At 47.8% G+C, this 128,492-nt stretch overlaps 6 protein-coding genes across 6 annotated transcripts; all 6 read left to right on the top strand.

Moving 5' to 3' along the window:
- Positions 1-53,745: 53,745 nt before the first annotated feature.
- LOC309973560 (serum basic protease inhibitor-like) lies at positions 53,746-57,374 on the top strand (the record flags this gene model as incomplete). The annotated part of the gene is made up of 2 exons (XM_082857846.1): positions 53,746-53,887; positions 57,178-57,374. 2 exons carry the CDS (start codon positions 53,746-53,748, stop codon positions 57,372-57,374), a joined length of 339 nt encoding a protein of 112 aa, XP_082713972.1.
- A 9,234-nt stretch (positions 57,375-66,608) lies between these two features.
- Positions 66,609-70,217, top strand: LOC309973559 (serum basic protease inhibitor-like; the record flags this gene model as incomplete). Its single annotated transcript, XM_082857845.1, has 2 exons — positions 66,609-66,726; positions 70,021-70,217. 2 exons carry the CDS (start codon positions 66,609-66,611, stop codon positions 70,215-70,217), a joined length of 315 nt encoding a protein of 104 aa, XP_082713971.1.
- A 9,236-nt stretch (positions 70,218-79,453) lies between these two features.
- LOC309973558 (serum basic protease inhibitor-like) lies at positions 79,454-83,088 on the top strand (the record flags this gene model as incomplete). The annotated part of the gene is made up of 2 exons (XM_082857844.1): positions 79,454-79,595; positions 82,892-83,088. 2 exons carry the CDS (start codon positions 79,454-79,456, stop codon positions 83,086-83,088), a joined length of 339 nt encoding a protein of 112 aa, XP_082713970.1.
- A 9,234-nt stretch (positions 83,089-92,322) lies between these two features.
- Positions 92,323-96,203, top strand: LOC309973557 (spleen trypsin inhibitor I-like; the record flags this gene model as incomplete). Its single annotated transcript, XM_082857843.1, has 3 exons — positions 92,323-92,464; positions 95,757-95,946; positions 96,191-96,203. 3 exons carry the CDS (start codon positions 92,323-92,325, stop codon positions 96,201-96,203), a joined length of 345 nt encoding a protein of 114 aa, XP_082713969.1.
- Positions 96,204-105,180: 8,977 nt separating this feature from the next.
- LOC309973556 (serum basic protease inhibitor-like) lies at positions 105,181-108,785 on the top strand (the record flags this gene model as incomplete). The annotated part of the gene is made up of 2 exons (XM_082857842.1): positions 105,181-105,298; positions 108,589-108,785. The coding sequence occupies 2 exons, from the start codon at positions 105,181-105,183 to the stop codon at positions 108,783-108,785; spliced, it is 315 nt and encodes a 104-aa protein (XP_082713968.1).
- A 9,230-nt stretch (positions 108,786-118,015) lies between these two features.
- Positions 118,016-121,622, top strand: LOC309973555 (serum basic protease inhibitor-like; the record flags this gene model as incomplete). The annotated part of the gene is made up of 2 exons (XM_082857841.1): positions 118,016-118,133; positions 121,426-121,622. 2 exons carry the CDS (start codon positions 118,016-118,018, stop codon positions 121,620-121,622), a joined length of 315 nt encoding a protein of 104 aa, XP_082713967.1.
- Between the last annotated feature and the right edge of the window lie 6,870 nt (positions 121,623-128,492).

Genomic DNA, 128,492 nt, shown 5'->3' with positions numbered 1-128,492 from the left:
ATTCTAACCAGTTCCTTCTCTGCTTCCAATATAGCCAGACTCCGTTTCTGTTGCTCACAGCCAGGGAGATTTGATGCCTTTACCAGGGTCACCGTCAAGTTCCTCATTTCCAAATCCAGGGACCTTTTCCCAGCCCTCATCCTCCTCTAACTCACAGGTTGGGTCCTACGGCATAAATGCAAAGTCTTCACAGAAGAAAAGTTTTCTACATCCTCTCAGTGCAAAAAACTATGGAAAGGAGAGCATCCATATGTGATGTAGCTTGAGTCCCCTCTTGGGAATCTACAGAGTCCTGATGGCATTGCTCTCAAACCTCTTTGAGAGGTCAGTCTTTTTTTTTTTTTTTTTGCGGTACGCGGGCCTCTCACCGCTGCGGCCTCTCCCGCTGCGGAGCACAGGCTCTGGATGCGCAGGCCCAGCGGCCATGGCTCACGGGCCCAACCGCTCCGCGGCATGTGGGATCCCCCCGGACCGGGGCACGAACCCGTGTCCCCTGCATCGGCAGGCGGACTCCCAACCACTGCGCCACCAGGGAAGCCCTAGAGGTCAGTCTTCAAAGTCAGAGAGTCTTGAGTTCGAATCCCAACTCCTGCCATTATTGGTTATGTGACCTTTGAAAAGAAGTTAATCCCAGCTCTATCATTTCCTAGCTCAGTGACCTTGGCAAAGTTATTTTATCCTTCTAAGCTTTAGTTTCTTCATCAATAACATGAAATAATACTTCTACCCTCTCTGGTGGCGCAGTGGTTAAGAATCCGCCTGCCAATGCAGGGAACACGGGTTCGAGCCGTGGTCTGGGAAGATCCCACATGCTGTGGAGCAACTAAGCCCATGCACCACAACTACTGAGCCTGTGCTCTAGAGCCTGCGAGCCACAACTACAGATCCCGTGTGCCTAGAGCCTGTGCTCCGCAACAAGAGAAGCCACCGCAATGAGAAGCCCACGCACTGCTAGGAAGAGTAGCCCCCACTGGCTGCAACTAGAGAAACCTGGCACGCAGCAATGAAGACCCAACACAGCCATAAATAAAAATACAAATAAATAAAAAAAATTAATTCTACCCTCATAAAGTCCACATGGACTAGGAGACCATTTTTTTTCAAAGCATCAAGACGGCGCCAACTCGTGATCAACAGCTGTTTTCAAAATGCCCCGTAGATTCTCTGAGCTCTGTCTACCTGGCCCTGCTTCATCCCAGTGGCTCCAAGGATGTCATCTACCTTCATGCTCTGACAGCTCAGGTTCTGGACCAAAGACATTTTGTGCCTGCACTCCCAGCAGTTCAGGGTGCCTGAAAGTATTTTGTCTTTGCCTGGGAAAGTCAGGCGTTATGGTTTCTCTGCCTGGTCTCCACAGGGAGAGAAACTGTAACAGACTCTCCCAGGTATCTATCCAACGGCCTTTCCTCTTTCTTCCTTCCTAAGAAAGAAAGCTCGATGTTGTGTGTGGCAACAAATTCCCTCCTAAAAATAGCCATTAAATATATACCTGAGAAATCTGTCAGTATAAGGCTATCTATGTGGTCTTAGGATGTAGATCAGTAATAAATATTTAGCGCTTTAAGAGTAAACAAAGTAAGAATCAAACATGAAATTCTAGGAAACTGACAAATGATTCCAATGAAATCTGATAATGAGTAAATAAAGAGCATATGCCAAACACAGAGTTAAAAGAAACATATAATCTGTGATGTGAAGTAGTTGAAAGGAAGAAAAAAAAGAGAAACGAAGGAAAGAAAGAACCTCCCTCTTTCTCCCTTCAACATCCCTTCCCAGGGTTTATCTGATCTCATCCTCCATATAGTCATGAGAGGTGGGCAGGGTAGATTTCATCATGCCCACTTTATAGAGCAGAAAACGGAGGCTGAATTGGCATCCCGAGTCCAGGGAGCACAGCACAGGACAGGCAGGGGCAGAGTGCACGCACAGCCAGTATGTACTCCAAGAGCTAGTGTGGAATGCTTCGTAGAATTGTGTAAGGAAGGAGCATCCTTGTAAACCAGATTTTTACAGTGGTTGTTATTCATCTGCATTATTACACAGGACCAGGCACCAGCCTCCCTTGTAAATGGACCCACCTCCAGGGTCGACCCACCTCCAGGGTCACATGGGGAGGCAAGAGCAGAGCTGTATTCTCTCTATTATTGTTATTCTGCACGCTCCCTGGTTACATCATCCACTCTTCTTATACCATTTTCCATTAGGTGAATAATCTCCGATCTCCATCTCCGACTGACCTCCTCTCTTCTTGGCGGGTTACACTTTCTCCTGTGGGACAGTGAGTGGTCTCTTAAAAAGTAAATCAGATCCCGATATTTCTCTGCTCCAAGTCCTCCAGAGGATTCCTCCCATCCCAACTCCCACCACCTCCACACTTAGCCAAGTCCCCTTCTAACTCTCCCATCACACCCCAGTGCTTTCTTCTCACTAAGAGACATTGCATTTCTCATTAATCACTTCTTAAATATCTCACATGATTTCTAGTAAACTGAACTCATGAGAGCAGAGACTGGGTCTGTCCTGTGTATTACAGATGCTTCGTAAAGATTTTATATTAATTGTTTATATTAACTAAGGCAACATAGACACAGGGACACACACACTTTTTTTTAAAATTTATTTATTGGTTACGCTGCAGCTTGCAGTAATCTTAGTTCCCCGACCAGGGATTGAACCCACGCCCCCTGCATTGGAAGTGCAGAATCCTAACCACCGGACCGCCAGGGAATTCCCCACAGACACACTTTTAAAACCCAAAACCTAGGGCTTCCCTGGTGGCGCAGTGGTTGAGAGTCCGCCTGCCAATGCAGGGGACACGGATTCGTGCCCCGGTCTGGGAAGATCCCACATCCCACATGCCGCAGAGTGGCTGGGCCCGTGAGCCATGGCCGCTGAGCCTGCGCGTCCGGAGCCTGCGCGTCCGGAGCCTGTGCTCCGCAACGGGAGAGGCCGCAACAGTGAGAGGCCCGCATGCCGCAAAAAAAAAAAAAAACAACAAAAAAACCCAAAACCTAGGAGTTCAATTTTGCCATATCACAGTAGAGGTGGTATGTGCAACTTCCAGCGAAGGTCGCACTTCCTGATGCTGCCACCAGGGGGCAGGCAGTGCCTTCCTTAAAGAATTGTTCCTAATGTCTGAGGAACAGGTTACTTGATTCCAAAGAGAATCAGCAGAAGCCCCCGCTTCCGCCTACAGTTTTGAGAGACCAGAGGGTCAAATAAAGGGCGTGGGGTGGGCAAGGGACTGGACCTAGCTGAGATCTACCTCTGTAGCAAGAGGGCTTTAGGTTACCTTGGAAGAAGAAAGGGACCTTTTTAGGAAGCAGACTGTGATACTCCCTGGGCACTGAGAGACTTCCTGAGGTGGGTTTATGAAAGGTGATACTACAAACACAATGCTATATACTCCTTGCTTTAATGCAGTGGACGGTACATTTTTTTTTTTTTTTTGCGGTATGAGGGCCTCTCACTGTTGTGGCCTCTCCCGTTGCGGAGCGCAGGCTCAGCGGCCATGGCTCACAGGCCCAGCCGCTCCGCGGCATGTGGGATCCTCCCGGACCGGGGCACGAACCCATGTCCCCTGCTTCGGCAGGCGGCCTCTCAACCACTGCGCCACCGGGGAAGCCCTGGACGGCACATTTGAAAAGCAGTCAGAAGGCAAGGAAACTAAAATCCTACGTGCTTTTAGGCAAGTGCTTTGGTCTGTGGTGTGTTCAAAGCACTTCAGCACCATGATCAATGTAGTCCTCACAAAGAAACAAACTGTGAATTTCTTAAGGGAGAAGAATTTTCTTTATTTTGCAAAGAAAGAACCTTTGGCTCAGAGAGATGAAGGGACTTTCCCAAGATCACACAGCATCATCCAGAGCTGCTGAAGCCAATGTCTTCTAATTAGTACCAAGTTCTTTCCCATTAAACTGTTATAAATTAATAATTATTAATAATAATTAAATAACATATCATTAATAGTATTACTATTACTGTTTTCAGCATTCTCATTCATTGAGGGGTTACTCTGCCAGGCACTTGTGCAAAGCATTTTACGAATATCCTTTTATTTATTTAAAAATTTTATTTATTTTTTGGCTGCACTGTGCGGCTTGCGGGATCTTAGTTCCCCAACCAGGGATCGAACCTCTGCCCCCTGCAGTGGAAGCGTGGAGTCCTAACCACTGGGCCGCCAGGGAAGTCCCTTATATCCTTTTAATTCTCACCATAATGCTATGAGGTTGATAAAGAAAGAGAAACAACCTCTGGCTTCCAAGAGCGGACCTGGCACCGCAGTTGGTCTTATGTTCCCTTGCTGAACATAAATAGTTCGCAAAACATTAACAGCAGACAACGTCATTCTGTGTCCATGATGGATTAAGACAAAAAGTGGACACCCTGTAATCATGCTTGAACACAGACAAAATGAGCTATATTATATAGGCCACGAAAATGACCAAGCATCCCCCTATCCTGCCTAATATGAATGACTGCTGCTTCTTTACCGAACATAGCTCTAGCCTTTATCTAGTCCCTTCTTACAGTTAAGATAGTCATAGAACTTCCCCACTTCCTGACAGCATCCATCTAGAGCAAAGCCAGCTTGCTGAAACCCTCCCTAAAATCACCTAACACAAGCCCACATCCTGTAAGTCCTTTCTAACGTTCTCTTAACGAGACACCGTGTGGTTCCCAAGGGTGACTGTTGTTTCTTGCTGTAGTGAATAATAAGCCCAACTCATTCAACTAGAAACAAGAGCGTTTCTAGTGCTCTGTGGCTGTAAACATTGACAAGTACAAGCATTATCCTTATTTTATAATGAAAGAAAGTAAAACTCAGAGACATTGAGAAATTTGCCCAAGAGGACGAGGTAGTGAGTAACAGAACGAACACCATCTATGTCCTCATTTATTTAACTGCTATGATTTTTGAGGTCCCTATTCCTTAACTTCCTTGTATGTAATAAGACAGACTCTGTTCTCCAAAGGTGCCCCACTCCACATCTTCCCAGAGGCAGGACCATGAAACACTGTCGAGATGGCTGTACTTGGGAGAGCCGGCACCTCCCTTTGAGGACTCACTAGCTTCTGAACAAGTCACTTATCACAATGCCTTGCAGCTGGGAAGGTCTAATATGAAATTGAAATACGGTGCATCCTGGGAAATACCTACATTAGTCTTGGACCCCTGTCCACCATCTACATCCTGCCCTGCCTCTCAGCCATCCTCTTCTGTTTGTTCATATTTCCACATAACCAATTGCCACAGCTCTTGCCCAACTGGGGGAGGGAAGTTGGGAAGGTGACTTGGGTGCTCTGACCCTACGGACCACCCTCCTATTCTTACACCAACCTCTCTCCTTCAACCCAGTGAGCGAGCACCTCATGAAGGTAGCTACCATCCTATTAGCCTCTGTATAAATTGTAGGGAGTGAAAAAGATGGATTCCCTCAAATTGAGTCCTGAGAATCTGAAAGCTTGTGGGGGGGACTTAACAAAATTTTGCACAAGGAACTGAAAGACACTTTGTGTGCGGGGGCTACTTTTTGATTGCCATCTCCCAAAGTCTGTATGCTCTCTTGGGACAAAGACAGTAGAACTGGTCAGAAGGTTTCTTGGGAGAAGACTGAGCACCAGTGTGGAAAGCCAGGGCCTAGGGGCCTTTCCATGTAACTCTTATGGTTAAATGGGAAGAGTGTACTATTGATGAATTCTGTGAGCTGGCACCTGACGCCCAAGAGAAAATGAGGTCCCCATGGCGGGGTGTATAAAAACTGCGGCTGGTTGACTAACTGTCTTCTATGAAATTTTAGCACTTATTCAGTAGCCTTCTCCGATTTATTTTCCAACACAAAATTTCTCCTCTGTCCAAACACCCACTCACCTATGTCACTCAGGTCTGATGGGTCTGTTCCTGAGAGATGATAAAGGCACTACCTCACCCCCCTGAGGAGCTGAGATTAGCAGAAGAGAGCAGGGATTGCAAGCTCTGGGGCCAGGGCTCCCACGTAGATAACGTGGTTTCCCCTACCCTGCCAGGTAACTCCTCTCCCCTACTCTGTACAGAGAGGACTCCCAGGTCCATCTGTGTTCAGGGTTGGGTGGACTTCGAGGAACAAGTTGGGGTCTCCTCGTGATGCTCAAAGGCTACTTGGAAATTGATACAGACTCCGATCTGGGACATGGATGGAAGTAGAATCTTTGTTCTCATCTCCACCTCATTGTCTTGCCTCAAAGCTCATTTCACCCTCACTCTACCTGGTAGAATCCAACTCACCCTTCCAAACTCAGCTCGGACATCGCCTCTTCAGGGAAGCTAGCCTTAACCTCTTCAGGTGACAGCCAGGGCCTCCACCTTGGTTCCCACAGTAGCCCCAGGAAACTAATCCTCTAGCTAAGTGACATCTCCGTGCTCCCCTTTCCTCCCTCCCAGGATTCTTAGGATGATTAAATGAAATCATGCAGGCAAAATGTGACCACAGAGCCTGGCGCATGCCAGAGCTTACTAAAGGGTAGTTGCCCTACTTTAACTGAAGTAAGAAGCCCCTCCCCACGCGTGACCTCAGGCAAGGGGATTCCTACTGCAAATGGACAACTGAGTCTCGTGCTCCTTTCTTTGTTCTTCTGAGAGTCCAGGAGAACAACCTCTACACCCAGATTTGACCTGGCCCAAGACGTAAAGAAAGAAGGCTCTCATGCTGAGGTGTCCTCACCCGGGTTTTTGTGTCGCTTGGGGTGGCCACTCAGAGGTAGATGGTGCTGTAATGGGGGTGCTTCCTATACCTGGCAGGGCCCAGTGTGAGGACAGGAAAAGGGGAGGTGCCGGCTGCTCTGCAGAAGAGTGCGAAGGACCCGCATCTCCGTGGACCCTAGTGGTGAAGGTTCTTAGGGGCAAACCACAGAATCCAGTTAGTGTAACTGGAATTTTTTTTGCCGTCCGCGGGCCTCTCACTGTTGTGGCCTCTCCCGTTGTGGAGCACAGGCTCCGGACACGCAGGCTCAGCGGCCATGCCTCACGGGCCCAGCCGCCCTGCGGCATGTGAGATCCTTCCGGACCGGGGTACGAACCCGTGTCCTCTGCATCGGCAGGCGGACTCTCAACCACTGCGCCACCAGGGAAGCCCTGATTGACATCACTGAAGTCCAAGGCCTGAACACTGTATGTACTGACAGGTCCTAGACCATCCCAGAAATGAACAACCACTGTCCTCCCAGGACCAGGATGATTAACAAGAAGGAAGTGAGTTTCCAAGCCTAGGTGGGGAGCTCAGGAGCTCTGCAGACCTGCTCTGCAGGGTGGCTGACTCAGTGTTCCCATCTGAGAAAAGGGGAGCATGTGAGGAGGCTCAGATTCTCATGACGGGGCTTCTAGGGTGACCTTCTGCCAAGCTGGCCCGTGGAGGATGTGCTCAGTGTGCGGTTTCACAGGACACTGCAGCCACTTGTCCTGGGAGGCAGCGAGGAGGAAAGACACTGTGCAGGTGTGAATGGTGGGTGGACCCCTGAGCTCCACCTCTTTTTCTCAGCCCTTCCCTTCCCACCCTGTCCTGCCCCCTGTGTTACCAGAGAAGGGGATAGTAGCCACGCAGTTTCTCGTGCAGTCCTCCTCCTTCTCGAAGTTGTTCTTCTTCCGTAGCCGCCAAGTATAAAGGGCTCGCAGAGCTGAGAACAGGCTCTGAAGAACTACCTAATTATCATGGCCCTGCAGGGACCCCGGTAGGGAGGCTCCAGGCAGGAGTCAGGTCGCAGGGCTTCAGGGATGGAGGGGCTCTGGGTCAGCTGTGAGGCTGGTCATCACAGCTCAGTCTACAAGGTCAACAACTGAACCCACCAGTTTGTTTGCAATAGAGAATGGTGGGGTGTCAGGGTGTGAAATGTGAAAATTCGGGGGGGACAGGGCATGGATTTTGAGTCAATCACCATGGCTAATGATTTAATATTCATTATTCGAAGATGAAGCAGCCGTAAAAACCTTTATGCTTCTTTTTTTCTCCAGTCTGTGGCTTGTTTTTTCATCTTCTTTAACAGTATCTTTTAAAAAACAATTTATTGAAGTAGAGTTGATTTACAATGTTGTATTGATTTCTTCTGGACAGCAAAGTGACTCAGTTATACATACATACTCTTTTTCTTATTCTTTCCCATTATGTTTTGTCAAAACCTCTACGGAGCAAGTCATTCATGTTATTCAAAAGAACTGATATAGGCCCGGGGAACAACAGAGGTTCAACAACGTTCCATCATGGCTCACCTGCACCCCTGCAGCAGCCTGCCCATGGCCCTCTGTCTCTGCCCTTGGCCCCCTAGAGGCCACTCTCTTCACTGCAGCTGCAGGGACCCTGTTAACAACTTTTGAGTCCTATCCCATTGCTCCCATGACCAATCCCTCAGTGACTCTCCAGCTCTCTATAAAGTCCTACAAGACTCCTCACGACCTGCCCCACGGCCACTCTGGCCTCATCCCCTTCCTCTCCCCTCCACCCCCCGCCCCCCTCAGCTCCAGCTACCCTGGTCCTTGCTGCTGCTCAAACACACCAGGAACATTTTTTTTTTTGCAGCCTCTTCTCAACGCCTCCTTATCACAGAGGGTTTCGCTGACCAGTTTACAGAAAGAGCACAGCCTCCTTTATTCCCATCATTCTCTTTCTTCAAAACACTTGTCATGACCTATACCATGGCGTAGTATTTACCCCTTTATCTATTTTCTGTTTCCCTCCTAGAAAGCAAGTTATTTTGCTCTATTTTGTCTACAGCTATTTTCCCACACCAAGAACAATGTTTTGTAGGGCCTTGAGAAATATTTATCAAGGGATTGAATGTCTCATTTCATGCTCATGGGAATTGCACATTGTTTAGAGTGGGTATTATAAAATTTCTGTTAGTGAAATGCCTTTTAATGATGGGGAACATCTACATAATTATCAATCTAGCTCTAGATTTTATATCTTGGTAGGATCATAAAATAATAGTTAAACAGGAAGACGAAAGAAAGGACCTTGAGTTTTTACCAATGTTGTACCAGCCTGGGAAAAAAAAAACAGCCTTGGCCCCATGAGCAACTCACAGAAGTGTTGTGTTTCTCACCCTCCCTGCAGCTGCCTTGGGCAGAGCAGAAGCTCAACTCAGTGGTCCCATGTCCTTCTGATTAATTTTTTTTTTTTTTTGGCCTTACTGCGCAGCTTGTGGGATTGTAGTTCCCTAAGCAGGGATCAAACCCATGCCCCCTACAGAGGAATGCAGATTCTTAACCACTGGACCGCCAGGGAAGTCCCTCTGATTAATTTTAATAATAGAGAAATCATCATTATTTGACACCTAAATATTTTTTCTTGTACAAAGGAAGTAGGTAGACATATTTTTTTCAGATTAATACGTCCTGGTGGAAAATGGACATCATTGTCCCAGAAATGTGATGAAACTCTTTATATCTGAGACTGGTAATCCTTACAGAGAACCAGTCAGTGTAACATGGTCCCCCTGGTCAGGTGGAGAAACTGCAGATGACTTGCCCCAGGTCACACAGCATGTGTGTGGGAGGGTCAGGACCACCATGTCGCAATCAGGTGATAAAGCAGGGGTCCCCAACCCCTGGGATACAGACCGGTACCGGTTCTTGGCCTGTTAGGAACTGAGTCGCACAGCAGGGAGTGAGCGGAGGGAGAGCGAGGGAAGCTTCATCTGCCGCGCCCCATTGCTCCCCATCGCTCCCCATCGCCCCCCACCGCCCCCCACAGCCCCCCAGCGCCCCCAGCGCCCTCCATCACTCCCCATCGCCCCCCATCGCCCCCATCGCCCCCCATCGACCCTATCGCCCCCCATCGCCCCCCATCGCTCCCCATCGCTCCCCATCGCCCCCCATCGCCCCCATCACCCCCATCGCACCCCATCGACCCTCATTGCCCCCATCGCCCCCATCTTCCCCCATTGCCCCCCATCGTTCTCAGTGCTGTCTCAACCATCCTCCAGCCCCCTCCTTCCATGGAAAAATTGTCTTCCACGAAACCGCTCCCTGGTGTCAAAAAGGTTAGGGACCGCTGTGATAAAGTACCCGATTGTGCCAAAGTCTTTAAAATGCAGATAACTGGTAAGAGTTTCTGGATGCAGTGTCACACGTTCATTACTCCCCTGTCCCCATGACTCACCACAGCCACCAAATCACAGGGAAGACTGGGTGTGGGTTTTTTCTATGAACGAAATAAGTCCAGTCTTCACCAACACCAGCCAATTCTCCAAACCACTCAATCATCCCACAAGTCGATTCACTTCTGACACTAAGGTCCCACTATTTGAGGACAGAGTCTCCCAAGAATACCCCACTTATAACGCCAACCCCCGGGTCACCCATACGTGTGACCAACTGGGTGTAAGTTCAGAGGTTCCACGATCCCACCTACCATATTCAGTAATCATTAGAACTCACACAACTCAGGAAAGCCCTTTACTTACTGTCCCCAGTTATTGTAAAGGAGAAAGCTCAGGGACAGCCCTGTGGAGGAGACGCGCAGGGCAAAGGGGCAGCTGGGGGTGCCGAGCCTCCATGCCCTCTCAGAACATGCCCCCCTCACAATCCCTTGATGTGTTCACCTCCCCTGAAGCCCTCTGAACCTAGTGTTTATGGGTTTTAATTGAGGGTTTGAGGTAAGCAATTTGATCGAATCATTGGCCATTGGTGACTGAACTCTACCTCAGTACACTCTCCTCTCCCCAGAGGGGCTGCGGGTTGAAGGTTCTAACCCTCTAATCACCAGGTGGGATCTTCCGGAGTCCAGTCCCATCCAGAAGCTATCTAGGGTCCCATCTTTGACTCATCTCATGACCTACGAAGACAGTAAATTCCAAGACTTTCAGGAGGTCTGTTTTAGGAACCAGGACAAAGATCAAATATGAATCTTTTCTTTACATTGAAGTGAGGTTCAGGGACAGGCAGTGAACAGGAATAGACAGTCTCACAGATGGGGTCCCTGGTCCGGTACGGTTCGGTGGGTTCCTTTTTTTAGAAGTTGAAACATGATGATTCCTTTTGAGAGTCATGAAATGTCCCTGGAGTTACAACTGCCCAACTTCCCAGGAGAAATCCAGAGAGGCTGTCAGCACCCACCCCAACCCTGCTCCCCAGCCCCTCCCATGGACTCGCCTCATTCCCTCCCCACTCCCCCCAGCCTGTAGAGGAGACGTGAGCCGGGACTTACCCTGGGCCTGGTTGCTTGTTTCACCTTCCAGGGTGCCAGCCACCAGGGTGCCCAGGAGGACGAGAAGGGCGATGGAGAGGCAGAGCCGGCTTATCTTCGTGGACTTACAGGAGGGCTTCTGAGGAAAGCTGGGGGTTGACAGAGCTTTTCACACCACAGCTGAGGGGTGGGAACAGGCGATAAGGCGGGAAGTGAGGAGGAGATGATCTGGGGTCAGTGCTATTCCTAGAAATCCCCCCACATAACCAGGCTTCCTGCCTCTGCCTGCTGGGCCCAAATGTCCAGTAACAGCGCTTCTCAAACTTGACTCTGCCTGTGGGTCTTGTGGAAACACAGACTGTGATTCCACAGGTGGAATTTGTCTGATTTGTTCCTCACGGAGCGTCCCAGCACCTAGAGCAGTGCATGGCACGTGATGGCCGGTCAGTGCGTGGATGAGAGCAAATCAAAGGACAGACAAGTGAACAGCAGTGTGTTAGCTCAGGTCCTCCTCTGCAGCCTCCTGCAGGTGTCATCATATCTGGGCACCAATGCCCCACCCCCACCTAACTCAGAAGACAATTGTGACACAGGACACCTTCCTGCAACCCTTGTGGCAGCATCCCAGCTGCCCGGAGGCATGCTGCTACCTGGCACTGGTCCAGGCAGGGGCTGAGCTGGAGGAAGGCCTTCTGTATCTGGGGCAGAGATCCTGCTTTTCTGGGTAGGAAAAGGAGTAAGGGGCGTGGGCAGAGGGGAAGGAGGGAGCTGAACACCTCTCCACTGCATGACCTCCCACCACCCCTCACTTGGTTTCGCCAACAGGAGAGCTGCCTGCCTGAATGGATCTCAGGAGCTGGAGTGGGTCTCAGGGGAACTTGGAAGATCGCCTGCAAGTCACCCCCCACTCTAGTCTCTCCACCAGTGGTTTTGGGATCGGAGGACCTCAGTTTACGTCCCACCTCTCCCTTTTTCTAACTTTGTTAACCAGGGCCAGAAATCTCCCAGAGCCCCAGTGTCATCAGGTGCCACATGAGATCCGTGCTGCCCACGTCGTGAGGTTGCTGTGGAAGCAGTGGAGGCAACAGACATATTCCTTCCCCCTGCAAACTCAGTCCTTGTAATAAGGATAATAGTGAGTTATATGACAGTTAACACTCAGCTCCTTTGACCAGGGAGTCAAATAATGTCAACGTGGGGTGGGAAAAGGGCAGGACCGGGGTAAGGTCAATCACTGAAGCAAGAGGGTTTTCGGTTACCTCTGACGAAGAAGGAGACCTATTTGGAAGAGAGACTGTGACTCTCCTCTGGCACTGGGGGAACTTCCTGAGGGCGGACTTCTAGAAGGGGACACGGCAACAATCAATGCTATTTGTTCCTTTCTTTACTACAGTCGACAGCACATGTAAAAAGCAGTCAGGAGCTAAGGAAACTAAAACTCTATGTGCTTCTAGACAATTTTCTTTGGTAAATGGTGTGCAAAGAACTTTAGCAGCCTAATCAACATGGTCCTCAAAAGGGCCCAAACCTGGGGATTTCTTAAGGCAGATACCATCATCCTATTTTACAAAGAAAGAATCTGTGGCTCAGAGAGGTGAAGTGACTTGCCCAAGATCACACAGCAACACAGTGAGTTATTGAAGCCAAACTCTCTTCATGAATACCAACTCATTTTCCCATTACACTGTTATAAATTAATAATCATTAATAATAATTAAATAACTTAAATATTTATAGTGTTACTCTTACCATTATCTGATCACACATTCACTGAAAGTTTACTCTGCCAGTACTTGTACAAAGCATTTAACAAATATATGTTTTTAATTCTCATCACAACATTATGAGATTGATAGAGAAAGAGAAAAGCAACCTTTGAGTTCTAAGATCTGAGCTGACTTTACAGTGGGCCTTATGTTCTCCTACTCAACAGAAACATTTCAGAAACCTTCAACATCAGACAAGGCCATTCTGTGTCCATGAAAGATCAAGACAAAAATAGGACATTCGGTAATGATGTTTGAACACAGACAAAATGAGCTACATTATACAAACCACTAAAATATCCAAGCATCTCCCTATACTGAGTGACTGCCACTTCTTTACCAAGTACGGCTCTAACCTCTATCTAGGCTTCCCTTCTTAGAGTTAAGATAAAGGTACACATTCAGAGAACTGCCCCACTTCCTGACAGCATCCACGCAGAGCAGAGCCAGCTTCCTGAAACACCACCCCCAAATCACCTAACACAAGCCCACCTCCTATAAATCCTTCCTAAAATCCTCTTAAGGAGAAGCCCTATAGTTCCCCAGGGTGTGTAATAAACACGATTCATTCAGCTAGGAACAGGAGTGTTTCAGGTGGTTTGTGGCTGGAGATATTGACAGGTATAAGCATTATCCTTCTTTATTATATAAGGAAAGTGAAACTCAGCGATGTTGAGAAATTTGCCCAAGACTTCAAAGTAGTGAGGACAGAGCAGCTCTGTTAGTGTTCTCTTATTTAATAAGCCCTCTATTTGAAGGCTCTAGGCCTCCATTATCTCATCTGTAGTGAGGTATTTAGGTTCTGCTCTACAAGGGTCCCTCCAGCTCACATCATCCCAGAGGCAGTGGCATGAGAATATTGTCAAACTGGCTCCACTTGGGAGAGCAGGGACCTCCCTTCAGTGGGGACCCACTGGAATCTGAACAAGTTATCCAATAATCCCTTGCACCTGAAAGGTCTTATAATAAACTAGAAGAGAGGTGCATCCTGGGAAATACCTCCCTGAGCCGTGGACCCCTGCCCACCATCTACTCCTACCCTCTCTCAGTCATCTTCATTCACTAGTTCATATTCCCACAGTATCTGATTTCCTTGTTCTTTGCCCAAAAGGGGGAAGCTAGCCGGAGGATGACTTGGGAGCTCTGACCTTACTGACTAGCCTCTTCTTCTTACACTAACCTCTCTCCTCCAACCCAGTGATGGGGCACCTCCTGAGGGTGGGTACCATCTTATCAACATCTGCATAAATTGTCGGAAGTGAAAAAGAGGGATTCCCCGAACTTTGAGGCCTAGGAATCTGAAGCTGATGGCAGGGACTCAGCACATACTACATAAAAATCTAAAAGACACTTTTTTTTTTTTTGCCGCACATATGGCATGTGGAATCTTAGTTCCCCAACCAAAGATTGAAACCGTGCCCCCTACAGTGGAAGCGTGGAGTCTTAACCACTGGATCCCTCAAAGACACTTTGTGGGAGACAGGGGAACCACCTTGATTGCCATGTCCACGTCTCTGTAGAACTGTCTTAGGACGAAAACCTAGAATGGATCAATTGTGTTATTGACAGTACAGTCAAGACCAAAGTGATAAAGTAGGGTCAGAGGAAGCGGGGGAGCTCTTATTGGTTCAACGGGACAAAGGGGTGTTTTAATGATGGATGTTGCCAGCTGACACCTGCTGCCCAAGGGATAGTAGACTCCCCATCAGATGAGGTGTCAAAACCGAGGCTGCCTGATAGGTACCTTCAGTGAAATTCTGGCTTTTAGTTATTCAGAAGCCTTCCCCAGTTCTTTTTCCAGCACCAAGTCCCTCCTTTATACAAACATCTACACACCTATGTCATTCAGCTCTGATGGGTCTGTTTCTTAGTGATGGCAAAGGTGGCTGCCTCAGTCCCCTCAGGAGCTGGGACTGGCAGAAGGGAGCAGGAAACTCAAACTATTGGGCCAGGGCTCTTGTGTAAATGACGTGGTTCCCCCACACCCTGTGATGTTCCCGCCTTGTGATTTCCCTGAAGATGCCCGCAGGGGCCGGGAAGGTTTGTAACTAGAGGCCTCATCAGGGGCAGCTTCTGGGTCGGAGGGCTCTAACCTGGACCAGGTTAGAGAAAGCCAGAGGACACTGGGAGACAAGGCCAGAGGACACTGGGAGACAAAGCCAGAGGCAGACGGACAAACGAGAGAGGAGGGGGCAGAAAAGAGGAGTCCTTGCTGTTAGGAGTAGTATCTGCTGTCCCCTGGTCTCAGATGGACAGACTGAGGCAGGAAGAGGGGCGGGACCAGAGGGCCTCCTGAGCTAGAATCCTCGTTGTGCCGTCTGCTGGCTGTGGGTCCTGAGCTAGTCGCTTCACCTCTCCGAGCCTCTGCTTTCTCGCTGGCAAAATGGGATGAGAATCCCAGATGTGGTAGGGTCGACAGGAGGCTAAATGAAATCATACATGTGAAATGTCTCAGGAGAGAGCAGACCCTCCACACACAGCGGCTTGTTTTGTGGGTACCCCGCCCCTGAAGCCCTTCTGTCCGGGGGCAGCTCGGTATTGAGAGCTCCTGCCCGTCTCACGGGAAAGGGCGACTTTGTGCGAGGAAGACAGCCCCTCCCGCCCTCTGCAGCGCATCACCCAGCTGTGCGCCCGCTTGACACTAGGCTGGGCTTGCTCCTGGGGCTTCTGGGCACTGAGCCAGCGCCCTTCCCCTTGACGCTGGAAGTGGAGCGCAGGGGGTGTGTGTGTGTGTGTGTGTGTGTGTGTTAGTGGCAGATTGCTTGAGTATGTGTGGATGAGTGAGTTGAGGGGGCATTGGTGCTACATGATTGTAACTGGGAGTGAATATATGGGAGTGAGTGAAGAGACTGGGTGTGTAAGCCCTCACATGTGCACTATAGTTTCAGCTTACAAAGCAGTAGAGTGCATGGTGCACAGACTCTGAAGCCGGATCCCTGGGTTCAGATACTCTCTCTACACCCTATATCTTTAGGCAAATTCTTTCTTGTTACTTCAGGTTCCTCCTCTGTAACATGAGGAAATATCAAAAATTCTTCACCACCTCTTTTAAGATTTTTGAGGATTAGATGAGTTAATATATGTCAAGTAGTTAGGATAATGTCTGACACATAGAAGAAGCTAAGTTGTATCTGCTGTAATGACATTATTATTATTATTACAAGGACTTTGACTTCTCAGGGAGAAGAATATATGTCTATTGCCTCCACTTCTTCCACAGAAACGCATGATGCTGGCAGCATTGACCTCATGTGACACTTGAAAACACAGGGCTCTGGGAGATTTAAGTCTTCAGGGCACAAAGTTAGGAAAAGGCAGAGCTGGTACCCAAACTGAGGTCCTATGGTTCCAAAACTACTGGGGGAGAGACAGGAGGATGGAGGCTATTGTGGGCGATCTTCCAAGCTCCCCTGAGGTCCACTCAGGCAGGCAGCTCTCCTGTTTCCGAAACCCGACGAGGGGAAATGGGAGGTCATGCTGTGGAGACGTGTTCAGCTCCCTGCTTTCCCTCTGCCCACACCCCTTACTCCTTTTTCTACTGAGAAAACAGGGTTGCTGCCTCAGGAGGACTTCTGCCTGGGCCAGTGCCAGGTAAACAGCAAGGGTCCATCCAGCTGAGAAGCTGTGGCAGTGGTTGCAGAAGGTGTCCTGTGTCACACCTGTCTTCTGAGTTAGGCAGTGGTAGGGGTGAGGGTGAAGCGCATAGTTCCCAGCTGTAATGAAACTTGCAGGAGTTGAAAAGGAGGACCTGAGCTAACACACTGTTGTTCACTTATCCATCCTTTGATTTGCTCTCATTCACTCATCACCGCCATGCACTGCTCTAGGTGCTGGGACGCTCCCTGAGTCAACATATTGGACAAAATTCCACCTGTGGAATCACAATCTGTGTTTCCACGAGACCCACAGGGAGAGTCAAGTCTGAGAAGCGCTGTTACTGGGTAATTGGCCCCAGCAGGCAGAAGCAGGTTAGGTAGGGAGATTACACAATAAACAGGACCCAGCCCAGCTCCACCCTTTCCTCACTCCCCTCCTCACTGCCTGTCCCACCCCTCAGCTGGGATATGAAAAGCTCTGTCAGCCCCCAGCTTTCCTCAGAAGCCCTCCTGCAAGGCCACGATCATGAGCCGGCTCTGCCTCTCCATCGTCCTTCTCGTCCTCCTGGGCACCCTGGTGGCCGGCATCCCGGGCACCCTGGTGGCCGGCATCCCGGGGGGTAAAACCAGCAACCACACCAAAGGTGAAACCAGCAACCAGGCCAAAGGTAAGTCCTGACCCACCTCTCCTCTACAGGCTGGGGGGAGGGGGGAGTGAGGGGAGTCCGTGGAAGGGGTTGGGGAGCAGGGGTGGGGTGGATGCTGACAGCCTCTCTGGATTTCTCCTGGGAAGTTGGGCAGTTTTAACTCCAGGGACATTTCCTGACTGTCAATAGGAAAAAAAATTAAAATTAAAAATATATATGCCGCCTACCTCTACCAGATCGGGAATCCCATCTCTGAGACTCTCTATTCCTGGTCATTGCCATGTCCCTGACCTTCACTGCAGTGTAATAAGAAGATCAATATTGATCCTTGCCCTGATCCTGGAACAGACCTCCAGAATCTCCTGGAATTTACTGGGTTTTTTTTTTGGTAATGAGGTGAGAAAAGGAAGGCCACGGAGAGACCTGTAGGATGGGGCTGGTCTCCAAAAAAACCCAGTCATGTGTTTAGAGGTTACAACTTTCAACAGCCCGCATCCCAGCATCTCTGGGGAGACGGGAGGGTATTGAGATGGAGATCAATCACCAATGGCCGATGATTCAATCAATATGCCTATTATTGACACCTCAATAAAGATCCATAAATATTGGGGTTCAGAGAGCTTTCGGGGTGGTGAACACATGGAGGTGCTGTGAGGGGTTGTGCTCCACTAGGGCACGGGGCCTCCGCACACCTCTGCTCCCCCTTTGCCCTGCGCATCTCCTCCATTTCGCTGTCCCTGCGCTTTACCCTTTATAATAACCTGGGAACGGTAAGTAAAGGGTTTTCCTGAGTTCTGTCTGCACTTCTATTGGTTAGTGAACATGGAGGTGGGGTCATGGAACCTCCGATTCTTAGCCAGTCGGTCACAAGCATGAGTGACTCCGGACCACATGGCTCGCATTTGAAGTGAGGACAGTCTTGAGTCCTCAACCAGTGGGATCTGCACTAACTCCATGGATTTAGTATCAGAAGTAAATTGCGTTCTGGGATGCCCAGTGGGTGTTTAGGGAATTGTTTGGTGTTGGTAGAGACGCCACCTATTTGGTGTCAGGGCAAAACCAGACTCAGTCTTCCCTGTGATTTGGGGGCTCCAGTGAGGCTTGGGACAGGGGAATAATGGAAGTTGGACACTGCAGCCAGAAACTCTTACCAGTTACCTGTATTTTCAGAATTCCAGGCAGAATCAGGTAGTTTATCTAATGGGTTGTGACACGACAGTATCTTGTCCTGACCCTATCACCCACATGCCATGTGTCCTGGGGCAAGTCTTCTGCAGTTTCCTCACTTGAAAACGGGAACCACGTTACATGGGTTTTTGAACAGCTTACCACTCATGAATTTAAAGAGTTTAAACACATTTCATGGCCAATTTTGTCCATTTTCCACCAAGATGTGTTAATCTGAAAAAATTTCTCTACCCACCTCCTTTGGGCAAGAAAAAACATTGAGGTGTCAAATAATGATTATTCCTCTAGGATTAAAGTTAATCAGAAAGACGTGGGACCACTGAGCAGAGCAACTGCAGGGAAAGCAAGAAACACAGCGCTTGTGTGAGCTGCTCCCGGGACCAAGGCTGATACCGTCTTAGTAAAGGCTCCAGGCCCTCCCCCTTGTCCCCTTTTGACTATCGTTTTATTACCCTCTCAGGATATGGAATGAGAGGTAGATCGATAATCACGTAGACCTGCCCCATCATCAAGGAGACTTTGCACTAACAGGAATTCCATTATCTCCATTCTATTCAATGACTGTGCGCTTGGCACGAGCATGAAATGCAAGATTCGTTCCCTGGCCATATATTTATTAAGTCCCTACAGGCTTGGTTTTTGGTGTGGGGAAAGCTGTAGACAGAATATGGAAAAATACCTTGCCTTCTCAGAGTGAGACCGACAATAGCAAAAGGGGAAATGCTCTGCTAGGTTATGAGGTTTTGAAGGTAGAGAGTGATGGGGATAAAAGAGGCTGTGCTCTTTCCGTAGACTGATCAGCGAAACCCTCTGTGATAAGGGGGCGTTGGAGCAGAGGCTGCAGAAAGAACGTGCCTGCTGTGAACCAGCGGCAGCAATTACCAGGGTGGCTGGAGCTGAGTGGGTGGGAGGGGAGGAGGGCGCAAGGGATGAGACCAAAGAGGCCATGGGGACAGGTCCTGACCGGCCTTGTAGGATGACAATCGGAATTTGACTGAGAGATGGGGAGTCACTGCGGGACTGGTCATGGGAGCAATGGGATAGGATCCCTGTGGCTGCAGTGCGGAGAGTGGCCTCTAGGGGACCAAGGGCAGAGACAGAGGCCCAGGGAGCAGGCTGCTGCAGGGGTCCAGGTGAGCAATGATGGAACGAGTACCTATGCTGTTCCCTGGGTCGATGCCAGATGCATGTTCACAACATGAATCTCTTCCTCTGTTGAGGTTTCTATGGGGGCTTCATTAGCTAGTCATGATGCGTTAAATCATTAGCCATTGGTGACTGTTCAACCTCCAGCTCCTCTCCGATCCCTGAGGTTGGGTGGCGGGCTGAACTGTGGATGGGAGGCCACGAGGGAGAGGGTAGGAATGAAAGTTGCAACCCTCCTGTCAGGCAGTGGTTTCCCCTGGCAACCAGAGCCCATTCTGGGGTTACTAGGGTCTTCCCCAAAGTCACCTAGTTCACATAACAAAAGACACTTTTTTTGCTTTCAGCACTTAGGAAATAGCAAGGTTTGTAAGAACTCTGTGCCAGGATATTACAAGGAACAAGTATATATATATATATATATATATATATATTGCTTATTATAAGTCACAGTATCAATATAGCGTCAATATTCAATTTAGAGAGTCCCTGTGCCGTAACAAAAGAGAACACCCTGGTATGTGTTCTTCATGCCTTTCTCCATTACAGCCTGATTCCTTCACACTTTTTTATTAATGGTGGAAACTCTTTACCATACAAGTAATGCAGAGAATAGTCTTATAAAACCCAGGTACCAGCTCCAATAATTACTGACATATGACGAATATTTTTTACCTTGTCTGCCGTTTTTTATTCTTCTTTGGTAGAGTTTTTGGAACCTAATCCAAGGCATCATACCAATTAATCTTAAAATATTTCATGATGGAGATATCAATTTGTGCATGTTTCCCATATCATGTCACACCTAGGAACATTAATAATAATATCCCAGAAAGCAGGTTGTCAAATGGCCTTTTCAATTTGACCCGTCCCCATAACCCTAACATTCTCTATTGCAAGACACACTGGTGGTTTCAGTTGTTGACATTGTAGACCAAACTGCGATGACGCTCCTCATAACTGACCCATAGCCCCTCCCATCCCATAAGGTTCTCAGCCTGCCTTCTGCCTGGAACCTCATCACACGGGTCCCTGCAGGGCCCGGAAGGTCAGGTACTTCTACAACGCCAAGTCCGGGCACTGCGACATGTTTATATACAGCGGCTGCCGAGGGAAGAACAACTTCCTGACGCCAGAGGACTGCATGAAGACCTGCGGTGGTCCTGTGGTGACCCACAGGTAAGGAAGGGGACAGGACAGGGTGGGAGGGGAAGGGCTGAGAAAAAGAGATGGTGCTCAGGGGGCCACCCACCATTCACACCTGCACAGTGTCTTTCCTCATCGGTGCCACCCAGGACAAGTGGCTCAGTGTCCTGTGAAACCGCACCCTGAGCACATCCTCCACGGGCCAGCTTGGCAGAAGGTCACCCTAGAAGCCCCGTCATGAGAATCTGAGCCTCCTCACATGCTCCCCTTTTCTCAGATGGGAACACTGAGTCAGCCACCCTACAGAACATGTCTGCAGTGCTCCTGAGCTCCCCACCTAGGCTTGAAAAACTTCCTTCTTTTTGGTCATTGTGGTCCTGGGTGGACTGTGGTTGCATATTTCTGGGAAAGTCTAGGATCCGTCAAGGTCAGCAGTGTCCAGGTCTGGGGCTTCAGAGATGTCAATCAGCAAGTTCCTTTCTTTTTGCAGAGGACCTGCGAACTGTACCACCCCGAAACCCTGAAGTCAAGGAGGAGCCACGCGGGGCTGGGCTGTGGCTGCTTCTGAAACAGTGTGGTCTCCTCTGAGTCCGTCTCAACCCCACCCTCCTCAGCAGAACCCTGCCTCTCTCCTTCCCCCATGGGTCTACTTGCCTTAGTTCTGTCTCATCCAGTGGATTCTAAGCACCATGAGAACAAGTCTTCCCTTTATCCCTAGCACTTAGCACAGGTCCTGGCATAGAGGAGATGGTCCATAATTATTTAAGGAAGGAAGGAGTGAATGCAAGAGCACATTCCTCATGTCAGGATTCTTGTCTCAAGCCACATCCTCACTGCATCCTCACCTTCATCCCCCACCCCACCATCACTGCTCTCCTTGTGGGTGGCCAAGGTGGAAATTCTGGCATCCAGTTCTCAGTATCAGTGGTGGCAGAGGTCTTTTCAATAAAGGAGCCCCTTTCCCTCGCAGTGATGTTGTACATTTTCCTTCTGTCGCTTCAAACAGTCTGGCTTATATTCCAATAAATTCAAATTAAACTAACTGGAGTGGATTCTGTGGTTTGCCCCTAAGAACCTTCATCACTAGGGTCCACGGAGATGCGGGTCCTTCGCACTCTTCTGCAGAGCAGCCGGCACCTCCCCTTTTCCTGTCCTCACACTGGGCCCTGCCAGGTATAGGAAACACCCCCATTACAGCACCATCTACCTCTGAGTGGCCACCCCAAGCGACACAAAAACCCGGGTGAGAGACACCTCAGCATGAAAGCTTCTTTCTTTACTTCTTAGGCCAGGTCAAATCTGGGTGTAGAGGTTGCTCTCCTGGACTCTCAGAAGAACAAAGAAAGGAGTATGGGACTCAGTTGTCCATTTGCAGTAGGAATCCCCTTGCCTGAGGTCACGTGTGGGGAGGGGCTTCTTACTTCAGTTAAAGAAGGGCAACTGCCCTTTCAGTGCGCCTGGCTCTGTGTTAACATTTTGCGTGCATTCTTCTATTAATCATCCTAAGAATCCTTCAAGGGCGGAAGCAGTGACACGGAGATGTCACTTAGCTGCCGTATGAGTTTTGTAACACAGCAGGTCCCACCTCTCCCAAATAGAGCGACTTTGACAATGTTTTCACGCTCCTGCCTCTGGGAAGATGTGGGCCGCAGGCACCTTTGGAGAACCGAGAGTATCTGCTTCACTGCAGATGAGGAAAGGGAGGCACGGGGACCACAGCAAGCATAGTATTCAAATAAACAAGGACGCAGATGGCGCTGATTCTGTTACTCACTTCCTTATAGTCTTGGGCAAATTTCCCAACATCTCTGAGCTTTACTTTCTTTAATTATAAAATAAGGATAATGCTTGTACTTTTTAACTAGCCAGAGACATCTCTAGCTTGTACTTTTTTTTTTTTTTTTTTTTTTTGCGATACGCGGGCCTCTCACTGTTGTGGCCTCGTTGCGGAGCACAGCTCCACACGCGCAGGCTCAGTGGCCATGGCTCACGGGCCCAGCCGCTCCGCGGCATGTGGGATCTTCCCGGACCGGGGCACGAACCCGCGTCCCCTGCATCGGCAGGCGGACTCTCAACCACTGCGCCACCAGGGAAGCCCTAGCTTCTACTTTTTAACTAGCCAGAGACACCTAGAAACACTCCCTTTCCTAGTTGAACTAGTTGGGTTTATTACTCACTGCAGCAAGGAATAAGAATCACCTTGGAAGACAATATGATATCTCATTAAGAGAATGTTAGATAGAACTTATAGGATGCGGGCTTGTGTTAGGTGATTTGGTTGGCGGGGGTGTGTGTTTCAGGAAGCTGACTCTGCTCTGGATGGATGCTCTCAGGAAGTGGGGCATTTCTCTGAATGGGTATCTTAACTCTAAGAAGGGAAGACTAGCTAGAGGTTACAGCTGTACTTGGTAAAGACGTAGCAGTCACTCAATACAGGGGGATGCTTGGATATTTTGGTGGTTTGTATAATTTACCTCTTTTTGTTTGTGTTCAAACATCATTACCGAATGTCCTATTTTTGTTTTGATCCATCATGCACACAGAATGACCTTGTCAGATGTTGAAGGTTTCTGAAATAGTTCTGTTGAGTAGGAGAACATAAGGCGCACTGTGATGTCAGGTCAGGTCTTAGAACTCAGAGGCTGCATTTCTCTTTCTCTATCAATCTCATAAAGTTGTGATGACAGTTAAAAAGATATGATATTTGTTAAATGCTTTGTACAAGTATTGGCAGAGTAACCTTTTAGTGAATGTGTAATCAGATAACGGTAAGAGTACTACTATAAATATATTTATTTAATAATTATTAATTTATAGCAGTGAATGGGGAAATGACTTAATATTCATGAAAAGAGATTGGCTTCAGTAACTCACTGTGTTGCTGTGTGATCTTGGGCAAGTCACTTCACCTCTCTGAGCCACAGATTCTTTCTCTGTAAAAGAGGATGATGGTATGTGCCTTAAGAAATCCCCAGGTTTGGGCCCTTTTGAGGACCATGTTGATTAGGCTGCTAAAGTTCTCTGCACACCACTTACAAAAGCAAATTTTCTAGAAGCACATAGAGGTTTAGTTTCCTTGGTTCCTGACTGCTTTTTAAATGTGCTGTCGACTGTAGTAAAGGAACAAATAGCATTGATTGCTGAAGTGTCCCCTTCTAGAAGTCCACCCTCATGAAGTTCTCCCAGTGCCAGAGGAGAGCCACAGTCTCTCTTCCAAATAGGTCTCCTTCTTTGTCAGAGGTAACCAAAAACCCTCTTGCTTCAGTGATTGACCTTACCCCTATTCTGCCCTTTTCCCACCCCACCTTGCCTTTATTATACCCCCTGATCAAAGGGGCTAAGTGTTAACTGTCATATAGCTCACTATTGTTCTTATTACAAGGACTTTGACGTTGCAGGGAGACAGAATATATGTCTGTTGCCTCCACTGCTTCCTCAGCAACCTCACGACGTGGGCAGCACGGGTCTCATGCGGTACCTGATGACAAGGGGCTCTGGGAGATTTCTGGCCCCAGGTCACAAAGTTAGGAAAAGGGAGAGGTGGGACGCAAACTGAGGTCCTCCAATCCCAAAACCACTGGTGGAGAGATCAGAGTGGGGGGTGGTTTGCAGGGGATCATTGAGAAGTGCTGTTACTGGGCATTTGGTCCCAGCAGGCAGAAGCAGGAAGCCTGCTTATGTGGGGAGACAATAATTACACAATAAGGAAAAAGGCTTATACCTGTCCATGTTTCCAACCACAGACCACTAGAAACAGTCCACTTACAAACCGAACGAGTTGGGTTTATTACTCACTGCAGCAAGGGACAATGAATGATATGGCATCTCATTAAGAGGTTGTTTGAAGGACTTACAGGATGTGGGTTACCATGAGGTTACTTGCAGGAGAGTTTCAGGAAGCTGGCTTTGCTCAGGATGGATGCTGTCAGGCAGTGGGGCAGTTCTATGATCAGGTGTCGTCATCTTATTCTGAAGTGAACTTTCAGCTGAGAACTGAGGAGGTACAACCAATGGACGTTGCTATGAGATTGCTCACGGGGGGTGAGAAAAAGGTAGAATGAAGGACAACACTCAGCCTTCTGGGGGAAGGTAGGGGAAGCAAGTCTTTAGAAGGAAAGACAATAAATTCAGTTTGGTCAACGTTGAGTCCATGGTGCTTGGAGAACACATAGGCAAAGATGTTGAGTACACGTTGATTCGTTCATTCCCTTGTTCATGAAATGTTTATTAGGGATAAAATATGTGACGACTGAAACCTTTGATCAGAGTCCATGGCTTCAAACTCTGGCTCTGCCAATTTACTAGCAGTGTGGCCTAATCAATTTGCTAGTGCTTTACATCTGTGAGCACATACAGATCTTGAATTGTGTCCATAGAGAGGGAGTCATCCTTCCATTTACATAGAAGGAAACTGAGGCTCAGAGAAGGTGGAAGTATTGCTAATAGCTCAGAGGGTGAAAGTAGCAGAGGCAGTTCCCTGTCGCGATGTGTTGGTACAAGTCACTGAGTGGATGAGAATGTCTAAGTAACTCTGAGCGAGGTAGAATTAATCATATAAAACATCCGTTACCACTTATTGACAACCTACTATGTGCCAAGCCCTGCACATACATCCTAATCTCTCAATATTGCAACAATTTTAATAAGTTTTGCTTCTGTTTTAGAGTGATACAAGCTGAAGCTCAGAGGTTTCAGCCCTTCTCCAAGGTCACATAACCAATACTGGCAGGGGCTGATATCCAAGCTTATCACTCTCTGTCTCCCATGATTTTCCTTGAAAGACGTTGGAGATCTGTGTGTTCAAAAGCCCCGGAGATTCCCCAGAAGATATTCAAAGTTCTTCAAATGGGGAACCTCTGCTTTTCATTATTATTTTTTTGTGTGTGCTGAGACCAACTGGAAACAAATTTTGGTAAAGAATTTTGTTCGCATTTATGCCATGAGGGCCTTACCTGTGAGTTAGAGGAGGAGGATGGCTGAGAAAAGGCTACTGGATAGAAAAATGCGGAACTTGGTGGTGACCCTGGTAAAGGCAGCAGATCTCGCTGGTTATGAGCACTAGAAACTGACTCTGGCAGAGAAGGAATTTGTGACAACGGTGTGGGGATGTAGTGGGCATCCATTCTCCCTTCCTGATTGTACCCTTAAGTGAGATCCTTTTGGACTCTACTATTGGCACGCATAGCACTAATTGATGTAGTTCAGCTCACGGACTGAGGGGAGTGCTAAAAGATCCCAGCTTGGAAAGGATGGTAAACAAGGAAGAACTAAGGTCTTCCCAGGCCACCTCTGAATGACCTCCATTTTTAGGTCTTTTGGGATTCATTGATCAAGGTTAAATTCCAGGGAGAGCATCTGATTGGCCACTCTTGGTCTGGGGGTAGGGCAGGCACTTTGATTGACAGGCGGCCCAATCCCACCAGTCCTGGGTGGAGGAAGAGTCATTTCTCAAGCAAAATCAGCTACTGTATCAGGAAAAGGACAAAGAGATGCTAGGTGACAAAGCAACAAAATAGCCCATATACTGAGAGAGAGAAGTTTCCATGGAGAGAAGGGAGTTTGAATGGGTCCAACAGTCCAAGCGGAGAATGCTCCGTTGTATGGTGAAAGGCATAATCCTTGTTCCTGGGAATTTCTCAGGTCTTCAATGTCACTTGTTTACTGTCACTTTAAGGTGGGCATGTCTACAACTGACTCATGTCTCCTCCTCTTTTAACCTTTCCTTCTTCTGTTTTCTATTTCCCTTCTTCCTTTTCTTGATAAAAATGATTTTACTCTCATGAAGTCACGTCTGCCATCTTTGATGCCTCATCTATGTTAATATCAGATATATTTGCCTGTGTGTTGTTTGTGTGTTTGTGTATTTGTAATATTGAAATAACTGGGGCCACATGACTAACAGTTTTTGTCAAGTGTCTTCTTTCTATTTTCTGCTGTTTTTGCTTCAGCAAGTCATTTTCCCTTAGCTGAATTTCAGTTGCTTCATCTGTAAAATAGGAATAATAATACTTAGTTCGGAAGATTGTTAAATAAGAACAAGCTACCTTTTACCGAACACTTACTGTGAGCCCACCCCAGGGGTCACAAATTTGAATTCCTTCCAGGTCAGGTGATTGATGGGGATGGAAATATTTGGAGTGGGAGTGGGGCTGGGGGGACAATAAGGCATGGTGGGGATTATGGAAACTGGAGAGAACGCTCCCCTCGTGAGAAGAGAGCAGCTCTACTTAGCTTAGTTCATGTTTTTCAAAGTGTGGTCCCTTGAGCGGTACCATCAACAGCCCCAGAAACCTGTTTGATGCAGAAACTCAGGTCCCGCCCCTGTCCTACTGAAGCAAAACTCTGCGGGTGGAGAACGCTGTGTCTGAACGCCTGGCTAAGTGATTCTGATTTTCACTCAAGTTTGAGACTCACGGCTCTTGTTAAATTGCAGGACTGTGTTGCCAAATCATTTACCTTCCCAACAATGCCAGAAATTCTCTTTTATATGAAATACCCCACTGTTAAATTTTGGCAAATGTTTCAAAATTATAAAATGTACTGTTTGGCTAAAAATGCTTATATATTCTAGCCAGATTGCAAACTCTGGTTTATGCTTTTCTTTTTAATCCTTAAAATAATCCTAAAAACCCCAGTACTCATGACACCTCTTTTAAAGAGGAAGACTAAGGGACTCCCCTGGCGGTGCAGTGGTTAAGTCTCTGCGCTTCCAATGCAAGGGGTGCGGGTTAGATCCCTGATTGGGGAACTATATCCCACGTGCTGCGCGACCAGGCCAAATAAATATATAAAATTTAAAATAAGGAAGGAGGAAGACTACGTACCTCCAAAAAGTGAGGTGCTGTTATATCGCATAGCCAGAAAGGGGCCACCCATGTCTTGGATATGAATGTACCTCTCACAGGGCACAGCATCACAAACAGATAAACATCTTCTGCCTGCCCCGGGTGCATTCCATCCATTTCACAAAGGGGCCCTAGATAGCATGGATTCCAAGATTCTCATTTTTCAGAGGGAAAAACTGAGGATTAGAAGCAGAGATATGACTGGGGTCCCACAGTGCTGGGATCATACATCTTTATCCAGAATACAACCCCTGTGATGTTCCCGCCTTGCGATTTCTCTGAAGATGCCCCCAGGGGCCGGGAAGGCTTGAAACTAGAGACTCAGTCACTCGTGAGCAGGGAGGTGGGAGGTGGAGGGAGGACAGGCCCCTCGGGGGTCCCTGGGTCTGGAGGCTCTAACCTGGACCAGAGGGAGGAGGACACTGGGAGAGAAAGACAGACACATGAGAGGGGAGGAAGGAAGAAAGTGGAATCTCTGCTGTTAGGCGGGGGGTCTCTGCTGTCCCCTGGTCTCAGATGGACAGACTGAGGCAGGAAGAGGGGCGGGACCAGAGGGCCTCCTGAGCTAGAATCCTCGTTGTGCCGTCTGCTGGCTGTGGGTCCTGAGCTAGTCGCTTCACCTCTCCGAGCCTCTGCTTTCTCGCTGGCAAAATGGGATGAGAATCCCAGATGTGGTAGGGTCGACAGGAGGCTAAATGAAATCATACATGTGAAATGTCTCAGGAGAGAGCAGACCCTCCACACACAGCGGCTTGTTTTGTGGGTACCCCGCCCCTGAAGCCCTTCTGTCCGGGGGCAGCTCGGTATTGAGAGCTCCTGCCCGTCTCACGGGAAAGGGCGACTTTGTGCGAGGAAGACAGCCCCTCCCGCCCTCTGCAGCGCATCACCCAGCTGTGCGCCCGCTTGACACTAGGCTGGGCTTGCTCCTGGGGCTTCTGGGCACTGAGCCAGCGCCCTTCCCCTTGACGCTGGAAGTGGAGCGCAGGGGGTGTGTGTGTGTGTGTGTGTGTGTGTGTGTGTGTGAGTGTGTTAGTGGAAGAATGCGTGTCTGTGTGTGGATGAGTGGGGGGGCGTTGGTGCTAGATGGTGGTAACTGGGAGTGAATAGATGGGAGCGAGTGAAGAGACTGGAGTTGTGTAAGCCCTGACACATGCACTGCACTTTACAGCTTACAAAGCAGCAGAGTGTATGACACACAGACACACTGAAGCCAGATTCCTGGGTTCAAATCCAGTCTCTACCCTGTATGACCTTAGGCAAATTACTTAACTTCTTGTTACCTCAGTTTCCTCATCTGTAACATGAGGAAATAGTAACAGTTCCTCGTCCCCTGTTTTAGGATTATCGTGAGGATTAGATGAGTTAATATACGTCAAGAAGGAACTAACTGTTGTCATTACTTATTATCCTTATTGCAAGCACTGACTTTGCAGGGGGAAGGAATATATGTCTGTTGCCTCCACTGCTTCCACAGCAACCTCACGACGTGGGCAGCAGGGATCTCATGTGGCACCTGAAGACACGGGGCTCTGTGAAATCTCTGTCCCCAGGTCACAAAGTTAGGAAAAAGTAGGGCTGGGATGCAAACTGAGTTCCTCTGAACCCAAAACCACTGGGGGAGGGCAGGAGGAGGGGGGATTGCAGGGGGTCTTCCTAGCTCCCCACAGATCCACTCCAGCCCCTGAGATCCACTCAGGCAGGCAGCTCTCCTGTTGGTGAAGCCGGGTGAGGGGTGGTGAGTGGTCATGCTGTAGAGACGTGTTCATTTCCCTGCTTCCCCTCTACCCACGCCCCTTCTTCTTTTTTCTACCCAGAAAATCAGGGTTTGTGCCCTGGATGGAGATAGTCTTCTCACAGCTCACCATCCTCTGGAGCAGTGCCAGGTAAAGAGCTTTTATCCATCCAGTTGAGATGCTGCCACCATGGTTGCAGGAAGCAGCCCTGTGTCACAGCTGTCTTCCGAGGTAGGTGGGGTTAAGGTGAGGGGTGAAGGGCATTTTTTAAAAAAATAATTTATTTATTTTTGGCTGCGTTGGGTCTTCGTTGCTGCATACAAGCTTTCCCTAGTTGTGGTGAGCGGGGGCTACTCTTCGTTGGGGTGCACGGGCTTCTCATTGCGGTGGCTTCTCCTGTTGTGGAACACGGGCTCTAGGTGCACGAGCTTCAGTAGTTGTGGCATGCAGGCTCAGTAGCTGTGGCACAGGGGCTTAGTTGCTTCGTGGTATCAGGAATCTTCCCGGACCAGGGATCGAAACTGTGTCCCCTGCATTGGCAGGCGGATTCCTAACCATTGCACCATCAGGAAACTCCGGATGAAGGGCATGGTTGCCCAGATGTGATTGACAGCTGTAGGAGGCTGCAGAGGAGGACCTGAGCTAACACACTGCTGTTCACTTATCTGTCCTTTGATTTGCTCTCATCCACGCACTGACCGGCCATCACGTGCCATGCACTGCTCTAGGTGCTGGGATGCTCCGTGAGGAACAAATCAGACAAATTCCACCTGTGGAATCACAATCTGTGTTTTCACAAGACCCACAGGCAGAGTCAAGTTTGAGAAGCGCTGTTACTGGACATTTGGGCCCAGCAGGCAGAGGCAGGAAGCCTGGTTATGTGGGGGGATTTCTAGGAATAGCACTGACCCCAGATCATCTCCTCCTCACTTCCCGCCTTATCGCCTGTTCCCACCCCTCAGCTGTGGTGTGAAAAGCTCTGTCAACCCCCAGCTTTCCTCAGAAGCCCTCCTGCAAGGCCACGAAGATAAGCCGGCTCTGCCTCTCCATCGCCCTTCTCGTCCTCCTGGGCACCCTGGTGGCTGGCACCCTGGAAGGTGAAACAAGCAACCAGGCCCAGGGTAAGTCCCGGCTCACGTCTCCTCTACAGGCTGGGGGGAGTGGGGAGGGAATGAGGTGAGTCCATGGGAGGGGCTGGGGAGCAGGGTTGGGGTGGGTGCTGACAGCCTCTCTGGATTTCTCCTGGGAAGTTGGGCAGTTGTAACTCCAGGGACATTTCATGACTCTCAAAAGGAATCATTATGTTTCAACTTTTAGAAAAAGGAGCCCACCGAACCGTACCAGACCAGGGACCCCATCTTTGAGACTCTCTGTTCCTGGTCACTGCCTGTCCCTGAACCTCACTTCAAGGTAAAGAAAAGATTCACATTTGATTCTTGTCCCAGTTCATGGCCCAGGCCTCCTGAAAGTCTTGGAATTTACTGTCTTCGTAGGTCATGAGATGAGTCAAAGATGGGACCCTAGATAGCTTCTGGATGGGACCGGACTCCGGAAGATCCCACCTGGTGATTAGACGGTTAGAACCTTCAACCCGCAGCCCCTCTGGGGAGAGGAGAGTGTACTGAGGTAGAGTTCAGTCACCAATGGCCAATGATTCGATCAAATTGCTTACCTCAGGGCTTCCCTGGTGGTGCAGTGGTTGAGTCCGCCTGTCGATGCAGGGCACACGGGTTCATGCCCCGGTCCGGGAAGATCCCACATGCCGTGGAGCGGCTGGGCCCGTGAGCCATGGCTGCTGAGCCTGCGCTCCGCAACGGGAGAGGCCACAACAGCGAGAGGCCCGCGAACCGCAAAAAAAAAAAAAAAAAAAAAAAAAAAATTGCTTACCTCAAGCTCTCAATTAAAACCCATAAACACTGGGTTCAGAGGGCTTCAGGGGAGGTGAACACATCAAGAGATTGTGAGGAGGGGGTGTTCTGAGAGGGCATGGAGGCTCGGCACCCCCAGCTCCTCCTTTACCCTACACATCTCCTCCATAGAGCTGTCCCTGAGTCTTATCTTTTATAATAACTTGGGACATTGAGTAAAAGGCTTTCCTTAGTTTTGTGAGTGGTTCTAATAAATTATTGAATATGGGAGGTGGGGTCATGGAACCCCTGAATTTATAATTTATAGCCAGTTGGCCGCATGTATGGGTGACCCCAGGACTTGTGATCAGCACTTGAAGTAGGGGCCGTCCTCAGGGACTGAGCCCTCAACCTGTGGGATGTGGGCTCCCTCCGCAGATTTAGTGTCAGAAGTGAATTGACTTGTGGCCGCCCAGTGGGTGTTGGTAGGGACATCACATATTTGCAGTCAGGGACAAAACCCAGACTCACTCTTCTCTATAGTGTGTGGCTGGGGTGAGGTCTGGGGACAGGGGACTATTGTATGCGGGACAGTGCACTCAGAAGTCCTTACCAGTCATCTGTCGTTTCCTCACCTGAACATGACCATGTTACATGACTTCTTTGAAAGGATTGCCAATCATGAGTATAAAGAAGTTACCCATTTCATGGTCAATGATGGCCATTTTCCACCAAAATTTCTTAGTCTGGAAGACTTGTCTACCTACGTTTCCTCACCAAGGCCCCCAAAAGAAATTTATGGGTCAAATAATGATCATTTCTCTATTACTAAATTAATCAGAAAGTTCAGTGACGGCTGAACTTCTTCCCTTCCTGAGGCAACTTCAGGGAGAGCAAGAAGTGTGGTACTTCCGTGAGTTTGCTCGTGGGGGGAAGACTGTTTTCTCCAGGTTGGTACAGTATCAGTCAAAACTCTAGGCCCTTCCCCTTGCCCCCCGTCAGACTATTATTTTATTTTCCTATCAGGATATAGAATGTTAGAGGTAGACTCATAATTATAGAGACGTGCCCCATCACCAAATAGACTAACAGGAATTTTACTATATGCAGTCTCTTCAATGACGGTGCACTTGGCCTGAGTATGAAATGGGAGATTCATTCCCTTGACAAATATTTATGCTTTTTGTCCCTAAAAAGCGTAGGTCATGTTGTAGGGAAGCAGCTGTAAACAAAATATAGTAAAATAATCTGCTTTCTACGAGAGAGAGACAATAAAGAAAGGGGAAAATATTAGGGCAGGTCGTGCTAAGCGTTTCGAAGAAAGAGAGTGATGGGGATACGGGAGGCTGTGCTCTTTCTGTAGAGGGTCAGTGAAACCCTCTGTGATAAGGAGGCGTTGAGCAGAGGCTGCAGAAAAACGTGCCTGGTGTGTTTGAGCCACAATCAGGACCAGGGTGGCTGGAGCTGAGTGGGTGAAGGGGAGGGGAGTGGAAGGGGATGAGGCAGAGAAGCCATGGGGGCAGGTCCTGACCAGCCTTGTAGGACTTTATAAGAATCAAAATTTGACTCTGAGAGAGATGGGGCGTCACTGAGGGACTGGTTATGTGACCAATGGGATAGAACTCAAGTTATAACAGAATCCCTGTGGCTGCAGTGTGGGAGTGGCCTCAAGGGGTCAAGGGCAGAGACAGGCCATGGGCAGGCTGCTGCAGTGGTCCAGGTGAGCCACGATGGAGTGTGTACCTATGTTTCCTGGGTTGATTCCAGTTCTCTTGAATAACATGTATGACTTGCTCTGTTGAGGTTTCTATGGAGGCTTCATCACAAATCATGAGTCATTAAATCTTTAGCCATTTGTGATTGATTCAACCTCGAACCCCTCTCCGCTCCCTGAGGTGTGGGGGCAGGGAAAGGGGGAAAGTGGGAATGAAAATTCCCACCCGCTAATGAGGCACTTGTTCCCCTGGCAACCAGTCCCCATTCTTGGCGTAGGTTGGGGCTTTATAAAAGTCACCTCCCTCACATGATAAAAATGTCCCTTTTTGCTCTCATCTCTTAGAAAATTCCAACAGTTTTAGGAGCTCTGTGCCAGAAATGGGATGAAGACGAAATTAATATTTTTATGTAAGTCACAATATCAATATTCCATCAATAGTCCATTTTTCCAGTCCCCATGAGTTCATCAGTGTAAACACACTGGTGTCTTTTCTTCCACGCCTTTCTCCATGACAGCATGATTCCTTCACATTTTCTTTTTTAATGGTGTAAACTTGCAACAACACCCCGAGTACCGAGAATAGTATTATAAAACCTATGGACCCATTGTGAAGGAATTATACAGGAGCAAAGCTCGTCATGACTGCAGTGACTGTAGAGCCTGGGATTTGAAGCCAGGATTCTTGTCCTAATTTTCTTCCTCACTGCATCCTCACCTTCATTCTCCACCCCACCATCACTGCTCTCCTTGTGCTGGCAAATGTAGAATTTGTGGCATCCGGTTCTCAGCATCGGTGGTGGGAGTGGTCTTTTCACTAAAGAAGCCCCTTTCCCCACAGTGATGTTGAACGTCTGTGTCTTCAAACAGTCTGGCCTTATGTTTAAATCAATTCATATTATAATTAAACCAACTACAGTGGATTCTGTTATTTGCAACTAAAACCTTAACCAGTAGGTTCCATGGAGATGCTGGTCCTTCTCACTCTTCTGCAGAGCAGCGAGCACCTCCCCATTCCCTGCCCTCAGACTGGGCCCTGCCAGGTATAGGAAGCCAACCCCTTACGGTGACATCTACCTCTTAATGGCCACCCCATACACAAAAAACTGGGTGACAGACACCCCAACATGAACGCTTTTGTCCTTTACTTCTTGGGCCAGGTCAAACTTTGGGGCGGGAATTTTTCCTGGATTCTCAGAAGGAGAAAGGAAGGAGCTTGGGGCTCAAGGAACCCCCTTCCCTGTCGTCATGTGCGGGGAGGGGCTTCCTACTCCAGCTCGAGAAGATCAAGCTCACGGTTAGTGGGCAATGGCCATTTGTCAGGCTCTGTGCTTGCCATATTCCCCACATTGTGTTCTTCCCCCTCCCTTCCACTTTGGTAGCCGTAAGTTTGTTTTCTATGTTGGTGAGTCCATTTCTTTTTTTGCTTTTTGTTGGTTTGTTTCTCTGTTTGGCCACACCGTGCAGCACGTGGGATCTTGGTTCCCTGACCAGGGATCGACCACAAGTTCCCTGCCTTGGAAGCGCAGAGTCTTAAAAACTGGATGCTTAGGGAAATCCTGTGAGTCCATTTCTATTCTCACACCACACTTCTTAAGCCAGTCCTCTGTTGATGGGCACTTGCATTGTTTACGTGTCTTGGCTATTGTAAACAGGGCTTCTATGAACATTGAGGTGCATGTATATTTTCAAATTAAAGTTTTCATTTCTGCAGATATATACGCAGGAGAGGAATTGCTGGATCATATAGTAGTTCTCTTTTTAGTTTTTTTTCCTAGCGTTATTTCTTTTATTTATTTTTAATTAATTTATTTTATTTATTCATTTTTGGCTGCGTTGGGTCTTCGTTGTTGTTCAAGGGCTTTCTCTAGTTGCGGTGAGCGGGGGTTACTCTTCGTTGCAGTGCGTGGGCTTCTCATGGCGGTGGCTTCTCTTGCTGTGGAGCACGTCTCTAGGCGCGTGGGCTTCAGTAGTTGTGGCATGTGGGCTCAATAGTTGTGACTCACGGAGTCTAGAGCGTAGGCTCAGTAGTTGTGGCGCACGGGCTTAGTTGCTCTGCAGCATGTGGGATCTTCCCAGAACAGGGCTCGAACCTGTGTCCCCTGCATTGACAGGCAGATTCCTAACCACTGTGCCACCAGGGAAGCCCTCTTTTTAGTTTTTTTAAGGAACCTCCATACTGTTTTCCATGGGGGCTGCACCAGTTTACATTCATACCAGAGTGTACGAAGCTTCTCTTTTTCCACACTCTCTCCTGCATTTATTATTTGTAGACTTCTCAATGATAGCCATTTTGACTGCTGTGATGTGATATGTCACTGTGGTTTTGATTTCCATTACTCCAATAATTAACAATGTTGACATCTTTTCAGGTGCCTGAGGCCATCTGCACGTCTTCTTTGGAGAAATGTCTGTTTAGGTTTTCTGACCACTTTTTGATTGGATTTTTTGTTTTTTCAGTATTGAGTTGCATGAGTTGTTTGTATACTTTGGATATTAACCCCCTGCTGGTCGCGTTTTTTGCAAATATTTTCTCTCATTCGGTAGGTTGCATTTTTATTTTGTCGATGGTTTCCTTTGCTGGGCAAGAGCTTTTAAGTCTGATGAGGTTCCATTTATTTATTTTTGCTTTTATTTCTTTCGGCATGGGAGACTGATCCATAAATATGTTGCTACGATTTATGTCCAAGAATGTTTTGCCTATGTTCTCTTCTAGTTTTATGGTGTCATGTCTTATATTTAGGTCTTTAATCCATTTTGAGTTTATTTTTGTATACAGTGTGAGGGTGTGTTCTAATTTAATCGATTTACATGTAGCTGTTCAGCTTTCCCAACATCATTTGCTTAAGAGACTGTCTTTTCCCCATTGTGTATTCTTGGACTGAACGAGTTGGGTTTATTACTCACTGCAGCAAGGGACAATGAATGATATGGCATCTCATTAAGAGGATGTTGAAGGACTTACAGGATGTGGGTTTCCCTGAGGTTATTTGCAGGAGAGTTTCAGGAAGCTGGCTTTGCTCAGGATGGATGCTGTCAGGCAGTGGGGCAGTTCTATGATCAGGTGTCGTCATCTTGTTCTGAAGTGAACTTTCAGCTCAGAACTGAGGAGGTACAACCAACAGGCTTTGCTATGAGATTGCTCACGGGGGGTGAGAAAAAGGTAGAACGAAGGGCAACACTCAGCCTTCTGGGGGAAGGTAGGGGAAGCAAGTCTTTAGAAGGAAAGACAATAAATTCAGTTTGGTCAACGTTGAGTCCATGGTGCTTGGAGAACACATAGGCAAAGAAGTTGAGTAGACATTGATTCATTCATTCCCTTGTTCATGAAATGTTTATTAGGGATAAAATATGTGATGACTGAAACCTTTGATCAGACTCCATGGCTTCAAACTCTGGCTCTGCCAATTTACTAGGTGTGTGGCCTAATCAATTTGCTAGTGCTTTACATCTGTGAGTGCAGATAAATTTTGAACGGTATCCACAGAGATGGAGTCATCCTTCCATTTATATAGGAGGAACCTGAGGTTCAGAGAAGGTGGGGATTACTAGTACCTCAGAGGGTGAACGTAGCAATGTGAGTTCCCTGTCCTGATGCTGGTAAAAGTCACTGAGCCGATGAGAATGTCTAAGTAACTGAGAGAGGTAGAATTAATAATTAAAACACCCATCACCACTATTGACAACCCGCTATGTACCAAGCCCTGCACATACATCTTCAGCTCTAAACACCACAACAACCTTAATAGGTTTTTCTTCCATTTTAAAGTCATTCAAGCTGAAGCTCAGAGGTTTCAGCCCTTCTCCAAGGTCACATAACCAATACCGGCAGGTGCTGGGATTCAAACTCAACACTCTCTGTCTCCTATGCTTTTCCTTGAAAGAGGTTTAAAAGCTGTGCCTTCAGAAGCCGCGACGATTCACCAGAAGAGACTCAAAGTTCTTCACATAGGAAGCTCTGCTTTTCATCATTATTTTATGCTGAGACCAAGTGGAAACCAATTTTGGTAAAGAATTTTGTTCGCATTTATGCCATGAGGGCCTTACCTGTGAGTTAGAGGAGGAGGATGTCTGAGAAAAGGCCACTGGATAGAAAAATGCGGAACTTGGTGGTGACCCTGGTAAAGGCAGCAGATCTCGCTGGTTATGAGCAACAGAAACTGACTCTGGCTATTGGGAGCAGAGAAGGAATTTGTGACAACAGTGTGGGGATGTAGTGGGCATCCATTCTCCCTTCCTGATTGTACCCTTAAGTGAGATCCTTTTGGACTCTACTATTGGCACCCATAGCACTAATTGATTTAGTTCAGCTCATGGACTGAGGGGAGTGCTAAAAGATCTCAGCTTGGAAAGGATGGTAAGCGAGGAAGAACTAACGTCTTCCCAGGCCACCTCTGAATAACCACCATTTTAGGTTTTTGCCATTTATCTATCAAGGTTAAATTCCAGGGAGAGCATCTGATTGGCCACTCTTGGTCTGGGGGTAAGGCAGGCACTTTGATTGACAGGCGGCCCAATCCCACCAGTCCTGGGTGGAGGAAGAGTCATTCCTCAAGCAAAATCAGGCTACTGTATCAGGAAAAGGACAAAGAGACGCTAGGTGACAAAGCAACAAAATAGCCCATATACTGAGAGAGAGAAGTTTCCATGGAGAGAAGGGAGTTTGAATGGGTTCAACAGTCCAGGCGGAGAAAGCTCTATTGTATGGTGAAAGGCACCCTGTTTGCTCCTGGGAATTTCTCAGGCCTTCACTGTCACTTGTTTACAGTTACCTTAGAGTAGGCATGTTTGCAGCTGACTCATGTAACCTTCCATTTTAACTTTTTCTTCTTCCCTTTCTTGATAAGTATGACTTTACTCTCATGACGTCGTGTCCACAATCTTTGATGCCTCATCTATGTTAATATCAGATAGATTTGCCTGTGTGTTGTTTATGTGTTTGTGTATTTATACCATTGAAATTAGCGGGACCACATGACACTTTTTGCAAGTTCTTCCTTGTGATTTTCAGCTGTTTTTCATCCAGCAAGTCACTTTCCCTTAGATGAACTTCAGTTTCTTCGTCTGTAAAATAAGAATAATAATACTTACTTCATAAGATTGTTAAACAAGAACAAGCTACCTTTTACTGAATACTTACTGTGAGCCCACCCCACAGGTCACAATTTTAAATTCATTCCAGATCAGTTGACTGTTGAGGATGGAGGTATTTGGAGTGGGGCTGGGGCGACAATAAGTAATGGTGGGGATTATGGAAACTGGAGAGAACACTCCACTCGTGAGAAGAGAGCAGCTCTACTTAGCTTAGCTCATGGTTTTCAAACTGTGATCCCTTGAGCGGTACTGTCAGCAGCTCTGGAAACCTGTTAGATGCAGATCATAGGTCCCACCCCTGTCCTACTGATCAAAACTCTGGGGGTGGATCTCAAACGTGTGTTTGAACAACTGGCTAAGTGACCCTGATGCCCACTCAATTTTGAGACTCACTGCTCTTGTTACATTGCAGGACTGTGTAGCCAGACCGTTTACTTTTCCCAACAATACTAGAAATTTACTTTTTAAAGAAATCCCCCACTGTTCAATCTTGGCAAATGTTTCAAATTGTAAATTGCACTGTCTAAAAATACTTATATTCTAGCCAGATTTGAACCTCTGGTTTATGCTTTTCCTTTTAATCCTTAAAATAATCCTTAAAAAAACAGTATTCATGATACCACTTTAAAGGAGGAAGACTATGTGGTTCCAAAGAGTGAGGTGCTGTTACATCACGTAGCCGGAAAGCGGCCACTCATGATTTAGATATGAACGTACGTCTCACAGGGCACAGCATCACAAACAGATAAACATCTTCTGCCTGCCCCAGGTGCATTCCATCCATTTCACAAAGGGGCCTTAGATAGCATGGATTCCAAGATTCTCATTTTTCAGAGGGAAAAACTGAGGATTAGAAGCAGAGATATGACTGGGGTCCCACAGTGCTGGGATCATACATCTTTATCCAGAATACAACCCCTGTGATGTTCCCGCCTTGCGATTTCTCTGAAGATGCCCCCAGGGGCCGGGAAGGCTTGAAACTAGAGACTCAGTCACTCGTGAGCAGGGAGGTGGGAGGTGGAGGGAGGACAGGCCCCTCGGGGGTCCCTGGGTCTGGGGGCTCTAACCTGGACCAGAGGGAGGAGGACACTGGGAGAGAAAGACAGACACATGAGAGGGGAGGAAGGAAGAAAGTGGAATCTCTGCTGTTAGGCGGGGGGTCTCTGCTGTCCCCTGGTCTCAGATGGACAGACTGAGGCAGGAAGAGGGGCGGGACCAGAGGGCCTCCTGAGCTAGAATCCTCGTTGTGCCGTCTGCTGGCTGTGGGTCCTGAGCTAGTCGCTTCACCTCTCCGAGCCTCTGCTTTCTCGCTGGCAAAATGGGATGAGAATCCCAGATGTGGTAGGGTCGACAGGAGGCTAAATGAAATCATACATGTGAAATGTCTCAGGAGAGAGCAGACCCTCCACACACAGCGGCTTGTTTTGTGGGTACCCCGCCCCTGAAGCCCTTCTGTCCGGGGGCAGCTCGGTATTGAGAGCTCCTGCCCGTCTCACGGGAAAGGGCGACTTTGTGCGAGGAAGACAGCCCCTCCCGCCCTCTGCAGCGCATCACCCAGCTGTGCGCCCGCTTGACACTAGGCTGGGCTTGCTCCTGGGGCTTCTGGGCACTGAGCCAGCGCCCTTCCCCTTGACGCTGGAAGTGGAGCGCAGGGGGTGTGTGTGTGTGTGTGTGTTAGTGGAAGAATGCGTGTCTGTGGATGAGTGATTGGGGTGGGGGGGCTTGGTGCTGCATGGCTGTCACTGGGAGTGAATATATGGGAGTGAGTGAAGAGACTGGGTGTGTAAGCCCTCACATGTGCACTATAGTTTCAGCTTACAAAGCAGTAGAGTGCATGGTGCACAGACTCTGAAGCCGGATCCCTGGGTTCAGATACTCTCTCTACACCCTATATCTTTAGGCAAATTCTTTCTTGTTACTTCAGGTTCCTCCTCTGTAACATGAGGAAATATCAAAAATTCTTCACCACCTCTTTTAAGATTTTTGAGGATTAGATGAGTTAATATATGTCAAGTAGTTAGGATAATGTCTGACACATAGAAGAAGCTAAGTTGTATCTGCTGTAATGACATTATTATTATTATTACAAGGACTTTGACTTCTCAGGGAGAAGAATATATGTCTATTGCCTCCACTTCTTCCACAGAAACGCATGATGCTGGCAGCATTGACCTCATGTGACACTTGAAAACACAGGGCTCTGGGAGATTTAAGTCTTCAGGGCACAAAGTTAGGAAAAGGCAGAGCTGGTACCCAAACTGAGGTCCTATGGTTCCAAAACCACTGGGGGAGAGACAGGAGGATGGAGGCTATTGTGGGCGATCTTCCAAGCTCCCCTGAGGTCCACTCAGGCAGGCAGCTCTCCTGTTTCCGAAACCCGACGAGGCGAAATGGGAGGTCATGCTGTGGAGACGTGTTCAGCTCCCTGCTTCCCCTCTGCCCACACCCCTTACTCCTTTTTCACTGAGAAAACAGGGTTGCTGCCTCAGGAGGGCTTCTGCCTGGGCCAGTGCCAGGTAAACAGCAAGGGTCCATCCAGCTGAGAAGCTGTGGCAGTGGTTGCAGAAGGTGTCCTGTGTCACACCTGTCTTCTGAGTTAGGCAGTGGTAGGGGTGAGGGTGAAGCGCATAGTTCGCAGCTGTAATGAAACCTGCAGGAGTTGAAAAGGAGGACCTGAGCTAACACACTGTTGTTCACTTATCCATCCTTTGATTTGCTCTCATTCACTCATCACCGCCATGCACTGCTCTAGGTGCTGGGACGCTCCCTGAGTCAACATATTGGACAAAATTCCACCTGTGGAATCACAATCTGTGTTTCCACGAGACCCACAGGGAGAGTCAAGTCTGAGAAGCGCTGTTACTGGGTAATTGGCCCCAGCAGGCAGAAGCAGGTTAGGTGGGGAGATTACACAATAAACAGGACCCAGCCCAGCTCCACCCTTTCCTCACTCCCCTCCTCACTGCCTGTCCCACCCCTCAGCTGGGATATGAAAAGCTCTGTCAGCCCCCAGCTTTCCTCAGAAGCTCTCCTGCAAGGCCACGATCATGAGCCGGCTCTGCCTCTCCATCGTCCTTCTCGTCCTCCTGGGCACCCTGGTGGCCGGCATCCCGGGGGGTGAAACCAGCAACCACACCGATGATGAAACCAGCAACCAGGTCAAAGGTAAGTCCTGACCCACCTCTCCTCTACAGGCTGGGGGGAGGGGGGAGTGAGGGGAGTCCGTGGAAGGGGTTGGGGAGCAGGGGTGGGGTGGATGCTGACAGCCTCTCTGGATTTCTCCTGGGAAGTTGGGCAGTTTTAACACCAGGGACATTTCCTGACTCTCAATAGGAAAAAAAATTAAAATTAAAAAATATATATGCCGCCTACCTCTACCAGATCGGGAATCCCATCTCTGAGACTCTCTATTCCTGGTCAGTGCCGTGTCCCTGAACTTCACTGCAGTGTAATAAGAAGATCAATATTGATCCTTGCCCTGATCCTGGAACAGACCTCCAGAATCTCCTGGAATTTACTGGGGTTTTTTTTGGTAATGAGGTGAGAAAAGGAAGGCCACGGAGAGACCTGTAGGATGGGGCTGGTCTCCAAAACAACCCAGTCATGTGTTTAGAGGTTACAACTTTCAACAGCCCGCATCCCAGCATCTCTGGGGAGACGGGAGGGTATTGAGATGGAGATCAATCACCAATGGCCGATGATTCAATCAATACGCCTATTATTGACACCTCAATAAAGACCCATAAATATTGGGGATCAGAGAGCTTTCGGGCTGGTGAACACATGGAGGTGCTGTGAGGGGCTGTGCTCCACTAGGGCACGGGGCCTCCGCACACCTCTGCTCCCCCTTTGCCCTGCGCATCTCCTCCATTTCGCTGTCCCTGCGCTTTACCCTTTATAATAACCTGGGAACGGTAAGTAAAGGGTTTTCCTGAGTTCTGTCTGCACTTCTATTGGTTAGTGAACATGGAGGTGGGGTCATGGAACCTCCGATTCTTAGCCAGTCGGTCACAAGCATGAGTGACTCCGGACCACATGGCTCGCATTTGAAGTGAGGACAGTCTTGAGTCCTCAACCTGCGGGATCTGCACTAACTCCATGGATTTAGTATCAGAAGTAAATTGCCTTCTGGGATGCCCAGTGGGTGTTTAGGGAATTGTTTGGTGTTGGTAGAGACGCCACCTATTTGGTGTCAGGGCAAAACCAGACCCAGTCTTCCCTGTGATTTGGGGGCTCCAGTGAGGCTTGGGACAGGGGAATAATGGAAGTTGGACACTGCAGCCAGAAACTCTTACCAGTTACCTGTATTTTCAGAATTCCAGGCAGAATCAGGTAGTTTATCTAATGGGTTGTGACACGACAGTATCTTGTCCTGGCCCTATCACCCACATGCCATGTGTCCTGGGGCAAGTCTTCTGCAGTTTCCTCACTTGAAAACGGGAACCACGTTACATGGGTTTTTGAACAGCTTACCACTCATGAATTTAAAGAGTTTAAACACATTTCATGGCCAATTTTGTCCATTTTCCACCAAGATGTGTTAAATTGAAAAAATTTCTCTACCCACCTCCTTTGGGCAAGAAAAAACATTGAGGTGTCAAATAATGATTATTCCTCTAGGATTAAAGTTAATCAGAAAGACGTGGGACCACTGAGCAGAGCAACTGCAGGGAAAGCAAGAAACACAGCGCTTGTGTGAGCTGCTCCCGGGACCAAGGCTGATACCGTCTTAGTAAAGGCTCCAGGCCCTCCCCCTTGTCCCCTTTTGACTATCGTTTTATTACCCTCTCAGGATATGGAATGAGAGGTAGATCGATAATCACGTAGACCTGCCCCATCATCAAGGAGACTTTCACTAACAGGAATTCCATTATCTCCATTCTATTCAATGACTGTGCGCTTGGCACGAGCATGAAATGCAAGATTCGTTCCCTGGCCATATATTTATTAAGTCCCTACAGGCTTGGTTTTTGGTGTGGGGAAAGCTGTAGACAGAATATGGAAAAATACCTTGCCTTCTCAGAGTGAGACCGACAATAGCAAAAGGGGAAATGCTCTGCTAGGTTATGAGGTTTTGAAGGTAGAGAGTGATGGGGATAAAAGAGGCTGTGCTCTTTCCGTAGACTGATCAGCGAAACCCTCTGTGATAAGGGGGCGTTGGAGCAGAGGCTGCAGAAAGAACGTGCCTGCTGTGAACCAGCGGCAGCAATTACCAGGGTGGCTGGAGCTGAGTGGGTGGGAGGGGAGGAGGGCGCAAGGGATGAGACCAAAGAGGCCATGGGGACAGGTCCTGACTAGCCTTGTAGGATGAGAATCGGAATTTGACTGAGAGATGGGGAGTCACTGCGGGACTGGTCATGGGAGCAATGGGATAGGATCCCTGTGGCTGCAGTGCGGAGAGTGGCCTCTAGGGGACCAAGGGCAGAGACAGAGGCCCAGGGAGCAGGCTGCTGCAGGGGTCCAGGTGAGCAATGATGGAACGAGTACCTATGCTGTTCCCTGGGTCGATGCCAGATGCATGTTCACAACATGAATCTCTTCCTCTGTTGAGGTTTCTATGGGGGCTTCATTAGCTAGTCATGATGCGTTAAATCATTAGCCATTGGTGACTGTTCAACCTCCAGCTCCTCTCCGATCCCTGAGGTTGGGTGGCGGGCTGAACTGTGGATGGGAGGCCACGAGGGAGAGGGTAGGAATGAAAGTTGCAACCCTCCTGTCAGGCAGTGGTTTCCCCTGGCAACCAGAGCCCATTCTGGGGTTACTAGGGTCTTCCCCAAAGTCACCTAGTTCACATAACAAAAGACACTTTTTTTGCTTTCAGCACTTAGGAAATAGCAAGGTTTGTAAGAACTCTGTGCCAGGATATTACAAGGAACAAGTATATATATATATATATATATATTGCTTATTATAAGTCACAGTATCAATATAGCGTCAATATTCAATTTAGAGAGTCCCTGTGCCGTAACAAAAGAGAACACCCTGGTATGTGTTCTTCATGCCTTTCTCCATTACAGCCTGATTCCTTCACACTTTTTTATTAATGGTGGAAACTCTTTACCATACAAGTAATGCAGAGAATAGTCTTATAAAACCCAGGTACCAGCTCCAATAATTACTGACATATGACGAATATTTTTTACCTTGTCTGCCGTTTTTTATTCTTCTTTGGTAGAGTTTTTGGAACCTAATCCAAGGCATCATACCAATTAATCTTAAAATATTTCATGATGGAGATATCAATTTGTGCATGTTTCCCATATCATGTCACACCTAGGAACATTAATAATAATATCCCAGAAAGCAGGTTGTCAAATGGCCTTTTCAATTTGACCCGTCCCCATAACCCTAACATTCTCTATTGCAAGACACACTGGTGGTTTCAGTTGTTGACATTGTAGACCAAACTGCGATGACGCTCCTCATAACTGACCCATAGCCCCTCCCATCCCATAAGGTTCTCAGCCTGCCTTCTGCCTGGAACCTCATCACACGGGTCCCTGCAGGGCCCGGAAGGTCAGGTACTTCTACAACGCCAAGTCCGGGCACTGCGACATGTTTATATACGGCGGGTGCCGAGGGAAGAAGAACAACTTCCCAACAGCACAGGACTGCATGAAGACCTGCGGTGGTCCTGTGGTGACCCACGGGTAAGGAAGGGGGCAGGACAGGGTGGGAGGGGAAGGGCTGAGAAAAAGTGATGGTGCTCAGGGGGCCACCCACCATTCACACCTGCACAGTGTCTTTCCTCATCGGTGCCACCCAGGACAAGTGGCTCAGTGTCCTGTGAAACCGCACACTGAGCACATCCTCCACGGGCCAGCTTGGCAGAAGGTCACCCTAGAAGCCCCGTCATGAGAATCTGAGCCTCCTCACATGCTCCCCTTTTCTCAGATGGGAACACTGAGTCAGCCACCCTACAGAGCATGTCCGAAGTTCTCCTGAGCTCCCCACCTAGGCTTGAAAAACTCACTTCCTTCTTCTTGGTCATTGTGGTCCTGGGTGGACTGTGGTTGCATATTTCTGGGAAAGTCTAGGATCTGTCAAGGTCAGCGGTGTCCAGGTCTGGGGCTTCAGAGATGTCAATCAGCAAGTTCCTTTCTTTTTGCAGAGGACCTGCGAACTGTACCACCCCGAAACCCTGAAGTCAAGGAGGAGCCACGCGGGGCTGGGCTGTGGCTGCTTCTGAAACAGTGTGGTCTCCTCTGAGTCCGTCTCAACCCCACCCTCCTCAGCAGAACCCTGCCTCTCTCCTTCCCCCATGGGTCTACTTGCCTTAGTTCTGTCTCATCCAGTGGATTCTAAGCACCATGAGAACAAGTCTTCCCTTTATCCCTAGCACTTAGCACAGGTCCTGGCATAGAGGAGATGGTCCATAATTATTTAAGGAAGGAAGGAGTGAATGCAAGAGCACATTCCTCATGTCAGGATTCTTGTCTCAAGCCACATCCTCACTGCATCCTCACCTTCATCCCCCACCCCACCATCACTGCTCTCCTTGTGGGTGGCCAAGGTGGAAATTCTGGCATCCAGTTCTCAGTATCAGTGGTGGCAGAGGTCTTTTCAATAAAGAAGCCCCTTTCCCTCGCAGTGATGTTGTACATTTTCCTTCTGTCGCTTCAAACAGTCTGGCTTATATTCCAATAAATTCAAATTAAACTAACTGGAGTGGATTCTGTGGTTTGCCCCTAAGAACCTTCATCACTAGGGTCCACGGAGATGCGGGTCCTTCGCACTCTTCTGCAGAGCAGCCGGCACCTCCCCTTTTCCTGTCCTCACACTGGGCCCTGCCAGGTATAGGAAGCACCCCCATTACAGCACCATCTACCTCTGAATGGCCACCCCAAGCGACACTAAAACCCGGGTGAGAGACACCTCAGCATGAAAGCTTCTTTCTTTACTTCTTGGGCCAGGTCAAATCTGGGTGTAGAGGTGGTTCTCCTGGACTCTCAGAAGAACAAAGAAAGGAGTATGGGACTCAGTTGTCCATTTGCAGTAGGAATCCCCTTGCCTGAGGTCACGTGTGGGGAGGGGGCTTCTTACTTCAGTTAAAGAAGGGCAACTGCCCTTTCAGTGTGCCTGGCTCTGTGTTAACATTTTGCGTGCATTCTTCTATTAATCATCCTAAGAATCCTTCAAGGGCGGAAGCAGTGACACGGAGATGTCACTTAGCTGCCGTATGAGTTTTGTAACACAGCAGGTCCCACCTCTCCCAAATAGAGCGACTTTGACAATGTTTTCACGCTCCTGCCTCTGGGAAGATGTGGGCCGCAGGCACCTTTGGAGAACCGAGAGTATCTGCTTCACTGCAGATGAGGAAAGGGAGGCACGGGGACCACAGCAAGCATAGTATTCAAATAAACAAGGACGCAGATGGCGCTGATTCTGTTACTCACTTCCTTATAGTCTTGGGCAAATTTCCCAACATCTCTGAGCTTTACTTTCTTTAATTATAAAATAAGGATAATGCTTGTACTTTTTAACTAGCCAGAGACGTCTCTAGCTTGTACTTTTTTTTTTTTTTTTTTGCGGTACGCGGGCCTGTCACTGTTGTGGCCTCGTTGCGGAGCACAGGCTCCACACGCACAAGCTCAGCCGCCATGGCTCACGGGCCCAGCCTCTCCGCGGCATGTGGGATCTTCCCGGACCGGGGCACGAACCCGCATCCCCTGCATCGGCAGGCGGACTCTCAACCACTGCGCCACCAGGGAAGCCCTCGCTTCTACTTTTTAACTAGCCAGAGACACCTAGAAACACTCCCTTTCCTAGTTGAACTAGTTGGGTTTATTACTCACTGCAGCAAGGAATAAGAATCACCTTGGAAGACAATATGATATCTCATTAAGAGAATGTTAGATAGAACTTATAGGATGCGGGCTTGTGTTAGGTGATTTGGTTGGCGGGGGTGTGTGTTTCAGGAAGCTGACTCTGCTCTGGATGGATGCTCTCAGGAAGTGGGGCATTTCTCTGAATGGGTATCTTAACTCTAAGAAGGGAAGACTAGCTAGAGGTTACAGCTGTACTTGGTAAAGACGTAGCAGTCACTCAATACAGGGGGATGCTTGGATATTTTGGTGGTTTGTATAATTTACCTCTTTTTGTTTGTGTTCAAACATCATTACCGAATGTCCTATTTTTGTTTTGATCCATCATGCACACAGAATGACCTTGTCAGATGTTGAAGGTTTCTGAAATAGTTCTGTTGAGTAGGAGAACATAAGGCGCACTGTGATGTCAGGTCAGGTCTTAGAACTCAGAGGCTGCATTTCTCTTTCTCTATCAATCTCATAAAGTTGTGATGACAGTTAAAAAGATATGATATTTGTTAAATGCTTTGTACAAGTATTGGCAGAGTAACCTTTTAGTGAATGTGTAATCAGATAACGGTAAGAGTACTACTATAAATATATTTATTTAATAATTATTAATTTATAGCAGTGAATGGGGAAATGACTTAATATTCATGAAAAGAGATTGGCTTCAGTAACTCACTGTGTTGCTGTGTGATCTTGGGCAAGTCACTTCACCTCTCTGAGCCACAGATTCTTTCTCTGTAAAAGAGGATGATGGTATGTGCCTTAAGAAATCCCCAGGTTTGGGCCCTTTTGAGGACCATGTTGATTAGGCTGCTAAAGTTCTCTGCACACCACTTACAAAAGCAAATTTTCTAGAAGCACATAGAGGTTTAGTTTCCTTGGTTCCTGACTGCTTTTTAAATGTGCTGTCGACTGTAGTAAAGGAACAAATAGCATTGATTGCTGAAGTGTCCCCTTCTAGAAGTCCACCCTCATGAAGTTCTCCCAGTGCCAGAGGAGAGCCACAGTCTCTCTTCCAAATAGGTCTCCTTCTTTGTCAGAGGTAACCAAAAACCCTCTTGCTTCAGTGATTGACCTTACCCCTATTCTGCCCTTTTCCCACCCCACCTTGCCTTTATTATACCCCCTGATCAAAGGGGCTAAGTGTTAACTGTCATATAGCTCACTATTGTTCTTATTACAAGGACTTTGACGTTGCAGGGAGACAGAATATATGTCTGTTGCCTCCACTGCTTCCTCAGCAACCTCACGACGTGGGCAGCACGGGTCTCATGCGGTACCTGATGACAAGGGGCTCTGGGAGATTTCTGGCCCCAGGTCACAAAGTTAGGAAAAGGGAGAGGTGGGACGCAAACTGAGGTCCTCCAATCCCAAAACCACTGGTGGAGAGATCAGAGTGGGGGGTGGTTTGCAGGGGATCATTGAGAAGTGCTGTTACTGGGCATTTGGTCCCAGCAGGCAGAAGCAGGAAGCCTGCTTATGTGGGGAGACAATAATTACACAATAAGGAAAAAGGCTTATACCTGTCCATGTTTCCAACCACAGACCACTAGAAACAGTCCACTTACAAACCGAACGAGTTGGGTTTATTACTCACTGCAGCAAGGGACAATGAATGATATGGCATCTCATTAAGAGGTTGTTTGAAGGACTTACAGGATGTGGGTTACCATGAGGTTACTTGCAGGAGAGTTTCAGGAAGCTGGCTTTGCTCAGGATGGATGCTGTCAGGCAGTGGGGCAGTTCTATGATCAGGTGTCGTCATCTTATTCTGAAGTGAACTTTCAGCTGAGAACTGAGGAGGTACAACCAATGGACGTTGCTATGAGATTGCTCACGGGGGGTGAGAAAAAGGTAGAATGAAGGACAACACTCAGCCTTCTGGGGGAAGGTAGGGGAAGCAAGTCTTTAGAAGGAAGGAAAGACAATAAATTCAGTTTGGTCAACGTTGAGTCCATGGTGCTTCTAGAACACTGAGGCAAAGATGTTGAGGAGACATTGATTCATTCATTCCCTTGTTCATGAAATGTTTATTAGGGATAAAATATGTGACGACTGAAACCTTTGATCAGAGTCCATGGCTTCAAACTCTGGCTCTGCCAATTTACTAGCAGTGTGGCCTAATCAATTTGCTAGCATTATACATTTGTGAGCACATATAGATCTTGAATTGTGTCCATAGAGAGGGAGTCATCCTTCCATTTACATAGAAGGAAACTGAGGCTCAGAGAAGGTGGAAGTATTGCTAGTAGCTCAGAGGGTGAAAGTTGAAGAGGCAGTTCCCTGTCGCGATGTGTTGGTACAAGTCACTGAGTGGATGAGAATGTCTAAGTAACTCTGAGAGGCAGAATTAATAATATAAAACATCCGTTACCACTTATTGACAACCTACTATGTGCCAAGCCCTGCACATACATCCTAATCTCTCAATATTGCAACAATTTTAATAAGTTTTGCTTCTGTTTTAGAGTGATACAAGCTGAAGCTCAGAGGTTTCAGCCCTTCTCCAAGGTCACATAACCAATACTGGCAGGGGCTGATATCCAAGCTTATCACTCTCTGTCTCCCATGATTTTCCTTGAAAGACGTTGGAGATCTGTGCATTCAAAAGCCCCGGAGATTCCCCAGAAGATATTCAAAGTTCTTCAAATGGGGAACCTCTGCTTTTCATTATTATTTTTTTGTGTGTGCTGAGACCAACTGGAAACCAATTTTGGTAAAGAATTTTGTTCGCATTTATGCCATGAGGGCCTTACCTGTTAGTTAGGGGAGGAGGATGGCTGAGAAAAGGCCACTGGATAGAAAAATGCGGAACTTGGTGGTGACCCTGGTAAAGGCAGCAGATCTCGCTGGTTATGAGCACTAGAAACTGACTCTGGCAGAGAAGGAATTTGTGACAACGGTGTGGGGATGTAGTGGGCATCCATTCTCCCTTCCTGATTGCACCCTTAAGTGAGATCCTTTTGGATCCTTTTGGACTCTACTATTGGCACCCATAGCACTAATTGATGTAGTTCAGCTCACGGACTGAGGGGAGTGCTAAAAGATCCCAGCTTGGAAAGGATGGTAAACAAGGAAGAACTAAGGTCTTCCCAGGCCACCTCTGAATGACCTCCATTTTTAGGTCTTTTGGGATTCATTGATCAAGGTTAAATTCCAGGGAGAGCATCTGATTGGCCACTCTTGGTCTGGGGGTAAGGCAGGCACTTTGATTGACAGGCGGCCCAATCCCACCAGTCCTGGGTGGAGGAAGAGTCATTCCTCAAGCAAAATCAGCTACTGTATCAGGAAAAGGACAAAGAGATGCTAGGTGACAAAGCAACAAAATAGCCCATATACTGAGAGAGAGAAGTTTCCATGGAGAGAAGGGAGTTTGAATGGGTCCAACAGTCCAAGCGGAGAATGCTCCGTTGTATGGTGAAAGGCATAATCCTTGTTCCTGGGAATTTCTCAGGTCTTCAATGTCACTTGTTTACTGTCACCTTAAGGTGGGCATGTCTACAACTGACTCACGTCTCCTCCTCTTTTAACCTTTCCTTCTTCTGTTTTCTATTTCCCTTCTTCCTTTTCTTGATAAAAATGATTTTACTCTCATGAAGTCACGTCTGCAATCTTTGATGCCTCATCTATGTTAATATCAGATATATTTGCCTGTGTGTTGTTTGTGTGTTTGTGTATTTGTAATATTGAAATAACTGGGGCCACATGACTAACAGTTTTTGTCAAGTGTCTTCTTTCTATTTTCTGCTGTTTTTGCTTCAGCAAGTCATTTTCCCTTAGCTGAATTTCAGTTGCTTCATCTGTAAAATAGGAATAATAATACTTAGTTCGGAAGATTGTTAAATAAGAACAAGCTACCTTTTACCGAACACTTACTGTGAGCCCACCCCAGGGGTCACAAATTTGAATTCCTTCCAGGTCAGGTGATTGATGGGGATGGAAATATTTGGAGTGGGAGTGGGGCTGGGGGGACAATAAGGCATGGTGGGGATTATGGAAACTGGAGAGAACGCTCCCCTCGTGAGAAGAGAGCAGCTCTACTTAGCTTAGTTCATGTTTTTCAAAGTGTGGTCCCTTGAGCGGTACCATCAACAGCCCCAGAAACCTGTTTGATGCAGAAACTCAGGTCCCGCCCCTGTCCTACTGAAGCAAAACTCTGCGGGTGGAGATCTCAAATCTGTGTCTGAACGCCTGGCTAAGTGATTCTGATTTTCACTCAAGTTTGAGACTCACGGCTCTTGTTAAATTGCAGGACTGTGTTGCCAAATCATTTACCTTCCCAACAATGCCAGAAATTCTCTTTTATATGAAATCCCCCACTGTTAAATTTTGGCAAATGTTTCAAAATTATAAAATGTACTGTTTGGCTAAAAATGCTTATATATTCTAGCCAGATTGCAAGCTCTGGTTTGTGCTTTTCTTTTTAATCCTTAAAATAATCCTAAAAACCCCAGTACTCATGACACCTCTTTTAAAGAGGAAGACTAAGGGACTCCCCTGGCGGTGCAGTGGTTAAGTCTCTGCGCTTCCAATGCAAGGGGTGCGGGTTAGATCCCTGATTGGGGAACTATATCCCACGTGCTGCGCGACCAGGCCAAATAAATATATAAAATTTAAAATAAGGAAGGAGGAAGACTACGTACCTCCAAAAAGTGAGGTGCTGTTATATCGCATAGCCAGAAAGGGGCCACCCATGTCTTGGGTATGAACGTACGTCTCACAGGGCACAGCATCACAAACAGATAAACATCTTCTGCCTGCCCCGGGTGCATTCCATCCATTTCACAAAGGGGCCCTAGATAGCATGGATTCCAAGATTCTCATTTTTCAGAGGGAAAAACTGAGGATTAGAAGCAGAGATATGACTGGGGTCCCACAGTGCTGGGATCATACATCTTTATCCAGAATACAACCCCTGTGATGTTCCCGCCTTGCGATTTCTCTGAAGATGCCCCCAGGGGCCGGGAAGGCTTGAAACTAGAGACTCAGTCACTCGTGAGCAGGGAGGTGGGAGGTGGAGGGAGGACAGGCCCCTCGGGGGTCCCTGGGTCTGGGGGCTCTAACCTGGACCAGAGGGAGGAGGACACTGGGAGAGAAAGACAGACACATGAGAGGGGAGGAAGGAAGAAAGTGGAATCTCTGCTGTTAGGCGGGGGGTCTCTGCTGTCCCCTGGTCTCAGATGGACAGACTGAGGCAGGAAGAGGGGCGGGACCAGAGGGCCTCCTGAGCTAGAATCCTCGTTGTGCCGTCTGCTGGCTGTGGGTCCTGAGCTAGTCGCTTCACCTCTCCGAGCCTCTGCTTTCTCGCTGGCAAAATGGGATGAGAATCCCAGATGTGGTAGGGTCGACAGGAGGCTAAATGAAATCATACATGTGAAATGTCTCAGGAGAGAGCAGACCCTCCACACACAGCGGCTTGTTTTGTGGGTACCCCGCCCCTGAAGCCCTTCTGTCCGGGGGCAGCTCGGTATTGAGAGCTCCTGCCCGTCTCACGGGAAAGGGCGACTTTGTGCGAGGAAGACAGCCCCTCCCGCCCTCTGCAGCGCATCACCCAGCTGTGCGCCCGCTTGACACTAGGCTGGGCTTGCTCCTGGGGCTTCTGGGCACTGAGCCAGCGCCCTTCCCCTTGACGCTGGAAGTGGAGCGCAGGGGGTGTGTGTGTGTGTGTGTGTGTGTGTGTTAGTGGCAGATTGCTTGAGTATGTGTGGATGAGTGAGTTGAGGGGGCATTGGTGCTACATGATTGTAACTGGGAGTGAATATATGGGAGTGAGTGAAGAGACTGGGTGTGTAAGCCCTCACATGTGCACTATAGTTTCAGCTTACAAAGCAGTAGAGTGCATGGTGCACAGACTCTGAAGCCGGATCCCTGGGTTCAGATACTCTCTCTACACCCTATATCTTTAGGCAAATTCTTTCTTGTTACTTCAGGTTCCTCCTCTGTAACATGAGGAAATATCAAAAATTCTTCACCACCTCTTTTAAGATTTTTGAGGATTAGATGAGTTAATATATGTCAAGTAGTTAGGATAATGTCTGACACATAGAAGAAGCTAAGTTGTATCTGCTGTAATGACATTATTATTATTATTACAAGGACTTTGACTTCTCAGGGAGAAGAATATATGTCTATTGCCTCCACTTCTTCCACAGAAACGCATGATGCTGGCAGCATTGACCTCATGTGACACTTGAAAACACAGGGCTCTGGGAGATTTAAGTCTTCAGGGCACAAAGTTAGGAAAAGGCAGAGCTGGTACCCAAACTGAGGTCCTATGGTTCCAAAACCACTGGGGGAGAGACAGGAGGATGGAGGCTATTGTGGGCGATCTTCCAAGCTCCCCTGAGGTCCACTCAGGCAGGCAGCTCTCCTGTTTACGAAACCCGACGAGGCGAAATGGGAGGTCATGCTGTGGAGACGTGTTCAGCTCCCTGCTTCCCCTCTGCCCACACCCCTTACTCCTTTTTCTACTGAGAAAACAGGGTTGCTGCCTCAGGAGGGCTTCTGCCTGGGCCAGTGCCAGGTAAACAGCAAGGGTCCATCCAGCTGAGAAGCTGTGGCAGTGGTTGCAGAAGGTGTCCTGTGTCACACCTGTCTTCTGAGTTAGGCAGTGGTAGGGGTGAGGGTGAAGCGCATAGTTCGCAGCTGTAATGAAACCTGCAGGAGTTGAAAAGGAGGACCTGAGCTAACACACTGTTGTTCACTTATCCATCCTTTGATTTGCTCTCATTCACTCATCACCGCCATGCACTGCTCTAGGTGCTGGGACGCTCCCTGAGTCAACATATTGGACAAAATTCCACCTGTGGAATCACAATCTGTGTTTCCACGAGACCCACAGGGAGAGTCAAGTCTGAGAAGCGCTGTTACTGGGTAATTGGCCCCAGCAGGCAGAAGCAGGTTAGGTGGGGAGATTACACAATAAACAGGACCCAGCCCAGCTCCACCCTTTCCTCACTCCCCTCCTCACTGCCTGTCCCACCCCTCAGCTGGGATATGAAAAGCTCTGTCAGCCCCCAGCTTTCCTCAGAAGCTCTCCTGCAAGGCCACGATCATGAGCCGGCTCTGCCTCTCCATCGCCCTTCTCGTCCTCCTGGGCACCCTGGTGGCCGGCATCCCGGGCACCCTGGTGGCCGGCATCCCGGGGGGTGAAACCAGCAACCACACCGATGATGAAACCAGCAACCAGGTCAAAGGTAAGTCCTGACCCACCTCTCCTCTACAGGCTGGGGGGAGGGGGGAGTGAGGGGAGTCCGTGGAAGGGGTTGGGGAGCAGGGGTGGGGTGGATGCTGACAGCCTCTCTGGATTTCTCCTGGGAAGTTGGGCAGTTTTAACGCCAGGGACATTTCCTGACTCTCAATAGGAAAAAAAATTAAAATTAAAAAATATATATGCCGCCTACCTCTACCAGATCGGGAATCCCATCTCTGAGACTCTCTATTCCTGGTCAGTGCCGTGTCCCTGAACTTCACTGCAGTGTAATAAGAAGATCAATATTGATCCTTGCCCTGATCCTGGAACAGACCTCCAGAATCTCCTGGAATTTACTGGGGTTTTTTTTGGTAATGAGGTGAGAAAAGGAAGGCCACGGAGAGACCTGTAGGATGGGGCTGGTCTCCAAAACAACCCAGTCATGTGTTTAGAGGTTACAACTTTCAACAGCCCGCATCCCAGCATCTCTGGGGAGACGGGAGGGTATTGAGATGGAGATCAATCACCAATGGCCGATGATTCAATCAATACGCCTATTATTGACACCTCAATAAAGATCCATAAATATTGGGGATCAGAGAGCTTTCGGGCTGGTGAACACATGGAGGTGCTGTGAGGGGCTGTGCTCCACTAGGGCACGGGGCCTCCGCACACCTCTGCTCCCCCTTTGCCCTGCGCATCTCCTCCATTTCGCTGTCCCTGCGCTTTACCCTTTATAATAACCTGGGAACGGTAAGTAAAGGGTTTTCCTGAGTTCTGTCTGCACTTCTGTTGGTTAGTGAACATGGAGGTGGGGTCATGGAACCTCCGATTCTTAGCCAGTCGGTCACAAGCATGAGTGACTCCGGACCACATGGCTCGCATTTGAAGTGAGGACAGTCTTGAGTCCTCAACCTGCGGGATCTGCACTAACTCCATGGATTTAGTATCAGAAGTAAATTGCCTTCTGGGATGCCCAGTGGGTGTTTAGGGAATTGTTTGGTGTTGGTAGAGACGCCACCTATTTGGTGTCAGGGCAAAACCAGACTCAGTCTTCCCTGTGATTTGGGGGCTCCAGTGAGGCTTGGGACAGGGGAATAATGGAAGTTGGACACTGCAGCCAGAAACTCTTACCAGTTACCTGTATTTTCAGAATTCCAGGCAGAATCAGGTAGTTTATCTAATGGGTTGTGACACGACAGTATCTTGTCCTGACCCTATCACCCACATGCCATGTGTCCTGGGGCAAGTCTTCTGCAGTTTCCTCACTTGAAAACGGGAACCACGTTACATGGGTTTTTGAACAGCTTACCACTCATGAATTTAAAGAGTTTAAACACATTTCATGGCCAATTTTGTCCATTTTCCACCAAGATGTGTTAAATTGAAAAAATTTCTCTACCCACCTCCTTTGGGCAAGAAAAAACATTGAGGTGTCAAATAATGATTATTCCTCTAGGATTAAAGTTAATCAGAAAGACGTGGGACCACTGAGCAGAGCAACTGCAGGGAAAGCAAGAAACACAGCGCTTGTGTGAGCTGCTCCCGGGACCAAGGCTGATACCGTCTTAGTAAAGGCTCCAGGCCCTCCCCCTTGTCCCCTTTTGACTATCGTTTTATTACCCTCTCAGGATATGGAATGAGAGGTAGATCGATAATCACGTAGACCTGCCCCATCATCAAGGAGACTTTCACTAACAGGAATTCCATTATCTCCATTCTATTCAATGACTGTGCGCTTGGCACGAGCATGAAATGCAAGATTCGTTCCCTGGCCATATATTTATTAAGTCCCTACAGGCTTGGTTTTTGGTGTGGGGAAAGCTGTAGACAGAATATGGAAAAATACCTTGCCTTCTCAGAGTGAGACCGACAATAGCAAAAGGGGAAATGCTCTGCTAGGTTATGAGGTTTTGAAGGTAGAGAGTGATGGGGATAAAAGAGGCTGTGCTCTTTCCGTAGACTGATCAGCGAAACCCTCTGTGATAAGGGGGCGTTGGAGCAGAGGCTGCAGAAAGAACGTGCCTGCTGTGAACCAGCGGCAGCAATTACCAGGGTGGCTGGAGCTGAGTGGGTGGGAGGGGAGGAGGGCGCAAGGGATGAGACCAAAGAGGCCATGGGGACAGGTCCTGACCAGCCTTGTAGGATGAGAATCGGAATTTGACTGAGAGATGGGGAGTCACTGCGGGACTGGTCATGGGAGCAATGGGATAGGATCCCTGTGGCTGCAGTGCGGAGAGTGGCCTCTAGGGGACCAAGGGCAGAGACAGAGGCCCAGGGAGCAGGCTGCTGCAGGGGTCCAGGTGAGCAATGATGGAACGAGTACCTATGCTGTTCCCTGGGTCGATGCCAGATGCATGTTCACAACATGAATCTCTTCCTCTGTTGAGGTTTCTATGGGGGCTTCATTAGCTAGTCATGATGCGTTAAATCATTAGCCATTGGTGACTGTTCAACCTCCAGCTCCTCTCCGATCCCTGAGGTTGGGTGGCGGGCTGAACTGTGGATGGGAGGCCACGAGGGAGAGGGTAGGAATGAAAGTTGCAACCCTCCTGTCAGGCAGTGGTTTCCCCTGGCAACCAGAGCCCATTCTGGGGTTACTAGGGTCTTCCCCAAAGTCACCTAGTTCACATAACAAAAGACACTTTTTTTGCTTTCAGCACTTAGGAAATAGCAAGGTTTGTAAGAACTCTGTGCCAGGATATTACAAGGAACAAGTATATATATATATAAATATATTGCTTATTATAAGTCACAGTATCAATATAGCGTCAATATTCAATTTAGAGAGTCCCTGTGCCGTAACAAAAGAGAACACCCTGGTATGTGTTCTTCATGCCTTTCTCCATTACAGCCTGATTCCTTCACACTTTTTTATTAATGGTGGAAACTCTTTACCATACAAGTAATGCAGAGAATAGTCTTATAAAACCCAGGTACCAGCTCCAATAATTACTGACATATGACGAATATTTTTTACCTTGTCTGCCGTTTTTTATTCTTCTTTGGTAGAGTTTTTGGAACCTAATCCAAGGCATCATACCAATTAATCTTAAAATATTTCATGATGGAGATATCAATTTGTGCATGTTTCCCATATCATGTCACACCTAGGAACATTAATAATAATATCCCAGAAAGCAGGTTGTCAAATGGCCTTTTCAATTTGACCCGTCCCCATAACCCTAACATTCTCTATTGCAAGACACACTGGTGGTTTCAGTTGTTGACATTGTAGACCAAACTGCGATGACGCTCCTCATAACTGACCCATAGCCCCTCCCATCCCATAAGGTTCTCAGCCTGCCTTCTGCCTGGAACCTCATCACACGGGTCCCTGCAGGGCCCGGAAGGTCAGGTACTTCTACAACGCCAAGTCCGGGCACTGCGACATGTTTATATACGGCGGGTGCCGAGGGAAGAAGAACAACTTCCCAACAGCACAGGACTGCATGAAGACCTGCGGTGGTCCTGTGGTGACCCACGGGTAAGGAAGGGGGCAGGACAGGGTGGGAGGGGAAGGGCTGAGAAAAAGTGATGGTGCTCAGGGGGCCACCCACCATTCACACCTGCACAGTGTCTTTCCTCATCGGTGCCACCCAGGACAAGTGGCTCAGTGTCCTGTGAAACCGCACACTGAGCACATCCTCCACGGGCCAGCTTGGCAGAAGGTCACCCTAGAAGCCCCGTCATGAGAATCTGAGCCTCCTCACATGCTCCCCTTTTCTCAGATGGGAACACTGAGTCAGCCACCCTACAGAGCATGTCCGAAGTTCTCCTGAGCTCCCCACCTAGGCTTGAAAAACTCACTTCCTTCTTCTTGGTCATTGTGGTCCTGGGTGGACTGTGGTTGCATATTTCTGGGAAAGTCTAGGATCTGTCAAGGTCAGCAGTGTCCAGGTCTGGGGCTTCAGAGATGTCAATCAGCAAGTTCCTTTCTTTTTGCAGAGGACCTGCGAACTGTACCACCCCGAAACCCTGAAGTCAAGGAGGAGCCACGCGGGGCTGGGCTGTGGCTGCTTCTGAAACAGTGTGGTCTCCTCTGAGTCCGTCTCAACCCCACCCTCCTCAGCAGAACCCTGCCTCTCTCCTTCCCCCATGGGTCTACTTGCCTTAGTTCTGTCTCATCCAGTGGATTCTAAGCACCATGAGAACAAGTCTTCCCTTTATCCCTAGCACTTAGCACAGGTCCTGGCATAGAGGAGATGGTCCATAATTATTTAAGGAAGGAAGGAGTGAATGCAAGAGCACATTCCTCATGTCAGGATTCTTGTCTCAAGCCACATCCTCACTGCATTCTCACCTTCATCCCCCACCCCACCATCACTGCTCTCCTTGTGGGTGGCCAAGGTGGAAATTCTGGCATCCAGTTCTCAGTATCAGTGGTGGCAGAGGTCTTTTCAATAAAGAAGCCCCTTTCCCTCGCAGTGATGTTGTACATTTTCCTTCTGTCGCTTCAAACAGTCTGGCTTATATTCCAATAAATTCAAATTAAACTAACTGGAGTGGATTCTGTGGTTTGCCCCTAAGAACCTTCATCACTAGGGTCCACGGAGATGCGGGTCCTTCGCACTCTTCTGCAGAGCAGCCGGCACCTCCCCTTTTCCTGTCCTCACACTGGGCCCTGCCAGGTATAGGAAGCACCCCCATTACAGCACCATCTACCTCTGAATGGCCACCCCAAGCGACACTAAAACCCGGGTGAGAGACACCTCAGCATGAAAGCTTCTTTCTTTACTTCTTGGGCCAGGTCAAATCTGGGTGTAGAGGTGGTTCTCCTGGACTCTCAGAAGAACAAAGAAAGGAGTATGGGACTCAGTTGTCCATTTGCAGTAGGAATCCCCTTGCCTGAGGTCACGTGTGGGGAGGGGGCTTCTTACTTCAGTTAAAGAAGGGCAACTGCCCTTTCAGTGTGCCTGGCTCTGTGTTAACATTTTGCGTGCATTCTTCTATTAATCATCCTAAGAATCCTTCAAGGGCGGAAGCAGTGACACGGAGATGTCACTTAGCTGCCGTATGAGTTTTGTAACACAGCAGGTCCCACCTCTCCCAAATAGAGCGACTTTGACAATGTTTTCACGCTCCTGCCTCTGGGAAGATGTGGGCCGCAGGCACCTTTGGAGAACCGAGAGTATCTGCTTCACTGCAGATGAGGAAAGGGAGGCACGGGGACCACAGCAAGCATAGTATTCAAATAAACAAGGACGCAGATGGCGCTGATTCTGTTACTCACTTCCTTATAGTCTTGGGCAAATTTCCCAACATCTCTGAGCTTTACTTTCTTTAATTATAAAATAAGGATAATGCTTGTACTTTTTAACTAGCCAGAGACGTCTCTAGCTTGTACTTTTTTTTTTTTTTTTTTGCGGTACGCGGGCCTCTCACTGTTGTGGCCTCGTTGCGGAGCACAGCTCCACACGCGCAGGCTCAGTGGCCATGGCTCACGGGCCCAGCCTCTCCGCGGCATGTGGGATCTTCCCGGACCGGGGCACGAACCCGCGTCCCCTGCATCGGCAGGCGGACTCTCAACCACTGCGCCACCAGGGAAGCCCTCGCTTCTACTTTTTAACTAGCCAGAGACACCTAGAAACACTCCCTTTCCTAGTTGAACTAGTTGGGTTTATTACTCACTGCAGCAAGGAATAAGAATCACCTTGGAAGACAATATGATATCTCATTAAGAGAATGTTAGATAGAACTTATAGGATGCGGGCTTGTGTTAGGTGATTTGGTTGGCGGGGGTGTGTGTTTCAGGAAGCTGACTCTGCTCTGGATGGATGCTCTCAGGAAGTGGGGCATTTCTCTGAATGGGTATCTTAACTCTAAGAAGGGAAGACTAGCTAGAGGTTACAGCTGTACTTGGTAAAGACGTAGCAGTCACTCAATACAGGGGGATGCTTGGATATTTTGGTGGTTTGTATAATTTACCTCTTTTTGTTTGTGTTCAAACATCATTACCGAATGTCCTATTTTTGTTTTGATCCATCATGCACACAGAATGACCTTGTCAGATGTTGAAGGTTTCTGAAATAGTTCTGTTGAGTAGGAGAACATAAGGCGCACTGTGATGTCAGGTCAGGTCTTAGAACTCAGAGGCTGCATTTCTCTTTCTCTATCAATCTCATAAAGTTGTGATGACAGTTAAAAAGATATGATATTTGTTAAATGCTTTGTACAAGTATTGGCAGAGTAACCTTTTAGTGAATGTGTAATCAGATAACGGTAAGAGTACTACTATAAATATATTTATTTAATAATTATTAATTTATAGCAGTGAATGGGGAAATGACTTAATATTCATGAAAAGAGATTGGCTTCAGTAACTCACTGTGTTGCTGTGTGATCTTGGGCAAGTCACTTCACCTCTCTGAGCCACAGATTCTTTCTCTGTAAAAGAGGATGATGGTATGTGCCTTAAGAAATCCCCAGGTTTGGGCCCTTTTGAGGACCATGTTGATTAGGCTGCTAAAGTTCTCTGCACACCACTTACAAAAGCAAATTTTCTAGAAGCACATAGAGGTTTAGTTTCCTTGGTTCCTGACTGCTTTTTAAATGTGCTGTCGACTGTAGTAAAGGAACAAATAGCATTGATTGCTGAAGTGTCCCCTTCTAGAAGTCCACCCTCATGAAGTTCTCCCAGTGCCAGAGGAGAGCCACAGTCTCTCTTCCAAATAGGTCTCCTTCTTTGTCAGAGGTAACCAAAAACCCTCTTGCTTCAGTGATTGACCTTACCCCTATTCTGCCCTTTTCCCACCCCACCTTGCCTTTATTATACCCCCTGATCAAAGGGGCTAAGTGTTAACTGTCATATAGCTCACTATTGTTCTTATTACAAGGACTTTGACGTTGCAGGGAGACAGAATATATGTCTGTTGCCTCCACTGCTTCCTCAGCAACCTCACGACGTGGGCAGCACGGGTCTCATGCGGTACCTGATGACAAGGGGCTCTGGGAGATTTCTGGCCCCAGGTCACAAAGTTAGGAAAAGGGAGAGGTGGGACGCAAACTGAGGTCCTCCAATCCCAAAACCACTGGTGGAGAGATCAGAGTCGGGGGTGGTTTGCAGGGGATCATTGAGAAGTGCTGTTACTGGGCATTTGGTCCCAGCAGGCAGAAGCAGGAAGCCTGCTTATGTGGGGAGACAATAATTACACAATAAGGAAAAAGGCTTATACCTGTCCATGTTTCCAACCACAGACCACTAGAAACAGTCCACTTACAAACCGAACGAGTTGGGTTTATTACTCACTGCAGCAAGGGACAATGAATGATATGGCATCTCATTAAGAGGTTGTTTGAAGGACTTAAAGGATGTGGGTTTCCATGAGGTTACTTGCAGGAGAGTTTCAGGAAGCTGGCTTTGCTCAGGATGGATGCTGTCAGGCAGTGGGGCAGTTCTATGATCAGGTGTCGTCATCTTATTCTGAAGTGAACTTTCAGCTGAGAACTGAGGAGGTACAACCAATGGACGTTGCTATGAGATTGCTCACGGGGGGTGAGAAAAAGGTAGAATGAAGGACAACACTCAGCCTTCTGGGGGAAGGTAGGGGAAGCAAGTCTTTAGAAGGAAGGAAAGACAATAAATTCAGTTTGGTCAACGTTGAGTCCATGGTGCTTCTAGAACACTGAGGCAAAGATGTTGAGGAGACATTGATTCATTCATTCCCTTGTTCATGAAATGTTTATTAGGGATAAAATATGTGACGACTGAAACCTTTGATCAGAGTCCATGGCTTCAAACTCTGGCTCTGCCAATTTACTAGCAGTGTGGCCTAATCAATTTGCTAGCATTATACATTTGTGAGCACATATAGATCTTGAATTGTGTCCATAGAGAGGGAGTCATCCTTCCATTTACATAGAAGGAAACTGAGGCTCAGAGAAGGTGGAAGTATTGCTAGTAGCTCAGAGGGTGAAAGTAGCAGAGGCAGTTCCCTGTCGCGATGTGTTGGTACAAGTCACTGAGTGGATGAGAATGTCTAAGTAACTCTGAGCGAGGTAGAATTAATCATATAAAACATCCGTTACCACTTATTGACAACCTACTATGTGCCAAGCCCTGCACATACATCCTAATCTCTCAATATTGCAACAATTTTAATAAGTTTTGCTTCTGTTTTAGAGTGATACAAGCTGAAGCTCAGAGGTTTCAGCCCTTCTCCAAGGTCACATAACCAATACTGGCAGGGGCTGATATCCAAGCTTATCACTCTCTGTCTCCCATGATTTTCCTTGAAAGACGTTGGAGATCTGTGTGTTCAAAAGCCCCGGAGATTCCCCAGAAGATATTCAAAGTTCTTCAAATGGGGAACCTCTGCTTTTCATTATTATTTTTTTGTGTGCGCTGAGACCAACTGGAAACCAATTTTGGTAAAGAATTTTGTTCGCATTTATGCCATGAGGGCCTTACCTGTGAGTTAGAGGAGGAGGATGGCTGAGAAAAGGCCACTGGATAGAAAAATGCGGAACTTGGTGGTGACCCTGGTAAAGGCAGCAGATCTCGCTGGTTATGAGCACTAGAAACTGACTCTGGCAGAGAAGGAATTTGTGACAACGGTGTGGGGATGTAGTGGGCATCCATTCTCCCTTCCTGATTGCACCCTTAAGTGAGATCCTTTTGGATCCTTTTGGACTCTACTATTGGCACGCATAGCACTAATTGATGCAGTTCAGCTCACCGACTGAGGGGAGTGCTAAAAGATCCCAGCTTGGAAAGGATGGTAAACAAGGAAGAACTAAGGTCTTCCCAGGCCACCTCTGAATGACCTCCATTTTTAGGTCTTTTGGGATTCATTGATCAAGGTTAAATTCCAGGGAGAGCATCTGATTGGCCACTCTTGGTCTGGGGGTAGGGCAGGCACTTTGATTGACAGGCGGCCCAATCCCACCAGTCCTGGGTGGAGGAAGAGTCATTTCTCAAGCAAAATCAGCTACTGTATCAGGAAAAGGACAAAGAGATGCTAGGTGACAAAGCAACAAAATAGCCCATATACTGAGAGAGAGAAGTTTCCATGGAGAGAAGGGAGTTTGAATGGGTCCAACAGTCCAAGCGGAGAATGCTCCGTTGTATGGTGAAAGGCATAATCCTTGTTCCTGGGAATTTCTCAGGTCTTCAATGTCACTTGTTTACTGTCACCTTAAGGTGGGCATGTCTACAACTGACTCATGTCTCCTCCTCTTTTAACCTTTCCTTCTTCTGTTTTCTATTTCCCTTCTTCCTTTTCTTGATAAAAATGATTTTACTCTCATGAAGTCACGTCTGCAATCTTTGATGCCTCATCTATGTTAATATCAGATATATTTGCCTGTGTGTTGTTTGTGTGTTTGTGTATTTGTAATATTGAAATAACTGGGGCCACATGACTAACAGTTTTTGTCAAGTGTCTTCTTTCTATTTTCTGCTGTTTTTGCTTCAGCAAGTCATTTTCCCTTAGCTGAATTTCAGTTGCTTCATCTGTAAAATAGGAATAATAATACTTAGTTCGGAAGATTGTTAAATAAGAACAAGCTACCTTTTACCGAACACTTACTGTGAGCCCACCCCAGGGGTCACAAATTTGAATTCCTTCCAGGTCAGGTGATTGATGGGGATGGAAATATTTGGAGTGGGAGTGGGGCTGGGGGGACAATAAGGCATGGTGGGGATTATGGAAACTGGAGAGAACTCTCCCCTCGTGAGAAGAGAGCAGCTCTACTTAGCTTAGTTCATGTTTTTCAAAGTGTGGTCCCTTGAGCGGTACCATCAACAGCCCCAGAAACCTGTTTGATGCAGAAACTCAGGTCCCGCCCCTGTCCTACTGAAGCAAAACTCTGCGGGTGGAGATCTCAAATCTGTGTCTGAACGCCTGGCTAAGTGATTCTGATTTTCACTCAAGTTTGAGACTCACGGCTCTTGTTAAATTGCAGGACTGTGTTGCCAAATCATTTACCTTCCCAACAATGCCAGAAATTCTCTTTTATATGAAATACCCCACTGTTAAATTTTGGCAAATGTTTCAAAATTATAAAATGTACTGTTTGGCTAAAAATGCTTATATATTCTAGCCAGATTGCAAGCTCTGGTTTGTGCTTTTCTTTTTAATCCTTAAAATAATCCTAAAAACCCCAGTACTCATGACACCTCTTTTAAAGAGGAAGACTAAGGGACTCCCCTGGCGGTGCAGTGGTTAAGTCTCTGCGCTTCCAATGCAAGGGGTGCGGGTTAGATCCCTGATTGGGGAACTATATCCCACGTGCTGCGCGACCAGGCCAAATAAATATATAAAATTTAAAATAAGGAAGGAGGAAGACTACGTACCTCCAAAAAGTGAGGTGCTGTTATATGGCATAGCCAGAAAGGGGCCACCCATGTCTTGGATATGAACGTACGTCTCACAGGGCACAGCATCACAAACAGATAAACATCTTCTGCCTGCCCCGGGTGCATTCCATCCATTTCACAAAGGGGCCCTAGATAGCATGGATTCCAAGATTCTCATTTTTCAGAGGGAAAAACTGAGGATTAGAAGCAGAGATATGACTGGGGTCCCACAGTGCTGGGATCATACATCTTTATCCAGAATACAACCCCTGTGATGTTCCCGCCTTGCGATTTCTCTGAAGATGCCCCCAGGGGCCGGGAAGGCTTGAAACTAGAGACTCAGTCACTCGTGAGCAGGGAGGTGGGAGGTGGAGGGAGGACAGGCCCCTCGGGGGTCCCTGGGTCTGGGGGCCTCTAACCTGGACCAGAGGGAGGGGGACCGGAGGAGAGGAGGACACTGGGAGAGAAAGACAGACACATGAGAGGGGAGGATGGAAGAAAGTGGAATCTCTGCTGTTAGGCGGGGGGTCTCTGCTGTCCCCTGGTCTCAGATGGACAGACTGAGGCAGGAAGAGGGGCAGGACCAGAGGGCCTCCTGAGCTAGAATCCTCGTTGTGCCGTCTGCTGGCTGTGGGTCCTGAGCTAGTCGCTTCACCTCTCCGAGCCTCTGCTTTCTCGCTGGCAAAATGGGATGAGAATCCCAGATGTGGTAGGGTCGACAGGAGGCTAAATGAAATCATACATGTGAAATGTCTCAGGAGAGAGCAGACCCTCCACACACAGCGGCTTGTTTTGTGGGTACCCCGCCCCTGAAGCCCTTCTGTCCGGGGGCAGCTCGGTATTGAGAGCTCCTGCCCGTCTCACGGGAAAGGGCGACTTTGTGCGAGGAAGACAGCCCCTCCCGCCCTCTGCAGCGCATCACCCAGCTGTGCGCCCGCTTGACACTAGGCTGGGCTTGCTCCTGGGGCTTCTGGGCACTGAGCCAGCGCCCTTCCCCTTGACGCTGGAAGTGGAGCGCAGGGTGTGTGTGTGTGTGTGTGTGTGTGTGTGTTAGTGGCAGATTGCTTGAGTATGTGTGGATGAGTGAGTTGAGGGGGCATTGGTGCTACATGATTGTAACTGGGAGTGAATATATGGGAGTGAGTGAAGAGACTGGGTGTGTAAGCCCTCACATGTGCACTATAGTTTCAGCTTACAAAGCAGTAGAGTGCATGGTGCACAGACTCTGAAGCCGGATCCCTGGGTTCAGATACTCTCTCTACACCCTATATCTTTAGGCAAATTCTTTCTTGTTACTTCAGGTTCCTCCTCTGTAACATGAGGAAATATCAAAAATTCTTCACCACCTCTTTTAAGATTTTTGAGGATTAGATGAGTTAATATATGTCAAGTAGTTAGGATAATGTCTGACACATAGAAGAAGCTAAGTTGTATCTGCTGTAATGACATTATTATTATTATTACAAGGACTTTGACTTCTCAGGGAGAAGAATATATGTCTATTGCCTCCACTTCTTCCACAGAAACGCATGATGCTGGCAGCATTGACCTCATGTGACACTTGAAAACACAGGGCTCTGGGAGATTTAAGTCTTCAGGGCACAAAGTTAGGAAAAGGCAGAGCTGGTACCCAAACTGAGGTCCTATGGTTCCAAAACCACTGGGGGAGAGACAGGAGGATGGAGGCTATTGTGGGCGATCTTCCAAGCTCCCCTGAGGTCCACTCAGGCAGGCAGCTCTCCTGTTTCCGAAACCCGACGAGGGGAAATGGGAGGTCATGCTGTGGAGACGTGTTCAGCTCCCTGCTTCCCCTCTGCCCACACCCCTTACTCCTTTTTCTACTGAGAAAACAGGGTTGCTGCCTCAGGAGGGCTTCTGCCTGGGCCAGTGCCAGGTAAACAGCAAGGGTCCATCCAGCTGAGAAGCTGTGGCAGTGGTTGCAGAAGGTGTCCTGTGTCACACCTGTCTTCTGAGTTAGGCAGTGGTAGGGGTGAGGGTGAAGCGCATAGTTCGCAGCTGTAATGAAACCTGCAGGAGTTGAAAAGGAGGACCTGAGCTAACACACTGTTGTTCACTTATCCATCCTTTGATTTGCTCTCATTCACTCATCACCGCCATGCACTGCTCTAGGTGCTGGGACGCTCCCTGAGTCAACATATTGGACAAAATTCCACCTGTGGAATCACAATCTGTGTTTCCACGAGACCCACAGGGAGAGTCAAGTCTGAGAAGCGCTGTTACTGGGTAATTGGCCCCAGCAGGCAGAAGCAGGTTAGGTGGGGAGATTACACAATAAACAGGACCCAGCCCAGCTCCACCCTTTCCTCACTCCCCTCCTCACTGCCTGTCCCACCCCTCAGCTGGGATATGAAAAGCTCTGTCAGTCCCCAGCTTTCCTCAGAAGCTCTCCTGCAAGGCCACGATCATGAGCCGGCTCTGCCTCTCCATCACCCTTCTCGTCCTCCTGGGCACCCTGGTGGCCGGCATCCCGGGGGGTGAAACCAGCAACCACACCGATGATGAAACCAGCAACCAGGTCAAAGGTAAGTCCTGACCCACCTCTCCTCTACAGGCTGGGGGGAGGGGGGAGTGAGGGGAGTCCGTGGAAGGGGTTGGGGAGCAGGGGTGGGGTGGATGCTGACAGCCTCTCTGGATTTCTCCTGGGAAGTTGGGCAGTTTTAACACCAGGGACATTTCCTGACTCTCAATAGGAAAAAAAATTAAAATTAAAAAATATATATGCCGCCTACCTCTACCAGATCGGGAATCCCATCTCTGAGACTCTCTATTCCTGGTCAGTGCCGTGTCCCTGAACTTCACTGCAGTGTAATAAGAAGATCAATATTGATCCTTGCCCTGATCCTGGAACAGACCTCCAGAATCTCCTGGAATTTACTGGGGTTTTTTTTGGTAATGAGGTGAGAAAAGGAAGGCCACGGAGAGACCTGTAGGATGGGGCTGGTCTCCAAAACAACCCAGTCATGTGTTTAGAGGTTACAACTTTCAACAGCCCGCATCCCAGCATCTCTGGGGAGACGGGAGGGTATTGAGATGGAGATCAATCACCAATGGCCGATGATTCAATCAATACGCCTATTATTGACACCTCAATAAAGATCCATAAATATTGGGGATCAGAGAGCTTTCGGGCTGGTGAACACATGGAGGTGCTGTGAGGGGCTGTGCTCCACTAGGGCACGGGGCCTCCGCACACCTCTGCTCCCCCTTTGCCCTGCGCATCTCCTCCATTTCGCTGTCCCTGCGCTTTACCCTTTATAATAACCTGGGAACGGTAAGTAAAGGGTTTTCCTGAGTTCTGTCTGCACTTCTATTGGTTAGTGAACATGGAGGTGGGGTCATGGAACCTCCGATTCTTAGCCAGTCGGTCACAAGCATGAGTGACTCCGGACCACATGGCTCGCATTTGAAGTGAGGACAGTCTTGAGTCCTCAACCTGCGGGATCTGCACTAACTCCATGGATTTAGTATCAGAAGTAAATTGCCTTCTGGGATGCCCAGTGGGTGTTTAGGGAATTGTTTGGTGTTGGTAGAGACGCCACCTATTTGGTGTCAGGGCAAAACCAGACTCAGTCTTCCCTGTGATTTGGGGGCTCCAGTGAGGCTTGGGACAGGGGAATAATGGAAGTTGGACACTGCAGCCAGAAACTCTTACCAGTTACCTGTATTTTCAGAATTCCAGGCAGAATCAGGTAGTTTATCTAATGGGTTGTGACACGACAGTATCTTGTCCTGACCCTATCACCCACATGCCATGTGTCCTGGGGCAAGTCTTCTGCAGTTTCCTCACTTGAAAACGGGAACCACGTTACATGGGTTTTTGAACAGCTTACCACTCATGAATTTAAAGAGTTTAAACACATTTCATGGCCAATTTTGTCCATTTTCCACCAAGATGTGTTAAATTGAAAAAATTTCTCTACCCACCTCCTTTGGGCAAGAAAAAACATTGAGGTGTCAAATAATGATTATTCCTCTAGGATTAAAGTTAATCAGAAAGACGTGGGACCACTGAGCAGAGCAACTGCAGGGAAAGCAAGAAACACAGCGCTTGTGTGAGCTGCTCCCGGGACCAAGGCTGATACCGTCTTAGTAAAGGCTCCAGGCCCTCCCCCTTGTCCCCTTTTGACTATCGTTTTATTACCCTCTCAGGATATGGAATGAGAGGTAGATCGATAATCACGTAGACCTGCCCCATCATCAAGGAGACTTTCACTAACAGGAATTCCATTATCTCCATTCTATTCAATGACTGTGCGCTTGGCACGAGCATGAAATGCAAGATTCGTTCCCTGGCCATATATTTATTAAGTCCCTACAGGCTTGGTTTTTGGTGTGGGGAAAGCTGTAGACAGAATATGGAAAAATACCTTGCCTTCTCAGAGTGAGACCGACAATAGCAAAAGGGGAAATGCTCTGCTAGGTTATGAGGTTTTGAAGGTAGAGAGTGATGGGGATAAAAGAGGCTGTGCTCTTTCCGTAGACTGATCAGCGAAACCCTCTGTGATAAGGGGGCGTTGGAGCAGAGGCTGCAGAAAGAACGTGCCTGCTGTGAACCAGCGGCAGCAATTACCAGGGTGGCTGGAGCTGAGTGGGTGGGAGGGGAGGAGGGCGCAAGGGATGAGACCAAAGAGGCCATGGGGACAGGTCCTGACTAGCCTTGTAGGATGAGAATCGGAATTTGACTGAGAGATGGGGAGTCACTGCGGGACTGGTCATGGGAGCAATGGGATAGGATCCCTGTGGCTGCAGTGCGGAGAGTGGCCTCTAGGGGACCAAGGGCAGAGACAGAGGCCCAGGGAGCAGGCTGCTGCAGGGGTCCAGGTGAGCAATGATGGAACGAGTACCTATGCTGTTCCCTGGGTCGATGCCAGATGCATGTTCACAACATGAATCTCTTCCTCTGTTGAGGTTTCTATGGGGGCTTCATTAGCTAGTCATGATGCGTTAAATCATTAGCCATTGGTGACTGTTCAACCTCCAGCTCCTCTCCGATCCCTGAGGTTGGGTGGCGGGCTGAACTGTGGATGGGAGGCCACGAGGGAGAGGGTAGGAATGAAAGTTGCAACCCTCCTGTCAGGCAGTGGTTTCCCCTGGCAACCAGAACCCATTCTGGGGTTACTAGGGTCTTCCCCAAAGTCACCTAGTTCACATAACAAAAGACACTTTTTTTGCTTTCAGCACTTAGGAAATAGCAAGGTTTGTAAGAACTCTGTGCCAGGATATTACAAGGAACAAGTATATATATATATATATATATATATTGCTTATTATAAGTCACAGTATCAATATAGCGTCAATATTCAATTTAGAGAGTCCCTGTGCCGTAACAAAAGAGAACACCCTGGTATGTGTTCTTCATGCCTTTCTCCATTACAGCCTGATTCCTTCACACTTTTTTATTAATGGTGGAAACTCTTTACCATACAAGTAATGCAGAGAATAGTCTTATAAAACCCAGGTACCAGCTCCAATAATTACTGACATATGACGAATATTTTTTACCTTGTCTGCCGTTTTTTATTCTTCTTTGGTAGAGTTTTTGGAACCTAATCCAAGGCATCATACCAATTAATCTTAAAATATTTCATGATGGAGATATCAATTTGTGCATGTTTCCCATATCATGTCACACCTAGGAACATTAATAATAATATCCCAGAAAGCAGGTTGTCAAATGGCCTTTTCAATTTGACCCGTCCCCATAACCCTAACATTCTCTATTGCAAGACACACTGGTGGTTTCAGTTGTTGACATTGTAGACCAAACTGCGATGACGCTCCTCATAACTGACCCATAGCCCCTCCCATCCCATAAGGTTCTCAGCCTGCCTTCTGCCTGGAACCTCATCACACGGGTCCCTGCAGGGCCCGGAAGGTCAGGTACTTCTACAACGCCAAGTCCGGGCACTGCGACATGTTTATATACGGCGGCTGCCGAGGGAAGAAGAACAACTTCCCAACAGCACAGGACTGCATGAAGACCTGCGGTGGTCCTGTGGTGACCCACGGGTAAGGAAGGGGGCAGGACAGGGTGGGAGGGGAAGGGCTGAGAAAAAGTGATGGTGCTCAGGGGGCCACCCACCATTCACACCTGCACAGTGTCTTTCCTCATCGGTGCCACCCAGGACAAGTGGCTCAGTGTCCTGTGAAACCGCACACTGAGCACATCCTCCACGGGCCAGCTTGGCAGAAGGTCACCCTAGAAGCCCCGTCATGAGAATCTGAGCCTCCTCACATGCTCCCCTTTTCTCAGATGGGAACACTGAGTCAGCCACCCTACAGAGCATGTCCGAAGTTCTCCTGAGCTCCCCACCTAGGCTTGAAAAACTCACTTCCTTCTTCTTGGTCATTGTGGTCCTGGGTGGACTGTGGTTGCATATTTCTGGGAAAGTCTAGGATCTGTCAAGGTCAGCGGTGTCCAGGTCTGGGGCTTCAGAGATGTCAATCAGCAAGTTCCTTTCTTTTTGCAGAGGACCTGCGAACTGTACCACCCCGAAACCCTGAAGTCAAGGAGGAGCCACGCGGGGCTGGGCTGTGGCTGCTTCTGAAACAGTGTGGTCTCCTCTGAGTCCGTCTCAACCCCACCCTCCTCAGCAGAACCCTGCCTCTCTCCTTCCCCCATGGGTCTACTTGCCTTAGTTCTGTCTCATCCAGTGGATTCTAAGCACCATGAGAACAAGTCTTCCCTTTATCCCTAGCACTTAGCACAGGTCCTGGCATAGAGGAGATGGTCCATAATTATTTAAGGAAGGAAGGAGTGAATGCAAGAGCACATTCCTCATGTCAGGATTCTTGTCTCAAGCCACATCCTCACTGCATCCTCACCTTCATCCCCCACCCCACCATCACTGCTCTCCTTGTGGGTGGCCAAGGTGGAAATTCTGGCATCCAGTTCTCAGTATCAGTGGTGGCAGAGGTCTTTTCAATAAAGAAGCCCCTTTCCCTCGCAGTGATGTTGTACATTTTCCTTCTGTCGCTTCAAACAGTCTGGCTTATATTCCAATAAATTCAAATTAAACTAACTGGAGTGGATTCTGTGGTTTGCCCCTAAGAACCTTCATCACTAGGGTCCACGGAGATGCGGGTCCTTCGCACTCTTCTGCAGAGCAGCCGGCACCTCCCCTTTTCCTGTCCTCACACTGGGCCCTGCCAGGTATAGGAAGCACCCCCATTACAGCACCATCTACCTCTGAATGGCCACCCCAAGCGACACTAAAACCCGGGTGAGAGACACCTCAGCATGAAAGCTTCTTTCTTTACTTCTTGGGCCAGGTCAAATCTGGGTGTAGAGGTGGTTCTCCTGGACTCTCAGAAGAACAAAGAAAGGAGTATGGGACTCAGTTGTCCATTTGCAGTAGGAATCCCCTTGCCTGAGGTCACGTGTGGGGAGGGGGCTTCTTACTTCAGTTAAAGAAGGGCAACTGCCCTTTCAGTGTGCCTGGCTCTGTGTTAACATTTTGCGTGCATTCTTCTATTAATCATCCTAAGAATCCTTCAAGGGCGGAAGCAGTGACACGGAGATGTCACTTAGCTGCCGTATGAGTTTTGTAACACAGCAGGTCCCACCTCTCCCAAATAGAGCGACTTTGACAATGTTTTCACGCTCCTGCCTCTGGGAAGATGTGGGCCGCAGGCACCTTTGGAGAACCGAGAGTATCTGCTTCACTGCAGATGAGGAAAGGGAGGCACGGGGACCACAGCAAGCATAGTATTCAAATAAACAAGGACGCAGATGGCGCTGATTCTGTTACTCACTTCCTTATAGTCTTGGGCAAATTTCCCAACATCTCTGAGCTTTACTTTCTTTAATTATAAAATAAGGATAATGCTTGTACTTTTTAACTAGCCAGAGACGTCTCTAGCTTGTACTTTTTTTTTTTTTTTTTTTGCGGTACGCGGGCCTCTCACTGTTGTGGCCTCGTTGCGGAGCACAGGCTCCACACGCACAAGCTCAGCCGCCATGGCTCACGGGCCCAGCCTCTCCGCGGCATGTGGGATCTTCCCGGACCGGGGCACGAACCCGCATCCCCTGCATCGGCAGGCGGACTCTCAACCACTGCGCCACCAGGGAAGCCCTCGCTTCTACTTTTTAACTAGCCAGAGACACCTAGAAACACTCCCTTTCCTAGTTGAACTAGTTGGGTTTATTACTCACTGCAGCAAGGAATAAGAATCACCTTGGAAGACAATATGATATCTCATTAAGAGAATGTTAGATAGAACTTATAGGATGCGGGCTTGTGTTAGGTGATTTGGTTGGCGGGGGTGTGTGTTTCAGGAAGCTGACTCTGCTCTGGATGGATGCTCTCAGGAAGTGGGGCATTTCTCTGAATGGGTATCTTAACTCTAAGAAGGGAAGACTAGCTAGAGGTTACAGCTGTACTTGGTAAAGACGTAGCAGTCACTCAATACAGGGGGATGCTTGGATATTTTGGTGGTTTGTATAATTTACCTCTTTTTGTTTGTGTTCAAACATCATTACCGAATGTCCTATTTTTGTTTTGATCCATCATGCACACAGAATGACCTTGTCAGATGTTGAAGGTTTCTGAAATAGTTCTGTTGAGTAGGAGAACATAAGGCGCACTGTGATGTCAGGTCAGGTCTTAGAACTCAGAGGCTGCATTTCTCTTTCTCTATCAATCTCATAAAGTTGTGATGACAGTTAAAAAGATATGATATTTGTTAAATGCTTTGTACAAGTATTGGCAGAGTAACCTTTTAGTGAATGTGTAATCAGATAACGGTAAGAGTACTACTATAAATATATTTATTTAATAATTATTAATTTATAGCAGTGAATGGGGAAATGACTTAATATTCATGAAAAGAGATTGGCTTCAGTAACTCACTGTGTTGCTGTGTGATCTTGGGCAAGTCACTTCACCTCTCTGAGCCACAGATTCTTTCTCTGTAAAAGAGGATGATGGTATGTGCCTTAAGAAATCCCCAGGTTTGGGCCCTTTTGAGGACCATGTTGATTAGGCTGCTAAAGTTCTCTGCACACCACTTACAAAAGCAAATTTTCTAGAAGCACATAGAGGTTTAGTTTCCTTGGTTCCTGACTGCTTTTTAAATGTGCTGTCGACTGTAGTAAAGGAACAAATAGCATTGATTGCTGAAGTGTCCCCTTCTAGAAGTCCACCCTCATGAAGTTCTCCCAGTGCCAGAGGAGAGCCACAGTCTCTCTTCCAAATAGGTCTCCTTCTTTGTCAGAGGTAACCAAAAACCCTCTTGCTTCAGTGATTGACCTTACCCCTATTCTGCCCTTTTCCCACCCCACCTTGCCTTTATTATACCCCCTGATCAAAGGGGCTAAGTGTTAACTGTCATATAGCTCACTATTGTTCTTATTACAAGGACTTTGACGTTGCAGGGAGACAGAATATATGTCTGTTGCCTCCACTGCTTCCTCAGCAACCTCACGACGTGGGCAGCACGGGTCTCATGCGGTACCTGATGACAAGGGGCTCTGGGAGATTTCTGGCCCCAGGTCACAAAGTTAGGAAAAGGGAGAGGTGGGACGCAAACTGAGGTCCTCCAATCCCAAAACCACTGGTGGAGAGATCAGAGTCGGGGGTGGTTTGCAGGGGATCATTGAGAAGTGCTGTTACTGGACATTTGGTCCCAGCAGGCAGAAGCAGGAAGCCTGCTTATGTGGGGAGACAATAATTACACAATAAGGAAAAAGGCTTATACCTGTCCATGTTTCCAACCACAGACCACTAGAAACAGTCCACTTACAAACCGAACGAGTTGGGTTTATTACTCACTGCAGCAAGGGACAATGAATGATATGGCATCTCATTAAGAGGTTGTTTGAAGGACTTAAAGGATGTGGGTTTCCATGAGGTTACTTGCAGGAGAGTTTCAGGAAGCTGGCTTTGCTCAGGATGGATGCTGTCAGGCAGTGGGGCAGTTCTATGATCAGGTGTCGTCATCTTATTCTGAAGTGAACTTTCAGCTGAGAACTGAGGAGGTACAACCAATGGACGTTGCTATGAGATTGCTCACGGGGGGTGAGAAAAAGGTAGAATGAAGGACAACACTCAGCCTTCTGGGGGAAGGTAGGGGAAGCAAGTCTTTAGAAGGAAGGAAAGACAATAAATTCAGTTTGGTCAACGTTGAGTCCATGGTGCTTCTAGAACACTGAGGCAAAGATGTTGAGGAGACATTGATTCATTCATTCCCTTGTTCATGAAATGTTTATTAGGGATAAAATATGTGACGACTGAAACCTTTGATCAGAGTCCATGGCTTCAAACTCTGGCTCTGCCAATTTTCTAGCAGTGTGGCCTAATCAATTTGCTAGTGCTTTACATCTGTGAGCACATACAGATCTTGAATTGTGTCCATAGAGAGGGAGTCATCCTTCCATTTACATAGAAGGAAACTGAGGCTCAGAGAAGGTGGAAGTATTGCTAGTAGCTCAGAGGGTGAAAGTAGCAGAGGCAGTTCCCTGTCGCGATGTGTTGGTACAAGTCACTGAGTGGATGAGAATGTCTAAGTAACTCTGAGCGAGGTAGAATTAATAATATAAAACATCCGTTACCACTTATTGACAACCTACTATGTGCCAAGCCCTGCACATACATCCTAATCTCTCAATATTGCAACAATTTTAATAAGTTTTGCTTCTGTTTTAGAGTGATACAAGCTGAAGCTCAGAGGTTTCAGCCCTTCTCCAAGGTCACATAACCAATACTGGCAGGGGCTGATATCCAAGCTTATCACTCTCTGTCTCCCATGATTTTCCTTGAAAGACGTTGGAGATCTGTGTGTTCAAAAGCCCCGGAGATTCCCCAGAAGATATTCAAAGTTCTTCAAATGGGGAACCTCTGCTTTTCATTATTATTTTTTTGTGTGTGCTGAGACCAACTGGAAACCAATTTTGGTAAAGAATTTTGTTCGCATTTATGCCATGAGGGCCTTACCTGTGAGTTAGAGGAGGAGGATGGCTGAGAAAAGGCCACTGGATAGAAAAATGCGGAACTTGGTGGTGACCCTGGTAAAGGCAGCAGATCTCGCTGGTTATGAGCACTAGAAACTGACTCTGGCAGAGAAGGAATTTGTGACAACGGTGTGGGGATGTAGTGGGCATCCATTCTCCCTTCCTGATTGCACCCTTAAGTGAGATCCTTTTGGATCCTTTTGGACTCTACTATTGGCACGCATAGCACTAATTGATGCAGTTCAGCTCACCGACTGAGGGGAGTGCTAAAAGATCCCAGCTTGGAAAGGATGGTAAACAAGGAAGAACTAAGGTCTTCCCAGGCCACCTCTGAATGACCTCCATTTTTAGGTCTTTTGGGATTCATTGATCAAGGTTAAATTCCAGGGAGAGCATCTGATTGGCCACTCTTGGTCTGGGGGTAGGGCAGGCACTTTGATTGACAGGCGGCCCAATCCCACCAGTCCTGGGTGGAGGAAGAGTCATTTCTCAAGCAAAATCAGCTACTGTATCAGGAAAAGGACAAAGAGATGCTAGGTGACAAAGCAACAAAATAGCCCATATACTGAGAGAGAGAAGTTTCCATGGAGAGAAGGGAGTTTGAATGGGTCCAACAGTCCAAGCGGAGAATGCTCCGTTGTATGGTGAAAGGCATAATCCTTGTTCCTGGGAATTTCTCAGGTCTTCAATGTCACTTGTTTACTGTCACTTTAAGGTGGGCATGTCTACAACTGACTCATGTCTCCTCCTCTTTTAACCTTTCCTTCTTCTGTTTTCTATTTCCCTTCTTCCTTTTCTTGATAAAAATGATTTTACTCTCATGAAGTCACGTCTGCAATCTTTGATGCCTCATCTATGTTAATATCAGATATATTTGCCTGTGTGTTGTTTGTGTGTTTGTGTATTTGTAATATTGAAATAACTGGGGCCACATGACTAACAGTTTTTGTCAAGTGTCTTCTTTCTATTTTCTGCTGTTTTTGCTTCAGCAAGTCATTTTCCCTTAGCTGAATTTCAGTTGCTTCATCTGTAAAATAGGAATAATAATACTTAGTTCGGAAGATTGTTAAATAAGAACAAGCTACCTTTTATCGAACACTTACTGTGAGCCCACCCCAGGGGTCACAAATTTGAATTCCTTCCAGGTCAGGTGATTGATGGGGATGGAAATATTTGGAGTGGGAGTGGGGCTGGGGGGACAATAAGGCATGGTGGGGATTATGGAAACTGGAGAGAACGCTCCCCTCGTGAGAAGAGAGCAGCTCTACTTAGCTTAGTTCATGTTTTTCAAAGTGTGGTCCCTTGAGCGGTACCATCAACAGCCCCAGAAACCTGTTTGATGCAGAAACTCAGGTCCCGCCCCTGTCCTACTGAAGCAAAACTCTGCGGGTGGAGATCTCAAATCTGTGTCTGAACGCCTGGCTAAGTGATTCTGATTTTCACTCAAGTTTGAGACTCACGGCTCTTGTTAAATTGCAGGACTGTGTTGCCAAATCATTTACCTTCCCAACAATGCCAGAAATTCTCTTTTATATGAAATACCCCACTGTTAAATTTTGGCAAATGTTTCAAAATTATAAAATGTACTGTTTGGCTAAAAATGCTTATATATTCTAGCCAGATTGCAAGCTCTGGTTTGTGCTTTTCTTTTTAATCCTTAAAATAATCCTAAAAACCCCAGTACTCATGACACCTCTTTTAAAGAGGAAGACTAAGGGACTCCCCTGGCGGTGCAGTGGTTAAGTCTCTGCGCTTCCAATGCAAGGGGTGCGGGTTAGATCCCTGATTGGGGAACTATATCCCACGTGCTGCGCGACCAGGCCAAATAAATATATAAAATTTAAAATAAGGAAGGAGGAAGACTACGTACCTCCAAAAAGTGAGGTGCTGTTATATGGCATAGCCAGAAAGGGGCCACCCATGTCTTGGATATGAACGTACGTCTCACAGGGCACAGCATCACAAACAGATAAACATCTTCTGCCTGCCCCGGGTGCATTCCATCCATTTCACAAAGGGGCCCTAGATAGCATGGATTCCAAGATTCTCATTTTTCAGAGGGAAAAACTGAGGATTAGAAGCAGAGATATGACTGGGGTCCCACAGTGCTGGGATCATACATCTTTATCCAGAATACAACCCCTGTGATGTTCCCGCCTTGCGATTTCTCTGAAGATGCCCCCAGGGGCCGGGAAGGCTTGAAACTAGAGACTCAGTCACTCGTGAGCAGGGAGGTGGGAGGTGGAGGGAGGACAGGCCCCTCGGGGGTCCCTGGGTCTGGGGGCCTCTAACCTGGACCAGAGGGAGGGGGACCGGAGGAGAGGAGGACACTGGGAGAGAAAGACAGACACATGAGAGGGGAGGATGGAAGAAAGTGGAATCTCTGCTGTTAGGCGGGGGGTCTCTGCTGTTCCCTGGTCTCAGATGGACAGACTGAGGCAGGAAGAGGGGCGGGACCAGAGGGCCTCCTGAGCTAGAATCCTCGTTGTGCCGTCTGCTGGCTGTGGGTCCTGAGCTAGTCGCTTCACCTCTCCGAGCCTCTGCTTTCTCGCTGGCAAAATGGGATGAGAATCCCAGATGTGGTAGGGTCGACAGGAGGCTAAATGAAATCATACATGTGAAATGTCTCAGGAGAGAGCAGACCCTCCACACACAGCGGCTTGTTTTGTGGGTACCCCGCCCCTGAAGCCCTTCTGTCCGGGGGCAGCTCGGTATTGAGAGCTCCTGCCCGTCTCACGGGAAAGGGCGACTTTGTGCGAGGAAGACAGCCCCTCCCGCCCTCTGCAGCGCATCACCCAGCTGTGCGCCCGCTTGACACTAGGCTGGGCTTGCTCCTGGGGCTTCTGGGCACTGAGCCAGCGCCCTTCCCCTTGACGCTGGAAGTGGAGCGCAGGGGGTGTGTGTGTGTGTGTGTGTGTGTGTGTTAGTGGCAGATTGCTTGAGTATGTGTGGATGAGTGAGTTGAGGGGGCATTGGTGCTACATGATTGTAACTGGGAGTGAATATATGGGAGTGAGTGAAGAGACTGGGTGTGTAAGCCCTCACATGTGCACTATAGTTTCAGCTTACAAAGCAGTAGAGTGCATGGTGCACAGACTCTGAAGCCGGATCCCTGGGTTCAGATACTCTCTCTACACCCTATATCTTTAGGCAAATTCTTTCTTGTTACTTCAGGTTCCTCCTCTGTAACATGAGGAAATATCAAAAATTCTTCACCACCTCTTTTAAGATTTTTGAGGATTAGATGAGTTAATATATGTCAAGTAGTTAGGATAATGTCTGACACATAGAAGAAGCTAAGTTGTATCTGCTGTAATGACATTATTATTATTATTACAAGGACTTTGACTTCTCAGGGAGAAGAATATATGTCTATTGCCTCCACTTCTTCCACAGAAACGCATGATGCTGGCAGCATTGACCTCATGTGACACTTGAAAACACAGGGCTCTGGGAGATTTAAGTCTTCAGGGCACAAAGTTAGGAAAAGGCAGAGCTGGTACCCAAACTGAGGTCCTATGGTTCCAAAACCACTGGGGGAGAGACAGGAGGATGGAGGCTATTGTGGGCGATCTTCCAAGCTCCCCTGAGGTCCACTCAGGCAGGCAGCTCTCCTGTTTCCGAAACCCGACGAGGCGAAATGGGAGGTCATGCTGTGGAGACGTGTTCAGCTCCCTGCTTCCCCTCTGCCCACACCCCTTACTCCTTTTTCTACTGAGAAAACAGGGTTGCTGCCTCAGGAGGGCTTCTGCCTGGGCCAGTGCCAGGTAAACAGCAAGGGTCCATCCAGCTGAGAAGCTGTGGCAGTGGTTGCAGAAGGTGTCCTGTGTCACACCTGTCTTCTGAGTTAGGCAGTGGTAGGGGTGAGGGTGAAGCGCATAGTTCCCAGCTGTAATGAAACCTGCAGGAGTTGAAAAGGAGGACCTGAGCTAACACACTGTTGTTCACTTATCCATCCTTTGATTTGCTCTCATTCACTCATCACCGCCATGCACTGCTCTAGGTGCTGGGACGCTCCCTGAGTCAACATATTGGACAAAATTCCACCTGTGGAATCACAATCTGTGTTTCCACGAGACCCACAGGGAGAGTCAAGTCTGAGAAGCGCTGTTACTGGGTATTTGGCCCCAGCAGGCAGAAGCAGGTTAGGTGGGGAGATTACACAATAAACAGGACCCAGCCCAGCTCCACCCTTTCCTCACTCCCCTCCTCACTGCCTGTCCCACCCCTCAGCTGGGATATGAAAAGCTCTGTCAGCCCCCAGCTTTCCTCAGAAGCCCTCCTGCAAGGCCACGATCATGAGCCGGCTCTGCCTCTCCATCGTCCTTCTCGTCCTCCTGGGCACCCTGGTGGCCGGCATCCCGGGCACCCTGGTGGCCGGCATCCCGGGGGGTAAAACCAGCAACCACACCAAAGTTGAAACCAGCAACCAGGCCAAAGGTAAGTCCTGACCCACCTCTCCTCTACAGGCTGGGGGGAGGGGGGAGTGAGGGGAGTCCGTGGAAGGGGTTGGGGAGCAGGGGTGGGGTGGATGCTGACAGCCTCTCTGGATTTCTCCTGGGAAGTTGGGCAGTTTTAACACCAGGGACATTTCCTGACTCTCAATAGGAAAAAAAATTAAAATTGAAAAATATATATGCCGCCTACCTCTACCAGATCGGGAGTCCCATCTCTGAGACTCTCTATTCCTGGTCAGTGCCGTGTCCCTGAACTTCACTGCAGTGTAATAAGAAGATCAATATTGATCCTTGCCCTGATCCTGGAACAGACCTCCAGAAACTCCTGGAATTTACTGGGGTTTGTTTTTGGTAATGAGGTGAGAAAAGGAAGGCCACGGAGAGACCTGTAGGATGGGGCTGGTCTCCAAAACAACCCAGTCATGTGTTTAGAGGTTACAACTTTCAACAGCCCGCATTCCAGCATCTCTGGGGAGAGGGGAGGGTATTGAGTTGGAGACCAATCACCAATGGCCGATGATTCAATCAATATGCCTATTATTGACACCTCAATAAAGATCCATAAATATTGGGGTTCAGAGAGCTTTCGGGGTGGTGAACACATGGAGGTGCTGTGAGGGGTTGCACTCCACTAGGGCACGGGGCCTCCGCACACCTCTACTCCCCCTTTGCCCTGCGCATCTCCTCCATTTCGCTGTCCCTGCGCTTTACCCTTTATAATAACCTGGGAACGGTAAGTAAAGGGTTTTCCTGAGTTCTGTCTGCACTTCTCTTGGTTAGTGAACATGGAGGTGGGGTCATGGAACCTCCGATTCTTAGCCAGTCGGTCACAAGCATGAGTGACTCCGGACCACATGGTTCGCATTTGAAGTGAGGACAGTCTTGAGTCCTCAACCTGCGGGATCTGCACTAACTCCATGGATTTAGTATCAGAAGTAAATTGCCTTCTGGGATGCCCAGTGGGTGTTTAGGGAATTGTTTGGTGTTGGTAGAGACGCCACCTATTTGGTGTCAGGGCAAAACCAGACTCAGTCTTCCCTGTGATTTGGGGGCTCCAGTGAGGCTTGGGACAGGGGAATAATGAAAGTTGGACACTGCAGCCAGAAACTCTTACCAGTTACCTGTATTTTCAGAATTCCAGGCAGAATCAGGTAGTTTATCTAATGGGTTGTGACACGACAGTATCTTGTCCTGACCCTATCACCCACATGCCATGTGTCCTGGGGCAAGTCTTCTGCAGTTTCCTCACTTGAAAACGGGAACCACGTTACATGGGTTTTTGAACAGCTTACCACTCATGAATTTAAAGAGTTTAAACACATTTCATGGCCAATTTTGTCCATTTTCCACCAAGATGTGTTAATCTGAAAAAATTTCTCTACCCACCTCCTTTGGGCAAGAAAAAACATTGAGGTGTCAAATAATGATTATTCCTCTAGGATTAAAGTTAATCAGAAAGACGTGGGACCACTGAGCAGAGCAACTGCAGGGAAAGCAAGAAACACAGCGCTTGTGTGAGCTGCTCCCGGGACCAAGGCTGATACCGTCTTAGTAAAGGCTCCAGGCCCTCCCCCTTGTCCCCTTTTGACTATCGTTTTATTACCCTCTCAGGATATGGAATGAGAGGTAGATCGATAATCACGTAGACCTGCCCCATCATCAAGGAGACTTTGCACTAACAGGAATTCCATTATCTCCATTCTATTCAATGACTGTGCGCTTGGCACGAGCATGAAATGCAAGATTCGTTCCCTGGCCATATATTTATTAAGTCCCTACAGGCTTGGTTTTTGGTGTGGGGAAAGTTGTAGACAGAATATGGAAAAATACCTTGCCTTCTCAGAGTGAGACCGACAATAGCAAAAGGGGAAATGCTCTGCTAGGTTATGAGGTTTTGAAGGTAGAGAGTGATGGGGATAAAAGAGGCTGTGCTCTTTCCGTAGACTGATCAGCGAAACCCTCTGTGATAAGGGGGCGTTGGAGCAGAGGCTGCAGAAAGAACGTGCCTGCTGTGAACCAGCGGCAGCAATTACCAGGGTGGCTGGAGCTGAGTGGGTGGGAGGGGAGGAGGGCGCAAGGGATGAGACCAAAGAGGCCATGGGGACAGGTCCTGACTAGCCTTGTAGGATGAGAATCGGAATTTGACTGAGAGATGGGGAGTCACTGCGGGACTGGTCATGGGAGCAATGGGATAGGATCCCTGTGGCTGCAGTGCGGAGAGTGGCCTCTAGGGGACCAAGGGCAGAGACAGAGGCCCAGGGAGCAGGCTGCTGCAGGGGTCCAGGTGAGCAATGATGGAACGAGTACCTATGCTGTTCCCTGGGTCGATGCCAGATGCATGTTCACAACATGAATCTCTTCCTCTGTTGAGGTTTCTATGGGGGCTTCATTAGCTAGTCATGATGCGTTAAATCATTAGCCATTGGTGACTGTTCAACCTCCAGCTCCTCTCCGATCCCTGAGGTTGGGTGGCGGGCTGAACTGTGGATGGGAGGCCACGAGGGAGAGGGTAGGAATGAAAGTTGCAACCCTCCTGTCAGGCAGTGGTTTCCCCTGGCAACCAGAACCCATTCTGGGGTTACTAGGGTCTTCCCCAAAGTCACCTAGTTCACATAACAAAAGACACTTTTTTTGCTTTCAGCACTTAGGAAATAGCAAGGTTTGTAAGAACTCTGTGCCAGGATATTACAAGGAACAAGTATATATATATATATATATATATATTGCTTATTATAAGTCACAGTATCAATATAGCGTCAATATTCAATTTAGAGAGTCCCTGTGCCGTAACAAAAGAGAACACCCTGGTATGTGTTCTTCATGCCTTTCTCCATTACAGCCTGATTCCTTCACACTTTTTTATTAATGGTGGAAACTCTTTACCATACAAGTAATGCAGAGAATAGTCTTATAAAACCCAGGTACCAGCTCCAATAATTACTGACATATGACGAATATTTTTTACCTTGTCTGCCGTTTTTTATTCTTCTTTGGTAGAGTTTTTGGAACCTAATCCAAGGCATCATACCAATTAATCTTAAAATATTTCATGATGGAGATATCAATTTGTGCATGTTTCCCATATCATGTCACACCTAGGAACATTAATAATAATATCCCAGAAAGCAGGTTGTCAAATGGCCTTTTCAATTTGACCCGTCCCCATAACCCTAACATTCTCTATTGCAAGACACACTGGTGGTTTCAGTTGTTGACATTGTAGACCAAACTGCGATGACGCTCCTCATAACTGACCCATAGCCCCTCCCATCCCATAAGGTTCTCAGCCTGCCTTCTGCCTGGAACCTCATCACACGGGTCCCTGCAGGGCCCGGAAGGTCAGGTACTTCTACAATGCCAAGTCCGGGCACTGCGACATGTTTATATACGGCGGCTGCCAAGGGAAGAAGAACAACTTCCCAACAGCACAGGACTGCATGAAGACCTGCGGTGGTCCTGTGGTGACCCACGGGTAAGGAAGGGGGCAGGACAGGGTGGGAGGGGAAGGGCTGAGAAAAAGTGATGGTGCTCAGGGGGCCACCCACCATTCACACCTGCACAGTGTCTTTCCTCATCGGTGCCACCCAGGACAAGTGGCTCAGTGTCCTGTGAAACCGCACACTGAGCACATCCTCCACGGGCCAGCTTGGCAGAAGGTCACCCTAGAAGCCCCGTCATGAGAATCTGAGCCTCCTCACATGCTCCCCTTTTCTCAGATGGGAACACTGAGTCAGCCACCCTACAGAGCATGTCCGAAGTTCTCCTGAGCTCCCCACCTAGGCTTGAAAAACTCACTTCCTTCTTCTTGGTCATTGTGGTCCTGGGTGGACTGTGGTTGCATATTTCTGGGAAAGTCTAGGATCTGTCAAGGTCAGCGGTGTCCAGGTCTGGGGCTTCAGAGATGTCAATCAGCAAGTTCCTTTCTTTTTGCAGAGGACCTGCGAACTGTACCACCCCGAAACCCTGAAGTCAAGGAGGAGCCACGCGGGGCTGGGCTGTGGCTGCTTCTGAAACAGTGTGGTCTCCTCTGAGTCCGTCTCAACCCCACCCTCCTCAGCAGAACCCTGCCTCTCTCCTTCCCCCATGGGTCTACTTGCCTTAGTTCTGTCTCATCCAGTGGATTCTAAGCACCATGAGAACAAGTCTTCCCTTTATCCCTAGCACTTAGCACAGGTCCTGGCATAGAGGAGATGGTCCATAATTATTTAAGGAAGGAAGGAGTGAATGCAAGAGCACATTCCTCATGTCAGGATTCTTGTCTCAAGCCACATCCTCACTGCATCCTCACCTTCATCCCCCACCCCACCATCACTGCTCTCCTTGTGGGTGGCCAAGGTGGAAATTCTGGCATCCAGTTCTCAGTATCAGTGGTGGCAGAGGTCTTTTCAATAAAGAAGCCCCTTTCCCTCGCAGTGATGTTGTACATTTTCCTTCTGTCGCTTCAAACAGTCTGGCTTATATTCCAATAAATTCAAATTAAACTAACTGGAGTGGATTCTGTGGTTTGCCCCTAAGAACCTTCATCACTAGGGTCCACGGAGATGCGGGTCCTTCGCACTCTTCTGCAGAGCAGCCGGCACCTCCCCTTTTCCTGTCCTCACACTGGGCCCTGCCAGGTATAGGAAGCACCCCCATTACAGCACCATCTACCTCTGAATGGCCACCCCAAGCGACACTAAAACCCGGGTGAGAGACACCTCAGCATGAAAGCTTCTTTCTTTACTTCTTGGGCCAGGTCAAATCTGGGTGTAGAGGTGGTTCTCCTGGACTCTCAGAAGAACAAAGAAAGGAGTATGGGACTCAGTTGTCCATTTGCAGTAGGAATCCCCTTGCCTGAGGTCACGTGTGGGGAGGGGGCTTCTTACTTCAGTTAAAGAAGGGCAACTGCCCTTTCAGTGTGCCTGGCTCTGTGTTAACATTTTGCGTGCATTCTTCTATTAATCATCCTAAGAATCCTTCAAGGGCGGAAGCAGTGACACGGAGATGTCACTTAGCTGCCGTATGAGTTTTGTAACACAGCAGGTCCCACCTCTCCCAAATAGAGCGACTTTGACAATGTTTTCACGCTCCTGCCTCTGGGAAGATGTGGGCCGCAGGCACCTTTGGAGAACCGAGAGTATCTGCTTCACTGCAGATGAGGAAAGGGAGGCACGGGGACCACAGCAAGCATAGTATTCAAATAAACAAGGACGCAGATGGCGCTGATTCTGTTACTCACTTCCTTATAGTCTTGGGCAAATTTCCCAACATCTCTGAGCTTTACTTTCTTTAATTATAAAATAAGGATAATGCTTGTACTTTTTAACTAGCCAGAGACGTCTCTAGCTTGTACTTTTTTTTTTTTTTTTTTTGCGGTACGCGGGCCTCTCACTGTTGTGGCCTCGTTGCGGAGCACAGGCTCCACACGCACAAGCTCAGCCGCCATGGCTCACGGGCCCAGCCTCTCCGCGGCATGTGGGATCTTCCCGGACCGGGGCACGAACCCGCATCCCCTGCATCGGCAGGCGGACTCTCAACCACTGCGCCACCAGGGAAGCCCTCGCTTCTACTTTTTAACTAGCCAGAGACACCTAGAAACACTCCCTTTCCTAGTTGAACTAGTTGGGTTTATTACTCACTGCAGCAAGGAATAAGAATCACCTTGGAAGACAATATGATATCTCATTAAGAGAATGTTAGATAGAACTTATAGGATGCGGGCTTGTGTTAGGTGATTTGGTTGGCGGGGGTGTGTGTTTCAGGAAGCTGACTCTGCTCTGGATGGATGCTCTCAGGAAGTGGGGCATTTCTCTGAATGGGTATCTTAACTCTAAGAAGGGAAGACTAGCTAGAGGTTACAGCTGTACTTGGTAAAGACGTAGCAGTCACTCAATACAGGGGGATGCTTGGATATTTTGGTGGTTTGTATAATTTACCTCTTTTTGTTTGTGTTCAAACATCATTACCGAATGTCCTATTTTTGTTTTGATCCATCATGCACACAGAATGACCTTGTCAGATGTTGAAGGTTTCTGAAATAGTTCTGTTGAGTAGGAGAACATAAGGCGCACTGTGATGTCAGGTCAGGTCTTAGAACTCAGAGGCTGCATTTCTCTTTCTCTATCAATCTCATAAAGTTGTGATGACAGTTAAAAAGATATGATATTTGTTAAATGCTTTGTACAAGTATTGGCAGAGTAACCTTTTAGTGAATGTGTAATCAGATAACGGTAAGAGTACTACTATAAATATATTTATTTAATAATTATTAATTTATAGCAGTGAATGGGGAAATGACTTAATATTCATGAAAAGAGATTGGCTTCAGTAACTCACTGTGTTGCTGTGTGATCTTGGGCAAGTCACTTCACCTCTCTGAGCCACAGATTCTTTCTCTGTAAAAGAGGATGATGGTATGTGCCTTAAGAAATCCCCAGGTTTGGGCCCTTTTGAGGACCATGTTGATTAGGCTGCTAAAGTTCTCTGCACACCACTTACAAAAGCAAATTTTCTAGAAGCACATAGAGGTTTAGTTTCCTTGGTTCCTGACTGCTTTTTAAATGTGCTGTCGACTGTAGTAAAGGAACAAATAGCATTGATTGCTGAAGTGTCCCCTTCTAGAAGTCCACCCTCATGAAGTTCTCCCAGTGCCAGAGGAGAGCCACAGTCTCTCTTCCAAATAGGTCTCCTTCTTTGTCAGAGGTAACCAAAAACCCTCTTGCTTCAGTGATTGACCTTACCCCTATTCTGCCCTTTTCCCACCCCACCTTGCCTTTATTATACCCCCTGATCAAAGGGGCTAAGTGTTAACTGTCATATAGCTCACTATTGTTCTTATTACAAGGACTTTGACGTTGCAGGGAGACAGAATATATGTCTGTTGCCTCCACTGCTTCCTCAGCAACCTCACGACGTGGGCAGCACGGGTCTCATGCGGTACCTGATGACAAGGGGCTCTGGGAGATTTCTGGCCCCAGGTCACAAAGTTAGGAAAAGGGAGAGGTGGGACGCAAACTGAGGTCCTCCAATCCCAAAACCACTGGTGGAGAGATCAGAGTCGGGGGTGGTTTGCAGGGGATCATTGAGAAGTGCTGTTACTGGACATTTGGTCCCAGCAGGCAGAAGCAGGAAGCCTGCTTATGTGGGGAGACAATAATTACACAATAAGGAAAAAGGCTTATACCTGTCCATGTTTCCAACCACAGACCACTAGAAACAGTCCACTTACAAACCGAACGAGTTGGGTTTATTACTCACTGCAGCAAGGGACAATGAATGATATGGCATCTCATTAAGAGGTTGTTTGAAGGACTTAAAGGATGTGGGTTTCCATGAGGTTACTTGCAGGAGAGTTTCAGGAAGCTGGCTTTGCTCAGGATGGATGCTGTCAGGCAGTGGGGCAGTTCTATGATCAGGTGTCGTCATCTTATTCTGAAGTGAACTTTCAGCTGAGAACTGAGGAGGTACAACCAATGGACGTTGCTATGAGATTGCTCACGGGGGGTGAGAAAAAGGTAGAATGAAGGACAACACTCAGCCTTCTGGGGGAAGGTAGGGGAAGCAAGTCTTTAGAAGGAAGGAAAGACAATAAATTCAGTTTGGTCAACGTTGAGTCCATGGTGCTTCTAGAACACTTAGGCAAAGATGTTGAGGAGACATTGATTCATTCATTCCCTTGTTCATGAAATGTTTATTAGGGATAAAATATGTGACGACTGAAACCTTTGATCAGAGTCCATGGCTTCAAACTCTGGCTCTGCCAATTTACTAGCAGTGTGGCCTAATCAATTTGCTAGCATTATACATTTGTGAGCACATATAGATCTTGAATTGTGTCCATAGAGAGGGAGTCATCCTTCCATTTACATAGAAGGAAACTGAGGCTCAGAGAAGGTGGAAGTATTGCTAGTAGCTCAGAGGGTGAAAGTTGAAGAGGCAGTTCCCTGTCGCGATGTGTTGGTACAAGTCACTGAGTGGATGAGAATGTCTAAGTAACTCTGAGAGGCAGAATTAATAATATAAAACATCCGTTACCACTTATTGACAACCTACTATGTGCCAAGCCCTGCACATACATCCTAATCTCTCAATATTGCAACAATTTTAATAAGTTTTGCTTCTGTTTTAGAGTGATACAAGCTGAAGCTCAGAGGTTTCAGCCCTTCTCCAAGGTCACATAACCAATACTGGCAGGGGCTGATATCCAAGCTTATCACTCTCTGTCTCCCATGATTTTCCTTGAAAGACGTTGGAGATCTGTGCATTCAAAAGCCCCGGAGATTCCCCAGAAGATATTCAAAGTTCTTCAAATGGGGAACCTCTGCTTTTCATTATTATTTTTTTGTGTGTGCTGAGACCAACTGGAAACCAATTTTGGTAAAGAATTTTGTTCGCATTTATGCCATGAGGGCCTTACCTGTTAGTTAGGGGAGGAGGATGGCTGAGAAAAGGCCACTGGATAGAAAAATGCGGAACTTGGTGGTGACCCTGGTAAAGGCAGCAGATCTCGCTGGTTATGAGCACTAGAAACTGACTCTGGCAGAGAAGGAATTTGTGACAACGGTGTGGGGATGTAGTGGGCATCCATTCTCCCTTCCTGATTGCACCCTTAAGTGAGATCCTTTTGGATCCTTTTGGACTCTACTATTGGCACGCATAGCACTAATTGATGTAGTTCAGCTCACGGACTGAGGGGAGTGCTAAAAGATCCCAGCTTGGAAAGGATGGTAAACAAGGAAGAACTAAGGTCTTCCCAGGCCACCTCTGAATGACCTCCATTTTTAGGTCTTTTGGGATTCATTGATCAAGGTTAAATTCCAGGGAGAGCATCTGATTGGCCACTCTTGGTCTGGGGGTAGGGCAGGCACTTTGATTGACAGGCGGCCCAATCCCACCAGTCCTGGGTGGAGGAAGAGTCATTTCTCAAGCAAAATCAGCTACTGTATCAGGAAAAGGACAAAGAGATGCTAGGTGACAAAGCAACAAAATAGCCCATATACTGAGAGAGAGAAGTTTCCATGGAGAGAAGGGAGTTTGAATGGGTCCAACAGTCCAAGCGGAGAATGCTCCGTTGTATGGTGAAAGGCATAATCCTTGTTCCTGGGAATTTCTCAGGTCTTCAATGTCACTTGTTTACTGTCACCTTAAGGTGGGCATGTCTACAACTGACTCACGTCTCCTCCTCTTTTAACCTTTCCTTCTTCTGTTTTCTATTTCCCTTCTTCCTTTTCTTGATAAAAATGATTTTACTCTCATGAAGTCACGTCTGCAATCTTTGATGCCTCATCTATGTTAATATCAGATATATTTGCCTGTGTGTTGTTTGTGTGTTTGTGTATTTGTAATATTGAAATAACTGGGGCCACATGACTAACAGTTTTTGTCAAGTGTCTTCTTTCTATTTTCTGCTGTTTTTGCTTCAGCAAGTCATTTTCCCTTAGCTGAATTTCAGTTGCTTCATCTGTAAAATAGGAATAATAATACTTAGTTCGGAAGATTGTTAAATAAGAACAAGCTACCTTTTACCGAACACTTACTGTGAGCCCACCCCAGGGGTCACAAATTTGAATTCCTTCCAGGTCAGGTGATTGATGGGGATGGAAATATTTGGAGTGGGAGTGGGGCTGGGGGGACAATAAGGCATGGTGGGGATTATGGAAACTGGAGAGAACGCTCCCCTCGTGAGAAGAGAGCAGCTCTACTTAGCTTAGTTCATGTTTTTCAAAGTGTGGTCCCTTGAGCGGTACCATCAACAGCCCCAGAAACCTGTTTGATGCAGAAACTCAGGTCCCGCCCCTGTCCTACTGAAGCAAAACTCTGCGGGTGGAGATCTCAAATCTGTGTCTGAACGCCTGGCTAAGTGATTCTGATTTTCACTCAAGTTTGAGACTCACGGCTCTTGTTAAATTGCAGGACTGTGTTGCCAAATCATTTACCTTCCCAACAATGCCAGAAATTCTCTTTTATATGAAATACCCCACTGTTAAATTTTGGCAAATGTTTCAAAATTATAAAATGTACTGTTTGGCTAAAAATGCTTATATATTCTAGCCAGATTGCAAGCTCTGGTTTGTGCTTTTCTTTTTAATCCTTAAAATAATCCTAAAAACCCCAGTACTCATGACACCTCTTTTAAAGAGGAAGACTAAGGGACTCCCCTGGCGGTGCAGTGGTTAAGTCTCTGCGCTTCCAATGCAAGGGGTGCGGGTTAGATCCCTGATTGGGGAACTATATCCCACGTGCTGCGCGACCAGGCCAAATAAATATATAAAATTTAAAATAAGGAAGGAGGAAGACTACGTACCTCCAAAAAGTGAGGTGCTGTTATATCGCATAGCCAGAAAGGGGCCACCCATGTCTTGGGTATGAACGTACGTCTCACAGGGCACAGCATCACAAACAGATAAACATCTTCTGCCTGCCCCGGGTGCATTCTATCCATTTCACAAAGGGGCCCTAGATAGCATGGATTCCAAGATTCTCATTTTTCAGAGGGAAAAACTGAGGATTAGAAGCAGAGATATGACTGGGGTCCCACAGTGCTGGGATCATACATCTTTATCCAGAATACAACCCCTGTGATGTTCCCGCCTTGCGATTTCTCTGAAGATGCCCCCAGGGGCCGGGAAGGCTTGAAACTAGAGACTCAGTCACTCGTGAGCAGGGAGGTGGGAGGTGGAGGGAGGACAGGCCCCTCGGGGGTCCCTGGGTCTGGGGGCCTCTAACCTGGACCAGAGGGAGGGGGACCGGAGGAGAGGAGGACACTGGGAGAGAAAGACAGACACATGAGAGGGGAGGAAGGAAGAAAGTGGAATCTCTGCTGTTAGGCGGGGGGTCTCTGCTGTCCCCTGGTCTCAGATGGACAGACTGAGGCAGGAAGAGGGGCGGGACCAGAGGGCCTCCTGAGCTAGAATCCTCGTTGTGCCGTCTGCTGGCTGTGGGTCCTGAGCTAGTCGCTTCACCTCTCCGAGCCTCTGCTTTCTCGCTGGCAAAATGGGATGAGAATCCCAGATGTGGTAGGGTCGACAGGAGGCTAAATGAAATCATACATGTGAAATGTCTCAGGAGAGAGCAGACCCTCCACACACAGCGGCTTGTTTTGTGGGTACCCCGCCCCTGAAGCCCTTCTGTCCGGGGGCAGCTCGGTATTGAGAGCTCCTGCCCGTCTCACGGGAAAGGGCGACTTTGTGCGAGGAAGACAGCCCCTCCCGCCCTCTGCAGCGCATCACCCAGCTGTGCGCCCGCTTGACACTAGGCTGGGCTTGCTCCTGGGGCTTCTGGGCACTGAGCCAGCGCCCTTCCCCTTGACGCTGGAAGTGGAGCGCAGGGGGTGTGTGTGTGTGTGTGTGTGTGTGTGTTAGTGGCAGATTGCTTGAGTATGTGTGGATGAGTGAGTTGAGGGGGCATTGGTGCTACATGATTGTAACTGGGAGTGAATATATGGGAGTGAGTGAAGAGACTGGGTGTGTAAGCCCTCACATGTGCACTATAGTTTCAGCTTACAAAGCAGTAGAGTGCATGGTGCACAGACTCTGAAGCCGGATCCCTGGGTTCAGATACTCTCTCTACACCCTATATCTTTAGGCAAATTCTTTCTTGTTACTTCAGGTTCCTCCTCTGTAACATGAGGAAATATCAAAAATTCTTCACCACCTCTTTTAAGATTTTTGAGGATTAGATGAGTTAATATATGTCAAGTAGTTAGGATAATGTCTGACACATAGAAGAAGCTAAGTTGTATCTGCTGTAATGACATTATTATTATTATTACAAGGACTTTGACTTCTCAGGGAGAAGAATATATGTCTATTGCCTCCACTTCTTCCACAGAAACGCATGATGCTGGCAGCATTGACCTCATGTGACACTTGAAAACACAGGGCTCTGGGAGATTTAAGTCTTCAGGGCACAAAGTTAGGAAAAGGCAGAGCTGGTACCCAAACTGAGGTCCTATGGTTCCAAAACCACTGGGGGAGAGACAGGAGGATGGAGGCTATTGTGGGCGATCTTCCAAGCTCCCCTGAGGTCCACTCAGGCAGGCAGCTCTCCTGTTTCCGAAACCCGACGAGGCGAAATGGGAGGTCATGCTGTGGAGACGTGTTCAGCTCCCTGCTTCCCCTCTGCCCACACCCCTTACTCCTTTTTCTACTGAGAAAACAGGGTTGCTGCCTCAGGAGGGCTTCTGCCTGGGCCAGTGCCAGGTAAACAGCAAGGGTCCATCCAGCTGAGAAGCTGTGGCAGTGGTTGCAGAAGGTGTCCTGTGTCACACCTGTCTTCTGAGTTAGGCAGTGGTAGGGGTGAGGGTGAAGCGCATAGTTCCCAGCTGTAATGAAACCTGCAGGAGTTGAAAAGGAGGACCTGAGCTAACACACTGTTGTTCACTTATCCATCCTTTGATTTGCTCTCATTCACTCATCACCGCCATGCACTGCTCTAGGTGCTGGGACGCTCCCTGAGTCAACATATTGGACAAAATTCCACCTGTGGAATCACAATCTGTGTTTCCACGAGACCCACAGGGAGAGTCAAGTCTGAGAAGCGCTGTTACTGGGTATTTGGCCCCAGCAGGCAGAAGCAGGTTAGGTGGGGAGATTACACAATAAACAGGACCCAGCCCAGCTCCACCCTTTCCTCACTCCCCTCCTCACTGCCTGTCCCACCCCTCAGCTGGGATATGAAAAGCTCTGTCAGCCCCCAGCTTTCCTCAGAAGCCCTCCTGCAAGGCCACGATCATGAGCCGGCTCTGCCTCTCCATCGTCCTTCTCGTCCTCCTGGGCACCCTGGTGGCCGGCATCCCGGGCACCCTGGTGGCCGGCATCCCGGGGGGTAAAACCAGCAACCACACCAAAGTTGAAACCAGCAACCAGGCCAAAGGTAAGTCCTGACCCACCTCTCCTCTACAGGCTGGGGGGAGGGGGGAGTGAGGGGAGTCCGTGGAAGGGGTTGGGGAGCAGGGGTGGGGTGGATGCTGACAGCCTCTCTGGATTTCTCCTGGGAAGTTGGGCAGTTTTAACACCAGGGACATTTCCTGACTCTCAATAGGAAAAAAAATTAAAATTGAAAAATATATATGCCGCCTACCTCTACCAGATCGGGAGTCCCATCTCTGAGACTCTCTATTCCTGGTCAGTGCCGTGTCCCTGAACTTCACTGCAGTGTAATAAGAAGATCAATATTGATCCTTGCCCTGATCCTGGAACAGACCTCCAGAAACTCCTGGAATTTACTGGGGTTTTTTTTTGGTAATGAGGTGAGAAAAGGAAGGCCACGGAGAGACCTGTAGGATGGGGCTGGTCTCCAAAACAACCCAGTCATGTGTTTAGAGGTTACAACTTTCAACAGCCCGCATTCCAGCATCTCTGGGGAGAGGGGAGGGTATTGAGTTGGAGACCAATCACCAATGGCCGATGATTCAATCAATATGTCTATTATTGACACCTCAATAAAGATCCATAAATATTGGGGTTCAGAGAGCTTTCGGGGTGGTGAACACATGGAGGTGCTGTGAGGGGTTGCACTCCACTAGGGCACGGGGCCTCCGCACACCTCTACTCCCCCTTTGCCCTGCGCATCTCCTCCATTTCGCTGTCCCTGCGCTTTACCCTTTATAATAACCTGGGAACGGTAAGTAAAGGGTTTTCCTGAGTTCTGTCTGCACTTCTCTTGGTTAGTGAACATGGAGGTGGGGTCATGGAACCTCCGATTCTTAGCCAGTCGGTCACAAGCATGAGTGACTCCGGACCACATGGTTCGCATTTGAAGTGAGGACAGTCTTGAGTCCTCAACCTGCGGGATCTGCACTAACTCCATGGATTTAGTATCAGAAGTAAATTGCCTTCTGGGATGCCCAGTGGGTGTTTAGGGAATTGTTTGGTGTTGGTAGAGACGCCACCTATTTGGTGTCAGGGCAAAACCAGACTCAGTCTTCCCTGTGATTTGGGGGCTCCAGTGAGGCTTGGGACAGGGGAATAATGAAAGTTGGACACTGCAGCCAGAAACTCTTACCAGTTACCTGTATTTTCAGAATTCCAGGCAGAATCAGGTAGTTTATCTAATGGGTTGTGACACGACAGTATCTTGTCCTGACCCTATCACCCACATGCCATGTGTCCTGGGGCAAGTCTTCTGCAGTTTCCTCACTTGAAAACGGGAACCACGTTACATGGGTTTTTGAACAGCTTACCACTCATGAATTTAAAGAGTTTAAACACATTTCATGGCCAATTTTGTCCATTTTCCACCAAGATGTGTTAATCTGAAAAAATTTCTCTACCCACCTCCTTTGGGCAAGAAAAAACATTGAGGTGTCAAATAATGATTATTCCTCTAGGATTAAAGTTAATCAGAAAGACGTGGGACCACTGAGCAGAGCAACTGCAGGGAAAGCAAGAAACACAGCGCTTGTGTGAGCTGCTCCCGGGACCAAGGCTGATACCGTCTTAGTAAAGGCTCCAGGCCCTCCCCCTTGTCCCCTTTTGACTATCGTTTTATTACCCTCTCAGGATATGGAATGAGAGGTAGATCGATAATCACGTAGACCTGCCCCATCATCAAGGAGACTTTGCACTAACAGGAATTCCATTATCTCCATTCTATTCAATGACTGTGCGCTTGGCACGAGCATGAAATGCAAGATTCGTTCCCTGGCCATATATTTATTAAGTCCCTACAGGCTTGGTTTTTGGTGTGGGGAAAGTTGTAGACAGAATATGGAAAAATACCTTGCCTTCTCAGAGTGAGACCGACAATAGCAAAAGGGGAAATGCTCTGCTAGGTTATGAGGTTTTGAAGGTAGAGAGTGATGGGGATAAAAGAGGCTGTGCTCTTTCCGTAGACTGATCAGCGAAACCCTCTGTGATAAGGGGGCGTTGGAGCAGAGGCTGCAGAAAGAACGTGCCTGCTGTGAACCAGCGGCAGCAATTACCAGGGTGGCTGGAGCTGAGTGGGTGGGAGGGGAGGAGGGCGCAAGGGATGAGACCAAAGAGGCCATGGGGACAGGTCCTGACCGGCCTTGTAGGATGAGAATCGGAATTTGACTGAGAGATGGGGAGTCACTGCGGGACTGGTCATGGGAGCAATGGGATAGGATCCTTGTGGCTGCAGTGCGGAGAGTGGCCTCTAGGGGACCAAGGGCAGAGACAGAGGCCCAGGGAGCAGGCTGCTGCAGGGGTCCAGGTGAGCAATGATGGAACGAGTACCTATGCTGTTCCCTGGGTCGATGCCAGATGCATGTTCACAACATGAATCTCTTCCTCTGTTGAGGTTTCTATGGGGGCTTCATTAGCTAGTCATGATGCGTTAAATCATTAGCCATTGGTGACTGTTCAACCTCCAGCTCCTCTCCGATCCCTGAGGTTGGGTGGCGGGCTGAACTGTGGATGGGAGGCCACGAGGGAGAGGGTAGGAATGAAAGTTGCAACCCTCCTGTCAGGCAGTGGTTTCCCCTGGCAACCAGAGCCCATTCTGGGGTTACTAGGGTCTTCCCCAAAGTCACCTAGTTCACATAACAAAAGACACTTTTTTTGCTTTCAGCACTTAGGAAATAGCAAGGTTTGTAAGAACTCTGTGCCAGGATATTACAAGGAACAAGTATATATATATATAAATATATTGCTTATTATAAGTCACAGTATCAATATAGTGTCAATATTCAATTTAGAGAGTCCCTGTGCCGTAACAAAAGAGAACACCCTGGTATGTGTTCTTCATGCCTTTCTCCATTACAGCCTGATTCCTTCACACTTTTTTATTAATGGTGGAAACTCTTTACCATACAAGTAATGCAGAGAATAGTCTTATAAAGCCCAGGTACCAGCTCCAATAATTACTGACATATGACGAATATTTTTTACCTTGTCTGCCGTTTTTTATTCTTTTTTGGTAGAGTTTTTGGAACCTAATCCAAGGCATCATACCAATTAATCTTAAAATATTTCATGATGGAGATATCAATTTGTGCATGTTTCCCATATCATGTCACACCTAGGAACATTAATAATAATATCCCAGAAAGCAGGTTGTCAAATGGCCTTTTCAATTTGACCCATCCCCATAACCCTAACATTCTCTATTGCAAGACACACTGGTGGTTTCAGTTGTTGACATTGTAGACCAAACTGCGATGACGCTCCTCATAACTGACCCATAGCCCCTCCCATCCCATAAGGTTCTCAGCCTGCCTTCTGCCTGGAACCTCATCACACGGGTCCCTGCAGGGCCCGGAAGGTCAGGTACTTCTACAACGCCAAGTCCGGGCACTGCGACATGTTTATATACAGCGGCTGCCGAGGGAAGAACAACTTCCTGACGCCAGAGGACTGCATGAAGACCTGCGGTGGTCCTGTGGTGACCCATAGGTAAGGAAGGGGACAGGACAGGGTGGGAGGGGAAGGGCTGAGAAAAAGTGATGGTGCTCAGGGGGCCACCCACCATTCACACTTGCACAGTGTCTTTCCTCATCGGTGCCACCCAGGACAAGTGGCTCAGTGTCCTGTGAAACCGCACACTGAGCACATCCTCCACGGGCCAGCTTGGCAGAAGGTCACCCTAGAAGCCCCGTCATGAGAATCTGAGCCTCCTCACATGCTCCCCTTTTCTCAGATGGGAACACTGAGTCAGCCACCCTACAGAGCATGTCCGAAGTTCTCCTGAGCTCCCCACCTAGGCTTGAAAAACTCACTTCCTTCTTCTTGGTCATTGTGGTCCTGGGTGGACTGTGGTTGCATATTTCTGGGAAAGTCTAGGATCCGTCAAGGTCAGCGGTGTCCAGGTCTGGGGCTTCAGAGATGTCAATCAGCAAGTTCCTTTCTTTTTGCAGAGGACCTGCGAACTGTACCACCCCGAAACCCTGAAGTCAAGGAGGAGCCACGCGGGGCTGGGCTGTGGCTGCTTCTGAAACAGTGTGGTCTCCTCTGAGTCCGTCTCAACCCCACCCTCCTCAGCAGAACCCTGCCTCTCTCCTTCCCCCATGGGTCTACTTGCCTTAGTTCTGTCTCATCCAGTGGATTCTAAGCACCATGAGAACAAGTCTTCCCTTTATCCCTAGCACTTAGCACAGGTCCTGGCATAGAGGAGATGGTCCATAATTATTTAAGGAAGGAAGGAGTGAATGCAAGAGCACATTCCTCATGTCAGGATTCTTGTCTCAAGCCACATCCTCACTGCATCCTCACCTTCATCCCCCACCCCACCATCACTGCTCTCCTTGTGGGTGGCCAAGGTGGAAATTCTGGCATCCAGTTCTCAGTATCAGTGGTGGCAGAGGTCTTTTCAATAAAGAAGCCCCTTTCCCTCGCAGTGATGTTGTACATTTTCCTTCTGTCGCTTCAAACAGTCTGGCTTATATTCCAATAAATTCAAATTAAACTAACTGGAGTGGATTCTGTGGTTTGCCCCTAAGAACCTTCATCACTAGGGTCCACGGAGATGCGGGTCCTTCGCACTCTTCTGCAGAGCAGCCGGCACCTCCCCTTTTCCTGTCCTCACACTGGGCCCTGCCAGGTATAGGAAGCACCCCCATTACAGCACCATCTACCTCTGAATGGCCACCCCAAGCGACACTAAAACCCGGGTGAGAGACACCTCAGCATGAAAGCTTCTTTCTTTACTTCTTGGGCCAGGTCAAATCTGGGTGTAGAGGTGGTTCTCCTGGACTCTCAGAAGAACAAAGAAAGGAGTATGGGACTCAGTTGTCCATTTGCAGTAGGAATCCCCTTGCCTGAGGTCACGTGTGGGGAGGGGGCTTCTTACTTCAGTTAAAGAAGGGCAACTGCCCTTTCAGTGTGCCTGGCTCTGTGTTAACATTTTGCGTGCATTCTTCTATTAATCATCCTAAGAATCCTTCAAGGGCGGAAGCAGTGACACGGAGATGTCACTTAGCTGCCGTATGAGTTTTGTAACACAGCAGGTCCCACCTCTCCCAAATAGAGCGACTTTGACAATGTTTTCACGCTCCTGCCTCTGGGAAGATGTGGGCCGCAGGCACCTTTGGAGAACCGAGAGTATCTGCTTCACTGCAGATGAGGAAAGGGAGGCACGGGGACCACAGCAAGCATAGTATTCAAATAAACAAGGACGCAGATGGCGCTGATTCTGTTACTCACTTCCTTATAGTCTTGGGCAAATTTCCCAACATCTCTGAGCTTTACTTTCTTTAATTATAAAATAAGGATAATGCTTGTACTTTTTAACTAGCCAGAGACGTCTCTAGCTTGTACTTTTTTTTTTTTTTTTTTGCGGTACGCGGGCCTGTCACTGTTGTGGCCTCGTTGCGGAGCACAGGCTCCACACGCGCAAGCTCAGCCGCCATGGCTCACGGGCCCAGCCTCTCCGCGGCATGTGGGATCTTCCCGGACCGGGGCACGAACCCGCATCCCCTGCATCGGCAGGCGGACTCTCAACCACTGCGCCACCAGGGAAGCCCTCGCTTCTACTTTTTAACTAGCCAGAGACACCTAGAAACACTCCCTTTCCTAGTTGAACTAGTTGGGTTTATTACTCACTGCAGCAAGGAATAAGAATCACCTTGGAAGACAATATGATATCTCATTAAGAGAATGTTAGATAGAACTTATAGGATGCGGGCTTGTGTTAGGTGATTTGGTTGGCGGGGGTGTGTGTTTCAGGAAGCTGACTCTGCTCTGGATGGATGCTCTCAGGAAGTGGGGCATTTCTCTGAATGGGTATCTTAACTCTAAGAAGGGAAGACTAGCTAGAGGTTACAGCTGTACTTGGTAAAGACGTAGCAGTCACTCAATACAGGGGGATGCTTGGATATTTTGGTGGTTTGTATAATTTACCTCTTTTTGTTTGTGTTCAAACATCATTACCGAATGTCCTATTTTTGTTTTGATCCATCATGCACACAGAATGACCTTGTCAGATGTTGAAGGTTTCTGAAATAGTTCTGTTGAGTAGGAGAACATAAGGCGCACTGTGATGTCAGGTCAGGTCTTAGAACTCAGAGGCTGCATTTCTCTTTCTCTATCAATCTCATAAAGTTGTGATGACAGTTAAAAAGATATGATATTTGTTAAATGCTTTGTACAAGTATTGGCAGAGTAACCTTTTAGTGAATGTGTAATCAGATAACGGTAAGAGTACTACTATAAATATATTTATTTAATAATTATTAATTTATAGCAGTGAATGGGGAAATGACTTAATATTCATGAAAAGAGATTGGCTTCAGTAACTCACTGTGTTGCTGTGTGATCTTGGGCAAGTCACTTCACCTCTCTGAGCCACAGATTCTTTCTCTGTAAAAGAGGATGATGGTATGTGCCTTAAGAAATCCCCAGGTTTGGGCCCTTTTGAGGACCATGTTGATTAGGCTGCTAAAGTTCTCTGCACACCACTTACAAAAGCAAATTTTCTAGAAGCACATAGAGGTTTAGTTTCCTTGGTTCCTGACTGCTTTTTAAATGTGCTGTCGACTGTAGTAAAGGAACAAATAGCATTGATTGCTGAAGTGTCCCCTTCTAGAAGTCCACCCTCATGAAGTTCTCCCAGTGCCAGAGGAGAGCCACAGTCTCTCTTCCAAATAGGTCTCCTTCTTTGTCAGAGGTAACCAAAAACCCTCTTGCTTCAGTGATTGACCTTACCCTTATTCTGCCCTTTTCCCACCCCACCTTGCCTTTATTATACCCCCTGATCAAAGGGGCTAAGTGTTAACTGTCATATAGCTCACTATTGTTCTTATTACAAGGACTTTGACGTTGCAGGGAGACAGAATATATGTCTGTTGCCTCCACTGCTTCCTCAGCAACCTCACGACGTGGGCAGCACGGGTCTCATGCGGTACCTGATGACAAGGGGCTCTGGGAGATTTCTGGCCCCAGGTCACAAAGTTAGGAAAAGGGAGAGGTGGGACGCAAACTGAGGTCCTCCAATCCCAAAACCACTGGTGGAGAGATCAGAGTGGGGGGTGGTTTGCAGGGGATCATTGAGAAGTGCTGTTACTGGGCATTTGGTCCCAGCAGGCAGAAGCAGGAAGCCTGCTTATGTGGGGAGACAATAATTACACAATAAGGAAAAAGGCTTATACCTGTCCATGTTTCCAACCACAGACCACTAGAAACAGTCCACTTACAAACCGAACGAGTTGGGTTTATTACTCACTGCAGCAAGGGACAATGAATGATATGGCATCTCATTAAGAGGTTGTTTGAAGGACTTACAGGATGTGGGTTACCATGAGGTTACTTGCAGGAGAGTTTCAGGAAGCTGGCTTTGCTCAGGATGGATGCTGTCAGGCAGTGGGGCAGTTCTATGATCAGGTGTCTTCATCTTATTCTGAAGTGAACTTTCAGCTGAGAACTGAGGAGGTACAACCAATGGACGTTGCTATGAGATTGCTCACGGGGGGTGAGAAAAAGGTAGAATGAAGGACAACACTCAGCCTTCTGGGGGAAGGTAGGGGAAGCAAGTCTTTAGAAGGAAAGACAATAAATTCAGTTTGGTCAATGTTGAGTCCATGGTGCTTGGAGAACACATAGGCAAAGATGTTGAGTACACGTTGATTCGTTCATTCCCTTGTTCATGAAATGTTTATTAGGGATAAAATATGTGACGACTGAAACCTTTGATCAGAGTCCATGGCTTCAAACTCTGGCTCTGCCAATTTACTAGCAGTGTGGCCTAATCAATTTGCTAGTGCTTTACATCTGTGAGCACATACAGATCTTGAATTGTGTCCATAGAGAGGGAGTCATCCTTCCATTTACATAGAAGGAAACTGAGGCTCAGAGAAGGTGGAAGTATTGCTAGTAGCTCAGAGGGTGAAAGTAGCAGAGGCAGTTCCCTGTCGCGATGTGTTGGTACAAGTCACTGAGTGGATGAGAATGTCTAAGTAACTCTGAGCGAGGTAGAATTAATCATATAAAACATCCGTTACCACTTATTGACAACCTACTATGTGCCAAGCCCTGCACATACATCCTAATCTCTCAATATTGCAACAATTTTAATAAGTTTTGCTTCTGTTTTAGAGTGATACAAGCTGAAGCTCAGAGGTTTCAGCCCTTCTCCAAGGTCACATAACCAATACTGGCAGGGGCTGATATCCAAGCTTATCACTCTCTGTCTCCCATGATTTTCCTTGAAAGACGTTGGAGATCTGTGTGTTCAAAAGCCCCGGAGATTCCCCAGAAGATATTCAAAGTTCTTCAAATGGGGAACCTCTGCTTTTCATTATTATTTTTTTGTGTGCGCTGAGACCAACTGGAAACCAATTTTGGTAAAGAATTTTGTTCGCATTTATGCCATGAGGGCCTTACCTGTGAGTTAGAGGAGGAGGATGGCTGAGAAAAGGCCACTGGATAGAAAAATGCGGAACTTGGTGGTGACCCTGGTAAAGGCAGCAGATCTCGCTGGTTATGAGCACTAGAAACTGACTCTGGCAGAGAAGGAATTTGTGACAACGGTGTGGGGATGTAGTGGGCATCCATTCTCCCTTCCTGATTGCACCCTTAAGTGAGATCCTTTTGGATCCTTTTGGACTCTACTATTGGCACCCATAGCACTAATTGATGTAGTTCAGCTCACGGACTGAGGGGAGTGCTAAAAGATCCCAGCTTGGAAAGGATGGTAAACAAGGAAGAACTAAGGTCTTCCCAGGCCACCTCTGAATGACCTCCATTTTTAGGTCTTTTGGGATTCATTGATCAAGGTTAAATTCCAGGGAGAGCATCTGATTGGCCACTCTTGGTCTGGGGGTAAGGCAGGCACTTTGATTGACAGGCGGCCCTCCATGGGTGGAGGAAGAGTCATTCCTCAAGCAAAGAGTCATTCCTCAAGCAAAATCAGCTACTGTATCAGGAAAAGGACAAAGAGATGCTAGGTGACAAAGCAACAAAATAGCCCATATACTGAGAGAGAGAAGTTTCCATGGAGAGAAGGGAGTTTGAATGGGTCCAACAGTCCAAGCGGAGAATGCTTGGTGAAAGGCATAATCCTTGTTCCTGGGAATTTCTCAGGTCTTCAATGTCACTTGTTTACTGTCACCTTAAGGTGGGCATGTCTACAACTGACTCACGTCTCCTCCTCTTTTAACCTTTCCTTCTTCTGTTTTCTATTTCCCTTCTTCCTTTTCTTGATAAAAATGATTTTACTCTCATGAAGTCACGTCTGCAATCTTTGATGCCTCATCTATGTTAATATCAGATATATTTGCCTGTGTGTTGTTTGTGTGTTTGTGTATTTGTAATATTGAAATAACTGGGGCCACATGACTAACAGTTTTTGTCAAGTGTCTTCTTTCTATTTTCTGCTGTTTTTGCTTCAGCAAGTCATTTTCCCTTAGCTGAATTTCAGTTGCTTCATCTGTAAAATAGGAATAATAATACTTAGTTCGGAAGATTGTTAAATAAGAACAAGCTACCTTTTACCGAACACTTACTGTGAGCCCACCCCAGGGGTCACAAATTTGAATTCCTTCCAGGTCAGGTGATTGATGGGGATGGAAATATTTGGAGTGGGAGTGGGGCTGGGGGGACAATAAGGCATGGTGGGGATTATGGAAACTGGAGAGAACGCTCCCCTCGTGAGAAGAGAGCAGCTCTACTTAGCTTAGTTCATGTTTTTCAAAGTGTGGTCCCTTGAGCGGTACCATCAACAGCCCCAGAAACCTGTTTGATGCAGAAACTCAGGTCCCGCCCCTGTCCTACTGAAGCAAAACTCTGCGGGTGGAGATCTCAAATCTGTGTCTGAACGCCTGGCTAAGTGATTCTGATTTTCACTCAAGTTTGAGACTCACGGCTCTTGTTAAATTGCAGGACTGTGTTGCCAAATCATTTACCTTCCCAACAATGCCAGAAATTCTCTTTTATATGAAATACCCCACTGTTAAATTTTGGCAAATGTTTCAAAATTATAAAATGTACTGTTTGGCTAAAAATGCTTATATATTCTAGCCAGATTGCAAGCTCTGGTTTGTGCTTTTCTTTTTAATCTTTAAAATAATCCTAAAAACCCCAGTACTCATGACACCTCTTTTAAAGAGGAAGACTAAGGGACTCCCCTGGCGGTGCAGTGGTTAAGTCTCTGCGCTTCCAATGCAAGGGGTGCGGGTTAGATCCCTGATTGGGGAACTATATCCCACGTGCTGCGCGACCAGGCCAAATAAATATATAAAATTTAAAATAAGGAAGGAGGAAGACTACGTACCTCCAAAAAGTGAGGTGCTGTTATATCGCATAGCCAGAAAGGGGCCACCCATGTCTTGGATATGAACGTACGTCTCACAGGGCACAGCATCACAAACAGATAAACATCTTCTGCCTGCCCCGGGTGCATTCCATCCATTTCACAAAGGGGCCCTAGATAGCATGGATTCCAAGATTCTCATTTTTCAGAGGGAAAAACTGAGGATTAGAAGCAGAGATATGACTGGGGTCCCACAGTGCTGGGATCATACATCTTTATCCAGAATACAACCCCTGTGATGTTCCCGCCTTGCGATTTCTCTGAAGATGCCCCCAGGGGCCGGGAAGGCTTGAAACTAGAGACTCAGTCACTCGTGAGCAGGGAGGTGGGAGGTGGAGGGAGGACAGGCCCCTCGGGGGTCCCTGGGTCTGGGGGCCTCTAACCTGGACCAGAGGGAGGGGGACCGGAGGAGAGGAGGACACTGGGAGAGAAAGACAGACACATGAGAGGGGAGGAAGGAAGAAAGTGGAATCTCTGCTGTTAGGCGGGGGGTCTCTGCTGTTCCCTGGTCTCAGATGGACAGACTGAGGCAGGAAGAGGGGCGGGACCAGAGGGCCTCCTGAGCTAGAATCCTCGTTGTGCCGTCTGCTGGCTGTGGGTCCTGAGCTAGTCGCTTCACCTCTCCGAGCCTCTGCTTTCTCGCTGGCAAAATGGGATGAGAATCCCAGATGTGGTAGGGTCGACAGGAGGCTAAATGAAATCATACATGTGAAATGTCTCAGGAGAGAGCAGACCCTCCACACACAGCGGCTTGTTTTGTGGGTACCCCGCCCCTGAAGCCCTTCTGTCCGGGGGCAGCTCGGTATTGAGAGCTCCTGCCCGTCTCACGGGAAAGGGCGACTTTGTGCGAGGAAGACAGCCCCTCCCGCCCTCTGCAGCGCATCACCCAGCTGTGCGCCCGCTTGACACTAGGCTGGGCTTGCTCCTGGGGCTTCTGGGCACTGAGCCAGCGCCCTTCCCCTTGACGCTGGAAGTGGAGCGCAGGGGGTGTGTGTGTGTGTGTGTGTGTGTGTTAGTGGCAGATTGCTTGAGTATGTGTGGATGAGTGAGTTGAGGGGGCATTGGTGCTACATGATTGTAACTGGGAGTGAATATATGGGAGTGAGTGAAGAGACTGGGTGTGTAAGCCCTCACATGTGCACTATAGTTTCAGCTTACAAAGCAGTAGAGTGCATGGTGCACAGACTCTGAAGCCGGATCCCTGGGTTCAGATACTCTCTCTACACCCTATATCTTTAGGCAAATTCTTTCTTGTTACTTCAGGTTCCTCCTCTGTAACATGAGGAAATATCAAAAATTCTTCACCACCTCTTTTAAGATTTTTGAGGATTAGATGAGTTAATATATGTCAAGTAGTTAGGATAATGTCTGACACATAGAAGAAGCTAAGTTGTATCTGCTGTAATGACATTATTATTATTATTACAAGGACTTTGACTTCTCAGGGAGAAGAATATATGTCTATTGCCTCCACTTCTTCCACAGAAACGCATGATGCTGGCAGCATTGACCTCATGTGACACTTGAAAACACAGGGCTCTGGGAGATTTAAGTCTTCAGGGCACAAAGTTAGGAAAAGGCAGAGCTGGTACCCAAACTGAGGTCCTATGGTTCCAAAACCACTGGGGGAGAGACAGGAGGATGGAGGCTATTGTGGGCGATCTTCCAAGCTCCCCTGAGGTCCACTCAGGCAGGCAGCTCTCCTGTTTCCGAAACCCGACGAGGCGAAATGGGAGGTCATGCTGTGGAGACGTGTTCAGCTCCCTGCTTCCCCTCTGCCCACACCCCTTACTCCTTTTTCTACTGAGAAAACAGGGTTGCTGCCTCAGGAGGGCTTCTGCCTGGGCCAGTGCCAGGTAAACAGCAAGGGTCCATCCAGCTGAGAAGCTGTGGCAGTGGTTGCAGAAGGTGTCCTGTGTCACACCTGTCTTCTGAGTTAGGCAGTGGTAGGGGTGAGGGTGAAGCGCATAGTTCCCAGCTGTAATGAAACCTGCAGGAGTTGAAAAGGAGGACCTGAGCTAACACACTGTTGTTCACTTATCCATCCTTTGATTTGCTCTCATTCACTCATCACCGCCATGCACTGCTCTAGGTGCTGGGACGCTCCCTGAGTCAACATATTGGACAAAATTCCACCTGTGGAATCACAATCTGTGTTTCCACGAGACCCACAGGGAGAGTCAAGTCTGAGAAGCGCTGTTACTGGGTAATTGGCCCCAGCAGGCAGAAGCAGGTTAGGTGGGGAGATTACACAATAAACAGGACCCAGCCCAGCTCCACCCTTTCCTCACTCCCCTCCTCACTGCCTGTCCCACCCCTCAGCTGGGATATGAAAAGCTCTGTCAGCCCCCAGCTTTCCTCAGAAGCTCTCCTGCAAGGCCACGATCATGAGCCGGCTCTGCCTCTCCATCGCCCTTCTCGTCCTCCTGGGCACCCTGGTGGCCGGCATCCCGGGGGGTGAAACCAGCAACCACACCGATGATGAAACCAGCAACCAGGTCAAAGGTAAGTCCTGACCCACCTCTCCTCTACAGGCTGGGGGGAGGGGGGAGTGAGGGGAGTCCGTGGAAGGGGTTGGGGAGCAGGGGTGGGGTGGATGCTGACAGCCTCTCTGGATTTCTCCTGGGAAGTTGGGCAGTTTTAACGCCAGGGACATTTCCTGACTCTCAATAGGAAAAAAAATTAAAATTAAAAAATATATATGCCGCCTACCTCTACCAGATCGGGAATCCCATCTCTGAGACTCTCTATTCCTGGTCAGTGCCGTGTCCCTGAACTTCACTGCAGTGTAATAAGAAGATCAATATTGATCCTTGCCCTGATCCTGGAACAGACCTCCAGAATCTCCTGGAATTTACTGGGGTTTTTTTTGGTAATGAGGTGAGAAAAGGAAGGCCACGGAGAGACCTGTAGGATGGGGCTGGTCTCCAAAACAACCCAGTCATGTGTTTAGAGGTTACAACTTTCAACAGCCCGCATCCCAGCATCTCTGGGGAGACGGGAGGGTATTGAGATGGAGATCAATCACCAATGGCCGATGATTCAATCAATACGCCTATTATTGACACCTCAATAAAGATCCATAAATATTGGGGATCAGAGAGCTTTCGGGCTGGTGAACACATGGAGGTGCTGTGAGGGGCTGTGCTCCACTAGGGCACGGGGCCTCCGCACACCTCTGCTCCCCCTTTGCCCTGCGCATCTCCTCCATTTCGCTGTCCCTGCGCTTTACCCTTTATAATAACCTGGGAACGGTAAGTAAAGGGTTTTCCTGAGTTCTGTCTGCACTTCTATTGGTTAGTGAACATGGAGGTGGGGTCATGGAACCTCCGATTCTTAGCCAGTCGGTCACAAGCATGAGTGACTCCGGACCACATGGCTCGCATTTGAAGTGAGGACAGTCTTGAGTCCTCAACCTGCGGGATCTGCACTAACTCCATGGATTTAGTATCAGAAGTAAATTGCCTTCTGGGATGCCCAGTGGGTGTTTAGGGAATTGTTTGGTGTTGGTAGAGACGCCACCTATTTGGTGTCAGGGCAAAACCAGACTCAGTCTTCCCTGTGATTTGGGGGCTCCAGTGAGGCTTGGGACAGGGGAATAATGGAAGTTGGACACTGCAGCCAGAAACTCTTACCAGTTACCTGTATTTTCAGAATTCCTGGCAGAATCAGGTAGTTTATCTAATGGGTTGTGACACGACAGTATCTTGTCCTGACCCTATCACCCACATGCCATGTGTCCTGGGGCAAGTCTTCTGCAGTTTCCTCACTTGAAAACGGGAACCACGTTACATGGGTTTTTGAACAGCTTACCACTCATGAATTTAAAGAGTTTAAACACATTTCATGGCCAATTTTGTCCATTTTCCACCAAGATGTGTTAAATTGAAAAAATTTCTCTACCCACCTCCTTTGGGCAAGAAAAAACATTGAGGTGTCAAATAATGATTATTCCTCTAGGATTAAAGTTAATCAGAAAGACGTGGGACCACTGAGCAGAGCAACTGCAGGGAAAGCAAGAAACACAGCGCTTGTGTGAGCTGCTCCCGGGACCAAGGCTGATACCGTCTTAGTAAAGGCTCCAGGCCCTCCCCCTTGTCCCCTTTTGACTATCGTTTTATTACCCTCTCAGGATATGGAATGAGAGGTAGATCGATAATCACGTAGACCTGCCCCATCATCAAGGAGACTTTCACTAACAGGAATTCCATTATCTCCATTCTATTCAATGACTGTGCGCTTGGCACGAGCATGAAATGCAAGATTCGTTCCCTGGCCATATATTTATTAAGTCCCTACAGGCTTGGTTTTTGGTGTGGGGAAAGCTGTAGACAGAATATGGAAAAATACCTTGCCTTCTCAGAGTGAGACCGACAATAGCAAAAGGGGAAATGCTCTGCTAGGTTATGAGGTTTTGAAGGTAGAGAGTGATGGGGATAAAAGAGGCTGTGCTCTTTCCGTAGACTGATCAGCGAAACCCTCTGTGATAAGGGGGCGTTGGAGCAGAGGCTGCAGAAAGAACGTGCCTGCTGTGAACCAGCGGCAGCAATTACCAGGGTGGCTGGAGCTGAGTGGGTGGGAGGGGAGGAGGGCGCAAGGGATGAGACCAAAGAGGCCATGGGGACAGGTCCTGACCAGCCTTGTAGGATGAGAATCGGAATTTGACTGAGAGATGGGGAGTCACTGCGGGACTGGTCATGGGAGCAATGGGATAGGATCCCTGTGGCTGCAGTGCGGAGAGTGGCCTCTAGGGGACCAAGGGCAGAGACAGAGGCCCAGGGAGCAGGCTGCTGCAGGGGTCCAGGTGAGCAATGATGGAACGAGTACCTATGCTGTTCCCTGGGTCGATGCCAGATGCATGTTCACAACATGAATCTCTTCCTCTGTTGAGGTTTCTATGGGGGCTTCATTAGCTAGTCATGATGCGTTAAATCATTAGCCATTGGTGACTGTTCAACCTCCAGCTCCTCTCCGATCCCTGAGGTTGGGTGGCGGGCTGAACTGTGGATGGGAGGCCACGAGGGAGAGGGTAGGAATGAAAGTTGCAACCCTCCTGTCAGGCAGTGGTTTCCCCTGGCAACCAGAACCCATTCTGGGGTTACTAGGGTCTTCCCCAAAGTCACCTAGTTCACATAACAAAAGACACTTTTTTTGCTTTCAGCACTTAGGAAATAGCAAGGTTTGTAAGAACTCTGTGCCAGGATATTACAAGGAACAAGTATATATATATATAAATATATTGCTTATTATAAGTCACAGTATCAATATAGCGTCAATATTCAATTTAGAGAGTCCCTGTGCCGTAACAAAAGAGAACACCCTGGTATGTGTTCTTCATGCCTTTCTCCATTACAGCCTGATTCCTTCACACTTTTTTATTAATGGTGGAAACTCTTTACCATACAAGTAATGCAGAGAATAGTCTTATAAAACCCAGGTACCAGCTCCAATAATTACTGACATATGACGAATATTTTTTACCTTGTCTGCCGTTTTTTATTCTTCTTTGGTAGAGTTTTTGGAACCTAATCCAAGGCATCATACCAATTAATCTTAAAATATTTCATGATGGAGATATCAATTTGTGCATGTTTCCCATATCATGTCACACCTAGGAACATTAATAATAATATCCCAGAAAGCAGGTTGTCAAATGGCCTTTTCAATTTGACCCGTCCCCATAACCCTAACATTCTCTATTGCAAGACACACTGGTGGTTTCAGTTGTTGACATTGTAGACCAAACTGCGATGACGCTCCTCATAACTGACCCATAGCCCCTCCCATCCCATAAGGTTCTCAGCCTGCCTTCTGCCTGGAACCTCATCACACGGGTCCCTGCAGGGCCCGGAAGGTCAGGTACTTCTACAACGCCAAGTCCGGGCACTGCGACATGTTTATATACGGCGGGTGCCGAGGGAAGAAGAACAACTTCCCAACAGCACAGGACTGCATGAAGACCTGCGGTGGTCCTGTGGTGACCCACGGGTAAGGAAGGGGGCAGGACAGGGTGGGAGGGGAAGGGCTGAGAAAAAGTGATGGTGCTCAGGGGGCCACCCACCATTCACACCTGCACAGTGTCTTTCCTCATCGGTGCCACCCAGGACAAGTGGCTCAGTGTCCTCTGAAACCGCACACTGAGCACATCCTCCACGGGCCAGCTTGGCAGAAGGTCACCCTAGAAGCCCCGTCATGAGAATCTGAGCCTCCTCACATGCTCCCCTTTTCTCAGATGGGAACACTGAGTCAGCCACCCTACAGAGCATGTCCGAAGTTCTCCTGAGCTCCCCACCTAGGCTTGAAAAACTCACTTCCTTCTTCTTGGTCATTGTGGTCCTGGGTGGACTGTGGTTGCATATTTCTGGGAAAGTCTAGGATCCGTCAAGGTCAGCAGTGTCCAGGTCTGGGGCTTCAGAGATGTCAATCAGCAAGTTCCTTTCTTTTTGCAGAGGACCTGCGAACTGTACCACCCCGAAACCCTGAAGTCAAGGAGGAGCCACGCGGGGCTGGGCTGTGGCTGCTTCTGAAACAGTGTGGTCTCCTCTGAGTCCGTCTCAACCCCACCCTCCTCAGCAGAACCCTGCCTCTCTCCTTCCCCCATGGGTCTACTTGCCTTAGTTCTGTCTCATCCAGTGGATTCTAAGCACCATGAGAACAAGTCTTCCCTTTATCCCTAGCACTTAGCACAGGTCCTGGCATAGAGGAGATGGTCCATAATTATTTAAGGAAGGAAGGAGTGAATGCAAGAGCACATTCCTCATGTCAGGATTCTTGTCTCAAGCCACATCCTCACTGCATCCTCACCTTCATCCCCCACCCCACCATCACTGCTCTCCTTGTGGGTGGCCAAGGTGGAAATTCTGGCATCCAGTTCTCAGTATCAGTGGTGGCAGAGGTCTTTTCAATAAAGAAGCCCCTTTCCCTCGCAGTGATGTTGTACATTTTCCTTCTGTCGCTTCAAACAGTCTGGCTTATATTCCAATAAATTCAAATTAAACTAACTGGAGTGGATTCTGTGGTTTGCCCCTAAGAACCTTCATCACTAGGGTCCACGGAGATGCGGGTCCTTCGCACTCTTCTGCAGAGCAGCCGGCACCTCCCCTTTTCCTGTCCTCACACTGGGCCCTGCCAGGTATAGGAAGCACCCCCATTACAGCACCATCTACCTCTGAATGGCCACCCCAAGCGACACTAAAACCCGGGTGAGAGACACCTCAGCATGAAAGCTTCTTTCTTTACTTCTTGGGCCAGGTCAAATCTGGGTGTAGAGGTGGTTCTCCTGGACTCTCAGAAGAACAAAGAAAGGAGTATGGGACTCAGTTGTCCATTTGCAGTAGGAATCCCCTTGCCTGAGGTCACGTGTGGGGAGGGGGCTTCTTACTTCAGTTAAAGAAGGGCAACTGCCCTTTCAGTGTGCCTGGCTCTGTGTTAACATTTTGCGTGCATTCTTCTATTAATCATCCTAAGAATCCTTCAAGGGCGGAAGCAGTGACACGGAGATGTCACTTAGCTGCCGTATGAGTTTTGTAACACAGCAGGTCCCACCTCTCCCAAATAGAGCGACTTTGACAATGTTTTCACGCTCCTGCCTCTGGGAAGATGTGGGCCGCAGGCACCTTTGGAGAACCGAGAGTATCTGCTTCACTGCAGATGAGGAAAGGGAGGCACGGGGACCACAGCAAGCATAGTATTCAAATAAACAAGGACGCAGATGGCGCTGATTCTGTTACTCACTTCCTTATAGTCTTGGGCAAATTTCCCAACATCTCTGAGCTTTACTTTCTTTAATTATAAAATAAGGATAATGCTTGTACTTTTTAACTAGCCAGAGACGTCTCTAGCTTGTACTTTTTTTTTTTTTTTTTTTGCGGTACGCAGGCCTGTCACTGTCGTGGCCTCGTTGCGGAGCACAGGCTCCACACGCGCAAGCTCAGCCGCCATGGCTCACGGGCCCAGCCTCTCCGCGGCATGTGGGATCTTCCCGGACCGGGGCACGAACCCGCATCCCCTGCATCGGCAGGCGGACTCTCAACCACTGCGCCACCAGGGAAGCCCTCGCTTCTACTTTTTAACTAGCCAGAGACACCTAGAAACACTCCCTTTCCTAGTTGAACTAGTTGGGTTTATTACTCACTGCAGCAAGGAATAAGAATCACCTTGGAAGACAATATGATATCTCATTAAGAGAATGTTAGATAGAACTTATAGGATGCGGGCTTGTGTTAGGTGATTTGGTTGGCGGGGGTGTGTGTTTCAGGAAGCTGACTCTGCTCTGGATGGATGCTCTCAGGAAGTGGGGCATTTCTCTGAATGGGTATCTTAACTCTAAGAAGGGAAGACTAGCTAGAGGTTACAGCTGTACTTGGTAAAGACGTAGCAGTCACTCAATACAGGGGGATGCTTGGATATTTTGGTGGTTTGTATAATTTACCTCTTTTTGTTTGTGTTCAAACATCATTACCGAATGTCCTATTTTTGTTTTGATCCATCATGCACACAGAATGACCTTGTCAGATGTTGAAGGTTTCTGAAATAGTTCTGTTGAGTAGGAGAACATAAGGCGCACTGTGATGTCAGGTCAGGTCTTAGAACTCAGAGGCTGCATTTCTCTTTCTCTATCAATCTCATAAAGTTGTGATGACAGTTAAAAAGATATGATATTTGTTAAATGCTTTGTACAAGTATTGGCAGAGTAACCTTTTAGTGAATGTGTAATCAGATAACGGTAAGAGTACTACTATAAATATATTTATTTAATAATTATTAATTTATAGCAGTGAATGGGGAAATGACTTAATATTCATGAAAAGAGATTGGCTTCAGTAACTCACTGTGTTGCTGTGTGATCTTGGGCAAGTCACTTCACCTCTCTGAGCCACAGATTCTTTCTCTGTAAAAGAGGATGATGGTATGTGCCTTAAGAAATCCCCAGGTTTGGGCCCTTTTGAGGACCATGTTGATTAGGCTGCTAAAGTTCTCTGCACACCACTTACAAAAGCAAATTTTCTAGAAGCACATAGAGGTTTAGTTTCCTTGGTTCCTGACTGCTTTTTAAATGTGCTGTCGACTGTAGTAAAGGAACAAATAGCATTGATTGCTGAAGTGTCCCCTTCTAGAAGTCCACCCTCATGAAGTTCTCCCAGTGCCAGAGGAGAGCCACAGTCTCTCTTCCAAATAGGTCTCCTTCTTTGTCAGAGGTAACCAAAAACCCTCTTGCTTCAGTGATTGACCTTACCCCTATTCTGCCCTTTTCCCACCCCACCTTGCCTTTATTATACCCCCTGATCAAAGGGGCTAAGTGTTAACTGTCATATAGCTCACTATTGTTCTTATTACAAGGACTTTGACGTTGCAGGGAGACAGAATATATGTCTGTTGCCTCCACTGCTTCCTCAGCAACCTCACGACGTGGGCAGCACGGGTCTCATGCGGTACCTGATGACAAGGGGCTCTGGGAGATTTCTGGCCCCAGGTCACAAAGTTAGGAAAAGGGAGAGGTGGGACGCAAACTGAGGTCCTCCAATCCCAAAACCACTGGTGGAGAGATCAGAGTGGGGGGTGGTTTGCAGGGGATCATTGAGAAGTGCTGTTACTGGGCATTTGGTCCCAGCAGGCAGAAGCAGGAAGCCTGCTTATGTGGGGAGACAATAATTACACAATAAGGAAAAAGGCTTATACCTGTCCATGTTTCCAACCACAGACCACTAGAAACAGTCCACTTACAAACCGAACGAGTTGGGTTTATTACTCACTGCAGCAAGGGACAATGAATGATATGGCATCTCATTAAGAGGTTGTTTGAAGGACTTACAGGATGTGGGTTACCATGAGGTTACTTGCAGGAGAGTTTCAGGAAGCTGGCTTTGCTCAGGATGGATGCTGTCAGGCAGTGGGGCAGTTCTATGATCAGGTGTCGTCATCTTATTCTGAAGTGAACTTTCAGCTGAGAACTGAGGAGGTACAACCAATGGACGTTGCTATGAGATTGCTCACGGGGGGTGAGAAAAAGGTAGAATGAAGGACAACACTCAGCCTTCTGGGGGAAGGTAGGGGAAGCAAGTCTTTAGAAGGAAAGACAATAAATTCAGTTTGGTCAATGTTGAGTCCATGGTGCTTGGAGAACACATAGGCAAAGATGTTGAGTACACGTTGATTCGTTCATTCCCTTGTTCATGAAATGTTTATTAGGGATAAAATATGTGACGACTGAAACCTTTGATCAGAGTCCATGGCTTCAAACTCTGGCTCTGCCAATTTTCTAGCAGTGTGGCCTAATCAATTTGCTAGTGCTTTACATCTGTGAGCACATACAGATCTTGAATTGTGTCCATAGAGAGGGAGTCATCCTTCCATTTACATAGAAGGAAACTGAGGCTCAGAGAAGGTGGAAGTATTGCTAGTAGCTCAGAGGGTGAAAGTAGCAGAGGCAGTTCCCTGTCGCGATGTGTTGGTACAAGTCACTGAGTGGATGAGAATGTCTAAGTAACTCTGAGCGAGGTAGAATTAATCATATAAAACATCCGTTACCACTTATTGACAACCTACTATGTGCCAAGCCCTGCACATACATCCTAATCTCTCAATATTGCAACAATTTTAATAAGTTTTGCTTCTGTTTTAGAGTGATACAAGCTGAAGCTCAGAGGTTTCAGCCCTTCTCCAAGGTCACATAACCAATACTGGCAGGGGCTGATATCCAAGCTTATCACTCTCTGTCTCCCATGATTTTCCTTGAAAGACGTTGGAGATCTGTGTGTTCAAAAGCCCCGGAGATTCCCCAGAAGATATTCAAAGTTCTTCAAATGGGGAACCTCTGCTTTTCATTATTATTTTTTTGTGTGTGCTGAGACCAACTGGAAACCAATTTTGGTAAAGAATTTTGTTCGCATTTATGCCATGAGGGCCTTACCTGTGAGTTAGAGGAGGAGGATGGCTGAGAAAAGGCCACTGGATAGAAAAATGCGGAACTTGGTGGTGACCCTGGTAAAGGCAGCAGATCTCGCTGGTTATGAGCACTAGAAACTGACTCTGGCAGAGAAGGAATTTGTGACAACGGTGTGGGGATGTAGTGGGCATCCATTCTCCCTTCCTGATTGCACCCTTAAGTGAGATCCTTTTGGATCCTTTTGGACTCTACTATTGGCACGCATAGCACTAATTGATGCAGTTCAGCTCACCGACTGAGGGGAGTGCTAAAAGATCCCAGCTTGGAAAGGATGGTAAACAAGGAAGAACTAAGGTCTTCCCAGGCCACCTCTGAATGACCTCCATTTTTAGGTCTTTTGGGATTCATTGATCAAGGTTAAATTCCAGGGAGAGCATCTGATTGGCCACTCTTGGTCTGGGGGTAGGGCAGGCACTTTGATTGACAGGCGGCCCAATCCCACCAGTCCTGGGTGGAGGAAGAGTCATTTCTCAAGCAAAATCAGCTACTGTATCAGGAAAAGGACAAAGAGATGCTAGGTGACAAAGCAACAAAATAGCCCATATACTGAGAGAGAGAAGTTTCCATGGAGAGAAGGGAGTTTGAATGGGTCCAACAGTCCAAGCGGAGAATGCTCCGTTGTATGGTGAAAGGCATAATCCTTGTTCCTGGGAATTTCTCAGGTCTTCAATGTCACTTGTTTACTGTCACTTTAAGGTGGGCATGTCTACAACTGACTCATGTCTCCTCCTCTTTTAACCTTTCCTTCTTCTGTTTTCTATTTCCCTTCTTCCTTTTCTTGATAAAAATGATTTTACTCTCATGAAGTCACGTCTGCAATCTTTGATGCCTCATCTATGTTAATATCAGATATATTTGCCTGTGTGTTGTTTGTGTGTTTGTGTATTTGTAATATTGAAATAACTGGGGCCACATGACTAACAGTTTTTGTCAAGTGTCTTCTTTCTATTTTCTGCTGTTTTTGCTTCAGCAAGTCATTTTCCCTTAGCTGAATTTCAGTTGCTTCATCTGTAAAATAGGAATAATAATACTTAGTTCGGAAGATTGTTAAATAAGAACAAGCTACCTTTTACCGAACACTTACTGTGAGCCCACCCCAGGGGTCACAAATTTGAATTCCTTCCAGGTCAGGTGATTGATGGGGATGGAAATATTTGGAGTGGGAGTGGGGCTGGGGGGACAATAAGGCATGGTGGGGATTATGGAAACTGGAGAGAACGCTCCCCTCGTGAGAAGAGAGCAGCTCTACTTAGCTTAGTTCATGTTTTTCAAAGTGTGGTCCCTTGAGCGGTACCATCAACAGCCCCAGAAACCTGTTTGATGCAGAAACTCAGGTCCCGCCCCTGTCCTACTGAAGCAAAACTCTGCGGGTGGAGATCTCAAATCTGTGTCTGAACGCCTGGCTAAGTGATTCTGATTTTCACTCAAGTTTGAGACTCACGGCTCTTGTTAAATTGCAGGACTGTGTTGCTAAATCATTTACCTTCCCAACAATGCCAGAAATTCTCTTTTATATGAAATACCCCACTGTTAAATTTTGGCAAATGTTTCAAAATTATAAAATGTACTGTTTGGCTAAAAATGCTTATATATTCTAGCCAGATTGCAAGCTCTGGTTTGTGCTTTTCTTTTTAATCTTTAAAATAATCCTAAAAACCCCAGTACTCATGACACCTCTTTTAAAGAGGAAGACTAAGGGACTCCCCTGGCGGTGCAGTGGTTAAGTCTCTGCGCTTCCAATGCAAGGGGTGCGGGTTAGATCCCTGATTGGGGAACTATATCCCACGTGCTGCGCGACCAGGCCAAATAAATATATAAAATTTAAAATAAGGAAGGAGGAAGACTACGTACCTCCAAAAAGTGAGGTGCTGTTATATCGCATAGCCAGAAAGGGGCCACCCATGTCTTGGATATGAACGTACGTCTCACAGGGCACAGCATCACAAACAGATAAACATCTTCTGCCTGCCCCGGGTGCATTCCATCCATTTCACAAAGGGGCCCTAGATAGCATGGATTCCAAGATTCTCATTTTTCAGAGGGAAAAACTGAGGATTAGAAGCAGAGATATGACTGGGGTCCCACAGTGCTGGGATCATACATCTTTATCCAGAATACAACCCCTGTGATGTTCCCGCCTTGCGATTTCTCTGAAGATGCCCCCAGGGGCCGGGAAGGCTTGAAACTAGAGACTCAGTCACTCGTGAGCAGGGAGGTGGGAGGTGGAGGGAGGACAGGCCCCTCGGGGGTCCCTGGGTCTGGGGGCCTCTAACCTGGACCAGAGGGAGGGGGACCGGAGGAGAGGAGGACACTGGGAGAGAAAGACAGACACATGAGAGGGGAGGATGGAAGAAAGTGGAATCTCTGCTGTTAGGCGGGGGGTCTCTGCTGTCCCCTGGTCTCAGATGGACAGACTGAGGCAGGAAGAGGGGCGGGACCAGAGGGCCTCCTGAGCTAGAATCCTCGTTGTGCCGTCTGCTGGCTGTGGGTCCTGAGCTAGTCGCTTCACCTCTCCGAGCCTCTGCTTTCTCGCTGGCAAAATGGGATGAGAATCCCAGATGTGGTAGGGTCGACAGGAGGCTAAATGAAATCATACATGTGAAATGTCTCAGGAGAGAGCAGACCCTCCACACACAGCGGCTTGTTTTGTGGGTACCCCGCCCCTGAAGCCCTTCTGTCCGGGGGCAGCTCGGTATTGAGAGCTCCTGCCCGTCTCACGGGAAAGGGCGACTTTGTGCGAGGAAGACAGCCCCTCCCGCCCTCTGCAGCGCATCACCCAGCTGTGCGCCCGCTTGACACTAGGCTGGGCTTGCTCCTGGGGCTTCTGGGCACTGAGCCAGCGCCCTTCCCCTTGACGCTGGAAGTGGAGCGCAGGGGGTGTGTGTGTGTGTGTGTGTGTGTGTTAGTGGCAGATTGCTTGAGTATGTGTGGATGAGTGAGTTGAGGGGGCATTGGTGCTACATGATTGTAACTGGGAGTGAATATATGGGAGTGAGTGAAGAGACTGGGTGTGTAAGCCCTCACATGTGCACTATAGTTTCAGCTTACAAAGCAGTAGAGTGCATGGTGCACAGACTCTGAAGCCGGATCCCTGGGTTCAGATACTCTCTCTACACCCTATATCTTTAGGCAAATTCTTTCTTGTTACTTCAGGTTCCTCCTCTGTAACATGAGGAAATATCAAAAATTCTTCACCACCTCTTTTAAGATTTTTGAGGATTAGATGAGTTAATATATGTCAAGTAGTTAGGATAATGTCTGACACATAGAAGAAGCTAAGTTGTATCTGCTGTAATGACATTATTATTATTATTACAAGGACTTTGACTTCTCAGGGAGAAGAATATATGTCTATTGCCTCCACTTCTTCCACAGAAACGCATGATGCTGGCAGCATTGACCTCATGTGACACTTGAAAACACAGGGCTCTGGGAGATTTAAGTCTTCAGGGCACAAAGTTAGGAAAAGGCAGAGCTGGTACCCAAACTGAGGTCCTATGGTTCCAAAACCACTGGGGGAGAGACAGGAGGATGGAGGCTATTGTGGGCGATCTTCCAAGCTCCCCTGAGGTCCACTCAGGCAGGCAGCTCTCCTGTTTCCGAAACCCGACGAGGGGAAATGGGAGGTCATGCTGTGGAGACGTGTTCAGCTCCCTGCTTCCCCTCTGCCCACACCCCTTACTCCTTTTTCTACTGAGAAAACAGGGTTGCTGCCTCAGGAGGGCTTCTGCCTGGGCCAGTGCCAGGTAAACAGCAAGGGTCCATCCAGCTGAGAAGCTGTGGCAGTGGTTGCAGAAGGTGTCCTGTGTCACACCTGTCTTCTGAGTTAGGCAGTGGTAGGGGTGAGGGTGAAGCGCATAGTTCGCAGCTGTAATGAAACCTGCAGGAGTTGAAAAGGAGGACCTGAGCTAACACACTGTTGTTCACTTATCCATCCTTTGATTTGCTCTCATTCACTCATCACCGCCATGCACTGCTCTAGGTGCTGGGACGCTCCCTGAATCAACATATTGGACAAAATTCCACCTGTGGAATCACAATCTGTGTTTCCACGAGACCCACAGGGAGAGTCAAGTCTGAGAAGCGCTGTTACTGGGTAATTGGCCCCAGCAGGCAGAAGCAGGTTAGGTGGGGAGATTACACAATAAACAGGACCCAGCCCAGCTCCACCCTTTCCTCACTCCCCTCCTCACTGCCTGTCCCACCCCTCAGCTGGGATATGAAAAGCTCTGTCAGCCCCCAGCTTTCCTCAGAAGCTCTCCTGCAAGGCCACGATCATGAGCCGGCTCTGCCTCTCCATCGCCCTTCTCGTCCTCCTGGGCACCCTGGTGGCCGGCATCCCGGGGGGTGAAACCAGCAACCACACCGATGATGAAACCAGCAACCAGGTCAAAGGTAAGTCCTGACCCACCTCTCCTCTACAGGCTGGGGGGAGGGGGGAGTGAGGGGAGTCCGTGGAAGGGGTTGGGGAGCAGGGGTGGGGTGGATGCTGACAGCCTCTCTGGATTTCTCCTGGGAAGTTGGGCAGTTTTAACACCAGGGACATTTCCTGACTCTCAATAGGAAAAAAAATTAAAATTAAAAAATATATATGCCGCCTACCTCTACCAGATCGGGAATCCCATCTCTGAGACTCTCTATTCCTGGTCAGTGCCGTGTCCCTGAACTTCACTGCAGTGTAATAAGAAGATCAATATTGATCCTTGCCCTGATCCTGGAACAGACCTCCAGAATCTCCTGGAATTTACTGGGGTTTTTTTTGGTAATGAGGTGAGAAAAGGAAGGCCACGGAGAGACCTGTAGGATGGGGCTGGTCTCCAAAACAACCCAGTCATGTGTTTAGAGGTTACAACTTTCAACAGCCCGCATCCCAGCATCTCTGGGGAGACGGGAGGGTATTGAGATGGAGATCAATCACCAATGGCCGATGATTCAATCAATACGCCTATTATTGACACCTCAATAAAGATCCATAAATATTGGGGATCAGAGAGCTTTCGGGCTGGTGAACACATGGAGGTGCTGTGAGGGGCTGTGCTCCACTAGGGCACGGGGCCTCCGCACACCTCTGCTCCCCCTTTGCCCTGCGCATCTCCTCCATTTCGCTGTCCCTGCGCTTTACCCTTTATAATAACCTGGGAACGGTAAGTAAAGGGTTTTCCTGAGTTCTGTCTGCACTTCTATTGGTTAGTGAACATGGAGGTGGGGTCATGGAACCTCCGATTCTTAGCCAGTCGGTCACAAGCATGAGTGACTCCGGACCACATGGCTCGCATTTGAAGTGAGGACAGTCTTGAGTCCTCAACCTGCGGGATCTGCACTAACTCCATGGATTTAGTATCAGAAGTAAATTGCCTTCTGGGATGCCCAGTGGGTGTTTAGGGAATTGTTTGGTGTTGGTAGAGACGCCACCTATTTGGTGTCAGGGCAAAACCAGACTCAGTCTTCCCTGTGATTTGGGGGCTCCAGTGAGGCTTGGGACAGGGGAATAATGGAAGTTGGACACTGCAGCCAGAAACTCTTACCAGTTACCTGTATTTTCAGAATTCCAGGCAGAATCAGGTAGTTTATCTAATGGGTTGTGACACGACAGTATCTTGTCCTGACCCTATCACCCACATGCCATGTGTCCTGGGGCAAGTCTTCTGCAGTTTCCTCACTTGAAAACGGGAACCACGTTACATGGGTTTTTGAACAGCTTACCACTCATGAATTTAAAGAGTTTAAACACATTTCATGGCCAATTTTGTCCATTTTCCACCAAGATGTGTTAAATTGAAAAAATTTCTCTACCCACCTCCTTTGGGCAAGAAAAAACATTGAGGTGTCAAATAATGATTATTCCTCTAGGATTAAAGTTAATCAGAAAGACGTGGGACCACTGAGCAGAGCAACTGCAGGGAAAGCAAGAAACACAGCGCTTGTGTGAGCTGCTCCCGGGACCAAGGCTGATACCGTCTTAGTAAAGGCTCCAGGCCCTCCCCCTTGTCCCCTTTTGACTATCGTTTTATTACCCTCTCAGGATATGGAATGAGAGGTAGATCGATAATCACGTAGACCTGCCCCATCATCAAGGAGACTTTCACTAACAGGAATTCCATTATCTCCATTCTATTCAATGACTGTGCGCTTGGCACGAGCATGAAATGCAAGATTCGTTCCCTGGCCATATATTTATTAAGTCCCTACAGGCTTGGTTTTTGGTGTGGGGAAAGCTGTAGACAGAATATGGAAAAATACCTTGCCTTCTCAGAGTGAGACCGACAATAGCAAAAGGGGAAATGCTCTGCTAGGTTATGAGGTTTTGAAGGTAGAGAGTGATGGGGATAAAAGAGGCTGTGCTCTTTCCGTAGACTGATCAGCGAAACCCTCTGTGATAAGGGGGCGTTGGAGCAGAGGCTGCAGAAAGAACGTGCCTGCTGTGAACCAGCGGCAGCAATTACCAGGGTGGCTGGAGCTGAGTGGGTGGGAGGGGAGGAGGGCGCAAGGGATGAGACCAAAGAGGCCATGGGGACAGGTCCTGACTAGCCTTGTAGGATGAGAATCGGAATTTGACTGAGAGATGGGGAGTCACTGCGGGACTGGTCATGGGAGCAATGGGATAGGATCCCTGTGGCTGCAGTGCGGAGAGTGGCCTCTAGGGGACCAAGGGCAGAGACAGAGGCCCAGGGAGCAGGCTGCTGCAGGGGTCCAGGTGAGCAATGATGGAACGAGTACCTATGCTGTTCCCTGGGTCGATGCCAGATGCATGTTCACAACATGAATCTCTTCCTCTGTTGAGGTTTCTATGGGGGCTTCATTAGCTAGTCATGATGCGTTAAATCATTAGCCATTGGTGACTGTTCAACCTCCAGCTCCTCTCCGATCCCTGAGGTTGGGTGGCGGGCTGAACTGTGGATGGGAGGCCACGAGGGAGAGGGTAGGAATGAAAGTTGCAACCCTCCTGTCAGGCAGTGGTTTCCCCTGGCAACCAGAGCCCATTCTGGGGTTACTAGGGTCTTCCCCAAAGTCACCTAGTTCACATAACAAAAGACACTTTTTTTGCTTTCAGCACTTAGGAAATAGCAAGGTTTGTAAGAACTCTGTGCCAGGATATTACAAGGAACAAGTATATATATATATATATATATATTGCTTATTATAAGTCACAGTATCAATATAGCGTCAATATTCAATTTAGAGAGTCCCTGTGCCGTAACAAAAGAGAACACCCTGGTATGTGTTCTTCATGCCTTTCTCCATTACAGCCTGATTCCTTCACACTTTTTTATTAATGGTGGAAACTCTTTACCATACAAGTAATGCAGAGAATAGTCTTATAAAACCCAGGTACCAGCTCCAATAATTACTGACATATGACGAATATTTTTTACCTTGTCTGCCGTTTTTTATTCTTCTTTGGTAGAGTTTTTGGAACCTAATCCAAGGCATCATACCAATTAATCTTAAAATATTTCATGATGGAGATATCAATTTGTGCATGTTTCCCATATCATGTCACACCTAGGAACATTAATAATAATATCCCAGAAAGCAGGTTGTCAAATGGCCTTTTCAATTTGACCCGTCCCCATAACCCTAACATTCTCTATTGCAAGACACACTGGTGGTTTCAGTTGTTGACATTGTAGACCAAACTGCGATGACGCTCCTCATAACTGACCCATAGCCCCTCCCATCCCATAAGGTTCTCAGCCTGCCTTCTGCCTGGAACCTCATCACACGGGTCCCTGCAGGGCCCGGAAGGTCAGGTACTTCTACAACGCCAAGTCCGGGCACTGCGACATGTTTATATACGGCGGGTGCCGAGGGAAGAAGAACAACTTCCCAACAGCACAGGACTGCATGAAGACCTGCGGTGGTCCTGTGGTGACCCACGGGTAAGGAAGGGGACAGGACAGGGTGGGAGGGGAAGGGCTGAGAAAAAGTGATGGTGCTCAGGGGGCCACCCACCATTCACACCTGCACAGTGTCTTTCCTCATCGGTGCCACCCAGGACAAGTGGCTCAGTGTCCTGTGAAACCGCACACTGAGCACATCCTCCACGGGCCAGCTTGGCAGAAGGTCACCCTAGAAGCCCCGTCATGAGAATCTGAGCCTCCTCACATGCTCCCCTTTTCTCAGATGGGAACACTGAGTCAGCCACCCTACAGAGCATGTCCGAAGTTCTCCTGAGCTCCCCACCTAGGCTTGAAAAACTCACTTCCTTCTTCTTGGTCATTGTGGTCCTGGGTGGACTGTGGTTGCATATTTCTGGGAAAGTCTAGGATCTGTCAAGGTCAGCGGTGTCCAGGTCTGGGGCTTCAGAGATGTCAATCAGCAAGTTCCTTTCTTTTTGCAGAGGACCTGCGAACTGTACCACCCCGAAACCCTGAAGTCAAGGAGGAGCCACGCGGGGCTGGGCTGTGGCTGCTTCTGAAACAGTGTGGTCTCCTCTGAGTCCGTCTCAACCCCACCCTCCTCAGCAGAACCCTGCCTCTCTCCTTCCCCCATGGGTCTACTTGCCTTAGTTCTGTCTCATCCAGTGGATTCTAAGCACCATGAGAACAAGTCTTCCCTTTATCCCTAGCACTTAGCACAGGTCCTGGCATAGAGGAGATGGTCCATAATTATTTAAGGAAGGAAGGAGTGAATGCAAGAGCACATTCCTCATGTCAGGATTCTTGTCTCAAGCCACATCCTCACTGCATCCTCACCTTCATCCCCCACCCCACCATCACTGCTCTCCTTGTGGGTGGCCAAGGTGGAAATTCTGGCATCCAGTTCTCAGTATCAGTGGTGGCAGAGGTCTTTTCAATAAAGAAGCCCCTTTCCCTCGCAGTGATGTTGTACATTTTCCTTCTGTCGCTTCAAACAGTCTGGCTTATATTCCAATAAATTCAAATTAAACTAACTGGAGTGGATTCTGTGGTTTGCCCCTAAGAACCTTCATCACTAGGGTCCACGGAGATGCGGGTCCTTCGCACTCTTCTGCAGAGCAGCCGGCACCTCCCCTTTTCCTGTCCTCACACTGGGCCCTGCCAGGTATAGGAAGCACCCCCATTACAGCACCATCTACCTCTGAATGGCCACCCCAAGCGACACTAAAACCCGGGTGAGAGACACCTCAGCATGAAAGCTTCTTTCTTTACTTCTTGGGCCAGGTCAAATCTGGGTGTAGAGGTGGTTCTCCTGGACTCTCAGAAGAACAAAGAAAGGAGTATGGGACTCAGTTGTCCATTTGCAGTAGGAATCCCCTTGCCTGAGGTCACGTGTGGGGAGGGGGCTTCTTACTTCAGTTAAAGAAGGGCAACTGCCCTTTCAGTGTGCCTGGCTCTGTGTTAACATTTTGCGTGCATTCTTCTATTAATCATCCTAAGAATCCTTCAAGGGCGGAAGCAGTGACACGGAGATGTCACTTAGCTGCCGTATGAGTTTTGTAACACAGCAGGTCCCACCTCTCCCAAATAGAGCGACTTTGACAATGTTTTCACGCTCCTGCCTCTGGGAAGATGTGGGCCGCAGGCACCTTTGGAGAACCGAGAGTATCTGCTTCACTGCAGATGAGGAAAGGGAGGCACGGGGACCACAGCAAGCATAGTATTCAAATAAACAAGGACGCAGATGGCGCTGATTCTGTTACTCACTTCCTTATAGTCTTGGGCAAATTTCCCAACATCTCTGTGCTTTACTTTCTTTAATTATAAAATAAGGATAATGCTTGTACTTTTTAACTAGCCAGAGACGTCTCTAGCTTGTACTTTTTTTTTTTTTTTTTTTGCGGTACGCGGGCCTCTCACTGTCGTGGCCTCGTTGCGGAGCACAGGCTCCACACGCACAAGCTCAGCCGCCATGGCTCACGGGCCCAGCCTCTCCGCGGCATGTGGGATCTTCCCGGACCGGGGCACGAACCCGCATCCCCTGCATCGGCAGGCGGACTCTCAACCACTGCGCCACCAGGGAAGCCCTCGCTTCTACTTTTTAACTAGCCAGAGACACCTAGAAACACTCCCTTTCCTAGTTGAACTAGTTGGGTTTATTACTCACTGCAGCAAGGAATAAGAATCACCTTGGAAGACAATATGATATCTCATTAAGAGAATGTTAGATAGAACTTATAGGATGCGGGCTTGTGTTAGGTGATTTGGTTGGCGGGAGTGTGTGTTTCAGGAAGCTGACTCTGCTCTGGATGGATGCTCTCAGGAAGTGGGGCATTTCTCTGAATGGGTATCTTAACTCTAAGAAGGGAAGACTAGCTAGAGGTTACAGCTGTACTTGGTAAAGACGTAGCAGTCACTCAATACAGGGGGATGCTTGGATATTTTGGTGGTTTGTATAATTTACCTCTTTTTGTTTGTGTTCAAACATCATTACCGAATGTCCTATTTTTGTTTTGATCCATCATGCACACAGAATGACCTTGTCAGATGTTGAAGGTTTCTGAAATAGTTCTGTTGAGTAGGAGAACATAAGGCGCACTGTGATGTCAGGTCAGGTCTTAGAACTCAGAGGCTGCATTTCTCTTTCTCTATCAATCTCATAAAGTTGTGATGACAGTTAAAAAGATATGATATTTGTTAAATGCTTTGTACAAGTATTGGCAGAGTAACCTTTTAGTGAATGTGTAATCAGATAACGGTAAGAGTACTACTATAAATATATTTATTTAATAATTATTAATTTATAGCAGTGAATGGGGAAATGACTTAATATTCATGAAAAGAGATTGGCTTCAGTAACTCACTGTGTTGCTGTGTGATCTTGGGCAAGTCACTTCACCTCTCTGAGCCACAGATTCTTTCTCTGTAAAAGAGGATGATGGTATGTGCCTTAAGAAATCCCCAGGTTTGGGCCCTTTTGAGGACCATGTTGATTAGGCTGCTAAAGTTCTCTGCACACCACTTACAAAAGCAAATTTTCTAGAAGCACATAGAGGTTTAGTTTCCTTGGTTCCTGACTGCTTTTTAAATGTGCTGTCGACTGTAGTAAAGGAACAAATAGCATTGATTGCTGAAGTGTCCCCTTCTAGAAGTCCACCCTCATGAAGTTCTCCCAGTGCCAGAGGAGAGCCACAGTCTCTCTTCCAAATAGGTCTCCTTCTTTGTCAGAGGTAACCAAAAACCCTCTTGCTTCAGTGATTGACCTTACCCCTATTCTGCCCTTTTCCCACCCCACCTTGCCTTTATTATACCCCCTGATCAAAGGGGCTAAGTGTTAACTGTCATATAGCTCACTATTGTTCTTATTACAAGGACTTTGACGTTGCAGGGAGACAGAATATATGTCTGTTGCCTCCACTGCTTCCTCAGCAACCTCACGACGTGGGCAGCACGGGTCTCATGCGGTACCTGATGACAAGGGGCTCTGGGAGATTTCTGGCCCCAGGTCACAAAGTTAGGAAAAGGGAGAGGTGGGACGCAAACTGAGGTCCTCCAATCCCAAAACCACTGGTGGAGAGATCAGAGTCGGGGGTGGTTTGCAGGGGATCATTGAGAAGTGCTGTTACTGGGCATTTGGTCCCAGCAGGCAGAAGCAGGAAGCCTGCTTATGTGGGGAGACAATAATTACACAATAAGGAAAAAGGCTTATACCTGTCCATGTTTCCAACCACAGACCACTAGAAACAGTCCACTTACAAACCGAACGAGTTGGGTTTATTACTCACTGCAGCAAGGGACAATGAATGATATGGCATCTCATTAAGAGGTTGTTTGAAGGACTTAAAGGATGTGGGTTTCCATGAGGTTACTTGCAGGAGAGTTTCAGGAAGCTGGCTTTGCTCAGGATGGATGCTGTCAGGCAGTGGGGCAGTTCTATGATCAGGTGTCGTCATCTTATTCTGAAGTGAACTTTCAGCTGAGAACTGAGGAGGTACAACCAATGGACGTTGCTATGAGATTGCTCACGGGGGGTGAGAAAAAGGTAGAATGAAGGACAACACTCAGCCTTCTGGGGGAAGGTAGGGGAAGCAAGTCTTTAGAAGGAAGGAAAGACAATAAATTCAGTTTGGTCAACGTTGAGTCCATGGTGCTTCTAGAACACTTAGGCAAAGATGTTGAGGAGACATTGATTCATTCATTCCCTTGTTCATGAAATGTTTATTAGGGATAAAATATGTGACGACTGAAACCTTTGATCAGAGTCCATGGCTTCAAACTCTGGCTCTGCCAATTTACTAGCAGTGTGGCCTAATCAATTTGCTAGCATTATACATTTGTGAGCACATATAGATCTTGAATTGTGTCCATAGAGAGGGAGTCATCCTTCCATTTACATAGAAGGAAACTGAGGCTCAGAGAAGGTGGAAGTATTGCTAGTAGCTCAGAGGGTGAAAGTTGAAGAGGCAGTTCCCTGTCGCGATGTGTTGGTACAAGTCACTGAGTGGATGAGAATGTCTAAGTAACTCTGAGAGGCAGAATTAATAATATAAAACATCCGTTACCACTTATTGACAACCTACTATGTGCCAAGCCCTGCACATACATCCTAATCTCTCAATATTGCAACAATTTTAATAAGTTTTGCTTCTGTTTTAGAGTGATACAAGCTGAAGCTCAGAGGTTTCAGCCCTTCTCCAAGGTCACATAACCAATACTGGCAGGGGCTGATATCCAAGCTTATCACTCTCTGTCTCCCATGATTTTCCTTGAAAGACGTTGGAGATCTGTGCATTCAAAAGCCCCGGAGATTCCCCAGAAGATATTCAAAGTTCTTCAAATGGGGAACCTCTGCTTTTCATTATTATTTTTTTGTGTGTGCTGAGACCAACTGGAAACCAATTTTGGTAAAGAATTTTGTTCGCATTTATGCCATGAGGGCCTTACCTGTTAGTTAGGGGAGGAGGATGGCTGAGAAAAGGCCACTGGATAGAAAAATGCGGAACTTGGTGGTGACCCTGGTAAAGGCAGCAGATCTCGCTGGTTATGAGCACTAGAAACTGACTCTGGCAGAGAAGGAATTTGTGACAACGGTGTGGGGATGTAGTGGGCATCCATTCTCCCTTCCTGATTGCACCCTTAAGTGAGATCCTTTTGGATCCTTTTGGACTCTACTATTGGCACCCATAGCACTAATTGATGTAGTTCAGCTCACGGACTGAGGGGAGTGCTAAAAGATCCCAGCTTGGAAAGGATGGTAAACAAGGAAGAACTAAGGTCTTCCCAGGCCACCTCTGAATGACCTCCATTTTTAGGTCTTTTGGGATTCATTGATCAAGGTTAAATTCCAGGGAGAGCATCTGATTGGCCACTCTTGGTCTGGGGGTAAGGCAGGCACTTTGATTGACAGGCGGCCCAATCCCACCAGTCCTGGGTGGAGGAAGAGTCATTCCTCAAGCAAAATCAGCTACTGTATCAGGAAAAGGACAAAGAGATGCTAGGTGACAAAGCAACAAAATAGCCCTTATACTGAGAGAGAGAAGTTTCCATGGAGAGAAGGGAGTTTGAATGGGTCCAACAGTCCAAGCGGAGAATGCTCCGTTGTATGGTGAAAGGCATAATCCTTGTTCCTGGGAATTTCTCAGGTCTTCAATGTCACTTGTTTACTGTCACCTTAAGGTGGGCATGTCTACAACTGACTCACGTCTCCTCCTCTTTTAACCTTTCCTTCTTCTGTTTTCTATTTCCCTTCTTCCTTTTCTTGATAAAAATGATTTTACTCTCATGAAGTCACGTCTGCAATCTTTGATGCCTCATCTATGTTAATATCAGATATATTTGCCTGTGTGTTGTTTGTGTGTTTGTGTATTTGTAATATTGAAATAACTGGGGCCACATGACTAACAGTTTTTGTCAAGTGTCTTCTTTCTATTTTCTGCTGTTTTTGCTTCAGCAAGTCATTTTCCCTTAGCTGAATTTCAGTTGCTTCATCTGTAAAATAGGAATAATAATACTTAGTTCGGAAGATTGTTAAATAAGAACAAGCTACCTTTTATCGAACACTTACTGTGAGCCCACCCCAGGGGTCACAAATTTGAATTCCTTCCAGGTCAGGTGATTGATGGGGATGGAAATATTTGGAGTGGGAGTGGGGCTGGGGGGACAATAAGGCATGGTGGGGATTATGGAAACTGGAGAGAACGCTCCCCTCGTGAGAAGAGAGCAGCTCTACTTAGCTTAGTTCATGTTTTTCAAAGTGTGGTCCCTTGAGCGGTACCATCAACAGCCCCAGAAACCTGTTTGATGCAGAAACTCAGGTCCCGCCCCTGTCCTACTGAAGCAAAACTCTGCAGGTGGAGATCTCAAATCTGTGTCTGAACGCCTGGCTAAGTGATTCTGATTTTCACTCAAGTTTGAGACTCACGGCTCTTGTTAAATTGCAGGACTGTGTTGCCAAATCATTTACCTTCCCAACAATGCCAGAAATTCTCTTTTATATGAAATACCCCACTGTTAAATTTTGGCAAATGTTTCAAAATTATAAAATGTACTGTTTGGCTAAAAATGCTTATATATTCTAGCCAGATTGCAAGCTCTGGTTTGTGCTTTTCTTTTTAATCCTTAAAATAATCCTAAAAACCCCAGTACTCATGACACCTCTTTTAAAGAGGAAGACTAAGGGACTCCCCTGGCGGTGCAGTGGTTAAGTCTCTGCGCTTCCAATGCAAGGGGTGCGGGTTAGATCCCTGATTGGGGAACTATATCCCACGTGCTGCGCGACCAGGCCAAATAAATATATAAAATTTAAAATAAGGAAGGAGGAAGACTACGTACCTCCAAAAAGTGAGGTGCTGTTATATCGCATAGCCAGAAAGGGGCCACCCATGTCTTGGGTATG

The sequence above is a fragment of the Leucopleurus acutus genome (genome assembly GCF_964270905.1).
Source record: "Leucopleurus acutus genome assembly, chromosome: 16".
Taxonomy (NCBI): domain Eukaryota; kingdom Metazoa; phylum Chordata; class Mammalia; order Artiodactyla; family Delphinidae; genus Leucopleurus; species Leucopleurus acutus.
The sequence above is the reverse complement of the archived record's forward strand: the minus strand, read 5'-3'. Positions and strand labels throughout refer to the sequence as shown.